General features: G+C 29.6%; 1 protein-coding gene across 1 annotated transcript; it reads right to left on the minus strand.

Annotated features, from left to right (window-relative positions):
* Positions 1 to 7,556: 7,556 nt before the first annotated feature.
* On the minus strand, positions 7,557 to 73,036 carry LOC147067846 (uncharacterized). Its single transcript, XM_085952206.1, has 5 exons — positions 72,868 to 73,036; positions 30,200 to 30,288; positions 12,663 to 12,859; positions 11,368 to 12,025; positions 7,557 to 8,460 (listed from the first exon to the last, which is right to left on the minus strand). Exons 2-5 carry the CDS (start codon positions 30,224 to 30,226, stop codon positions 8,386 to 8,388), a joined length of 957 nt encoding a protein of 318 aa, XP_085808332.1. The 5' UTR covers positions 30,227 to 30,288; positions 72,868 to 73,036; the 3' UTR covers positions 7,557 to 8,385.
* Positions 73,037 to 101,881: the final 28,845 nt, after the last annotated feature.

Below are 101,881 nucleotides of genomic sequence, written 5' to 3' on the forward strand. Positions count from 1 at the left end.
TTAATTACTTTTATTTTATCTTAGAGCTATGTTTAATTTCGTATTTCTTTAGAAGAGACCAAATATTTTATAATGATAATAATTACTGTTTCAGCCTCCACAAGACTTTTTCGGTGATTACCAGAATTTCAGTGGGTACTTACTAAGAGTAGTGAGTTTTAACGGCCCACATGGCCAACGTAGGTCAAAATGATTTTTTTAGGTATTTTCAAAGAATTCGCGTGAACATTTCTCAAACGTTGTAGATAATGTATTTATATAATTTTGAAGCCTTACTATCCTTTATATTTATTTTAAAGTATTTTTATTACCGTTTAAAAAAACGTTTTTTTCGGTTAGGTACATGTTCAAACACGCGCGTTAACATGATCTTACTCCCTATTTCATTTATCGTTTGTCAATTTATAGTTACGGTCGTATGTTGTAGCTTAACGACTGGGAAATGCCAATAGAAATGGCGCATTTCAAAAAAATACTACATTATTCTTTGGTCAATAATTATTATAAAACAATCGTTATTCATAGCATGTTTATCACATTTAAATGATCAAAGACATAATTTATAATCAGTATCTTCAGAATTATCTTTAAATGTGTTAATATTGCCCATTTTTTGAAGAATAAAATGCCTAATTCTTGTCAAATTCGGGATCACAGAGATTATAAAATATATTTTTTTACCGTTAATATTTCATTATATAATGTTAACATTAATTTTACTAATGGTTTTATAAATGCGTTTAAAAATTAATAAATCTAAAAAAATAACACCACTGCACATGGATATAATGAAATATGACTATATTCTAAAACATTAGATCGCGAGGTTTAAAAGAATACTATTTTATGTCATAAAAATACTTTATGCAGTCTATTAAATGTTTAAAATAAATATAAAGGATAATAAGACTTCAAAATTATATAAATATATTATCTACAACGTTTAAGTAATGTCCTCAGGGTTATGCTTTGAAAATATCATAAAATCTCCATTTTGACCTACGTTGGGCATGTGGGCCCTTAAGAATAGGTTTTTGCTCCTAAGTAGTGCAAAATTGGAGAAAAGTGGCTTTGAATAGATAAGGATAAACTTTAGCAACAGGAAGAAAAATAAGTAGTTGCTGGAATTTCCAGGTTAAAAACAAATTGGTAAACGCCAGTTGAATCATTATATTTTTTAAATCTATGAATTTACAATTAGATATTTTTTTAATAAAGGAAAACGTACATTATCTAAATCATTTATTGATATGCGTAGGTATATACTTAATACAAAAACTAGTCTGACGAATACAAACGGTAATGAATGATTATACATTGTTAATTACACTCTATTTCCGAACATATCCGATCCTAATAAGATTACATGGGCCTCCACAGAGTGATCCTATTACTGAAATATAATTTTTAATATTACTATTTTTTTTATTAGTATTATACTAAAAACTGCATAAGAAAATAACCTTAGTGCAAATTGCGATTTACACGCTTTTAATTGGACAATAATTACGCAGCAATTAATAATAACTCGACGTAAGTTATCTATAATATCACGTATGTATTCTTCCATATTAAATACTATATAAATTTAAATCCATACTTCGTGATTAAAACTTAAAGATATAAGTTGTAGGTGGTGGAATAGGATTTAATTTAACATTTTTTTTAATTAAAATAAAACACAGTAATATATTATTATAGTAGTAGCTTAAAATCATTTTAATAATGGTTCATCTGTATTGAAGAAAATTTCTAATAGTGCAGGATCCCATAGACTTTTCGTATACATAATATGCGGAACGCATTCTGACAATTGGAATAGGTTTTAGGGGTCACCAAGATATATATTGTCGATGTTGCCAGGCGATATTAGTGGTAAATTTTTTTTTATTGATGTTTTAATTTTTTTTCTTATAACTCACCAAAAATTGTTCTGAATTCTTCTTGAAAATGCAATAATTGTACCATGCCATCGGCATGATCGTAGAACAGTTCGTCCCATTTGAAAAATAAAAATAGCGGGTAGTGCAATGTGTTCAAAATTATCGATTCTTAGGATCCTCCTTGGCTTAAATTATTTTATTTAGTAGCATTTTTGTATATAATTACCCAGATTGGTTTCTTTACTATATCTATGCATATGACATTAGTTTTAGTATTATGGTTAATCCACAAACAGTGTAGATTGTATATATTGGTAGGTGAATAAATGAAATAACGATAACCACTAACCACACTAAGTACACATTTATTAAAAAAAAAGAAACAACAAGTCAAGTGTTCAAACTGCTTTAAGTAAAGTATCATGATCACAGTTTTTACAAACACTACTTACACATTTGCACAATGATATAAATGTCAAAGCCGATTTTTATAACTACATGATAATGTACGGCAGTTAGAATTACATTTGCATGGTTAAACTAAATAATTTGTTAGGTTCATTCGTGATTAATTGTCTTGGATACAAATTATTTTCTCGTAACTCATAGCCAAGTTGTAGAAAATCAATAGGCTCAAATAGTGGATCAGGTGAGCTTTTCCATAAATAAACTTGTAGTAAAGCCTTTAAGCATTGTAAATACAATGAATCATATGTGCATATCACTCTTGACAAATTTAAACTAAATCCAATATTTTGGGAAATAAATTTATATCGAATTTCATCTGCTGTTGTTTTTTGTTTATAAATAAGTAAGTGCAAACTTTTTCCAGGTCTTGAAACTGCTGTGGTCTCCAACAATCCATTTCATAAAACTGAAAGTGCACCTTGAACAAAACGCATTAACGAGATGGTTACAGCTTGTTTTTGTGTACCTATTCGACTAGTGGTGTCGCAGCCGGTTAAAGAATGTAATGTTGGCAAAATATTACAAATATTTTCGCCAAGAGATTCAGCTGCCAAATGGCATCCTAAAATACGGGATTTCTTCTGAGATCCCTAAAACCATAATCCACGGCAACCAATCGTTGCAAGTTTATTCCAGAAATAAATGCCTAAGATTAAAACATCTGTATCGGGACTGTAATAATCTCCAAATTTTGCATTCTTACAGCATGAAATATATGACAGAACATTCTAGAGTCTGCTTCTAAATGATTTTGATTTTTAATCAATGGCGTCAGTGAAAATTGATCCCTTCAATTTAAACCATAGTGTGTGATCGTCAAATCCATCATAAATGTACAGTTCATTTTCTTTGTTGATTTTTGCAAATGTGAGGCATTTTTGAAATTAATTTAAAAAGCTGTAATTTATTTTGAGGGCTCACAAAAAAATCTTTGCAATTAATCTACCACATCTAAGGGGTAATCTCCAAGGCTTACATATTATAAGTATTTACACTGTTTAATGCCTCGTCCGTGGTGGTTAGGCGGGCGCGGGGCGGCGGCGGGGCGGGCAACTCAAACGTATGAACACGTCTCGACGTGTCCGTAGACAATGCGCGAGGACGGGTGTTCGCGCGTGTTGTTTTGGCGCGTCTAGCTCAACGCAGGCAAGATCGTACATGCGGCAGGCTCTCCCCATACTGCGCGCATAGAGGTGTCCGCACTGAATGGTCGGGCACCGACGCGGGAAACGAGCGAGTTGCGGGTGTCTCAAACCATCATGAGCTTACCGCGTGCGTCTGGTGTATTTATGGTATTATTTTCACAAAGCATAGATAGTGCGAAGTGATGTAAAGTAGGTATACGTTTTATAACGTTGCACTTTTCACTACACTGATACGCCTCTTTGCCTTATTACGTCGCATAAAATTATATCAAATATATATAAAAAATATATATTCACTTGTATTAATATAATATGTAGTACTAAATAAATAAATATTATGTAAAAATAATATCTTTAAATTTCAATAATTCTTAACGCACATATAATATTGTATACTTATTTTACTTATAGTTATAAAGGTAGGTACATAAAAAAATGTTTTTTTTGTCTATAATTATTCAATATTCTTTCTCATTTATCTCTTTATCTAATTTCTCTGTATTTAAATTTTAATATGATTAACTATAATTATTATAATTTATATGGAAACTTTGCTTGTTGCAATATCTTTTTCTAGTCTATTTTATACATTTTTGTAGTCTATGTAACTGTTTGTTTTCCTTAATAAAAAATATAAACATAATAAAAATAAAATATATTAAGTAGGTACATCATTTCCATCCTAGAGCCGGGGTTCAAAGTTATGAAGCGTACATTCTACACCTACATTCACACCATATGAACCGAAAAGTCTTTTTTAAACTTTAACTTACATATTATCCAATATATAATCAAATTATAAAATCGACCAAGGGTACTTGATGGAATTTGAATTTAAATTCATAAATATAAATTTACCAAATAAACAGGAATTAACTGTATCAGATGACAGTGTATATTCACCATTGGTGGTGTTTGAAGATGCCAAAAGGCTATAGTCGGATCGGAAAAAATTACTCAAAAAGAATAGATAAAAACTTAGATCAATTAGAATATACCTAATCAAATATTTTCTCATGTTACTCTTTTTCGAAAAACTTGTCTGGTTGTTCCCGCAGTTTCTTGTATAAGTTATAAAATTCTTCTGCTAAATTAGTGATTTCCATATTGATTTCATTGGCCCCATATTTTGGTGCAAAGTTTTGCCATTTCAAATAGGAGTTTTCCAGTAAAAACTTTTCTGTGTTTATGGTTTCCTATCCCTGATTTGACGCTGAACACGACTGGACGCGCGCGGGCTACTACGGACACTCTACCCGTGCCCGTCCCCGCGCCAATTCCGCGTCGAAGACGCCCCATGACTACGGCCAAGCGCTAAGGGCTTTAGCACAAGTTTATTTAAGAAAAAGCTCATCTCATCCACTATTGAGCCTATTGATTTCCTACAACTTGGCTATGAGTTATGAGAAAATAATTTTTATCCAAGACAAATGACGAATGAACCTCTACCAAATTATTTAGTTAAACCATGCATATGTAATTCTAACTGCCGTACATTATTATGTAGTTATAAGAAATCGGCTTTGACATGTATATCATTGTGCAAATGTGTAAGTAGTGTTTGTAAAATCTGTGATCATGATACTTTACTTAAAGCAGTTTGAACACTTGACTTGTTGTTTCTTTTTTTTAATAAATGTGTACTTAGTGTGGTTAGTGGTTATCGTTATTTCATTTATTTACCTACCAATATATGCAATCTACACTGTTTCTGGATTAACCATAATACTAAAACTAATGTCATATGCATAGATATAGTAAAAAAACCAATCTGGGTGATTCTATACAAAAATGCTACTAAATAAAATAATTTAAGCCAAGGAGGATCCTAAGAATCGATAATTTTGAACACATTGCACTGCTTGCTATTTTTATTTTTTTCAAATGGGACGAACCGTTCTACGACCATGCCGAGCATGGTACAATTATTGAATTTTCAATCAATCCCCGATTCGGTGTTGGTTTTATTGAATAATTCAGAACAATTTTTGGTGGGTTATAAGAAAAAAAATTAAAACCTCAATAAAAAAAAATGGCCACTAATATCGCCTGGCAACATCGACATCATATATCTTGGTGACCCCTAAAACCTATTTCAATTGTCAGAATGCGTTCCGCATATTACGTATACGAGAAGTCTATGGGATCCTGCACTATAACAGCTATTTATAAAAACAGGTTTATCATTGAAACAATTTAAATAATAGTATTTTAAATATAATATTTTAATTATTATTTGTATGCTTAGTATGCTAGTTATTTTGTTCGGGTGATTACAAAACTTTAACGTCGCATACTGCTCTCCTTTTATTGAATATTTACATACGGCGTCGTAATTGGATATGACATTACTTTGTGAAGGTCTCTCGTCAGTAAAAGATGGATAATTTTTTGCTAAAATCTTGTTTTCATTTACCATTACTTACTTCTATTAAACTAGGTGTTTGATTGCAGCTGTAATAAAAACTAAACATAGAACAGGGAATGCTGTGAGATGTGTTTAATTTTATTCCGTAATTTGAGAAACTGTATGGTGAGTAACAGATATACCTATCCCATTATTAATAAACACCACACCAACACAATCACCAACTCTTGCCACCGACCTTATTTTATTCAAAAAATCTCAGTTCAATGCTTTAAGTATTTAGTAGTCAACGGTAGCTCCATCTAGGCAATAAATTTCGTCATTCCAATTATTGATATTTTTACGTCGAGAAAACTTTTATATAGGCGATATAAAAGTGAAAAGTTTGTAAACCACTGGATTATATGATTTAATCTTGACAATTAAAATATGTAAATCAGTATAATATTTTAATTGCGTTGTCTTACCGCTGACCTTTACAAACAATGTCAAACTGTCATGTGCAAATCGATTATGAATAAATTGCTTATTCCATGTTGACAATTCCAACACAAGATGGCCATAAATCCCTTTCTTTAGCCTCACGCATTTTCCTTGGTGAGTTGAGTCGATTGCATCGCACCTACCGACCCGCTGACACAGATTCTTAGCTTGTGTATTCTCCGTGAATACTTAAACACTATTAAACTGTGACGACATTTTGTCGTTATTATGTTTCGACCAATGTTGCATAATTTTCCGATAGCCGCCTGTGTGTCGGAAAACGCAACGGTTTGACAAATTATTGCAAATTAGACGTCAGGCTCAATTTTCAATTGACATTATTGATCTTAGGTTGCTTAGCACTAAAATAAAATGATAATTTAAACCTCTTCTCACGAATTCAAACAGGAATATTTTGTATTATAAAATAATATCTTTACATAAAATAATAAATCAATTCTATATTTATAGTCTTTGATCAATTTAAATTTAGACATAACAATAAGTTTATCGAATAAATCAATAAAATAAAGTAATATAGTAAATTAAGTACTACACAAGTTGTTTAAATTGACTTATTAAACAAAATCAAAAAAATAGTAAAGCTATTTATTAATTTATTTATATTCAACACTTAATATTTTATCGGTGGTATCAATTGGATGCTGATGTTGTCCTCTATGTTAATGTTATCTTATTTAGAGGGTTGCATTGGTGTGTAATGTGTGACATAGTATATTCGGGATACAGGGTGTTGGTATTTCTTGGTTTTGTATTGTAGATAATAAGTTAGGATACACACGGTAATATACAGGACTGTCACATTAGTTTTTACGTTGAGTATGAAGGTTTACATTATGATTTTAAGGTTGAACGTTATGCGGAGTTGCGCACATAATTTGATTATTCCGCTGAAGGGCCGGAATGCAACTGATTTATTGCGTATCATTTCCTGTTCGTATTATTGTCTATGCTATATAAATGAGCATAGACAGTAATGCGTCAGTTGTAGGGTTGAGTAAACCTCTACATTTTACTATATTAAAATGTAATATTTTTTATTTGAAAAACCTCACATAGAAAGAATCCTTGAAAAAACTTTAAATGACTGTGATTGAAACTTACTCGTAGGTATTTCTGATGAGTGTCTGGGAAACATAAAAATATATACTATAAAATAATAATATTATAAAAATGAAACACAATAACTAAATTAAAACCTATTTATTTTCCACCCTTCATCAACAAAATAATGTGTATTCAATATATATTTCAATAAATACTAACTTTATTCGGTACATAAATTAAAAATTGTATAGCACATTTAATATGACTTGCTGTAAGCGTTTTTGTGACCTTAATGAAAGCCACTTTCGATTTTCATATTTTCTGCAATTAATTAATTTATTATTTTTTTAATTGAAAAAGATAAACATTAAGTATGTACAAAAGATGTAAATTAAATTAAACACTCTGCTTTATTATAAAACAGCAAAAACACTATTATAAACAATCGATTACTAATTATTGAATAAATAACATTATCAAAATATAGTACAATAGTAGTACGTTTACCTCTTATTAAATTCGTTGAAATTACAAACATAATTTTTCTAAGGTAGTGTATTATTAAGTATTTATTAAAACATGTTTTTCTATTTCCACAAACCGCATAATAATAATAATATAAAAATTGTTTGCGTTCAGTATGTCATAATTTATTCTTCTTACTTTAAAGGTTATAAAATGTTAAAATATTTTCCTTTATTTTTTAAACGTGAGAAAATTGGTCAAGTGTATCATTTGACATGTATTGTTTGTACACAAAACTATGCCGGATATACGGTATGATAGTTTGATTTAATAAGGTTTTTTTAAATTATAATTATTCGCTTTGCGTTCCCATGTTTACTAGGTACTGTAATAATTTTAAAAATATTCGATTGTTTCACGTCCCCGTATTTGTTTTTACTAATAAGGCAAAGGTTTTTTTTTAAATATCTTAGATGGCAAGTGAGTACGTTAATAGTTTATAGCACTATTGCCTTAAGTACTGCGTCGGAAAGAAGAGTTGCTGCTGATGATAGGCGAACGGCTGCTGGGGAACATATACCTGGGAGGAAATAAAACGGAATATATTAGTAAATCATTCTCTAATATTATTATTATAATAAGAATCAGCTGCAATTTAATCAAATGCTGTGATATCACAAACAGCTGAATATAATAAACATTATTTAATTATTTAACAATAACATTAAAACAACTAAATCATGTGTAAAACCACTTTAGCTAAATCAATAAACTATATTCAATTTTCAACCAAATATTCAAAATTATTTTCTCATCCACTTAATCACTATTTACGCTTACATCTTTGCATATTGTGTTTTTCAAAGGAATTGATAACGTTTATCATAATTAATAACCTTTAATTAATGAAGCGAATATTTTTTGCCAAATATTAGGACACGTTTAATTAATTTTAAGCATAAATCATAAAGCATTTACATCGACTGTCTATAAATATATTATATAATATATTGTAAGTATATTAAAAATAGAAAGGTCTAAAAATTTGAATATATTAATCTGTTCATTCCTCGCGTAAAAATAATACCCATGTTAATAATCGTAAAAAATCATTTTTTTACGAAAATGAATACTTTCAAATTTCAAATTTATTTATTTTACATATAATGAACATAACAAATTATAAATTCAAAGCGTTCACGACATGACATAAAATAAGTGTTAATAATTAAAAAAAAATAAAAATACAGAGAAAAAGTAATAAAATAAGAAAATAAATTAAATAAGTAACAAAATAAAAGTAGATGGAAGCACACAGAGTGAACTTTGATAAACCCTATCTTAAAAACTTATAAAACAACGTCCACCTAAATTCACCCTCACGTAAGTGGAATATATCAATATCCGAAGCGATTTCATTAAGCATGGTTACTGCCCTCCCAATTGGCATTACTAATGGCAGGTTAGTTCTGCACCGTGGGAGAACAAACAACGCATGCCCTCGATTCCTAAGGTAATTATCAGAGACACACAAGCCAATACCACCAAGAATGGCAGAGTTCACATTTACGCCGCGTATAAGTCTGAAAAAATATGTAGCTAAATAAAGATCCCTTCTAAATTTTAAGCTACAGTATGTAAGCATCCCTAAGAGAAAATCAGTCGGATAGAGCCACGGATAATATCCATACAACCGAAAGTAAAGGAGTCGTAAAAATTTCTTTTGGACTCTCTCCACCATAAGGCCGTACTTCAACTGATGCGGGGCCCAAACGATAGACCCACTCTCAAGTCTGCTTCTAACTAAGGAGTTATAGAGAATTTTTAATACCGTAACATCCGAAAAGACCCGGGAAGTACGCAAGACAAAGCCCAACATCTTTAGCGCCTTTTTACAAATGGTATCTATATGACCACTAAACGTCAGTTTACCGTCAAATGTAATTCCAAGATCTCTTACAGATGCTATTCGCGAGAGAACTCTGCCATGCATCGAGCCATGCATTAAATTCTACATGTTGGCTCATTAGTCGATGGCTATCTTGGTATCAAACGTTTTTTAAGCCCCAATAATTATTTACCTATATATACTATTATCAATCACCATTTGCGGACAATTTATGCATTCCTTTATTTTCATTGACTACTTATCCTTTTCTTTATTTGCAACATGAAATTTTCTTCGTTTTCTTTTACAAATAAGTACATCGGCGTATTTCTCTAAAAACATGTTCATATGTGTATACCTGCATACATTATTTATTAGCTTGTGGATACTCAAGGTAAAATAACGAACGGATGGTTCGTAGAACCATAATAAGATCGAAGACGAATTAGCAAACTCGTTTTTCTCATGATATATTTTAATGGTAATTACACAATATATACGGATAACTCCTTAATCAAAAGCACGCGCTTTGATTGCACACTGAACTATTGATAAACTATTATTGCTTCATAATATCTTATACATAATATACCTTAATGTTATTTTAATGAAACTTTCACTTGCTCCTTTAATATTATATTCTTGGTTTATCATTTTACAACGTTTATTAAATATTAATAATGTAACTTATTTGTTCTGCAACTGCTCTAGTACTCATCTCTATTGCTCTAATCACGTATTTATATGACATACTTAAAGAGATTTATTTATTAATTCTATAAATTACCATAATGGTTTTTGTCAATTTTTGGATTCATTATACAATAATACAGATTTATTTCATACTAATATTTTTTACTTGAATATAGATATCTGATGTAGACGAAACTGATTCTGGCTAATATTAAAGAAGTGGTAATAAATATCATATCCTTAAATTTGTACGTATGCAGTTCGCCGTATAACACTTCACCGTGAAATATTGTATCGGAAATATATAGTTGTATATTAAAGACCGTCCAACCTCTTTGGGTCGTAAGATAAAATTCATGTCTAAATAAAACACTGTTCCTGTCGGTTTACAAGAAGCCATCGGTAAACAAATTTTGAAAATAGAACTGGATTATTTGTTAGGTTAGGTAAGGTTAAAGTAGGTTAGGTTAGGATTCCATTCTTGAAATTCATGAATTTTGCCAAAATCGGCTATGAAAATTGAATTAATGTTGTATACGGTCAACTTTCTCCAATAGAAAGCTCACGGCGAACTCTGTTATGGTGAAATGTTTATGTACAATTACACGTAACCAATAAATATTGGGTATTATTTTAATTATAATGTTATTTTACATTTAATAGATATTTTATTACTGACATTTTGATCTGTGTATAATGTAATTTTATCAAGAAAAAAATGGAGAAGAAAAAATAATCAGTACCTACTCATATAAATATTATATTTAGGTACTTGCATGTTTCATTTAAAGTTTAATAATGATTTTATAACTGTTACCGGACAAAATATATTATGAAATTATCGTCATATATTAATGGCATACCGAAAACAAGATAATACTCTCACGGGATAAACAATCAACTAACCTGTGTTGGTGACTTTTTGACTCTCTGAGACACATATTTATCGTAAGACAAATCAATATCATTCTGATTTTGATGGCTATCGAAGATATTATTACTCTCCAGTGCATTATATTTATCATGACTGTCGTATTTGGAAGACTTGTAGTATTTTCTTGGATCCTTATCCTGTTCAGGAGTGAAATATTTGTAGCCATATCCTGGAATATATCTGATGCCGAGCGATGGAACTTGGCTTACAAATCTGCTTTGACTTCTGCTATCGATGTTTTGGTAGTTGTTTTCTTGGTGATAGGCTCCATTGTTGTTATTATCGTTGTGATAAGCGCCATTGTTATCGTTGTTATGATTGTAAGCTCCGTTGTTATTGTTGTCTCGGCTCTGGACAGTTTGGGCGGTGGTTTCTTGTTTTGTTTGGCTATTCTGGGTTGGTGCTGGTTTAGTTGGCTGAGCATATGCGTTGACAAATGACTTGGCTGGCGATAATGTAGATGCTGGTGAAGGCTGAGCAGCTAGCTTCATCTGAGAATAATTTATGTTGGTGTATCGGGTTGGAGGAGCTGGTGGACGTACTGCAGGCTGAACTGATGGTTGAGGCGATGAGTAAGGGACTGGTGTTTTAGTTGGGAAGTAGTGTGCCAACTGCGGTGGGGTAGGTGCCCTGTTGAATAAAAGAAGTAAATAAATTGAAACATGGAATGGTAACTTAATATAATGTATAATATCAAAAATATAAAATATCAAAACCAATGAGTTAAAATATTTTATCTTATAACAAAACTGTGGTTAAATATAATATATTATGAAAACTGTAATTGCATGGTTTTTATTTAAATTCGGTTATAATTTTATTTAAATTCAATACTGCTCAGCTATTGTTACATGTCATTTATAATTATTGTAAACTAATATACGCATAAAATATTTAAGCTCGTTTAAATCAAATTTTGATATAGATAAAAATAATGTCATGTTTTTTACATTTATATTTAAAAAAAATCGTTTTTTATTAAGTATAAAAAAAAACAAAAAAACTTTGAATTATCCAAAATTATTTTTATTATATACCTACCTACATATGAAAAAAACTTAATAAACTAAATTATGACGATAAACATAACCATGAATAATAATAAAATTAACATTCCATGACATATTTTGAAATTATAACTAATCATTTTAATGTTTCTAGATACTTTCTATCAATTAATTAAAACACTGATGTAAATGTAAAATATCAAATAATTTCTCTAAAATTACAAGCGTCATTGAAGGAATCAAAATAACAATTATCTTACTTGTATGGGTTGGGGTTCGGGATGTCACCGGTCTGGTCTTCCCATACTGCAGCAGGAACTCTGTATGGCGGGCGTGGGGGCTGAGTGGGAGGAGCTGGTGTTGGAGGGATGATTGGACCTCCGCTTGTTCCGAAGGTCACCGAGATACCACCAGCGCCGCAGACGTACAGCGCCGATAGCAGTAAACTGATGCCATGCTGTAGGTGCAGAAAAATATAGATATTTTATTTTTTATTTAAAGACATTTCAAACGGCCAAAAAACTTTATTATTGTGAATAAAATATTACTAATGAAACTACAGTTATCATTAATAAATATGTGCTATTGAAAAGAAAAACCACATGAGTAACGTATCAGTTAAGAAAAATCAATGAAATTATAAGACAATCTGTCATCATAAAAAATCGCAAAAAATCACTATTTTATTGAAAATAATTCGACTACGGAATCAAATACCACTATCGATGATTTATCAATTTTAATCAAAAGTACATGTTTCATCGCACACCTATTTTTCACAATAAACTTTGAGACAATGGAAAATTATGAATAGTTAGGTACCTACATGATATATAAAAATTTTACTAACGAGTTATGCTTTCAATTAAACCTACTCATATCATTCAGATACATTACACAATATATGGTTGTATAGAACTGTATTGTTTTAATGCTTATCAATCAGTATATATATTTTTTTAATAATTTTCATTATGCTGGTACCTATATGATATTTCAAAATTATATACTGGTTTTAAAATTCTGTACGCAGATAACCAAGGATGCAATACGGGAAGCTGCTGTATGAAACGTCTTAACAATAAAAAATGTTGTAATTGATTTTTCAATTCGCTCCAGGCTAAAATTTTGCATGCACCATGGTTTTGAAATTTCAGACTGTAATATTTTTAAACAATAAAGACATATTATCCAATATAAACAAGAACAAAATTGTTAAGTTTATTCATAAAGAAATTAGCATTCGGCCCACATTTGATTGTTTGTTTCAATCCAGATAGCGATCAGGTTGTGTACAAACAGTTTAGTTAAAACAATGTTACTATAAAAACTTAACAGTAAATCTTATTTATCAAGACCTATTAGTATTGAGAAATGTTAGATATAATATAAATATAATAACTAAATTCCCCACCTCATCTTTATATTATCATAAAGAAAAATTATAAATTGTTTTTGGAACTGTTATATTTTCAATCGTCCATTTTGTTATCCAGAATTGTAAATCTCTCGTATCTATGAACACCACATTATATAATAGTATTTGAATTCAAACTTGAATCTCAATTTATGACTGAAATTTAATTAATTATTCCTCAATCTGGTATATAATTGGGGTAGTTAAAAAATTGAAGGGAAAATGATAAAATTATATCACCCGTGATTTTAGCTACAAATAATATGCCATCAATTATAATTTTCTATAATTGATTTGTATATGTAAAAATATTTAGATAGAGTCAACCTGAAATTCATGGCTGGTGAAATATCATATATTTGTTGCATATTATACCAATTCTTGATAAACACATTATACAGAGGATTCAATTAACCTTGGTTACAATATTTGGCACTGTTCTTAATACTTTGGACGCTGAAGACGCACATCGATGTAATTGACGTGCATTTTAAAGGTGCAAATTAAAAACTTATTATATAGTCAGCAGCGAATGAGTTAAAAAAACCAAAATACTTTCCCATTTTTACCTAAATGTTTAGTTAAATGTATATTATGGATATTTATTAAAATATTAAAACAGTTTGATAGTAGATCTAGGTAATTAATAAACACTACAACTATAAATCTACATTTGTGCATGGATTATCGACTTAAACTTATTGAGTACAGTGTAATAAATAAATTCTTTTCAGAACAGTAATTAACACATTTATTATGTGGATCTGTTTCAATAGTCCTATTATAAATTTATTTTTACACATAATAAACGTTGTAACTAAAATTAATGATAATAAAATAAATGAAACTATGCCACATTTGATTGAAAGAAAGCGGATGGATTACCCTCTTACCCACTCTTTTTCTCATAAGTTGGAGTTGCAAGCATTCAATTTGAGTTTTTTGAAAATTAAAAAAATGAATTTTTAGCCCAAACCAGATCAAAAAATAAAAACTCAAATATTATTGAGTAAACAAAGAACATTGTTTTTAATACCTTCTTATGTTAAAACTTTTTTTATTATTGTAATAATAGAATAGCATTTTTGAATATTCACGATTTTTTTGTAAAAAAAATAACGATAAAATTAACAAATTTGATTAAACAATACAACAATGAAAAATGCATCATGCAACAATGTAATAGAAATATGTCTTTAACGTATAATAAATAATTATTCTGCTATTATTTAGGTGTGTTAAAATAAATTAATTGTTAAAAAAATTCACTCTTTTACTATCATAGCATAATAAAGATATTCAGTGCAAGCGACAGTTCAATGTAACAGTTTAATAATTAATTCTTTCATACCGATGGCGTAATTCAATCAGGTCAGAATCGATGAATAATTTTAATTAACAACGCGTCAAAAACTATTATGAGAAATGAAACATTTAACCTTCGTATTTGTAATTGATAATGGTGAAATAATTAAAGATGGTTTCGATCTATCAATAAAATTAACATATTATAGTACCGTGATGTTAAAAGTATTTGCATTAAAAACACGCACGATACGATAAATTTAATCATAGTTTAAAACAAATTTCTTAAATGATTTATATTGAAGTAGTGGTATTTAAATGCAATTCCTAATATATCAGAAATCATTATGTAGTTAACACTTAACCAGCAGAAAAATAAAATCTGTTTCTATGACGATTGTATCGCATCATTGGAAATGGTCATTATCTTATTCTGAAATCATACTCACCGTATGAGATCAATTTTTCTACTAAGTGACACAAAAGATATGATGCTTCAGACACTTTACACCTATGTGGGTCTTTTCTATATACAAGGTAGCTATCGGCGGCTATCAACGATAGTTTTATCAGATGAATGTATTGAGGCGGTTAATTGTTACTATAAGTTTTTTACAGTTTTGTCAGCTTAGACGGCTAATGTATTATAACAATTATAATACTTCAATACATCTATATGATAAACTACCGTCAATAGCTGCCTAGTGTATGGAATATATGATCATGCTACTGATCCACGGATACATTCCACTGATCGGCGTGAACTCTCAGGTTGCCGCGTTAGTGTCAACTCTTGCTAGAAATGTTTTTACATCCCTCATTTTACTGACAAGTTATCTATACAATATGCTGACGTAGATTTTATACACTTAGAGTTTTACTTTATGCATAGATTATAATATGAAGTGAGCATAAATAATCACAAAGTGTTTTTATTAAAATTTTCTCAACATATTAGATTTTCTTTGTTATTATTTATTATATATTATTCGTATGACTATTCAGCGCCTATGTAGAATTTTCTTCGCCTCAGGAAACACTACACAGATATCTTTTTCATTGGTTTATATTATTATACCTATATTATATATATATATATATATATATGAGAAATATTTACTGATATTTACATGATGGAATTCCATTATAATAATCGAATCGTCTGGGTAGTTGGTCGATTCGTACCAGTTCGAATGACTCCAGAAGCGAATCAAAGAAAAAATGTCTACGTTTTTTGCGGCGAACTTCGTAGTAAGTATATTGTAAACATCACCGGCTTAACATATCTGAGATTTCTGGCGAGATTTAGGTAATTTTCTGTAGCATGTTTGTGTCTATGATATTACTCACAAAATATATTATTAATATAGAAATAGGAAAGTCAGTCGCCATAAATCAAGGCTTTGAACCCAGTTTTTGGTATATTATTTAATAACTCTCATGCCATAAAATACAAGAAATACAAGCCGACTGACTGTCTTCAAATAATACCAATATTGAATAAGCGTTTTGCTTGCGTGACAAACTTAAATCTATATTATGATAAAGACAATTGAAAATAATATATTCTTCCACACGTATTTGTCTATCCCTCAACATTTGATCTACCAATCTCACTCATAAAGTAATGTACCCCCTATTATTGTTGGATTTCTTAGTTGTACTCATATGATATTGAAATTGTACCCTGTGGACTATTGAAGTGTTATAAAAATTCTATAAATAATAATAATGATATTAGGGTTTATAGTACTTTACAGGTAATTGAAGAAAACTGGACAAAATCTCAAATCGAGGGATCGTCACTTTATTTTCAAACAAGCACATTTAGATATATCAGTAAGTACTAATTAACGTGGATATGGAATTGTTTTTTTTTTTTTAATAAATTATTGAAAGAGGTTCGAGATCATTACATTCTCTAGCCTCGAAAACAAAACAAGCATAGGAAAATTACATTTTATTGAATCTAACGCCTGTTCGTGTTTGCAAAAGTTATGTTCCCCTTTTTTATGTATCTTTAACAAGGAATGAAATCAGTTTTGTTTTAATTTGAAATCAGATACGATATTTATAAGAAATCAACCTAAAAACGCGTTAATTTCAAATAAAATCAAACCGGCTCTGCTTTGGTCAATCGATCACAATTACAATGATACATCGATCCATACGTACCTTTGTTCTATTTTTACATCTGTAACATTTGATACTATCCACATCAATATAGGTACGAGAGTAAAACATACTCTGTCGGTTTTGATTTTTGGTCCCCATATTATAAGACCAACGTATTTTTCTATAATTTTGTTTATGTGTAGCAATAAATTATAATATTGCGCATTGTTAATAACTTAACTGTGGTTTGCTTAACTATTATAGTGTCGTTTCGTTAGTACAATATTAAATTTTATAACTATTATTAGACGTGTATCCAACGGCGCGCAGTTCGTTACTTTTCTCACGGAAACTGGGTTTGTTGATCTGCGTCGAAAACGTAACACACTCTGAATAGGCAGACGTTTCGCTTTGTTCGGTGTCGCAATGGATAGACGATACAGCGATTGTGTTACCGTGAAGCAAATTTAGTTCGCTTACATGAGACTCGGTAAACCGGAATCAAGCATTAAAAAGATGTGCTTCAGTAACCCGAGACGATCGATTTATTTTAATGGCAATGTTTCATAAAAAAATATACTCCAATAAAACTAATTAAGCCCTATAGATTTTTATTAAATATTTGTTCAATTATTTGTAAATGGCGCATGCTTTTAAGCAGATACCTACACAAGTTTATAACAGCTTAAATAAAAACTTAATTAGTATAAATCCAATGATCCAAATCTCGACAATTCTCTTCTGTAAATGAATAATAATGAATTATTTTTTAAAGACGCTAAAACACGTTCTGTATGTCGACGGATCGTAAATATAATATGTTACTAGTGCTGTTTCACACGACATACTGGTGTCTGAACTCAGGTGTCTCTGGACACTACTTGTACGTCATATAAATAAATGAACGCGACACACGTGTGTCCTTATCTGAACGCGCCCATTTATTTGTATTGTGTAAATGCAGCGTCTAGAGACACTGACTCGCTTTATAGATTAATCTGTAATAACTTCACGCTATTATCAACCGTATCTGTCAAAAACATTAATTAGAATTGCAAGTTAATTATACAATCGCTTAATCAGTGAATTACAAAAATTATTAAATGTATAGTTATTGCCAAGATATACACTGAAACCTTTTTTTTTATGAATGGATGATATCGTGTTATTAATTTTTGAATTCATTGACCATTTCGAATAAGAAACAAATTGTTCGCTTCATACAGGAACTAAAATATCTACAGTATAAGACATAAGTGATGAATAGTGTCAGCAATTTTAATAAAAATTATGGTACTTTACCCAACATAAAATGGACAAAACTAGGTTTATATGACGCGTACAAACTTCAATTAGTGCATAATTTAATATTACTGATAAATTATGTATTTTTCATCAAGCGTTACTGGCTGGTTTATTTTTTATATATTTTCTTTTCAAAATAGAATACTATGCCGATTTCGATTAGCTGATATTCTGATCTCTCTTTTCCAATAACTATACTATATTATAAGAAAAATGAACATTATTTATTTCACTTTAAATTATCGGTTTCTGTGAATCGTTAGGTTTTTAACCATTTTTTTAATTACAATTATAGAGAGCTTTTGCAGATAGAATGTATACTTTTTCTGAGATTTTGACTATTTATTATGTGTGACTTATCGTTTTTTTGTATTTAAGTGACTCATATTTCATTTTATTACTAATAAACATCTCAAAATTAATTACTAAATAGTTCTTTATTTGCCAAATGTTTTCACTTAAATATGGTAAGGATGAAATTAGTTATACCTTGAAAACGATTTACATTGATCGATTTAATTATTTTCACCGTCAATTTTCTTTTATAAACGTGAATATAAAATTCATGAGCATTGTTTCAATATTAAACCGAATTAGAGCTTCTAAACCAAGTTAAACGGCAACCGACTAACTGTGCGTTTTGTAAATAACCGAAAACCGAGTAATAATTGCACTCGGTTCACTAGCCAAAATCTTAGTAGGTTTTTGTATGAAAGAGATAATTAAATAGGATAAAATATATTGGCAACGAAAAAAACCGAATTGTATTTTACCCCGGTTAATTTGATGCCCTAAACCTAATGAATAACAATCAATTTTTATTTATAAATTAATGTTTTCTAAGCGTTCTCATATCATGGAGATCGATTTCAGGTAATTTACTATTTTTACATAAACTGAGTTAAAAAAAAAATAAAGTGTAATTCTTCCGGATCGAATTTACAAGAAGGTTTATGTTAATTAAATCATTTGGAAAGTAACTTTAAAATCATTAAAAGTGAATCATTTTAATGCGTATCACCATCAATTATATTACCTTGGTGAGATTGAATCTCATACTAGACATGTTTAACTTCAGTTTGTGGTTAATTCTATGCGCTTTAAAAGTTGAGAAATATTATTTAGATCAAAACATTCTTGGTATAACAAATTGAAATGCGGCAACATTACTTCGAGATGAGTTCAACACACTTGTGGCGAGGTCAATAGCTGGCAGCTAGATGCAACAGCATTAACATATTATTTAAGCTATTACACTGCGAATCCATAACAATATGAACAATAGAATTGTACATATTAAAACATTAGTTTATTAAATAGATTAGTATATAGGCATTTACTAATATCAACTACTTGTTATATTGAGTAGATGGGCCTGATCTTGTTTCACTTTCGGCCATAACACTTAATGTAGTTAATTATTTCCTCCGATTTAAAACCGACCTCCCTGTCAAAGTACTAATAATATACGTTATTATACTTAATTGTCACTACTTCGCGTACACGCTATGTGTAAAACTAATTAACTTAACTAAGTGTTAACTTTGTACTTTTTAATGTATGTCACAATAGATCAATTTTGAACTATTAGTATTCATCCTAACAAAACTCATCTTATCCACAAAAACATTTCACTTTTAATCTACCGCGATTAGCGACCCCGTATTTGTTCGGATAAGAAAGCGATTTGTTACTATCTCGAGTAAAATATGAACGTTTTATGTAACAGTATTTAATAATGATTCCAATATATTTTTATTGTAGTTAAATATTAAACTATAGAATAAATAATATATTTTATGTTAACTGCATTGTTATACGGTTTCTTACTAACATATTGCTTATATATAATGTGAAAGTGAAGCTGAAAATATATATTAAGGCCGTGACTAATACTTAGTTGCAAGTAATTTCGTATTGCAGGTATATTTGTGTTAAAATTGTCACTAATTCTTTGAAATTTATTTTTCAGGGTCTCAGTAAGAATAAACATCTTAAAATAATGTTATCTACAAGCATGAATAAAATTAGTTGTTATCGAAATAGTATTTACATTAAAAATCACGAAAAATTTCTAACAAATGTACTTTATTAATTAATAAGCAGCTGAAGATAATTAAATAAGATAATAGCAGACCAGATTTTGTTTGTCTTTTTTTTAAAACAACTTGTGCAATGTCAACAGAGAGAATATTATTTTTTATATAGTTATTACTTATCAACTATTAAATCTAACTAACAACGTTAAGTTAATGCTTTTAAGTCTTGTAATAATATATATATAAGTCATACACGCACATTTAAAAACGTTCAGTTAATGCTATTAAGTCTTGTAATAATGCCTTAATAAGTCATACATGCACATTTAAAAAACGTTCCCAAGGTAATAAATTCTTTATTATAATTATCATAAATAATTTTACTTATTGTTTTAATGGATTATTGCGCTAACCAGACGTTTATTTGTATTGCTTTATTCCGAGATGTGATAGGAGATTTTAGACTTTTAAGTCGTTACCAACTCCAGTGGGTACCAGCATTATCATCTTAGTATTATTCTTGCCAGATCTAGAATTTTTTTTAATAAGCATCTAGCTTGAAAAAATTTCATCTTGTATATCGCGTTAAATCTAGCGTTTTTTGACACCGCAAAAAGCTTAGAACATTTACAATAAAACTAGCATATTATACCTGATTTGTTTAAAAATTGACATGCTGGTCTTTTTCAGGTTTATTTTATAAGTAAACTAAATGTTATATTAAGAAAATTAACGCTTATTTCTTACCTGTATTAATTTTTATATAATATAATTATTTTATTAGTTATAAATTCGTTCGATCTATGTGTAAATACAATGTTCTAACATATTTTTTTAAATCCTAGTTTCCAGACTATTTTTTTCATTTTCACCTGTACACGTGAATGAATTTACTTGCATCGTATAATAACTGTTTATACGTAAAAATGTTGATTTTCACTCCAATCTCATTCGTCAAGCGTAAGCGAGACGCTATGTTGTCATTTTATGGTGCTATTTGATAGATTCAAACAGGTTCGTAGATAATCGATAAATGTCAAAATATTTTGTGCAGTGTAGTTCGTATTTCTTCCGGCATGTTCGCCACTATCGTTCTACTGCGCATGCGCACCCACCATGCAAGTACTAATTATTGCGTGAAAATTCATAAGCGACTGGACTTTTTGATGCATGAAACCTTGCAACTTGCGCTATAATACGTACTGTCAGCAGTAAATCTATATATCTATCTACGAGTATCATATTTTTGTGAATCATAGTAAAGGATATGGCTGCAGTCTTTAAAGTTGTTTTTTATTGGTGCTTATCGTGAAATATAATTATAATCTACAAAAATTGTAATGAGTACTAAAAAATAATATTAATAATAAACGTATTATTACTCCAACGCATCGACCGAAAATGCATTACGCATTAGGTAAGCAATCATTTAATTCAGAAAAATTCGTTACTTCACTAACGAGACGTGCATTGGAGTACAATTAGATTCGGTACAACATACATACAATAACATAATAATATGTTACAAAATACTGACGACTACAATCACACAATACCAAACCAATTTCAGCAAAATCGACCTGATAATAAAAGAACAAGATTGTTCAGTATAAATTTTTACGACGAGTATTCTGCACATAATAAAAATTGAACGTAGTTTGTTCGTTTTTTTTATTGCAGTGCATTTTCCCAGAAGTAACTTTTTTACATAATAGTTTTACCACATCGTTTCGTTGATTAATCATATTATCATAATTATTTTATTTCTGTAACATTGCACTATAATTTTAATTTAAATATTCAAAAAGTAATCTACAAAATGTAATAGTAGGAGTTAGTAGTTTAATAAATGCACAATGCATATTACAAATATTTCATCACCCCATTTCCATCTTATTAAAATATAAGAAAATTGTTGTTTTGAATTGTTATCATGACGTATGAATTATAATAAGTATTAGCCGATCAGGTACATGAACGATGGATAATACTGAGTATGACTTCAAGACAGTGGTCCTAGAAGAGACCGTGATCCACACTGGATTGAAGTGAAAGGCGAGGGTAAAAAGTAAAGCCTTATAATTCCGATTACGAAAAAACAAAAGCTTCTCTATAATATATATTTTTTAATAAACTAACATCTGTTAAGTGTTGATCAGCAATTTTATGAACAAAACGAGAAATTTGGTACACATGTTTTAATTACGGTGATAATTATATTCTATTAACATTTGTATATATTCTAGTAGGTACTCCAAACATTAGGTCTAGATACAATGCTATTATATAACTATTTGTTTTTGTTAATGACAATCTACTACAAATAGATACCTCATGGTTTTCAGATTAAATGTAAAAAAAAATGGTTGCCATCAATCTACTTTTCGAGATATCGGAACTTAAACATTGCATGAGTGGGAGGTCTATATCTGAGTCGAAAAAACTTGACTAGTATAATATATTATAAAGATGATGTAAATTTGATTAAAATACTTTTAATATTCACATGCCAATCAATAATACAGATTTCTGATCCCTTAAAATTATAAAAGACAGGTAAAATATTTTAAAGCTATTATATAATTAAGAAAATAATTCACTCGTGATTGATTTATCTACAAGCCAAGCATTATTTTTACTAATGTTTTTGGCATTTAATAAATTTAAAATGTCAAGTATTTTTCCACGAAGGTTCAAATACTAAGTTGTACAGTGTACCCAATAATACATTGTAAATATTTTTTTTATCATTTATATTTTTTTAATAATGCTATTTTGTATATTGAACAACATCCCTGAGATATGTTATTTGTTATTGATTCATTGCTTCAATGAGAAATAAACGGATTATCTTTTGTTCCGGGAGATTTATCAATGTGAATCATTGAAGATGTATTAGTCATGAAAATAATAAAAAAAATCAATCAACAGATTATAGTAATTATATTCATCCTTGAAATCGTACCTAAAAATAGACAAGGAAAAAATTCAGGCCGTGTTCTCATATACTTCGAGCAATAAATATGTAATTTATCATGATAAGTTTACGGATCTGATTAAAAGTAAGTTAACGTACTTACCAGGACTAGGTAAAAAATTCATACAAACAACACAATATTCAATGTTTTGAATGTAGGAATTATTTTTTGTGTTCAAAATACTTATATGTATTAATATTTAAAATAAATTTAGCAAATAATTTCATAAAAAATATCTATCTACAGTACGACACAAAGCCTGTCGTTTCTAAAAGTTACTTTTATATTCTAAAACCTCGTAACTCCGTTTACTGCTAATCACTAAAAATATGTAAACTATGGATATCAGTGCGAGTATACTTATTTATTGCATTTTGTAGAAATGAGAAGCGTTCTAAAATGCGCAATATGGCAGCATTTTCGGCGTGAAAATTAATTTTATGAAAAACATGAATAAAAATATGTTTGTTAACTGAAATCGATGGTCGATGACATTATATTGGTTTAAAACTCAGAGCATATTTGAGGTAACTACCTACTAATACTATTTAAAATTAAACTTCTATGCGAAAACTCTTTCTTCTATTTCTTTATGGTCCACTTGGATCCGCTTATGATGTAGTAGTAGGTAGATCGAGCGGTTTATAAGGTGGTGGGTCACGGTTTCAACCCGGAAACAAACACGGAAATCAAACCTGGAGCCCCCGGATAAGAGCTCAGTGCCTTACGAATGCTTGTTGGTACATGTGCATTATTATAATAATCCATAGGTACCAAAAAATATTAAAATCACGTGTTGGGTAAATATTTAGCAGTATATGTATTGTATAATTTTAGAACACGCCAGAGAAATATATAACCACTAGAAAAATCTTTTTTGAAAAATACGACACTCCTTTAGACAACCACTTATATGTACTCTCAACGATCATGCTATATGTGCCCTATCTAATTACGACAAAGTTGACTAGTGGTTTTTTAACATTATCTGAAGCTCACGAAGATTTTTTCTAGGGGTTAAATATTTCTCTTAAGTGTTTTCAAATTATGTATGTTCAATACAGAATATTACATACTTAAATCTTGTGAATTATTCGATGAATAAATATTTTATTATTATGTTTTTTATTTATGATTTAAATATACATTAAAATATGGCAAAATCTAGCTAATATAGGTACTAGGAATAGGTATATAGAATATAAGTAAAGTCAATTTCAATATTAATAACAAAGTTGTACTAATTCTTGCAATACGATAATATATTATAATCTATTTAAAATTAACAAGTATAATTCATCAAAAGGCAGACTAACTACCCTTGGCATAATTTAAACATAAGTAATTTAAAATGCTATCACTGGCAATATCTAATTTCGATCTGTATCTATATAATTTATCTGCATCTTTTAACTGTTAAAAAAAACAGAAAACTTTAATTTCCTAATTTTATTAATGATCGTATTAGACACACGTTTATTTCACAAGCTTATTCCGGTAGAATACTAAGATTAATTCTGTTTTAGAATCATCGGATTGACCAGCATAAATACATTAATTTACACTTTAAACTGATATCGGGAAACCGTATTTTTTTCAAATATTATAGAAATAAAACAAAGTTAATAAAATACAACAACCTCGGTTTCTATACACCAATAGCCAGAGGGCAGAAGACCGTGACATATGCCATCAATATTGTATCTGTCCAACAATCTTAATGCTATTTTAATGAAGATAATAATAATGTTAGTAATGTAAAGAAGTCAATAAGAGGAAGGTTAAAACATACAACGTTTTTTTAAAGAAAAAACTACATTTGGATCAAGTTCATTTAACTTTCAACGCTATTATGCGATCATTATGATTGACTGAAGTTTTTTTTTAATTTCTTATTCAATTACATTTAAATTTAAAACACACGAAAAAAATTTACCTTTAGATTTTTGTTCGTTCAGTATTTTTTGAGAAAATAACATTATTATCGCTTTATTACATGGTATTTTAAACACTGATAAACTAACATATTTAAGGTAGATAAATATTGTAGTTACACTTATTATATCCTGAATAAAAAATAATATTTACAATTACATTAAATCTATACATATTAATTTCCTTCTGAAAAAATATAGTTTACATTTCGAAACCCTCTAAAACTGCTTTTCATAACTTTATTATTTTTTACATTCATAAAATTCAAATAAACTTATCATACCAAGTTTTTTGTTTAAATTAACACTTGGTTTTAGTCAATACAATAATAAATAATTATGTAGGTTCCTGTGGCGTGCGGTCTATAGATGCTGTAAATGCGGAGCATGTCCCGAAGTATTAGATAAATTATTTATTTAAATGGTAAAAATTACACAGCAATGTTTATTTTTAAAGTTCTATATTATGATATAGTGCAACCCCGATCTACCGTTCTCGCATAAATCGTTTTCCCGCATAATAGTCCAGTCAATTTGTACTTTTTGGTTGCAAAAGGTGGGGTAGAAGATTTTTTTTTCCTACTTGTATAATATATGATAATGAGTAAGAAAAAAACGAGTTTGCCCATTTGGATGACTACGGCACAACTTTTGGTTGGAAAAAAACCGCAAAATTTTGGGATTTTTTTTGGTTTTTTGCTTATATCTCAAAAACGGTCGGTCGTAGCAAAAATATTGTTATATACAATTTAATTTTTTTCTATCTCTGACCGTTTATGAGATATTTGCTGTTAAAAATAGTATATATGTATTCAAAAACACGCGTTTTAATAAAAATCAAACTTTGATGAGAAGAAATACCATTTTAAACTTAAGATCTTACAAATAAACAGTTTGGGGTTACAAACTAGACTTTATGGTCAGTGGGCCCAATGCTCCAGATGGTGCGTGGTGGTGAAGGGAGGGGTAGTGGTAGTGGTAGAAAGGGCCACATTCCAATACTCCCCACCAGTACCGCTGGTGCCACGATACGAATCAGTACCACTTTTGCTTTAGTTTAGTCTCCATCGCGCGCGCAGTTATGTTATGCGTATAGTGTTGGGATACAATAATTAAACTTACCGAAGAAGAATTAGGTGCACTCCATCACCTTACTAGTAGTATTGATCGAACGGAGTTATCAAACGCTCATTCCAATGATACTGTCCTCAAAATGGTCATAAATAAATTTGAAAAAGCCATGTGTTTGCTAGAAAATAATGGTCACACTGCAAAGCTATGGTTACAGTATTTTTGAATGACAACGCTCATCAAACACTTTCTTCAGGCCAAACGAACTGGTGACCGGAACCTTCATTTGAAAAGTATTGAAAAAATAATTCCATTCTTTCATGTAGCAGGTAATTTTCTTTACGCTAAAAGTGCCCATTTGTATCTTCAGGATATGCAACAACTGAAAAAGAAATGGACGCTGCTGAATTTGAGGAGTTCACTAGCAGAGGATATTTTACGATACGTCGCTCTGACAAACACTGGAGTGGAATTTGGTCGGATATGATCATCCAACAAACATTAATGAAAACAATGAAGATTTATGGAGGTCTAACACAGGGCAGAGGCATAACTGAGAGTGTTTTAAGCAAATTGACTTTGGAAATGGTCAGTATGCAGAACATATGCAATGAAATTAAGTCATTCTGTAATATTCAGTCCAAATCATCGGAACAGCATGTTGACATGAGAAGTTCCCGAATCGACCGAGACAATGCTGACTCAAGTAAGCTTCTTGAATGGCTATCATTACACTACCCATTTCCCAAAACCGACGAGATAATGTCGTTGAGTAGTGGGATTGTTGGAGGAACAGCAGTAAACGGAAGAAGATTTGCAACATTTCTTTACATATGAATTAGCACCCTACCCTATGTTATGGTTTTCAGAACAGGGTATGAGAAAAGAGACAAAATCGTTATTCCACAAGGCTTTCACCAGCATTGAGACTCACGGCACCAACATTAACAATCAGTTTATTGTGGTTGATGGAGGACATCTTTTACATGAAGTAGTTTGGTCCCGAAATTCATCCTTTGGTGACATTGCGAAGATGTTTTCGGATTATTTGACAAAACACTATAAGTCACAAATTGGACGTTGTATTTGACAGATATCCATCCAATGCTGCATCCAGTGGGACAAAATTTGTAGAAAGATTACGCCGTATAAATTTAAAATCACACCCTGAAATTATGTTTCAAGGAAACACTTGTCAATCAGGTGGACCGAAAACTTTTTTTGAGCAACAAAAATAATAAAAACTCGCTTTTCTTACAGGTTGGCAGAAAAGTGAACCAGGAAGAAGAGGATGCCAATGTTTTAATTGTAACTACTGACATTTTAAAAGCAAATGAATTCAAAAGCGTAGTAATAATAGGTGATGATATTGCCCTTCTTGTACTGATGTCGGCAAGAGGACAATTCTTGGACAACTTATTCTTTCGAAAACCTGGAAAAGGAAGTAAACCAGATGTGTGTTTTTCGACAAAATCATTTAAATATGACGCACGTATCATTCTTTTCACACACGCGTTCAGTGGGTGTAATACAACATCCTCTCTATTTCGCCATATAAAGATTAAATTGTGTGGTATTTTGGAGAAGAATATTCAGTTGAAGGAAGTGGTCTCAGTATTCAAAAATCCAGACGCCAGCCCTAATGAAATACATACTTGGGAGCTGCATTGCAATACTTTGAAGACGTATAATCTTTTCCTACTCCACCTCCACCAAAGCGGCAAATTAATATGTTTGGTGAATATTATTATTCTCTAGGTATTAACATTTGTTTTGCTATCATTACTAAAATTATATTGTTATACTCTTACTCTCACAAGACCCGAAAGACCTCCAAGGTAGAATGCAAGAACTCGCGGATGTCAGTCAAACGGTCGGTCTAAAGATAAATGTCTCAAAGACAAAAGTGATGAGGAACTGTTTTTCGGACCCTGCGATTATCTGTATTTCTGGCACCCAACTCTAGCAAGTCAGCAGCTACATCTATCTCGGACAGCAGGTGTCCATAGACGGAAGCATGCACGATGAAATTGCTCGAAGAACAAAGCTGGGATGGAGTGCTTTCGGACGTCTGAATAGTATCTTCAAGAGTGACCTACCATTATGTCTTAAGCGTAGGGTATTCAACCAATGTGTGCTACCCGTGCTCACGTATGGCTGCAAGACGTGGACCCTCAACACGAGAGATGTCCAAAAGCTAAGAGTCACACAGCGAGGCATGGAGAGGTGCATGTTGGGCATCACGCGAAAGGACCGTAAGAGAAACGAATGGGTTAGGAAGCAGACAAGAGTACGCGATGTAATAGACGTTGCCAAACAGCTGAAATGGAGATGGACGGGGCACATTGCTCGCCGAAAGGACGGCCGCTGGACAAATGCCGTCATCCAATCGTACCCAAGGGGTACGAAACGGCCACAGGGTCGCCCTAAAAGCCGCTGGATTGACGAACTGGTAAAGTTCGGCGGAAATACGTGGCAGCGAACGACACAGGACCGAAAGAGTTGGAGAAAGCTTGGGGAGGCCTTCATCCAGCAGTGGATTGACCCCGGCTGATGATGATGATGACTAAAATTATCAACATACTTTATTTGTAAGATCTTAAATTTAGATTAATATTTATTTTCATTAGGGGGGAGACGCATAGAAATTCTGTATACTTCATTATCAAATTAAAGCTTTAAACATATTTTAATCGATCAATACATATCTAAATACAATGGAAATAATATATATTTTTTTATTTCAAAGACAAGGCGATGGAGACTAAAATAAAACAAAAGTGGTACTGATTCGTATCGTGGCACCAGCGGTACTGGTGGGGGTAATGTGGCCCTTTCTACCACTCCCACTACCCCTCCTCCCACCACCACGCACCATCTGGAACATTGGGCCCATTGACCATAAAGTCTAGTTTGTAACCCCAAACTGTTTATTTGTAAGATATTAAGTTTAATATGGTATTTCTTCTCATTAAAGTTTGATTTTTATTAAAATGCGTGTTTTCGAATACATATATACTGTTTTTAACAGTAAATATCTCATAAACGGTCAGAGATAGAAAAAAAATATTACCAAAAATTTTATAAAATTTAATACGCTTTAAAATTGCATATAACAATATTTTTGCTACGATCGACCGTTTTTTAGATATAAGCGAAAAACCAAAAAAAACCCCAAAATTTTTCGGTTTTTTGCCCGCCAAAAGTTGTGCCGAAGTTATCCGAATTGGCAAACTCGGTTTTTTCTTACTCATTATCATATATACAAGTAGGAAAAAAATCTTCTACCCCACTTTTTGCAACCATAACGTATTTTTCGGTCTAATTTGACTGGGCTATAAGAACAATGTTAAATAATCCCGCATTAACAGTTCCTCAATTTATCGTTTCCCGCGTTTATCGTTTTTTAGGGTCCCTTGAAAACCATAGAATCGGGGTCTCACTGTATCCCAGAGTTACTACTCTTCAATACCGTTAATCAATCGGCCCGATGGCATAGATGAAGTTAGTTGTAAAATCCCAAGTAGACAATAATATACCAAATAGTATGTAGATATGTATTATTTCAACAGCATACCTATAAGTAAGAGTCACCGCAAGCTAATGGTAGGTACACAAATAGATAAATCTTACCATTTTGTTAAAGTTCTTAACACCCATCGTAATCCAAGGGATTTTTCACTCACTCACTTATTACACAACACTTTCTTGGTGTAGTTTATCTGTAAATAAAAAAAAAAAAGATTTATTAGTATTTATTATTTGTAGATACTATTCTAATTAAGTATTTTTTCTTTTCGGAATCTACAGGCAATATACACACTCACCAAAACTAAATATCACAGAACATATTAATAAATAGAATTCCGATAGACTATATTCCAATACAATACATTTTGACGCAGGTTTTTGAATGTAAATGTCCTACGAAAATAAACCACGCATTATAAACGTGCAATAAAGTGTGTTGCAACCTTCAATACACCAATATTAAATGATCGTCAATGTATAAACGGAAAACAGTTGTCAGTATTAGACGTATGACGTATTCTTGACACGTGTTTAAGTTTACCCTCGAGACCGGTTACCTGCTTCTCCATGCCCGTTAGGTATTTCAGTTCTCATTCTTTCTGAGTTCCTTGGTAAATATACACTGATAATCAATACAGTAAATTCTTAATTAACTATTTTTTTTATTCAACGAATAATTCACAAGATTTGAAAATGTACCATTCTAATTATTGAACATACATAATTTTGAAAAACACTTATGAGAAAATATATTATAACCAACAGAAAAAATATTTTCGAAAAAAGTAAGACACCCGGCAGGAATCGAACCTGCATCTCTTGGATTTACGCCCCGTCCGCGCATTGTCCACTATGCTATCTGTTCAATACATAAGATATTATTAATATATTGATATAATAAATTAACAAATAACTGAAATTCGTTCTTACCATTGAATAATTTAAAAAAGTACCTACTTATATAAATCATCTTGCAAGAAATCAACCTACTACTCAATAAGTTCCCATAAAATTATGGAATATTTTCTTTAAATATGATGGCTATTTAGTAATCAGACGATATGGAAAAAATATTGACGTGTGATTGTCGGTTCTAGCGATACATTACCACTAAGATAAAATTTATTGCCACCTCGACATATAAAATCAAAACAACACGATTCTTGAAAAAAAAGTATGAAATTATGATCTTGTTATCGTTAGACATAATAATGTATGTAGGTATGTACTAGAATAAAGTGATCTTGAAAACCAGGGTTCGATAATCGTAGTCGAGGTGAAGATTGGATCACTGATCGCAATATTCTGATACAGTTGCCTAGTAGAGGTCAACTGGTTTAATCTTCCCATACGAGCCTAGTATTATAACATGTTATAGGTATATAGTATATATGAAGATGCTATATACGTATAAGTACTTGTATTACTTGAACACGTTACATTGAAGATGTTTTTGCGTGATTTCATTGTTGTTATAAGCTCGTTAGTATTATATTATTAATAGTTTAAAAATATAATTATATTTTCTGTATTAATATCTTTGGTATTTTTTCAATAAATGGGATAATTTAATTTAATAGAATGTTCTGATAATGATATATTCAAAACTATCTAAAGTGTTTAATCTTACATAATAAACGTTGTGTATCACAAACTTGATTTTGCCTTTTAGCATCTTTATAATTGTTCTGAATATCAAGCGCAGGATGTAAAAATTATCAATATGGAAGTTGAAATATATAAAAAGGAAGGTAAAATCGGATATACCCAGTAACTCTCTCATTAAATCTGTTGTAAGTTCATTGACACAGTTTTATTGATAAAATAATTTTTTTATGTCAAATACGCAAATCGCGTGATTGCAATTATAATTTTCATAGAACAATATTTCCGATCTATTAAAAACATATGTAAGTACATACTTCTAATATATTGTAGACATTTTTCAAATACATAATATACTTATGACAGTATGCAAGTCTTACTTACAAGAGAAAGCTACGTATCTTTTGATATATTTTCTTATGTAATAATTGTTTAATAATAAACTTACGATCATATTACACTACTTAATCCATTTTTTGTTTTAAAAAATATTTTTTTATTCTTAATTTTACTGTTTTGTTTCAAGCTATAATCTTAGAATTTAAAATAATACAGGGAAAATGTGCGTTGTGTAAAAGTTATAATATTATTTTACTTTGAAAATCTATCTAAGAATTATTTTTTTCAACAGATAGATTGCTTATAATTACAATTTAATTTTTTATCACTTTGCAATATAATATATTATAAAAAATATTATTATGACACATAATTTTCCATTCATATAGTAAAAACCTGAATAAGAATAATAATAACCACAATATCCGACTAATGTAGGCTAAGTAAATTATACTTAAAAATTACTAGAAATTTATGAAAATATTAACATTAATACCGCTTTATTAACAAATTTTTAAATCCTAACTGCCGTCTTCCCCAATTAATAAGATTTGTCCTTTAAAATATCAGTTTCTCTATTTAATTGTTTATTTACAAATGGACCAGCTGTTCATTATTAAGATTATGTAGCTATTTTTACTCCAGTCCCTCATAAATACATAAATATAATAAAAAGACTGGAACACTTCGAATATTTCGATGTGATTTTGTCCGTATTTACAAAACACAATATAATATAATGTAACTCCGTACACACTCAAAAAATGCAAGCAACACATTTCACTCAACATGTAGTGCAGGTATAATACCGAAATGTTGCACTCCATCATTCATTTTGGCTAGGCGCGTGAGGTTATTTTTCCGGCATGACATCGCCTATGCTCATGAAAGAAAGATGCAACATTGTGCCCAGTTTTTATTTATTCTATTTTCAATATGCGACGGGGTTTACGCAAACGGAAAATTCTGATAATTATGTCTTACTAAATAATTGTGTGAACGAAACATATATTGTTTAAAATATTGTAGTGAATAGAATAACCAGTGGTTACTGCTCAAATAACCGCTGAATCTTTTGTAAATCGTAATTACCAATAGAAAATAGTCTATATTATTACAGTGTTACATAAAATTACAAGACATATAATATATTTACAAGACGCATTGGTTATTGAGCATGATACATGTCCAGTGAAACTGCCACTTTATTTCGAGATAGCAAATGAGAAAAAACATTTCTTTCGAGCAGTATTTTGATCAATCAATTTCACGAACCTCCTTACTTTCAACTATCGCAATGATCTGAGGGGCCATAATAAATAATAATATTAATTTAGTTTGACCTATGGTGTATTTGGTAACATTCTTGGCTATACTCAACTTTGACACAGCTTTCATTAATTTGAACACATAAAAAATGACTGTGGCATCTATCAAATAACAGATTTAAGTAGTGTGATTGCTCGTTATTTTTTTCCTACAGCTAAATTATAAAATTTATAACATACGTATTTAAATCTGTGATGTTACGTTTGACGAAACTAATTTGTAAGCAAAGACTATGACCTATTACTACAGGGAATATTAAGAAAGTGTTTGCGACGTTTTAATGTCATTAAATTGGTAGCTATTTCCATTAATATTTTATACGTTGGCACATTGAAAAAGGGCGGCTATAGAATCTTGTGAATATTAATTGTCATTTTAGCGGCCTTTTGGATGTTGTTATTATGAACGTGTAACATAAGTAATTACTTAAATAAAATAAACCAATTTAGATTTATTTTCCTACATATCTATGTTTAGCTTCAATTGATACGGTATTTCCATTCAACGGCAAATATAATCCCTCAACATTTATATAATCGGAATAAAAAATTAAATTCTAGTTTTATTTCATGGCACGAGTAAGTACCTACTTCATATTATTAATTTAGATACTTACAATAAATATTTTACAAAAGTTCTCACGACTTTTCACCAGCAAATTTATTATTTTTTTCGAATAATCAGAATATTTCGCAAATCTAATCAGTCGCTTCTGACTCATTGTTGATTCAATAAAGTTTTCAATCATTTTCAGTAAGTACAATGGCCTCACATAAATTGGTTAAAATCTAATTGCAACACTATTCACCAGAACACTAGAGACCGACAACTATAACTTTAGGTGCGGCGATTTACCGAACTAGTAATTCTGCAATACACACACTGCAACACTAGTGTCAAGTATATAGTTTGTTTATAAGTTATCAATTATGCGTTAATCGATGTTGTAAAATAATAAGATAATTTTACAACGTTTTTCTTAGCTCGTATTCTTATTTGTCCGGTACAAATCTTGCAATCGATTTTTAACTAACTTCCCGACTAGCTAGACATTTGAAACCTTTAGAATATATCGGAACACGATGCCAATGCATTTTTTAAATACTTTTAGCCATCTTTTAGTAGAATTGAATTCATTTTCAGTTAATTCTGTATTGTATGAAAAGTTATTTCGACACCATTATTGGTTGCTAGGGGTCTGGGGTCCTAGCAACTAAATTATTAATATATACGTGCGTTACTATGGAAATCAATATGACATGTCAAGTACATTTTTTTTAATCGTTTAAGCTAGTCAAGTTTATATGGTTCAACAGAAAATTTAAAAACGTTGTATATAAAAAGTTCTTTTTATCTTGTAATTATTTACAATAAGTTAGTAGTCTTAACTCTCGAAACTGTCTATCTCGCTCTAAAAGTTACACAGCTAAGAGAGGGGCTATTAAAACATAGCACTTTAGACGTTAACTTGAGCAGTTTAGACGGTTACCTTATTGTAACAATTAACTGCCTCAATACATAAATATGATAAACTACCATCGATAGCCGCCGATAGCCGCCTTGTGTATAGAATAGACCCACTGGAATATGTGTGCGTAGTTATATAATACAATAACATTAGTCATATATTTTTAATTCAAGTTTAAAGGGTTATCTTTTCCAAAGCTGCATATTAGTAATTAATAATAGTGTAGAAATACAAGACTATTAGTAACTTCTTTTCAACTTCATTTTCATATCTTGAGACTTTATCTATAAAGAGATGGTTTTCTTCAAAGTCTTTGAAAGTGTGTCTATAAATCTGAGATGTTAAGCTTGACGAAACAATAATATAATATTTCACAAGATTATTCATCTGCTTGTCCGACTCACACTCGATATTACGTTAGTCAATTTTATTTTAAAATAATTTATGTTCTCACTGACATTATACCTTATACCTACAGTGGACATTATGCAATACAATTATTACTATTACTTAAGACTTTACGATAATAATGAGGTGAATAATATACATTTTATATTGTAAGGCAGTTGAATTGATTGCATTGATGTAAACTGTTAAGCGTACATTTGAGTAATATAAGAAATAACAACTTAGGAATCATAAATATATTCATAATGGAAAGGTTATGGACATTTTTGATTTACTTGTCTATAAACTGACTCTCAGCTTAAGAAACCAATCTTAATATTGTTTATACTTATAAAATACACATTTGGAATACATTTATCATGAAATTGATCAATATATCATATTTTTTTAAATACTTAACTGTTTTTCTAACGTATTTTTATAAATTTGTATACTTATATTATTTTTTAATTGTATTAACTATCATTGTATTAATAATTTTACTAAAACGCAATTTTTTGAACTGAATTCACTTTTTATATTAAATAATTGTTCCGGTTTCGTCCGCCTCAGAGGGACATTATCAAATGAATTATTTCGTTCTTTAATAGCGCCTGTACACGTGCATGGAATTACTGTAACCAATGGTATGTCAATTAAACTATCGAGATAATAACTCGACGCGTTGTTGTCATTGTATGGTGCTATTTGACAGATTCTGAAAATTGGTAAACTTACAAATGCGCGGTGTAGTTCATATTTTATCCACCATACCATTATCTTTTTACTGCGCATGCGCACACGTCATGAAAGTTGCCACTATCGCATAACAATTTAGAAACTTTAACAATTCACATTAATAAAGGCTTAAATTTGCATTTTATCGCCATTGTCGCGACAATATGTACTGCCGCCAGTAAATCCATGCACATGTAAACGGGCTATTATGTTGTTTTCAAAATAGCAAAATAAGATAATGCGCACAAATTGTTTATCATTTTTTTTATTTCTATGTTCCTATATTTAGTAAACTGAGACATGCCCATTACGATTTCAGTTGTTGAGGTTTTAAATTTATATTTCTTAAAAAAAAACAATATTTAGTTTGATATATAAACTAAAGGTTAAAATCAATGTCGGATCAAATCCAAATAATAATCAAGTCTAAATAACTAAACCTTTATTAATTTAATATAGACTTCAATATAAAATCATCGGTATTATTTAAATTAAAATTGTTAAAATGTTTTATGAAAATACTAAATATATGATTCGCTGTAAAGAGATTTCATTTCACTCTAAAGACATTTAGCAATCAATAATTATAACCATACAGATACCTATATCGAATTAATACGTGTATTTACTTCATCAAAAGTTAGCCAAGTCAAACATAAGATAATATTATATCAGACAAAATGTAGTGAAATTGTTGGAACGATTTAATGAAAACAAATTAAAGATAATTACTTTTTAAATATCGCAAAGCCTCGCTATTGCTCTAAGCTCTAGCACTTACAAATCAAAATGATTGTCATTGATAGGTTTTCCAAGAATAAGAAGACGTGATCCAGAGGAATTATGCTATCTAGGCCACCAAGCATCACGATTTGTTTCTACGGATTTAATACGAATTTGTGTAATAAACGCCATCTTTTAATGAATGGTCTTTTTTAGGTCTTCATTATTGATAATGGCTTTAAAATAAATTAACTTCTTTAGCGATATACGTCAAATGTACGTGTATTAATAATAAAACATATTTGTACAGTCATGTACACACAACTTTTTATGCTGGTAGAGTTTAATCAAACAGCTCTCAATTCTAGATCAAATTGTAATACAATTATCGATGAGAAAAAAAAATTAATTAATAAATTGTAAATAATTGTAATCAACGTTATGTCAAATAACATTATAATCAGTTACATAATGTTCTACTTTACATCATAATTATTGTTCTGCCAAAAATAATAATACTGAAAACTGATATGTAGTTTAAATAGAAATTCAAGACATATTATACAATATAATATATGTGTTAATAAATTAAAATATAATGGTTGATGTAACTTCAAAACAAATAATTAATAAGTACCCCATTTTGAGAAAAACAAAAACCGATATTAACTCATTCGCTGTTGAATAGATAATGATTTTTTAATTACCGCCTTTAAAATGCACGTTAATTACATCGATCGGCCGCCTGGTCATTACGCGCCAGGTGCGTCTTTAGCGTCCAAAGTATTAAGCCATGCATATAGTAATATTTCTTATTTACCTAGAAATAAATAATCGAAAGATAAAGCGAATAAACTAAGCATATTTTACTGAAGGGTATAGTTTCTTTCCATTTAAATGCATCTAATAATTATTGGGATAGTAATATAATAATTCTTACCCATTACTAATAAATTGAAAACTATAGACCTCAGAATAATGACATACAGAGAACGCCTTCTTTTGGCAAAATGAAGCCGGGTTTCTTGCGTATTTATAACAAACAGTAGAACCTCGATTTTATTAGTATCGACTTAAATATGAAACGTTATACTATCATATTAATTTTCAGTACGGCTAGCATAGTTAAACATAGTTAACAATATGTTCTACTAAAATAACTAAAAATAATTACCACTAACTTTATATTTAACACAAAAACAATAAATTTCAGCAACACTTGCTCGTAGTTTTTAAATTAATGTTATCAGTCTTATCTATTTATACTGGCGACGTTTTGAAGAAATATCTAATTCAGCCGTAGAAATTATATCTTACTCTAACGCTAACGTATAGTGCGGAGATTATAAGCGTGCCGAATGCTTACTTACTCGAACTTATGATTCATTTTCGTTCATTTGATGTAGACCAATCTTATAGTATCTACTGTTTATTGATATAACAGCATTTTCCACAACATTATAACTGAATTAATATGCTTACCAATTATTATATACAATAATATATGATTTTAATCTATGGTAGGCCAATACTATCATAATTGACAATATTGGAAATTAAATATAAATCATAGTTTATTATACATACGTCATAATTACATTTTTTCTTTGTCTTTTGTAAAACGTAATATAAAATATAGCTGGTGAATTATGATCGACCCCGGGGTCCAACAAAATAAAAGAGGGAGTAGCTTGTAATCTAGTGTATGTATATTTTTCACTTCAATTGAAAGTATATCACATTTCAAAAGTAGTATAAAAAAACGATCTATTGTTCATAATAGTATATTATATAGTATTATAATAGCTGTCTGGATATTATCGAAAAGCATCCATCAAGCAGGATGACTGGCATAATACGTTTAAAATATTATTTAAAGATAAAATGTTACAAAACAGTCAATGTAAAAATGATAATGCCGTGAAGATGGTCCATGTCGTGAGACTAGGTCGCACGACACACCTTCACCGACTCGCATCATGTCCATAAATTACCGTGAGGTATCCAAGATTCATGATGCTTCAGGATATGATATAACAGTTCGTGTTTATTGTCAGGGCTAGTAGATTTAAATAAAATAATAATGTTATTTATTTAAATATCCTTACAATCTTATATCTAAATACAAAGCTCTTGATCTGATTACCTACTATTAGAACCGATAGGAAGGGCGAATGATTTAATATTACCTAAGTGTATTTTTCTGCATGAGTAACTATTGAATCAATACTAAATTTATGTACATATACTTAATTTTATTGTACATGCAGAAGGCACTACCGACATGAAAGAATCTCAGTATTTTAGAATTTTTTTAAACTTTCGTAATTTGTAACTTTTATAATATAATATTTATCTTACATATCAGTATCATTTTGATAGATATAATATTTTGTAATACATTTTATAATTAAACCTTTAAAAAATACGTTAATAAAATGGTATTTTAATGATATTAAAAGAATAGTATCTACTGAGTTTTGCTTGTATATGGTATATACTCAGTTATATTAAGATAGTAACATGTTATAATAATGATCAACTCCCATTTTTTGATAGTATATGATGAATAAATATGAATCCGTGTTTAAATTTGAGTGTATGTCTGTTTGTTCAGTAAACTAAACTTCAACTAAAAAAAATCTTATAAATCTTGTAGACCACGTTGTTTATAGGAGATGTTTATTTTGATTTTAGATATTTCAAAAATAACGCACTTGCGACAATGTGCTTTTCATAAAATCGGTATGTCTCCATTATATATATTATAATACTTTTTGAAGCATTTCATATTATTCATTTTAACATTAGTAAAAAGACACGCCTGCCTCTAGAAAACCCAATTAAATTTCTTTAGAAAAATGGTATAGGCAGAATGATCAAAGACAATAGCATAATTTACTTAATTTTTAATTTACGATGTATAGACATCGTGATATTACATTATGTACAATATTCCTATTAAACGCCAAATTAAATTAAGAAGATAATATCAATATATTTTTATAATTTAAAAATATTCGATAAGATAAAATTATTTTTGCATTAGTTATATTGATATTAAATTTCATTACGAAACTATTTGATATTAAATTTATTGAAGAAAATTGATAACTATATAACTAAAAAATAGGTACATAATAATTATATTTGACACATTATTTGACCTGTTATACACGGGAAGTTTGGTAATACTATAAAAATACTGTAGTAATATTTTTCCCTCAAAAGTTTTCGTAAAATGGTTTTAGATTTATTGCATTGATGCATTTAAATTGAGACGTTACTTTATACTAGCGGTGTCTATTATGAAAGTTATAAATATTTATATTACATGATACGACACGATTTTCGAATCAAATTAAGATACGTTTTGAAGTATTAAAAATGATAGTGTTGAGACTAAATGTTTACTAATTTTTCTATTAGATAAGTAGTTACTAGCTATATAATTATTATTTCACATGCAATTTCACGATAATATTCATAATATGTATTACTATCTCTTTAAGTCAGGCTTAATGATAAAAGGTTCACATTGAGTTAAATATTATTAAAATATAATACGTACTTGCACAATTCGAAATAAGCATCGGTAAACACATATTATGTTGATCTGATGACCAAATTTAAATATTCAGGTAGGTATTACGGTTGCTATCAACAGTTTTTTTCAGTGAACTTAGAATCCACATGGGTACGGTAGAGTCTGCATTTGGCCAACTTAGAATTACATGGATGTCTTTTTTGAACACTAAATGCCGTTGGTTCAACGTGTGCATTTTAAATGTGCTCCTATATTTTTTTGAGACATAACATCTTAGCAGATTCTAAAAGCTCTCAACTTTTGAGCTTTGAGAATCGACGTCTCTACCGAATCTTAGGAATACATTGGTACAGCCCATTTGAATTTATAAGCGGACATATTATAAGCCTTATGTGTTTGACGTATCGACTATTGACATCGACTCAAGGATTACCTCACCATAGCCGACCCTTCCTCACCTTGCAGCGGTTCAACAAAAACAATCTAGGTGCTACAGGTCACACATGGGAGGATGCTTGAGACGTGTCGATGGATTGCGTGTAATGCTTTGATGCTGACGCGTAATGGGTGAAGTACCTAAGTACTAAGCACCTAAGTACTAAGCTACTAAATAGACTTTTCTAATAGATATATTTCTAAACCTCTCCTCTTTTGGGTTTTCTATTCACTGTGAGATTAGCCTAGAAATTGAAATTAAAAGATGAATTATGCGAGGTAACAAAATATGTCGCTTCAATCTAACGATGGTGCTACATTCCAAGCCATTGAAATGCATCTTGTACAAAAAACTTATACGACCAGTATGCTTCGGAAACCTTACGTATGACAAAAATCATGGAATGAGTATTGGGCTCATTTGAGCGGAGCGTGCTGTGTGGTATATTTGGACCTATCAATACACAGTTGGGGTGGATATGAAAATATAACAACAATCTGTCTGCTTTGTACTGACACCCAGGTCATACAATTTATAAAATTAGGCCGCTTGAGATGGATGGGTTTTGTACACAGAGTAGACAAGTCATGCGTGACAAACTAACAGACATTCTGAAATCTTCAAAGCTAGCGAAGACCTGCTTGACCTCGTATAATATGCAAGGATAGTGTCTAGTTGTATTTAAGAAAGTGGCTTTAGACAGAGTTGGATGGAGCCAGATACTAGAGGAGACTATGGCCCATATAAGGTTGTAGTGCCAGGGAGATGAAGATTTTCTTCACCTACTTCAATAATAGTATACATAATAAGTGGGTAGATAGATTTTATTGATAAAACTGAAACAGTTGAAAAGCTTTTAATCAAAATCACCATGACCTCAAAGTGCACTACAATATTATTTGTATACAAAAAATAAATACAACCAATATTTTTTTATTTTAATTATTAAAATCATCGTAAAATAAAAATAATTTTGGAAGGTAATTTTGTAATGAATTTGTTATATTTTTTGTTTTGAAATAATCAATTATAATAGCTGAAGGTCACGTTTAATAGCAATATACCTACCCATAAATGGTAATACAATTTATGTGTACAGCACAATTATTTTGTATAACAGATAAAATGTAAATGAACGTTAAGGTGAACGCATAATAATTGAGCGAATTAAAATTATAGCATAATGCGAAAAAAGTGCTATTATGCAGGAAAACATTACGGAAGAAATGAAAGTTGTTACAGCCAAACATGTTGCAGTGAAAAATGATCGCCTATACCGGGATTAGAAACTGGATTCTCTGGCATATGAGACTATCGTTGTAACTCTCGGCTATATGTTTAAACGAGAAATAATACATCGGGCGTGTTTCTGTTACGCAACCTTCTCGGGTTCTTGATATCTGTAATCTTATTCTTTTTTTGTAAAATAGAAGCAGTTCCCGCTTTGCACTGTGCTTATTATTAATATGATAAATCCACGTCTCATAAATAGACATGTTTTTTATTCATAAAATATCTGTCCGACTGTTACTTATATTATTTACTTTATATAACTATATCTTTATTAAAATTTGCATATACTTCTAGCCGGAATAAAAAAAATAAAGTTTAAGTTAATTTTTATTTTGGGGAAAACAAACACTTCCATACATATCTCTTATAACCGATGACGTTTCCATGTAGTGGATAATACAATATAGCCTGACATGTCAGTAAAATTATATGATAGAATAAGAAAAAGATAAATTTGAAGAAAAAAAATACTAATATATGAGTTTACATTTTTATAGTACTTGTTAGAGATATATCAATGAAATTAAAACGCGAAGAAAGATAATAAACAAAGATAGAAGAAAATACTTATTATTTTTGATCAGGATCAATTATTTATTGGAAATTGCAGGTATAAAAAGCATAACCATGCCTACTAGCCATTAGCAAGAACTTTTTATTGATATGCCAAATGATGCAAAATAATATAATCATTATTTATTTAAAATTTACTTGTAATAATATGATACATATTTGAAGATCTTATAAATTTTAAATATTATATTTAACACTCATCTACCTATTGAAAAAAAATGTCATGGGGAAATTAAGGTGCAACCCATGGTTCTCCAAATCGTGTAAACTTTTTTGAGGTTTATTTCAAATAATATTTATGTCCTTTGTAAACTCAAATCTTAAATATATAATGGTACAAATAATTATAGTTATCTCACTTGAAGTATCAATATTTTGCTTTATAATAATTAACCATAGTAAATTATAATCAATCAGTCCAGAAGTATACTTATCCGGTAGGTGGGTACTCACTCTACTTGTGAAAATGATTGATTATTTGTAAACTTCAAAGCTAACGTGATCGTATGTGAATATGGAGTGAACGACTTTTCGTTACACACTTAGCGTCTTTTCAAACATTTATCGTAATCAATATTACGTGAACTAATGAGGTATTATGTTGCTGTTTGCATATTATGGACGGCAAAAAAATTACAGTGATCATTTCGGGCGTTAAATCAAACATTACATGCCATAATTGTTTGCGAACGCAAACAAGCGCTAACTAGATTTCAAACAGCTGACTTACAAATCACGATTAATTAATTTATTGGCAAATAAACAAGAACAAAAAATGAAGACTATGTAGTAGGTAATAAAATTTCACTACAAAACAAACTCTCAAAATTCATCGGTTTTTTATATTATAACTTTGGAGAATTTGAGTTATTGTAAAATTGGATTTTAAAAATATATGCAGATATTTTTATATTGTTGAAATGATTTTTTACTGCTGAACCGTATTCAAATTAAATAATTATATTTATTTTAATTTAATCTGATTTACATAAACGATAATTTATATGATATCCTAACCTAAAATTTCTTTTTGCGTTTATCATGAAATTCAGTTGTTTTTCTATTTGAAAATGCGTACACATTACCTAAATATACGTGTATTTTAAAGCTATTTTATAGCTATGAAGCATTACAATTTAAACTATTTTATTTTACTATTTTTACATAATTTGACCTCCCATTTACACATTTTTTCCCTCTATAATTTTGTATATTTGTTGGCATGGGGAGCGCGTTACCGACTTCTGCTCTTAGGTATTATCATAAAAACAACAGAGAAAACTATTGTACACATTATTTTTCATAATATATACACAATTTAAATTTTATGATTGTTCTGTGTAAATTTAAAAAAAATACTATAGTTTACTCTCAATAATCAATATGTTATTTTATTGAAACCAAAGTGTATCGTTTGTTCAAATTACCAACATCTTTATACTTTCTAACATAATTATAATAAAAAAGTCTTTATATTAAATAGTTTGCTATGTTTTCTACGTTTACGAATAATACCGTGGAATATTTTTAGAATAAGTTAATAATATGAAATAAAGTGAATGTGGGCGCATATATTGATTAATGCTTCTATATGGATATCCACGCAGAAAGACCAGTTCATTGTACGTTGTGTTTAATTAAACATATGGCAAACTATGAAAAATGAATTAAGATCCTTGCAATCACTATTTGAACTAGATTAAATTTATTCAAAAATTAATGAAGTAATAAATAAACACAAAAAATCAGTCTATAATAATGAGCATGCTTTTTCATTGAAATAATATGTCTTATACAAAATCAATAATACGAATTATATTTATTTTAATATATTATGACATATATTTGATATTTTTTCCAGTTTAATAATTCAGAGGAAAGAAAACTCTAATATAATTCCAACACTATTTTCAAAACTATTGCATATTGTGATCTTGAATCTTGAATACTTCTGACTGTTATTATTACAATAGAATTTTTAAATTAAAAGTCTAAAATATAATTGTAATAAACAGAAATAGATATCCGCAAAAAAAAGAAATAAATTTATAGAAATTATTATTTTCCATACGCCTGTCGTGTGAATTTTATTTCTTGTGACCTTTCTTGTCTAATACTGAAAATAAGATATGCAAAACCATCACCCTGCCTAAGACCATAGTATGCTCGTAGCACATCAGGGAATTCTGGCTGAATCTCCAACTTCTATCGTAAATATCTGAATGAGGATTGTTTTTATAATCGTGCTGAGATTGGTTGTACTGAAGCTTTGTATTCCTAATTTAAAAACTGTTTTTCTAAAACCACAATATTATGTCATGGCGCTCTAAAACATTAATACAGTAGTTGTAGTGAATCCAAGGATTTCATAAATTTACATAAATGTATTGAGATCTCACCAGGTATTGAATCCGCAGCCCCTGGCATACCTTACGCAATTAACAGTCAACGAATTAGCGATAGATATATATCTAATTTATATACATCGCACAATTCATGTTATACTGTTACATAATGTAATTCTACAAAATAAATGGTTGGCACATATCTCAATTAAAACTAATCTATTGATTCACAAAAATCTCAAAGAATATCTTAACTAAAGCAACACGCGTGATACCTATTTTTAGTGCACAGATACCGTACATACATGGAAAAGAAGATGGTCATGATAATTAATATTATAGCTTAATTTGATCATTTTATTTGACTTTTAAAATTACATCCCACGGATTGATTGGTTTTGTTATGAATATTGATGAAGTATTGCAAAAGAAATTTTAAAGTTCAGATCTTTTAATTTACAATAATGATCTTTAGGCTTTTTTATTCTAATGACTAGACAGTTTTTATTTAGTATATTGATATTGTATTTAGTATTATAGTTGACCTTATTATCTACGTAAAATTTTCAAAGAATTTACTTGTTGTCCATCTAAAATTAGTGAGAACCTGTCAAAAAGAACACAACTTTCATTATTTGTAACGATCACTTAAAACTAACGCTCACTACAACAGATTAAAGGTTAATGAGAGATGATTAAGTAAGCCAATTTGAGATGATAGCATTGCTAAGGCCTGAATATAATATAAGCTCTGTGGGAACAGAACTCAGTATGGAGCTGACGACACTGAATACTTTGAGGCTTAGATACTTTTACTCTCTTGTCGTACGGCGTGCGAATGGAATCATTACAAACTTGTTCAGTCTCATTAGAGTAAGATTATATCACTAATGAAGCGGTTACATTTAACTGAAATGGTAATCATTTAAAGCTATAAAGTAACTCGAATGTATTAAAAGAATCACTAATTGTTTTCGCCTTTCTTTTGTGAAATAATACAGCCGTGTAATAAATTATAGAGTGATATTATATCATAATATAAAATATACAAATTTTAATAATATTCAACATGGATAAGATAAGAATATTATTGAATACTAATTATTTAACTAATAACTTTTAAAAACTGATATCATAGATAAGGCATATCTCATTAGTTAACTCAATTAATTTCAATTGTTCCCAGAATGGACGATTTTACACCTCTCGAGTGTAGTATTTTTATTGTTTATAATTACTAATATTATAATATATTATTAGGCTTTGACGATTTATTATACGCTTATCGAGTATATTATTATTGATAAGGTATGGGGTTTTTTACAAATACAAACGAAACTATTCACAATTTATTTTTTATTGGAACCTTGACTTAATATTATGTAGGTGATAAGTTTTTACCTACTTTATTGTATTGTATTGTTATATAGGCTAGAGTTAATAGTGTTCGTTGCCAGTGTGTGTTTGACTTTTGATGAGTGTACAGTGCCTGGCCTGAAAATACCAAAACACAAAACCCGGGTCCCAAAAACGACTCAAATGGAATAGTACAGAACTTAAATTCATTAGAATTTAAATTCAAATTCCATTAAGTACCTTCGGTCGATAGTATTAATGTTATTATTTATGTTTGACGTGAACTGATTGTTAGCAATTAATGAAAACTACTGTGAAAAAACATATTGTCAATTTGACTCCATTATGCAGAATTTAAATCAGCAATCCACTCATTCAGATAGTTACATGTTAGAATTGGCATTGGTTGAAATCAAACGTACAACATTTTATTCCGTTGTTAAAACACTTATAACATATTCAGATCTCTCGATTTATTTAAACCTAATTTAATTCCAATCATTGGTAGTTATTTAGTGTCTATCTTCTTTTTTTTTGGACAAGACGTATTTAAATATTATTCTGTAGACTTATTCTTGCAAGGATACAAAAAAATAACCTTTTGAAGTAGACCAATATTAATTCACATATTTGTATTGTTTACAAGACCGATTATCCTAATTACAGCTTGTAACATGAGTAAAATGAAGCAATTTAAAAGATATCTTAAATGGTTTCAATTATGTATGCATTCACAATTTGATACGACAAAAAATAGACATCCGCAATGTGCAAGTCTTCAAGGTAAACAAACTAAAATAATCACTGAAGGATAGATAATAATTGATTTTTCTAAATTGAAATGTTCGTTATAAATGAATAGAAAATGTTAATTTTTCATAAACAAACAAACACACCTTACCTCGATGACTGATGATATGTAATGTTAAATTTAGCAACTGAGAATACAGAGCGTACAAGTGACATCATTATTATTATCAGCATGAGCGAGACAATCGGGTATGTGTTGTGGGTTCCTTCAACAACTTTTCTATCTGGTCGTATCCAAAGTAGCCGATTTCCAATTCAGTACGCCAACTATACAGCAGTTATTGGTAGCTATCTACCCAGAAAATTTGCCTAGTTTTCTATGTCTTATTACGTTAAATAATATTACTCTGTATTAGGTATATCGGTTGATTGTTTTGCTGTATATATGACTTAGTCAGCGCAATCTTTCAATCTTAATTGATTGAACATAGCTACATTATTTATACAGACTATATTATAGTTCAAACACTGTATCTTCTCCTGATATCGCATGTATACGATAGCCACAAATGGCACAAATGTAGTTTTAATTATGTGTAGCTTTCACATCATCTTATATATAAAAATACACATATAACTTTATCGTGTAAAAAGTTATTGGTATAAGTTATAATTGTTCATAAAAATTATCATTTTAATTATAACATATTATTATAAATAAAAAAATATTGCTATATTGATGCAGAAGGTCTGCTGCAGCAGAAATTTAAATTTATTTATTTATTATTTATTTATTGTACCTACCAGTCGTATTTCTCGCTGGAATGACCTTTTTCCAGTATTTTTTCATAAAAAAATGTTGCACGTAATGCCGAAGTGGCTAAATGAGTTCCTCAAACTGTGTATATATGGACATATTTATATATTTTCACAAGAATAGCTTCAATTTCGATTGGCAGACCATCCACAGCAACTGCATTGTGCAGAATATGCGCGCCACATCCAATGCCGAAGATATTAACACCAAGTTCTCATTTGAGTCGGCTGTAAACGTTATGTTGCTCTCTTCTACGTACTACTCCAAAGTTCATGTTACAATTTATTGTCACCACTAAATGCAACTATCTTTTTATCAATCTCATGACGACGCAATGTTCAAATTACTAGAACAGACTCAAAATCCAGCGTTCACGTGCACATCTTCCAATGGTAAAAAGTATATAACAAGAACAGGCGTTAGTTTTACTTCTTTTCTATTTAAATTGTCGTAAGTAATACTTATAAAATACGTCTTCTGTCTACTGTCAATCATGACAACTTATTATTGACAATCATTTAAACGCGGAATATTAGCCGGGATTAAATACCAAACCGGCCGGGATCCCGGGACTAATGTGTGAAACCGGGACAGATGGTAAGATTATCTATATCTGCCAGTGTATGTTGTCATTTTTATACAAATGTATCTTATTTAAAATTTTATTTGATGATTTGTGATTCTTGTCTTAAAAAAGAAATCTTATCACAAGAAAGAAAAGTATTTTAGGTACAATTATGTATAAGAAAACATCAAAATTTTCTTTTGGTATCGCACTATGTATTTTAAAAATAATAGCTTATTCACAGAGTTTTGATAATATTAAAATCATCAGCCCGGTTGATTCCCTACTGGATGAAGGCCTCCCCTATCTCCCTCTAATGTTTTCGATCTCTAGTTCTTTGCTGTCACGTACATCTACAGAACTTAATACGTTTGAAAATTAATGTAGTCGATTATATACACTATTAATGTATATATATTATATATGTCTTTCAAATCCATTAACTTGCGTACTCGCGTACCCGTGCACTAAGATCTCTTCACCTCTAATATTGTTTGTATTTCTCAAAACTAAAATTTTGTAAATAATGCAATAGGTACTCATGTAATTAAAAATGTTTATTTAAAAATACTCGTAGATAGAAACAAGTTTTGCAGTTAATTATTATTTATAAAATTACTTCGTTTAAACATACTAAATATGACGGAATAGAAATGAAAATAATTAAATGTATACTTCTAAACTATTTTACGATAGAAAGAAGTTCTTCAAGTAGTGCATACGAAAATATTGTTTTTTACGATAAACACATTCTAAGTACATCATTAGCGATCGTGTGGTGTATTTCCTTATTCAACATTACGTAACAATGCTCAGTTTAAATCAGAGTGAAGTGGAAAATCAAGCTTTTTGTTTGATAACAAACACTTCAGACAACCAACTATTATTCACGTTGCAGTATGGGACAGATTACATCAACCATATAAATTTGAATTGCTTATAATGAGATTTATGTACACACATAAATTTAATAACAACGTATTAACAACAAAGTATTTTTTTTTATTCAATAAATAATTCACAAGATTTAAGAATGTAACATTCTTTTATTGAACATACAAAAATTCAAAGCACTATTGGGAAATATAATGTAACCACTAGAAAAAATCGTTTCGAAAAAAATACGATTCAAACCGGCGCCACCCGGGATTCGTGCCCATGTAATCTGACCGCTAAGCTATACGTGTCCTATCTAATTGCGACGAAGTTAACAAATGGTTTTACAATATTCTCTGAAGCGCTTTCGAAATAACCTTACTAATTAATTGACAATCGGTTTTTGTATTTTAAATCAAAATATTGAATTACGTTAATTACTAACCAGTATCAGGATCACTCCATTTTTTTTTATTTTAACGCACTTGCACTTGCTAATAATTTAATAAACTATTTACTATACTTATATATATATATATATATATATATATATATATATATATATTGTATTTGATTGCTGCTACCAAATTCATTATCTAGAAAACTAAAAATCAATGTCGCTAAATAGCATTAATAGCATTATTACATATTAGCATTAAGCAGGATACCAGTGGCAAAGGGTGGAGATAGGCTGTTAAAATCCAATATAAATAGTGCATACTAAACTTTTTCAGTCATACATATTTGTCTTCATCGAACTAAGACTACAATTTACAGATGGTGTTAGTTAGTTTTTAAAATTCAATTAAACCCTGCGAAAATCAAGCCGTAATAGATAATAGTCAAAAAATACTCGTCTATATATATATATATATATATATATATATATATATATATATATAATATTTGGTTCTCTGTTATGGTTTGGTTTAGACGGGGCTTAATGATTTAATTGAATTTGAACCAACATGTGTAATATGTAACTATTCTAATTTCGAAGAAAACAAATAACTATGACTGACCAAGTTTAGTGTGCACTATTTATATTGGATTTTATCAGCATACCTCCTCCACCCTTCGCTAATGTAGGATACAGTGTAGAAAGTAAAAAATGATAATAAGTAGAAAAGACAGTCATATCAAGCTTCACTGCTGTGATTTTGTGTTTTGTTGTATGGTATTTGTACGACATTGTTTCTATTTTTGTCAATGACAAACTGCTGTCATATGAATAAATAAACAATAATTATGTTTTGTTGCTCGTATAAATTATATTAAAATTTAAATATCTGAAAATAATACATTTCAATATTGATTTCCTGGTTTGAATTATTTCGAAATATTTTTAAAAAAGTAAATCAATTTTTCGGAAGGTTTAATACTATTTATCTTCGAAACGTTATTGTAATGGTTCAACTTTTCTTTTCGTTTTGCAACGTTTTATGCAAAACGAAGCAAGAAGATTACTAGCGAGGCTACAAACGAATGTAAAATTTAATAATATGCCGCTTCATTTCGTTTGTGAATTATTTTACATAAATTTTAATCATTTCATATATAAAACAACAATAAATACAGGAAATCGATCATAATTTCGAATATTTTGACAAAAATTGTCAGAGTTTATCAATTTGTATTAAAATTCTAATTGATTTGAGTGGCGTTTACGTGATTGAACTTTATTACAATCTATCTTTCAAACCCATTACGATTCAAACCTAAATAATATAACAATAATACTATCAATATTCAAAACTAATCTTTCACCTGTCCGTAATAAAATTTTAAGTTGTAGAGAAGACAGCTGTTTTCTCCTAACCATCATAATATTATGAACAATAGTTGAAACGAATAACTAAATCTCCGTCAACATTAATTTCTCACAATCATTTCATTAAGGGGGGACATGCTCAGCGTAGGTCAAAATGGAGCTTTTATTGCATTTTCAATGCATGATCCTGGACATTCCTTAAACGTTGTAGATAATCTATTTATATAATTTTAAAGCCTTATTATCGTTTATATTTATTTTAAACATTTGATGACTGCATAAATTATTTTTATTACATAAAATAGTATTCTTTCAAACCTCTCGCTCTAATGTTTTAGAATATAGTCATATTTCAGTACATGCATGTGCAGTGGTGTTAAGATTTTTTACATTTATTAATTTTTAAACGCATTTACAAACCATTAGTATAATTTATGTCGACATTATTATGGTAAAATATTTACGATAAAAAATTATATTGATAATCTCTGTGATCCCAAATTTGACAAGAATTAGGCATTTATTATTCAAAAAATGGGCAAGATTAACACATTTGAAGATAATTTTAAAGATGTTAATTATAAGCTTTCTCTTTGACCATTCAAGTGTGATAAACATCTTATGAATAATGATTGCTTTATAATAATTATTGACCTAAGAGTAAGGTAGTGTTTTTTTGAAATAAGCTATTTCTTTTGGCATTCCCCAGTGGTTAAGCTACAACACACGGCCGTAGCCATAAATTGACAAACTAAAACTGAAGTAGGGCCACCACTGCACATGTATGTACTGAAATATAACTATATTCTAAAACATTAGAGCGAGAGGTTTAAAAAAATACTATTTTATGTAATAAAAATACTTTATGCAGTCATCAAATGTTTAAAATAAATATAAAAGATAATAAGGCTTCAAAATTATATAAATAGATTATCTACAACGTTTAAAGAATGTCCATGATCATGCTTTTAAAATACAATAAAAGCTCCATTTTGACCTACGCTGAGCATGTCCGCCCTTAAGCAATATTATTTTTTGTTTAAATTTATTGAACTTCTAAATTAACATTATAAATATCTAAGTATTGTTTAATTAAGTTAAAAACATTGTAGGAAATCACATGTCCAGTAGCTACAAATTTTATAGTGCAGTTTTTGGAGATTTTATTTAAATTAAATATTGAATTTGGCAACAAAATGACTTTTTATACATTATATTATAAAATGCAGTAAGTTCTACTCGTACTAAGTACGTTAATAATTTATTAAAGTTAGAGAATCGTGTTTACTTTTAAATATTTATATAATTTTGCAGCCATACATTATTAAAAATACTTTATTAAATCAACGTGTACTTGATTAAAAATATTGTGAAAAAATACTATTTTAACATAATATGAATCATACTATCTATTATCAGATGTTTGTATAAAAAATTCGAGTGTGTGAACTAGTTTTAATAAGACATCTTTAAAATATGTATGTCTGTGGAATACGTAATATGTAAAAAAAGGTAAATGAATGTATATAAGTAGGTACTGTCATCGAAATTAATCTAAAGTAGATGTAAGAATAATTTTAAATTATGTAATAATTTTTCAGCCAATCTATACTTTCAGTCAAAATATATCATAATAATATAATATGAATACGTATACTGGGTTTAAGTTATATAATATATGTATGGCTCTATTTTTGTGATATAATCACGGATCTCATATAACATAACGGCGATGTGTGGATAAACTAACAATTGAAATCAATCACAAAATCGATTACGGAGAGCAAGTCACAATAGTTTGTCATTAGTATTATACTCTAAAAACCAATCAAATGACAGAAAGTTGCGTTTAACAATTGAAACACACGGCTTAAAGATTGAATTAGTTACATTACTTTATTGAACGCGAATGAAGTATTTCCTTTTTGAGTTTTGTCAGCAACGCAATCAACCTACGCTTGCATCAGGAATGAACATTTGAACTCCATTGTATGGATATCAATCAAATTAATTTAATTTATATCACTACAGTATTTCATTACGTGTCCAAAATACGAGAGGTAATCTAATGAAGTGATCATAATATAGTCAAATAAAGTATAGTCTATTAAAGGTGAACAGTATTTTATGTACATAAAATAGGCAGCGTATATTTCGACTGTGATAATGTCATTTAAGTATAGTGTATTATTTTACTCTGACATATATACTACAACTTCATCATGTTCGATCCTTAGAGGATCATAATATAGGCCTCCACAGAGTTGAGGTTGTATTAACAGATTTTGTTTTTACGAAAAATGGATGTTTGTCACTTGTTCAACCTATTAGGTCCAAACACTAATTGAAAAACAATATGTGTATTATTTACTAGAACCAGGATTATAGCACCTTAACCTTGGGTCCACGTTATTATAGACCAGGGGTCGGCAAACTCTTGGACCAAAAGAGCCAAATATGAGTATCACAATGGTTAAAAAAAATTTCGAGAGCCATACATGTATTTTTATAAATATGATTTATTTAAGTGAATTTTATTGTTTATTTATTAAGCGAAGACGATTTTGCGAATAAAACTAGAGCAAATATAAGCTTTTTATTGTTGAAATTATAAATATAATTTTTACAGAAAATGAGTTAAGTACTTACATATAATTTTCACGCAGTCCTTGAAACCAATGTGAACAATGACCTTCCTTGCATTTCTTTGGGAAGATTTCTTTGGGGGAGTATGAGTTTTGGAAAGCTATACCTATTATAGCTATTAGATAGATAGATTAGCTATAGCTATTAAAAATCGTAGTATCTACCTTATTATGTAGATCTTTTAGAGCGCTCCGCTGTGTTGTGAAATTAAATTGCATTTTTTTCTTTCAAAATCTTCAATTTTGATGGCAAGCTCTATAACTCTTTTCTTGTTAAATCCAAAAAAAAATGTATTTCAAAAGTGCTTGTGTCAATATGAAATGGAGCAAAATTAAATTTGTCGACTTTTGCAATGGGCGGATTTAAAAAAAAACAATCATACTTTTTTTGTAAAAATTGTGAATTGGGAATTTGGCAAAGAGCCGCACGCCAACACCCAAAGAGCCGCATGCGGCTCGCGAGCCGTGATTTGCCGACCCCTGTTATAGACGAACGCTTAAGCTGCTCAACCATCGTGTGCCATAATATATACAGATATACAAAAAAGATTCACTCAAAACATGTAAATTGCAATCACAGCAAGTTAAACGGGAGCTAACGATACATATATTATTATGTTTTACTGTTTAACTGCTGTATCTAGTTTATGACTGCATTGTACGGTCTAAGTAGGAAATAAACTTTTACAGACTTTTAAATCAATCTAATAACATAGCTCTCACTTAGCTCTGCTTCTGACTTCTTAAAATAGCTCAAAAATATATGTATCTCTAAATTTAATCATCTAACATATATTACAACATATATTTAAGTATTGTTTTTAAGTAGATCAGTATTTTTTTCGAATTAAATATCAGGGTTAACTCCAAACATATTGGTCGTTAATTATATTATAATATTACGATACAAATCAGTATATATACGTCTCAAGGAAAAATAGCATCACAGACTTGAAAATAACAAAATTTTATACCTGAATACGTATATGAAACTTATACTCAGTTTGCGGTCTGAAGCAGAGATTGTAAATACAGAGCAGTCCATAAATCGTGCTCCATTTTGTTTATTTTATTAATTATTAAATGAATAATGAATTATTTTAAACAGTATAATTACAGTTCGATTTTCAAAAAAAAATATATTTGCTTATATAACACTGCACAAAACTGTATATTGAAATGAAAACAATTTTCGCTGCTCGGGGTCAAAATAACTCAACTGCTAATCTCTGTTATCGAAAATGTTTAATTATTCTTCAAATTTTACATCTTGATGAACTATTTACGCCATAAAAGTGACTTAAGTGTGTATTAATCATCAATTATATTAAGGACAACCAACAGAATCAATCATATAAATATAATACAATATTGACGAATTTAAGATAAAAAATAGTTGAATATGTGACAATCCCAATATAAATCGGGCAAAGAAAACATTAATACACAGAATAAATAATACATATAGTTATTAAGTGACGTTCATATTAAAGGAATTAATATGGCTACAAAAAATAGTTGATATAAGTAAACAGGCCACCAGAGAAATACAAAAATATACCTAAGTATCATGTTGAGTTGGGAAATAATGTTTCACTACTTTCATTAATGTTTTTACTGTTAAATTTTGCGTAATAAATATTAAAGGTGTTTTTTTTTTTAATTTTTTACAAAAAATATGTAAGGTGACTTATGGCCCAACCTGTATAAGAGATTGCGAGGCAGATGAGCCAACTCGGTCACGATTTTCACTATCGCTGTGTAAGTAACTATTTTGCTTTTATGCTTTTTGTATTACAAATCTTCACATCGATGCGGTTGAAGGCTGCGACGGATTTGTTTTATTTTTACCCTCCGAGGTTTATAAAATTCAAGGTGATTTGTAACTACGTTGGTTTTATAAAGTAATGAACGAAAGATGCAACTGCAGTCATATTTAAGGAAAAACAACAGTCATAAAACGATTTTCAAAGAGTAAATCATAATAATTATATAAAATTTAAAATATATACATATATATTGACGGATAATCATTAGTATCAAGCGTTAAAGGTCGCATCTTCTGAGATTAAAGAAAAAATATATAAATATTATGTCATGACGTATTATCACAGATATGTCTGACTTGTTATGGAAATAAAAGAATTAAAGCCTTTTTTTATCTATTAAAATTTATTTTTAAAATGAATACTGTCAATTATAGAGGATGCTGAAAGTACATAATATGTAAATCAAGGTTAATTGAGTCTTCGAGTGGCAAAACTCGCTCTAAAAATTTTGCTAAACCCAATCTAGACATTTTTAAAACACACCGTCATTGTATATTCTTGGGTTTTCACCGTGTCTCCTTCTTCCTTCTTTACTCAACGTTTCGGGCTCGTTGCAGAGGCCATTATCCACAGATATGTTTTATGATGAAATGTAGTGTAAGTATGTGAATGTAAACTTTGCTCTAAGAATGTCAAAATGAATCCGATTATCTAAGAGCAAACGTTGCTCAGAGTAATCTGTGAATCATTACGACCGGGGATACTGGCTCGAATATTAGATTTTGCTGATAGTGCCGAAAGCCATGACGTTTTTAACCGTAATCCATCATCCCTATTGATATTTTCAGGGTTTCTGTGGATTTCAATGGCCTCCTTTACCAATCGTGCGAAATATCCTTTATTCCGGCCCAATATCTTGGTCTCATCTATCTTGGTGTAATTTTGACATTCTTAGAGCAACGTTTACATTCACATACCTACACTACATTTCATCATAAAACATATCTCTTGATAATGGCCTCTGCAACGAGCCCGAAACGTCGAGTAAAGAAGGAAGAAGGAGACACGGTGAAAACCCAAGAATATACTACGATAAAAAACAGGGGAAAGCCTCAAACATTATACACCGTCATTGTTTTACGTTGGTAAATATGAGGCGAAAATAAAATTATATAAATTTCTTCTTGCGACTCTACAACTCAATTTTGATATACACCAATATATTACAACCTTTCAAACAGATTTACTTTTTTATGACAATACACATATTTTAATAGTTTCGATAAAAATAGTTTAAACAACCCTTTTTCTACGTTTTCACGGGCATATACCGTGGAGTAACGAACAAAATTCTATATATATATACTCCTGAAAATATGTGGAGACGTGGAATAAAAGCATTTCAAACTCTTTGCTTTAAACCTGTGAGTAACCCGACAAAAAATATTTGATACCACGATTATGATTTGTATGCACTTGAGTAGGTATATAAGTGTTCTTACTTTTGATTTGGTAGCCAAAGAAAAAACCATAACCTAACATAGTAACCTAACCTAACGTTTTTGGCTAACATAAACATATCCACGTATTTCTTCACGTAGGTGTTTAATATTTATTGTATTTAGGTCGTTTTTTCACACTTTCATTAGTATAAAATACCAGGTAATTTAGACATATAAATTTTATTATTTTATACAAACGTTATATTATTTTTATGATTGTATTTTGGTATCCTGTTTGTATAAGATTTGTTTTTCTTTTTAATACTAGACAGGCCATGCCGCACAATTACAGTTATGTATTGGTAGTTAAACAATAGTATAGAATTAGTGAAAAATCACAGAACTACCCAGGATTTATTTTAAAAACATACCTAGATGTATTATGACCACATCGCAAATCGAACTGGAAGCCAGTGGATGGATTATGAGAACCACTAACATGGCTTGCAAATGACTCAATTATTAGGAGTATTTAATAATTGGTAATATGTATATTTTACGGCGATTATTAAAGCAAAATTTAATCATAATACTTATTGCCACTTAACTAAGCCTTTGTGTAATGCTTAAGCCTAATTCAGATACTCAAAGACTTATAGTAAGTATTGTAAATTATGCTATTAACATGCATATCACATAGTTGAAATGACACGCCCTGGTTTTTTGACAAGAATAATGTGTCGCATTTATTACTCGTGTAATAAAATGACATTGCGTTAATCAATCATTATGCTGTGGACACGTTATTGCAACTGTTATTAGAGTGATGATTGCTGAAACGGACACATCGTTGATGTTATTGTGATATGTTTTTAACTCAAAAGATATAATAAACTATTTGTTTTATTCAACGAATAAGACATAAGATTTTAGAATGTAATATTCTATATATTATATTAAACACAAATAATTTGAAAACATCTCATGCATATACACATTGGTAAAAATCTTTCCCGCCGGGTGTCGTATTTTTTTTTACAAAAAGATTCTTTCTAGTGTTTATATGCATGAGATATTTTCAAATTATGCATGTTCAATATATATATTATAGAATGTTATATTCTCAAACCTTGTCAAACGTTTTAATTACGTGTAGCTTTCACACCATCTTATACATAAAAAATACACGTGTAACTTCGTCATGTAAAAAGTTATTGGCATATGTTAAAATTATTCATAATAATATCATTTTTATTATAGAATAATAATTTAAAAACATCTCAGGCATATAAATATACACTTGAAGAAATAGTACGATACCCGACGGGACTTGCATATATACTGGTTTCGCGCTAGTGTGATTTTCGTTACATGAAATGCTTATCGAATTGCGTTATAATGTTGACATTCGGTTTTAGTATATTAAATTTAAGGTAGGTATAAATTAATCGCTAATTACTAACCGACGTCACGGATGACTCCATTATTTAGTTTTTATAACGTACTTAGACTTGCTAATAATTTAATAAACTATTTATTTTATCCAACATTATAACGCGATTCGATAAATATTTCATGTAATAACTACTAGTTAAATCGTCGTAATTAAGTAGGATGCCCGTAGCTTACTTAATTGGAAAACTACACTAGCGCAAATCCAGCGGATACAGGTTCAAGTGCCGTCGGATGTCGTATTTTTTCTATAAAATGATTTTTTCTAGTGAGTATATTATGCATGAGATGATTTCAAATTATATATGTTCAGAAGATGTAATTTATGTTACCGATAGTAATCTATAAGTCATTGGATAATAGACATATTAATATTCTTACTTATCTTTCAGAAACTTTTTCATTGGTAAATTTAATTCCCAATGTAGAAAATTCATATGATATATTAATTTCAGTGTCATAATTAATATGGTCATCGTAGGGATACCGATAATTGCGATTGCGAGATATTTTGGTATCAATACTTTCTATCGATGTGAGTATGACGGCCCTAATTATAAATGACTTCTTATACTAAGTATTTTATTTATTTGTCACAAAACGTATACCTACATAATAATTATGTATAACGTTTATTTTTGCGGAAAATTGACAACTTTTTCTAAAACATTAATATAATCGATAATAATCTAGCAACATAATGTATGTTTATTATCTCTTTTACTACTTAAACTTTCAATAGTAATTTTTAACGTGGTATATTAAATTTAAAGTAAGAATATCCATCTTATATAAGCTAGTATGTCAGTAAAACCACGAATCGGTTTCTTTATATTCTTCAATTTAAATCAATTCTTCGTGTGAATGAGAATATTTACTATCAGAAGATAAATTAAAATTTAATATTATGTGCCGAGTTGCTTTATTAAACTTTGGCACAAAAAGAGTTATGTGTGTGTATTAAATCATATAAATTACAAAACTTAACTGTTATACCATTTCTCTTTCATGACTCGAGGCTTAGAAATATTTTACCTATCAATCGTGATTTGCAAAACTCTGATATAAAGAAAACAAATGTTCGGGATGAATCGAACCGACAATAATTAGGTTCTAATATTTTTCTCACCGTCATCGTTTAATATTTTCGAACAATAAAGAATTGTTATAAAAAAATGTACAGTTTAATAATAGGCTAACCAATTTGCTCTTATCACAAACTATCAAAGAATTAATATCTAGTAGCATTAAATGTATGATACATACCAAGGTAAGTATTATTTGATATCTGTTATCAGTAGTTATTAAAAATAAGAGTGAAAGTAATTTATTGCCCTTTCTTTTAATAATACTTTTCATTTTAAATTATTTAATTAATATTTTCTTTGTATCGATAATGATAAATTGATTTTTTTTTTAATATTATTAGTTTATCAGATTAAATTAATTTGTTCACAGTAAATAAATACAAAGAATATCTATGTAAACTGGTGGATGGCTATCAGAATGGTTCAAATTGATTCTAAAATATAACTCAATAGACAACAACTACGTTAGTTAAAAATAAAATACCTACGTTAAATTAATAAAATAATAGTAAACAAAATGTATAGTTTGTAAATGAATTTATTACTTTGTATTTACCACATAATATACCAATAGCTTTTTGAAATGTGTTGAAAGTTTGTAATATGTGATGAATAAGTGATAATTTCATTTAATTATAAATTATCTTAAATAATACTGAATCTTTTTTAAAAACTAAGTAAAAAAGCTGAAGAAGCGGTTATAAGCTGAAAAACGAAAAGTAACTATCATATACGTATACTATATATACGATATATATAGTACGATATACTAACAAACAAAATAAAAAATTGTATAATTCAATATCTTTACCATTATTTTTGTAATACGTACTAGTATTAAAATTACTAAAATACCAGATGGCTCGTTGACATGTCAACATTCTTATCGATGCGCTATTATATGAAATATAAAAATATTATTTAATGAAAATACTATCTTTAAGTATATCATAAGCAAAGCAATAGAGGGTAAAGAATGTGTCGATTTGATTACTACGATATTATATTGGTAGTTATCTATTTCGATAAATTCGATGTATTTTATGCGAGTAAGCTTGTATGTATATACGTAACTAAACGATTTAGTACAGTCCGTATGAAAGAGATGCAACGTGAGTGCTCTATTTATGTGATCGCTCAGCAAAGACGCAAACTGTATCGCATGCAAATGTACGTGCGTCAAATAGAGAAAGCCTACTTTTCGTAGACAGAAATTGGCTGTGGCTGTGTGTATGATGTACTGTGTTTTGCTACATTAAAGATAGATAAATGACAAACATGTAATGTAATTATATAAAAGACTTAAAATCTCACTTTCTATGATCGATAAAATAAGTATTGTACACCAAAAAGGATAGCAAACAAATAGAATAACAATGTTGAGTGTTGTTAATCTGACACTGCTAGGCTCGTTTTTTATGTTTCTACGTACCCTTATTTAAAGATCTTAAATGTGTTCGATATATCAAACATCGTAAAAAAATGTGCCTAGCATAAAATATACAAAGTCATATATATATATATATACATCAATACAAATATAATGTAAATCATTAAATATGAAAACAGGGTTAAAATAATCTAACATATTGCTATAAAATATTTAAACTTCTAAAAACAAATGATAACCTTCCATAGTTTCGGAAATAATTATTTATTCTTTTAGGGAATTCATGTTCTTATAATAGTAAATACCTAAAAATACAATTATTATGAACTTTTCCATCTCTTGACCACAAACCCGACAAGAGTTTCTTTCAAACCACTAAATAATAATGTTAACTTGAAAATAACCACACTTTTGAATTGAGTAACATTATCTATTTTGCATTCAGTAACAAAGTAGTATTATGAGATTAGCGGTTTGGAAGATAATGGATTATTTCACGCACGATCTTCTTGTATTCACGTTCTAGCCGTCGGGTGACTTATGCTGAAATGCTATTAAAGAAGATAAATTACGCACATATTATCTATTACGTGTTGTATTTTTATATTATCTAATACTAAAGAAATTAACACATTTGTTATGCTTTTGAAAGGGGTACCTAATTTCTTATTTAAAAAAATATTCTTTCTAGGTTATGTAAACATAGACTATATTCGTATTTATTTTTAGATAATATAATATATTGTACATTATTCAAATCCAAAATAAGACATATTATGGAAAAGAAAGAAAAAAAATTAAATACTGAGTAGGAGAAACGTGATATATATACCTAATATATTATATATTACATTTTTAACACTACAGCAGGCCCCGAGGTCCAATGACTGCGGTGTAGTGAAACAGTAGTGTAATCAGTAATATAAGTAAAACTATCACAAACACAAAGGCTTTGAAAAAAATCACATAAATATATTGTGACCTTACGGGGATCAAACCCGGAGCCCCCAGATGAAAGGCCAGTGCCTTACGCACTAGACCACGAAGGTCGTGATGACACTAATGAGTTAAATACTTTATTTTAATGAATAACTCTGAAAATTACATCTATCTAAATTCACCTCTACATCATAAGTAGAATATATAGGTAGATAGATATTAGAAACAATTTGGTTCTGCATAGATATTGCGCATACAGAACATACTATTACGATTCTACACAAAACCGCAAGACTTTAATATGAATGTCAATTATTGTTGGTGGATACTATTGAATATAAAAACGACTTTTCATAACTAATTCACATTATGTACGAAGTTCCGGATACCCACTAAGAATGTCAAAATTATTGGACGAAACGAATTCTGTTCGATAGTTAATTGTATGAGCTTAGTAGATTAATACCATATAATATAATAATAGACAGTTAATAGACCTAAAATTTTATAATAAAAGTGTATACCTAAGTAATCCCTCTGATCATACAAAATAAATGACCAAATGTTAGTTTATTAGGACATACTATACTAGGTACTCTATTTTGTGTCCACTATGTAAGACAGTCGTTATAATATAAATAAAGTTCCAAACTTCCATAAGTCGACCATGTTCCATCTAATAAGATCATATGGGCTTCCTCAGAGTGGAGGTTGTATTAACAGATTTTATTTTTACGAGAAATGGATGTCAGCCACTTGCTCAACCTACGAGTATTAGGTCCATACTCTGACTCATACACAAATTGAAAAACAATATGTATACTTGCCAGACCCAGGATTCGAACCTGTGACCCACGACGCTTAAGTCCGACGCTTAAGCCACCCGTCAAGCAAACATAAGTTATAAAATGTTTTCAATTCATATTTTTATTTTAAACTGACGTTAAACATTTGCTCTATTTATATGATCAATAAAGTAGTAATTTTTAGCATTTTCTTATTCATATATTAGATTCGTAAAGAGGCTTTAGCATAAACGTCACATAATTCAATGCATATTAACTCATAACTGTCAACTTTAAATATATTTACAACGTGAAGAAATATATGCAAAACATAAATTTAATATGCTAGTATAAGTTAATACTATGCTGTTTTACATCAGCGTACTATTTATTATAAGTAAAAGGGCGTAGGTACATTGGTGAAGAGATAAAATGAATTTATTTCAACCTTAAAACTTGTATAAATTCAAATGTTCCTACGAGATGGTCAGTCAAGTTGTGAAACCATAATTAAATAATATATTTAATATAAAATAAGTAAGTCCTATACACAAGATCTAATAACTTTCGAAATTCATCGTAGATTAAGTCAATATCGATTTTGTTTAAAGCGTTTGATTAGACGTAGATATGTACTATTTATTTAAAATGAAAAATGATGTATGGCCGTTTAGAAACAAAGTTTTGGTTAATTTTACAATAATATCATCTACATGTTGTTAAAACTCTTTATACGTATATCATAAAATTTCACTGTAGATATGATATTTTATAAACGTAACCAATTAATTGTAATGTATAAATTATTGACAACTACGATATTTTTATTTCTTAATAAAATAATCAAATACAGACCGATAATTATTATAGCTATTGATTTTAAAGTCAGTTACCTTATTTTTATATTTTTCTTGATTACGGTTCTCAGTGTACTCTTACCAAAATATTATGTGCATTCATAAACTAGGAAATTAAACATCATTTTTGTTAGTAAAATAGAATTAAGCTAGGGGTTGATTGTAATGTTAGTCATATTGATCATCATGCCACCATTTTTTATATATAACTTTAAACATATTTGTTTACTACTTTGAATGATCTTTGTGTCATTTTATTTAGCAATTCGCTTTTTTTAATTATTTTTTAATGTTTGTATTTTTATATTAGTAGTCATCAATGTGTTTTTTTTTTTTGGTTTTATGGAAAATTGGTAAAATATGGAGGTAATTGACTTTGAAATTATTCTGTATGGAATTAATAACACTAGTCTATGGTTTTAAGTTTTGTATTATTCTATTTGATTTGTATTTTTGTGACCCGGGTTTCGTCTTTCGGCATCTTCATGCACTATGTGCACTCACCAAAAGGTAAATACACAATGACAACGAATACGAATACAAAAAAAATGACTCAAATGGAATTGTACTAAACTTAAATCCATAAGAATTTAAATTCAAATTCCATCAAGTACTCTCGGCCGATAGTATTAATAATAAAATAACATTATTATTTCAATGTACTTCGCTACCAACTACAATTTATAATAAGAATATCTAAATATACTACAATCTATGCAGGTGCATAGTATATGGCTGTATGTTTTTTAGTGTAAGATAAACACACATTATAGAACAGACATAATATTACAAATATCTATGTAAATAATTTGCAGAGTTGTCAACATATTATTATGCATGAAAAGTACGCATCGGTGCAATGTTTGTACTTCTATGGAAAATCCAATGTTGAAAACAATAAAACTATTTGCACAGGGTTTATAGAATTAGGTCAGTTAACTAAAAGATAATATTCAGCTACGAGTATCATACTAGTTTTGATTTAAACATATTTTGAAACTGTCGTTTAGTTATTAGTAGTAGCGAAATTTTAATCTCAGGTATTTCAGGATTAGTGGGTCAAATTTCCCAAAAAAATCTGATATTTGTAAGATATACGAAAACTGTCTGAAGTATTTCTATCGTGTACATCGCATCCATATCCATAACATTACATAAGTATTTCACGTTTAGTGGTATATTTTTATTTTGCAGAAAATGGTGTTTTACATTTTCTGCCTATTCCCAAAAAAGAGTATATAGGTAGGTAGTTAAAACATCAAAATTTAATATGAAGAAACATATTTAAGATAATTTATTTATAGGTTGTCCATCATAGGGGATAATATCAACGATATTTTAAATATATAATATTACTAACAATATTGAAATATCAACTTATATACTAATAATAATTGTACTGAAACGTACCCAAACGTTAGAAGTAAAATATAATTTTTGTATATCTTCATTATACATACTTTTATTGTAAATTTCTATTATTTTTGTCAGAAAAATCAATATCATAATATTTTAAATACTGGATGAAATGTTTTGGGTTCAGTTACCAGCAATATATTTTTTTACTAAAACGTGTAGGTGGAAAATATTTTAAATTTAAAACCACTTAATTAAAATACATTATGTATATTATACGGATCACAATTAAATATTATATACGAGGGTGGGTCAATAATTCCTTAGAAAAAAGCATTGAAACAGTTTTTATTTTTGTATTTTTTTTTTATTTCTCAACATAATCTCCTTGGAGCTCAATACACTTGGTTAGACGTTTCTCAATTTTTTTTAAACCGTCAGAAAAATAAGTTTTCGGAAGGTCCTCAAAATAAGCATTTGTCCGATCGATGACTTCTTCATTTGAAAAAAAACGTTGTCCACTTAGCCATTTTTTTAAGTTTGGGAAAAGGAAAAAGTCACTGGGGGCTAAATCTGGCGAATACGGTGGGTGGTCGACCAATTCGAACTTCAATTCTTCAATTTCAGCCATTGATCGTAAACATGTGTGAACACGGGCATTTTCCTGATGAAAGAGGATTTTTTTCCTGTTTAAATGAGGCCGTTTTTCTTCAATTTTGTTTTTTAGCTGGTCCAATAAAGATGCATAATAATCCCCTGTTATTGTTTTTCCTTTTTCCAAATAGTCAACGAAAATAATTCCACGTGCATCCCAAAATACAGTAGCCATAACCTTACCAGCTGATTTTACGGTTTTCGCCTTCTTTGGACATGGTTCGCCTTTTGCAATCCACTGCTTTGACTGTTCTTTCGTCTCGGGAGTATAGTGGTGTATCCATGTTTCATTTACAGTCACAAAGCGACGAAAAAAATCATCCGGATTGCGTTGCATGAGCGACAACAGGGCTTTAGAGGCCACCACCTTATTGCGTTTATTGTCGAATGTGAGCAAACGCGGCACCCATCTTGCAGAAATATTTTTCATGCCCAATTTGTCATGTAAAATAGAAATGACGCTACCTTTTGAGATCCCTGTAACCTCAATTATCTCACTTAACTTTAATCTTCGGTCACTTAACACCATATCGTGGATTTTATTGATCATTTCTGGTGTAGTCACCTCTACAGGACGTCCTGAGCGTGGTTCATCCTTTGTTGATGTACGACCACGTTTAAATTCATTTAACCAGTTATAAATAGTTGCAAGTGAAGGAGCAGATATGCCGTGAACTAAATCCAACTTATTTTTTATTTCCTTTGCTGTTAACCCTTTTATATTAAAATGTTTAATAACAGCTCTAAACTCAATTTTCTCCATTTTCCATTTTTCCATTTTCCACAAGCAATTTTTTTTTAAATGTACGAGAAACACACAACAACCCGACCAATCTGATTGAAACTTCGCAGCATACTGAATCGGTAGTGCCGCTGCATGAAAACAAACCGCTTACAGTACTAGTCGCGCCACCTGTCGGCTTTTCTAAGGACTTATTGACCCACCCTCGTATCTAATAGTGTTGGAAGTATTATAATATTATGTACTAGTTGCTTCATACAAGTTTAAAATGTTATGCGTGAAGTTTTCAGTTTCCCATTTTCCCATTTTCATCATTTTACGTCAATAAAGAGACAAATTATGACTTACCTGCGATTCTCTAAAGATACATTTTTAATATTATATATTCTATCAGACACTCTTAATAGCAAATCCGCGACCGCAGCAAAATTTTGATAACGTAAATAAATACTTTTAAAAATACAAAACCCTAATTTCACTGGAAATATTTAAATCTATTTCATCTAATCCTTCGTCTTAGGATACAAAAAGTGTCTGAGTTAGCGGGGAAGTCAATGTAAACGTGCTATAAAGAAAATTTTATTTTCAAATTGTCAAGTTATGAAAAAATAAATCTTTCTAGACTCTCATTCATTTTCTATACTAAATCATATAAATTCTGATAATATATATATGTTTATATATATATATATATATATTAATACATAATTCTGTGTCATGCAATCAAAAAAGTAGTCTGTGGCATAATTTTTCTTGCTGCTAATTAACTTTAATAAGTGGCTATAAATAGAACATATTATGTAAGTACACTGTTTCCACTCTCTAAAATTACTAATGTGTCATTGTGAAAAATGGTCCAGTATAATTGACCACCCATATGCTCTTGATCAACAATTATTTGAAAACCTCTGATATATTCTACATATGACAGCGGAAATAATAAATCAAGAGTATTGTATTCTCAACGTCATTGACTATAATATATCACGTTGTATTTATGAAAAGTAGTAGGTTGCAATTATTTTTGAAGGTTCCAATTAATAACGGTCCGTATACTAGAACAATAGCAAATTACTAAAGCTTTTGCATCTACATAGATACTTAATGAAAAAAAAATATCTGTTACAATATAACAATAAAAAATATTCAAAAACGTTATGCATCTTTGATTATATTATATTATAAAAGAAAATACCGTAGTGACAGGTTTTTTTTATATGAGAACATTATAATATAAAAATAAAAAAAATCAAGATCACGGTTTTTATATGCATAATATTTCAGTGTGTGTTTTAATGAGTATGCATGACTAATTATTATAATTGTACCTTTGAAATTTTTATTTCATTGAGTTTCAAAATCAATTTAAATAAAAATTGGTGAAAACGTCAAAACCGTAAAATTAAATACGTAATTACTATGATTAGCTAAATCATGCATTTAGTCACGAATCATGCATTAAAAACGTTATTGTTTTCCTTAGCTTTAATTATACATTATGCAAAACCCACGAATTTTATAATTATACTCGTACAAAAAAAAATCAACAGGTCAATAGTGTACGTATTATTTACATATGCACATGCAAGATTTATCGCACACATTTTATGTAGGTAGTTAGTTACATATTTGGTAATCAGAAAAAAACAAATTGTAATTTGCAGTATACTAATATTATTTATGTTATTGTATTCCTTTTGTCCAGTTTATGTTAATTAATTATTATGTAAGAAGGTCTTTTAGAAAGAAAAACAAAAAATGACTACTGGTGTTTTAAACAAAAAATATGAGATAGAATGGTGTCAGATTCTTTTGACAGTGCAGGCGACTCATTAAATTTAGGTGATGAAATTTTTTTTAACAAGTCAGGATTCGGGTATATAACTATCGTTTATCGGGTTAGTGCTTTTTCAATTAAGTTATTTTATAGATCATTTTTAATACATATAATTAATATGGTTTGAAATGCCATTAAATTAAATCTATGTATATATCCTCTTATTTTTTTAATTGGTCCGTAGTTTAGTTAAATTAGTGATGGTAGGTAATGAATTCACGTAATGGATGAGAAGAAAAGTTATGGAATTTTTAGTCTGGTAAATAATATTTTGTTTATTTCTATCTGTGTTTGGATCAAAAATTATTTCTCATATAGAAAATCTATTTTGAAAATTCTTTAGAAGATGACACTAGATTTTATGTTCGATGTTGATTCTAATGATGAGATACATAATTATAATAATTACAATTATTTTAATTGTTTCAACATCGTCCATTTTATACTTTGATATTTATATACGTTTGCAGCTGCTTCGAGCGTGTTGTGAACATGTTTAATAGTTCTCTTTTAAAACTATTTCAATAGATACCGACCCAAATATACTTTATCCGCGTAAGTAAATCCTTAAAATTAAATAAATAATAACATTAATAAATCAAACATACTAACTACGCCACTGGTGTGTGCAATAAAGCAGATATAACAAGCCCTCTCTTTCTCGCATGATTAAGCGTTTAGTTAAGTATACTAGTTCCATTCCAAAGATGGGTTTATAGCCCGAAACAGATTTCAATATAAATATCTAATATAACATTGAGATAACAAGAGTTAATTTTTAAAACAATTATAATGGAGTTCTACTACGTTAATGTTAGTTTAATAAATAATATTATTATGACCAGAATAAACATACTTTTTAAGTTTTTTTTTTGTAATATAATAATTGCAATTAACGTGATTTTTGATAGAAGTAATAAGAGGTTTTAAATATTTAAAAAATAATGGATAAAAATTATTGGCAAATAAAAAAACTGACATCAAAATGAAAGTAAGTTTGGCATTTTTAGCTCTCGGGGTCAATGTCACAATGGCAAGTTGTAAACGATCATTTGAATATGTTAGATAAAATGTAATTAATAATACATCTTAATGCCCCCGACGTGTGATTCATTATGATAATTACATACTGGGTACTCAGCGCGAAAATAAAACATCGATCAATGACTTCAAGTATATTTACAGTCTTATACAACCAACCAGTTCAGTGTGTATTTTTCATAATACAGTAGATTAGATCTGTCGGGAAATGTATCTAAAAGGCGCCGGAAAATAACTGGAATTATCTATGTAAAACGATTATTAAATGTTTAATCAAATTCAGTAGGTACTGGAATTTAAGACTAAATCTGGTACCAAACAAATGTGGTACCTATGAAATAATGAAAGACGTATTTAAGATTAAGATAGTAAAGATATTATTAGAAATATAAATACTACAGGTTTTTTTAAAAACGTTTTGTCGATAGCTATTTTGGTTGTAACACCATTATCAAGACTAAAAAACCTGTAGAATTTATTATTTTTTATATTTTCATTTCTTGTAAAATGTAACCAAGTAAATGCTAACTCAATTAATAAAGATACATTTAAAATAACATTCAAATTGAGTAGTGATAAAAGTATATCATCATGTAACTTTTATGGTTTAGTGCGAAATATAAAAGGGGGGATACGCCTAAAATCACAACATTTCAGGAAAGAAAATGAAGATTGAGTTTTGTACAAATATGTGGATTTTTATAATTTTCGAATTCACCGGAATAAATTTTAGAATGATTTTATTTGCGTTATAATGCATTTAAAGGTTGAAAGAAACAGAGGCGTAGACGAAAAGGATTTTTTTGATTACTCAATAATATTGAAAATCGGACCCACGATAGTAAGATGTACCACAGTTTTGTCGCCAACCTGTGCAATAGAAGATGGCACCAAAAGAAGAAGATGGTTCTACTCGTCTTTTTTCTTCTTTGCTATATACTTTATAGTTAACTTCAATATATTATTTAATATGATTTATCATTTGCATAAAGTGTTGCACATTTTAATTTATATATAACGTAATCTATATTATTCGATAAATACGCTTTTATTTACATATCGTATATAACCTTTATTAGTATTTTCATCAGTGGGTCTATTCCATACACATGGCAGCTATCGGCGGTTATCGGCGGTATGTATTGAGACGGTTGATTGTTACAATAAAACCGTCTAAACTGTTAAAAAGTGCTATGTCTTAACAGACCCTCTCTTGGCTGTGTTAATACGAGGGTGGGTCAATAATTCCTTAGAAAAAAGCATTAAAACAGTTTTTATTTTTGTATTTTTTTTTTATTTCTCAACATAATCTCCTTGGAGCTCAATACACTTGGTTAGACGTTTCTCAATTTTTTTTAAACCGTCAGAAAAATAAGTTTTCGGAAGGTCCTCAAAATAAGCATTTGTCTGATCGATGACTTCTTCATTTGAAAAAAAACTTTGTCCACTTAGCCATTTTTTTAAGTTTGGGAAAAGGAAAAAGTCACTGGGGGCTAAATCTGGCGAATACGGTGGGTGGTCGACCAATTCGAACTTCAATTCTTCAATTTTAGCCATTGATCGTAAACATGCTTGAACACGGGCATTGTCCTGATGAAAGAGGATTTTTTTCCTGTTTAAATGAGGCCGTTTTTCTTCAATTTTGTTTTTTAGCTGGTCCAATAAAGATGCATAATAATCCCTTGTTATTGTTTTTCCTTTTTCCAAATAGTCAACGAAAATAATTCCACGTGCATCCCAAAATACAGTAGCCATAACCTTACCAGCTGATTTTACGGTTTTCGCCTTCTTTGGACATGGTTCGCCTTTCGCAATCCACTGCTTTGACTGTTCTTTCGTCTCGGGAGTATAGTGGTGTATCCATGTTTCATCTACAGTCACAAAGCGACGAAAAAATTCATCCGGATTGCGTTGCATGAGCGACAACAGGGCTTTAGAGGCCACCACCTTATTGCGTTTATTGTTGACTGTGAGCAAACGCGGCACCCATCTTGCAGAAATTTTTTTCATGCCCAATTTGTCATGTAAAATAGAAATGACGCTACCTTTTGAGATCCCTGTAACCTCAATTATCTCACTCAACTTTAATCTTCGGTCACTTAACACCATATCGTGGATTTTATTGATCATTTCTGGTGTAGTCACCTCTACAGGACGTCCTGAGCGTGGTTCATCCTTTGTTGATGTACGACCACGTTTAAATTCATTTAACCAGTTATAAATAGTTGCAAGTGAAGGAGCAGATATGCCGTGAACTAAATCCAACTCATTTTTTATTTCCTTTGCTGTTAACCCTTTTATATTAAAATGTTTAATAACAGCTCTAAACTCAATTTTCTCCATTTTTGTAAACAAGCAAATTTTTTTTTTTAAATGTACGAGAAACACACAACAACCCGACCAATCTGATTGAAACTTCGCAGCATACTGAATCGGTAGTGCCGCTGCATGAAAACAAACCGCTTACAGTACTAGTCGCGCCACCTGTCGGCTTTTCTAAGGACTTATTGACCCACCCTCGTAATTAGAGCAAGATAGACAGTTTTGACAGTACAAACGGCTAACTTATTGTAACAATTATAATATCTCAATACTTAAATATGATAAACTACCTTCGATAGCCACCAGAATAGACCCACAGGTATCAAAATAAAAACATTGTTTTTTTTGTGGGTATATTTTTAAATTATATTATATCTGGCATACCTTAGTAAAATATATTTTTTTTAATTTAAAGATGTCACTTTTTTTCGATAAAAATGAAGATAAAATGAGCTGTGTAAAATATTAATAATAACTGAGTAGATTCGTAATGCTGTTAAAGCTTGATTTTTTTTCACTGTCAGATATATTTTTTTGATTGTCAGTCAAGCTTAAAAATAATACGACGTATTATGAAAAGAAGATTACATTATTATCTTTTGAACTGTTTTGGACACGCCAAAACGAGGCAAGAAGTTTTTTTATCAAGTGTCTCCAATATCAAAAGAATAAATTATTTTCTTTTTGGAATGTATATTATAATAATTAATTGATGAAGTAGATATCAAGAGAAAGAAAAAGTAGATACTAAGTATTCAAAAATAATAGAACATAATCAATACTTACGTAATATATCTATCATATGTGCGATGACCATAATTTTAAATTGTAAAAATTATTATAAATATTAATTTTAAATTAATCTATCTTCTATGATTTTTTAGAAATTGTTTAAAAGGTTTTAAGTATCAATTTGGTAAAACAACATTGAATTACTTACAATAAAAAACAATATGTGATACTTATTGCACGCATTTTATTGAGTATCAGGGCCAATTTTGTCCGCTTCAATGTAACATTATCAACAGATACAAAATGTATAATCTTACACCCATTTTAAAAAGTTATCTATTGAAAATATGGATAATCTGTTTCTTAATTCTTTGACCTTTAATTGAATCAGATGTAGGATTTTTTCTAGTTTGTTCAATCATTAGTTAAGTACATATTATTCTACGAGACATTAATCAATTTTCTAATTTATAATATTTATAAGAAAAATATATTGTATGTAGGTAAATGGAAATAATAAATAAAATTTGAACAATTCTTTTTTTTATAATAAAATACGTATGGTCACCCTAAGTGGACATAGGGCTTGTTTTATTTACATCATCTGTAGGTAATTTAATTGAAATATCTTTTTCAAATATGTGTTTTTGGTGGGAATAGATTAGGTGTAATATATTTCATCAAATGGTAAATGTGTGAAGAGGGTTATCCAATAAATTCACTGGAACAAAACACTTAATGAGCACACATAAAAAAAATAACAAAAACCATGTATGTCAGTGTAATCCGAACGATTCTCACCTTGGACAGCCTAAAAACCGTTAGAAGCGAACAGAGTCGCTTATCGCTAGTTGCACAAGTACACGAACCACCTTGCACTTAGCTATTATAGTACCTTGCACTTATCGCGGAGTGAGCTATTATCTAACCGTTGCACGCGAGCGGAGGATCGGGAGGTTTGGCACAGACTGGTGATGAGCCGGCGGAGGATCTGCTGAGAAGCCTCACATCACCACATCTCACGACACGCGACGACGCCCGGAGTGGGGGATGGTCGCGTTTCCCGCGCAAAATACTCGAGACCTTGGAGACTGTGATTAGCGGATTTAAATATCGAACACTTTTCAGGTAATCTGATGCCATGCATGGCTAATTAAACATTACACCGGCGGAGGTAAAATATTTGTTTATCTTTTTTTTATATAAATAACCTAAATGAATATTTATATATCATTTGTTATATCATCACACGATAATACAATTGCCACAGAATAAAACTCTATAATATTATGCATAATTTATGTTATAGATACATTTTTCAATTGTTTGGTTAAATTTATTCATAGATTGTATTTATTGTCTATAATAAAAACCATTTAATTGTATAAAAATATTCAAATTTTGAAAAACGAATAACAATACTATTTTTATTACATCTATAAAAATTTAGTTTAAGAAACTATTACTACAAGATATATTATATAATCACAAGATTTGAAAATATAATATTCTTTATATTGAACATACATAATTTGAGAATACCTCAAATATATATTATATAGGTACTAGACAAAATACGACGCCCGACGAGAATGATTGAATTTGCGCAAATTTGCTTTAACAATCAAGCCACGGGCACCCTATCTAATTACGACGAAATTAACTAGGAGTTTTTTACGCGATAAAACTTTCATCCAGCAAGTCCCGTCGGGCGTCTCGTCTTTTCGAAAAAGATTTTTTTGGTAAGTATATAATTATAATTATTATATCTGAGGTGTTTTCAAATTTTTATCTTCAAAATCTTCAAAACGTTTCTGATCACATGCAGATCATCATATTCATATTATCATATTATGATATATTGTTATGTATATGATGCATGGTCTTCAGTATATACCTAATAATATAATTATCGTACTACATATTAATATTTATTTTAGAGATAATGATAATTTTAATAATTTTATTAATATTAGTAATGTCAGTAGTGTAGTAATATCATGTAGGTTCGATAGTTTTATAATAGTTCTTTGATATCAAAATGTGCAGAAAAGTGGTTTTTTTTTATGTTTTCAATCCAATTTGTATCTATCCGATTAAATATCGACTCGTTAGATTTATGTGTACGTTTAAGCTACACATAATTCAAAGACTATACATTATTAAAGGAAACAACTAAAGAACGTGTTTAATATATGTGAAGAGTATATGAAAATTCTAATGCATATTGCACCAACTAATTGATGCAAGCTTTTCCAAATTGATTCTATTATAAATGGCCTTGTGTATTGCATTGGAACGTTCATTTGTAGAAATTAACTATGTTGTCAATCCAGCGGCCACTTGTCCGACCTTTTTAGACGTTTTATGGGTACCACTGAATGCGCAGATTTTTTCAGCAGCTATATCTTTTTTCTTTGAACTATTTCGACCCTTGTTTGTATGCTTAACAAATAAGCGTTATATCCAGCATACACTTTTCATCACAATACTACTAAGAGTCTAAAATTTTCTTTTTTGCTTTTCTTATTTTGCATGCATAATATTATAATATTGTGATTAAAAGGAGTACACACTGTTTTTTATACACAATGAGAGAGTATTTTGCAGAGTACGATCCAACGGGTTTTAGTGAATGTGTATGGTCGTGTAGTATTCCTTGACGGTATTCGTCCAGCGATTGTCCAATCGCGACATTTCCTCCACATTACCATTTCATCTACCTAACAATCTCTATCACAACGGGAACTCTTGTCTACCTCTTTATCCATTGGTTTCTGTCGTGGTATCTCCGTGTTATATATAGAGAAAAGATTTATGATATTATTCTTTTTTCAAGCAGTACAACACATCATGCGTCCCAGTGATTCTACATGATAGTGTAGTAAAATAAATTTGCTATTGTGGTAGTAGAAAAAAAACAGTCACATAAACACCCAGGTTTTGATAAAATCATATAATTATACTAAACCAGTACCTTATGTACTGAACTACGAGGGCCGCCATAAAAACCCTTCTATTACACGTTGCGTTACTCGTATTTAGCACTGGTAACAAACAATATTTAAATAATGTACTCCAAGATCTCTTAAGATCCACTATATTGATCCTTCTTCTTCTTCTTTTGCCATATCCGCCCCTTAACTGGAGCATATAGACACCACGCGGCGCTTCCAAGAATCCCTGTCGCTCGCCAATCTTCTTGCTTCGTTCCATGTCAAACTAGCATCCCGTAGCTCCGCCGTATAGACTCTGTAGATTGTATTTAGCGGCTTTCCAGGACGCCGAAATCCGGTCGGCTTGAATAACAGGCAAGTCAGGTTGAAGTTGTCTTCTGGCATCCGCAGCAAGTGGCCGAGCCAGGTCCAACGTCGCCTCTTCACTTTTAGCGTGATGAGAGGCTGCTTGGTGCGTTCTCTTATCTCCTCGTTGCTTCTAAAGTCATACCACCGCGAGTCCCAGATATTCCGCATCGAGTTGAATGTTGCTCCAGCCATTCCTATTTGGATAGCGAGCTCTTTCTGCAAAATGCCATCTCCCGTGATGTGTACCCCCAGGTACTTGCTGTACTTGAGTAGCTGTCAACGCTCTCGATGTTTGTCCGTCGCTAATCAGAGAGAAATCTGGATCAGGACAGGTGCTATTACACAAGACGTTGGAATACTAATTCACTATACTTGTAACTCTTAAGATCCACTATAAATAATAGTGGGAGGTTATTTTTGAAAATACTATTTAGGGGTGCCTTTGGATACATTTTATTCTGCGAGTGATCTCGTCATAAATAATATTTATTAATATATTATAAGATGTTTATTAAAAAAATTTTAATATAATGCTTTTCTCTTGAAACTAAAATACTTATCTACGAATAGCATTTTTGAATTTAAAAAAAAATATGGTATGGAGCTTTTACATATTATATGTGTTATCGCAATGATGAATCGCAGATATATTTTTATATAAAAAACTAAAGTAGAAAACTTTTAATGTGCATACAGTATTTTATTATAAGCAATAGCCAAAATATATTTGAAAAAAAAAATGTTGTATACATTGTTTTCTACTGCATATAAAAAAATCTTCTTTTCTACTCGCGCAATCATCTCTATAATTAATTATAAGATAAAAATAATATAGCCCTGACGATCTTAGTATGGCGTTGAAATCAATAGCAGCTTTTTTTCGGTTGCCTAAAAACTATACTTAGATCAGCATTCGGGTCATACAAAAATAATCACGTAGTATTGATGATCGAATAGTTAGTGCCTACAAGTAAAAGTGTTGTTGTTGGTCAATGAAATTATTTTGAATGATACGTGATTACCATCGGCATTGTGGCGAACCGGTAAATAACCAGACGGTCGGAATATTTTTTAACCCAGCGCTTTATTGACGGTTATTTACATTCAATTAATTTAAATAATTATTGTTAAGTATATAATTCTGAAAAGCTTTTAAATAATCTGTTTATTACCATATCCTCTCTAATAAGGAGAGATAATTATCTTAAAATCTACCCTCATAGTTCATAGTGTGGATAGGAAGGGCTTTTTGACAGAATCTCATTTGTCAAATTTATCGAATTTTCAGGAGAAAAAACTTTCTCACGGGCATATTGTTTCATCCAGTTTGATTGTCGTTTTAGTATTAATATTATTATCGTTTAGAACTATTATTTTTAGTTTTTCGATACAATCACAAAATTCATTGATTAATGGGATTTTATCAGCAAACTGTTGTTGACAATTGGTGTTTTGTCATAAACAATGTTTTTTCAAAGGCCTTATATTCCGGACATGTGATATTTTATCAAAAAAATGTGAAAATAGCAAAATATGCTCCCTAACGCCATCTACAAATCTGCATTATTAGTTAGTTGGACTCAATGTTTGACAAATCGTCGCTATAGGATTTGTTTCCCAAATATCCATTTTTGTCGAAATCGACATTTTAATGCAGTTCAATTTCTTTTATAGAACTCTACCGAAATCATTTATAAAAATAATATATTTTTATCTAGGAACAGAGATATTTTTTGAAAAAACCCGAATACGCCATGTTAAGTTACAATTACTCCGTGGTGTTCTCCCGAATGTCCAACTATTCGTACCTGAATATCCAAGTTAATTTCGGTCAAAATATATCTCTGGCTGAGTGTTTATTTCCCGAATATGACTTTAGCCAATCAAACCGCGCTCACGCCGTGCATCTCGCTGCTACATTCACGCTGTCTAGCTCTAAAACAATCACGCCCACTTTCATATTTTTCGGCCGTCCGTAGACTTCTTTCAAATTTCGTCTTATTGATATTGTTTTTAACGTTACTGTTGTTTTAATAATGAATTCATCAAATTTGAAGAGATCATTCATAGCTGATACATCACCAGTTTGCCCTGAACTTACAGTAGAGTTGTGGAAGTGAGTATTTTAACCTAAATAACTGCATTTTGTTTTGATAAATGACACAAAATCCCAACGGTTATATGAATTCTACAGTATGATCCGGCAACTACTATGACGTAAAAAATAATTATTATTTCAAATTATTATTAATCAAACATTGTTTGTCTTTATTTTACTTTTAATCTAGGTATTTCTATGAAAATAAAGGCGATGCTATTATCTATTTTTGAATGCGCTGATAGTTAATTTAATTTAATACGTATGATAGCAACTATTTATTTGGTGGACATTATATACTTAGGATATTGGTACCTACCTAATATTAGCAGCCAATGGTAATTAATTTATACATGCTATTATTTTGTGTTGTTATTCCTTACAATAGTAAATATATAATATTTATTTGGTGGTTTGTAATAAGTTTAATTTTCAATTATAGAAATATATAGATATAATAATATACAGATATATATAAATAGATTTTTTTTTGGAAAAAGTATTAATATAAAATTGTTAGCAAGTACGAGTAAGTACCATCATAAAATATTGAAGAAATGACCGTGACGTCGGTTAGTAATTGAAGTAGTAGATACCTTATAATATATTTTCTCAGAAGTGATTTAAAAAAATTATGTAAGTATGTTCAATTATTAGAATGGTACATTCTTAAATCTTGTGAATTATTCGTTCAATAAAAAAATAGTTAATTACTTAAAAACTATTTTATTACTTAATCCGAAAAAAACCGAAAAAGCGATTGCCGCATGTTATTATTACATACGAACATGGGTAATTACGATCATTAAGTATTTAAATAGTAGAGGTAATTATTAACAATTACCGTGTAAATAAATATAACATTTGAGGCGCGTACTTTTTGACCACTCAGTAATCCGTGGGCCGTGCAGCAATACGCTATGGTCTTAAATCCCGAACTTCCATGTTTTGTCCCGAATATCCATTATTCTGAGAGAGCGCTAAAAATTTCCCGAATATCCACAGTGAGTACTTGTAAATAAAACGCATTTTCTGTGCATTTAATGATTTATACCAGTATATTATTCTTGGAATCTATTCTTAGATAATGTTGCAATCATACAGTATAGATAGAATGATTGATACATCTACTGATATTAAAATATACGACAATGAAAATTGTTTTTCGTCTCCTGTAAAATTGACATTTGGTCTATTCGGGAACCAAATCCTATAGCAACGAAATGGGATTCTGTCAAAAAACCCTTCACTGTTGTAACTAGAGAATAATAATTAGTATATATTCTTACTTAAGCTTTTTCTACAGACAATTTAGATTCTTTGTCAACTGCATAACCGTATTACAATAATTTCAGCCTATCTGCGTCTTTTTTGACGTTATTAATTCATCTCTTCCAAGGGCGTCACATGTCCCGAGTGCCTACTGAGGTTCTTTCATAAACTTTATGGAGAGGTTTAGATCCAACGCATCTAACAACGTGACCGACCCATCTCAGTCTTTGCGCCCTCAAGACACTTACTATTTTCGAGCAACTGAGCTCAGCATTCTTAAGGATGCACCATCTCTGATTTTCTTTAACCAGTAGAAGTATTATTCCAAGATTTTTTTTTCGAATGAATGCCTTCTTTTATTAGGCTCCCGGTTTCAGATCCATACAAAGCGATTGGTTTCACAGTCATGTTTTCACGTTCACAGTCAAGTTGTAATGAGTATGACCATGACTCCCACATCCTAAAGCGGGCCCCCATGCTAGGATCTTTGGCGCCCCCCCCTACCTATCGCTAAGAATAAAGGCAGCGTGACGCCCTACAGTAGCATTTTTCAAATGGTGTAGGTACGCGATAAAATTAATTTGTAGTTATATTTAGTGTTTTTTTTGTATATTTTAATACATATTTTCAAATTATGGGATTGTTTGAGTATTGATACACAATTTAAAATTACCACACAATTAAAAAAAAAATATTAGTGAAGGAATACAACGCCGCAGGTGACTTTTTTTTTAAATATAGCAAATTTGTAATGTATGTTTATCTCACTAATCTCTCGCCTCGCCGGTCTCCTCATGAGCACAGGCCCGCAGGCTAGGGCCCTGTCAGCCCCCCCTTGTGGGGGCCACGAGCATGACACTACAAGACAATATTTGATAATTGATCAGTTTGTTTGTCCACAAAAGATGTTTAATATTCCGGATATGAGTGTTTTCTGTTCATTTGTTTAATATTTCGTGAATTGAATGAGTCCTACATATTATTATGTATGGTTCATTATACATTCCTGGATGATACAGTGAATATAGGGTACACAAATAAAATAGTCAGAAATTAAAATCTCGTTTTTTTTTTGTATGAGCTCAGTGGACTAAGAAATACTTTGTACACATTATTTGCACCCAATAAGCGAACATTGTAAATTCTAATGTACTGTGGGTTATAATATAGGAATATATTTATGTACCCAATCATTGAATTTTTGAATGATTATTTGACATTCATATTCAAATAATAAATATTGTCTTCACGACATGCTTTAATTCGATTTATCAGTTTTAAACAGGATAATAATATACACAATTTAGGATAAGGTAAAAAGTAAAAAAAAAACCAAACAGTGATGTCGAAATATTATTTTTTTATTCGATTTTGTTTTTTTATAATCATGATTATTTTATATCTTATACTTTAAATATTTAATATAAGATTGGAATAATAATGAATGGTTAATATTTTTTACAGTTCATATTTTTCTTTGTAACACTCACGTCTCTAGTACTAAAATTAAAAGTTAAATGCGGCCCATTTGAAACGGGTATCGTGCCTCCGCACTATTGAATGAAGATATTTTATGTTTATTTCTAATCTATCTACCCACGAAATAAGCTAAAAACATTGCTGTGTCCAGCCCAAGAAACATTTTCGCATAATATATAAATAGATTATTTATAACGTAAACATTGCAATAACGTCGATCAATTTTGCGCTTGTTGCGAAGGGAGGGTAAAGTCTTTGGCAGATACCGAAGCCCCCCGATGAGTGGTTGGTTTCCTGAAAGCGCCCAAGAGGTGGAGTCTCAACAGTAAACAAGAAGAATTAACCTACTATATTACTATGCAGTATGCATTATATAAAAAAATATATAATAAAAAAATACTATAGGTTGTGCATTAAATGTTACAGTCACATAATCATACAATTTATAGTAAATAACGTGAGATATATCAGTGCTAGAAAAAAAAAATTCACACTGATTCCTATGGTTAGTCTCCATTAGCAGCCAATAAAAAATTAATTTCTCGAGCACGTTTTTGTTTGTCGCTCATAGCCAAATGGAACGGAAATAGACATTGAAAGTCAATGAAGATCTTTATTTTCAATAAGAACATATCATGTAATATAAATGAAGTATCCCAAAATAACAGGTATTTTTAACAACAGTTGAATATGTCTACATGACCCAAGGACGCTATTTATAAAATAACGAAAACAAATATTTCAGATATAATTGAAAATTATAAAATAAGAAATCAAAAGAATATTATTAAACCAGAAAAATATTTATTATTATTGTGACGTAACTATATTTATTTTGTTTTTATTAATGAAATCCTCAGATTATGTGAATTCAAAATGCTTTTAAATATATTGATTACCTAATGTGGTCCTAGTGTTAAAATGTTTAGTTGTTATTGACTATCACGTACATAATATATTTTGAAAGTGTCAACTTGAAAATAAAAAATCCATGAAATCATAAAAAAACAACATAAAATTATATTTTTTTATTAGTTTCTATCGACTAAGTTCAATACCATTTTACTATTTTCAAAATGGCTAATATAAACTGCATATTAATTTTTTTTAATTTAGACCTTGTTTTAGGATCTGCTTCAAGGTGTTAAGTTTAACCAATTAGCTACCTCAATATATTTGTATTTTAAGTTCAACGGAAATATCAGACAGTGAAAAGCGGAAGACTGACGGTGCTTACTTGCACAGTTCAGATTTACCTATGTAACTGTTAATATTATAACTTTGCCATTGATAAGTTCACACTATATTGAATGACGCTCTGAACATATAAAATTGTAAAAGCTCATAGAAAATTAATAGAAAGTTGTGTATTTTTGCGTAGATAAAAATGCGTGACATAAACCCGAAATCAGGCATCCAAAAAAGCGAATAAGACCACGTCATATTGTATGATTAGTCAAAGCTCTCTTTATCTCTCTCTTGCGATGCTCTGTTGTATTATAAACCAATTGTGTATTATTACCAATATACTAAGAAATTGTTTATATTTTTATTATTTTATGGTATGTTGTAGGTACATGCTAGGTGCGTTGATTACAGCCAAAACAATAATTGCAAATATGGCAGTTAATCAAAGTTTGTCATCACTGCTTAATGTAAAGTTTAATAATCGTGCAGTATCGAGTCTTATTTATATATAATATATATTGTATTTTTCTTAATGGTTAATCTAAATAAATGAATAGGTTACAAAACCCAATTATAGTAGTGTAGTAGCAGCAGTGATCCAATAACAAAAATAACCAAGCTTGAGAAAATCACAGGTATTGTGTCGTAAACAGGAATTGAATCCGAAATCCTCGATTGAGAATACAGTGGCTTGATTGGACTACGTAGGTCGCTATAAAGGTTTTATGAAGATTAGTAAATATTACGTGTTATTTTTGCAATAGCTTTGAAGTCGGTGATGGAATAAAATAATATAATTTAATTATTATTTAAAAATATTCAATTAATATTGTCTTTTCTTAATACCTTTCGCAAGGATTTGTATGTATTACATTCAAAAAGTATATATATCAGACACATTAAAAATTGAACAAATGTTTACATGAATATGGTTAGGTACTGGTAATAGTCTTTACTACCACCTCATAAATTATTTACAATTCCAATACCCAGTAAAGTGATGATAATAATATCGTAATAGATGATAATAATCATTTCAAATGTAAGTAATTATATTGATTCCACATATTAAAAAATTATTATGTTATACAATGTAATGTATGTAATCTCATGTTTTAAATATTATTATTTATGTAAACTATATGCAGTTTATATCAAGTATATCAAATGAATACAAATAATTGAATCAAATTAGTTCAATGTTATGAGGGCTGGTTATGGTTACACAAATAGTTGAACAATAATTAATCATTCTATACCCATGTATATAAAGAAGTTTGCATACCACCTATGAATAATAAACAAGTATTTAATTTGCTGGCATTGTTTGATATGATTCAAAATATAATATGACAAATATGGAGTCACCGAAACATGTATTTAAGTGACTTTAAAAGCTTAAAAGAACTAAGAAGCTAGTTAACCTTGCACAATATGACAATATGAATTTCTCGGGATAACAAAGACTCAAATAAATGTCAAATGTTTTATTTCGAGATAGCGATCTTGAGTGATTCGTTTTTATTCAACTTTATAATTATTATGCCAATAGTTGTTTTCATTATTAATCAACATGTTATTTGATTTACCACTCGAAGCCTCTACTTCTATGAGTTATGATAATGGCCACGTAATACCTAGAGCTTACAGGTAAAGTGAGTTAATTAAAAAGTATTTTTGTTATTAAAACGGTTTTTAGGCAATCTCACTCAAAATCGTTCATATAAACAATGTCACACATGGGTTCTGTTGTTATTTTAGTGTTTTATTTCATTATGAATAATTATTATATAATTTTCTTTAATTGTGTACTATTCGATTAAATTGATCCTCGCCTAATCTTTTTCAACCAAAAACCATACGAATGTAAATAAAGTATAAATTGAATTTAAAAAATAGTTTAATTTAATGGACCACCTATTTTAATCCTAGATATGACAGATATACACGTTGTTTTAAACTGTAATTTTGGACCCAAATCATGGACTTTATAAGGTAGATGAAGTGCGTAACATCAATTACAGGTAAATATATAATATGTTTAGCAACTTTGTTATGAGGCAGCCACGATTCACATCAGACTGTAGAACCATTAAAAATATATTGACCACTTATTATTATTTGCCTATATTTGTAGAAGGAATTATAGAGACAATAAAAATAAAAAATACTATAGTAAAATGGAATCCTACTGAGTATATAAAAATTACATTTTATCTACTTTATAAAATTTGGTATTATATTAACAAAATCTAGCAATATTCTCCTTATTAAATAAGTAGATGGTAACAAAAAACAATTATGATAAAAATGTATATTTTCAATAATAAGTTTTACATATTACTCACCTTTCCGATCAAGTCCAGAATCATTATTTATATTGTAATAAAATTTTGTTTGAAAAGAGCATCGTTTTTTTTATTAGAATAATAAATTTTCATGTGAATACAACATACTTTACTTTAGTCACACCTTCAAATTGCTTTAAGCAAATTGTAAAAACTAAACTTATTACATAATAAGAAAAAAATATTGTAATATTCAAGGTGTTCTATGATGTTTATTTAATAGGTAGCTACTTTAAAATTTTCTGTGTTTTTGTAATACTTACATATTTGTTTGCGAGTCAAGTAAAGTAAATCATAATTTCCGCTACATGACCAAACATTAACATACAGTAGTACTTTTTATCATACTGGATTTTTTAAGAGAATTAGTTATCAGGCATTTACCCAACTGAACTTTGGTCATGTGAAAATGCATATAGGCTGACGAAATAACGACATAATATCAACTTTGTAAATAGTCATTTATTATGTCTCGTTTCGTTAGTAGAAACTGGAGTCTTGTATATAAGTTTGTTAGAACAGCTTTTGACACCATCTTGAAAAACATCGCTGAATATGCTGCAGTTCAAAGCACAATATATTATACAAACTACCTATTATTCAACCGGAAAATGTTTTTCAACGAAGACCATCACCAAGTCAAATATAATAAGCCTTAAAGAGCTACTTGCCATAAATGTGTTTCCGTTTTTTATGAGATACTCTCGCTAACTTTATTAGTTTAGACAATCTTTTTTAAAGTTTGTAGAGTCCTATGGTGAGTGAGACTTTTTTCTTCGAGATTTGACCTTATATTTTAAGTAGAATAGGAATCATGTATTAGTAAATGCCAAAAAAGGTCATGGAAAGTCACTCCTGAGATATTCTTTGTTTAAGAGGTCCCAACTTGTATCGTCCGCATTGTATTGTCCGCGATAGATATGCGAAACTAGAATATTAAAGTAAACATTAGATGTCCCAGATAATTGCACCAGTTTATGAGTGCCGTGGGTTTTGTATGTCGTAGAACGCTGAAAGGAGTGGGGCTGATGCGTTCATATGCTGTTCAACAGCCAAATCACCTGGATCGCAATCGGAGAATAAGAAGAAGTAATATTTCCTTTATACCCTCCTCCCTCCTTTGATATATGCTCGCGTAATGAGTGTAGCGGGGAGTCGAAGATAAAACAAAATCCTATCGGTGGACTTTCATATGGAATAAAAATTATTTGAGTGCATTAATACGGAGCCAGCTCCAGCGCGCCAGCCATCTCAACATCAAAGGTTAGTGCCTGGATTGAATCTCTGTGTAACCGCCCTCCTCCAGTATTCAGAATGCGCCCCAATTAAAGTCCACTGAAAAGCGCTGCTAAGTGTATATGCTGGCAGTAATAACTTTAGATCTTTCAGCGGGAATCAATCCCATGAATATTTAAACAGAAAATGAAAGCCACAACTACGGCTTTATGCTACGTAGCGACTTATTTATTAAATAAAAGTGTATGTTGATAAATTTTGATTTATTTCTTTTACAATTTGGTAAGAACTATTATTTCTCTTATCAATTGTATCAATAGTAATTAAAATCGGATGTCCGGTCCAATGAGTGTAGTTAGCGTCTCGTGTTTTAGTTAATTTTAAATGATGTTAATCGGATATCTTATAATAATAGCCTTATTTATAGCACCGTTTAAATTAGGCAGTTATTATTTATATGACAAATCTAGATTTTGAGAACATTTTTTTGGCAAGGTTAGTGATTTTGACTACTTTAATAAATAATGCATTTTATTGATTTTTCATTTCCGTTAATTAAGTTTATACGAATCTACGTACATTTGACATAACAGAATATAATAATTATTTATTTTATAAAATGGCCTAGAAATCTGATTAATCGCACTATTTCTTTTTTATTAATGTTAACATTGATAATAAAGAAAATTTAAATAATATCATGAATGTATTATTAATAATTTTGAAGTGTGTTGAGTTATTCAATTCGTGGAACACTCTGACATGTCGCTTTTTATATTTTCCCGCTAACAAGTTTTAAAATCCTACATAATCCACTTTGACTGAATTGTAACGTTTTACTTAATGAACTCGTTATAATATTGCATTATAAAGTAGCATGTATTTTGTGAAATGAAAAACGCGTGATTTCGGCAATATAAAATAGGATTTTTCAATTAACCAAGGATCGAAATTTAGAAACAAAATTTAATATATATCCCACTCAATACGAAACATATGGGTAGGGTTTTCAGAATCTCACCTAATTTAACTTGATGTTGTCCAGCCAATAATTATAATTTAAAGAAAGCTGTAAGTTGAATTTAAAAAAATATATTAAATTCGCAGAAACGTATAAATACTTATAACTTTGGCAGTATTGCGGGATTAGAAATCATAAACATTATTATATAACTTTTAATGAACTAAGTCATTAATCAAAAGAGTACTAGTATAATAGTATTTTTTTACATAAGAATGCTTACAGATAGGAAAGAGTATAGGTATTAACATTTCCCAGATGTATCGACCATTGTTGTCTTGGTACTAGAATGTACCAACGTTAAGTGACAAATAAAATAATCTTACAGAAATAACTCAGAATTTGAAAGAATCTTGATAAAAATAGTGTCGAGGGATTTTTTCTAATATATTATATCGTCACCTCAATACTACAACTAGATAATTCTGATTTGGTCATTGTTGGGAAAATGAAATTGAAACTCTAATTGATTAATATAAATCTAGGTTACAATTATTATTTAAAATAAAAATAGATAAAAAATATTCTTGTCTAATTTGGAACAATTAAATAATGTTCAATTGTATAAAAAAATATTGTAGATATATTGTTTTATTTATTTAATGCATTTATGGTTTCAAAGTTATCTTATATTTTAAAACACACAATTAAGACAGTTCCTATTAACTTCTGACTTAACTAGCGTTATCATTTTGTAGAGAAGGAAATATAGAATCATATTCAATAGATATCTGAAGAAACAGTGAAAATCAAGTTATTTCGTTGTAGTATTGAGGTGACGATATATTTTTGAGGTGCTATATACATATTTGAAATTAAAAAACTATTGCATTCTTAAATTTTGTCTTAAATAAAAAAAATAGTCGGTTACCTACTTCTTTATATTAAAATTACACTACTTCGCTTTCTTCTATAAGAGTTCTCACGTCGGTGGCGCTATAACTATCAATTAAATGTGAGGTTTCTTGTATGTTTTTTGTTGTTATTACTTCATATTACTCAATTGAAATAAGAATTCTTGTTCACTTTTTTTTAAATATAGTGAATGATACAGTTGGTACTAGTATTATAGTATTTTTTTTATTGTCGAATATTTTTACGACAAATTTGTCGTAAGCCATTCTTTCATCTTCTTATTTAGAGGATAAAACTAAGGTAGGACAAATAAATATTGGCTTAATTTTATTTTTATAAAATATTTAAACTTTAATTATTATTTATTAGTAATGATCCCGGATCCATGTATTGCAAATGCAATACATTAAGTATATTATGGTGTAATAATATATAAGTATTGGAATAGGTATGCTGTGAACTTTATTATAGATAATGGATTATATAGTCTGGAAAACATCATTACATCAAACTTGGGTAGCAATCAATCAAAATATCTGAATAAGATTTATTCGTTCATATTGAGAGATCGCTGCTTGTTTAACTAATTAATTTGCCGTCTCACGATTAGATAATTGGGTAACAGACCTAATTAATTCGGTTGAAACACATTTTTTAACACAACAAAGTAAATAATACATTTCGAATGAGAAATGCAAAAAATACAGCCGTGAGAATTAGGCGGGATGTGGAAAGGTCTGTTTTAGGGTTTTGCAACAGAAACAGGATCTGAGTGCGATTAAAGACTTTGAACTCACTATATTCTGAATGGTTGCACGTGTACCTCTATTATATTAATTATAATTTATATTACGCCGCTCTCGTCAATAATTGCGCTGCTTGCAACAATGAAATTTTATTTAATGGAACCAGTACAATAGTATTCTATTTTTTGTTTTGTTAGAAAAATCTTATCGTATCTTACGTACTTTTACGATACGTTTCTTAATGCTTTAAAAAACAAACTAATGGTTTGCTGTCTGCTTTAGCGTAATTGGTATTAATTAATACTGCATTTCGAAAGATTTATTTCCCAATACGTTTCATATATTATAATTTTAAAAAAATATGTGGCCGATTAATCATTCTAAATCCTTTATTTATTTTTTTGACCGTGCATCCTTAGATAATTTGTGATTATTATCAATATAATATTAGTTTGATGTTAATTGCTGATATCATTTGGAATTCTAATCGAGTTATCTTCTCTCATTTTTAGTTGATATAAATGACGTCTACTTTTCAGTGTCCTGAAGGTGATTCCAAATTGTATTAAAAGTGCGCGAAATTTCATTCACTATTCATAGCTATGGATTGCAATACCGGTATTTCAAACCCGGTATTTAATTATTTATCGATATCCAAATACCGGTATTTTCGGTATTAAAAAGCATACACGTTTATTTTTTTCGAAAATGAATTTAGCATTATGTTGTATTACTTATTACCATATTGAACAAAATTTTAATAACAATAAAACAAAATTCCTCAAATACACAGAATTGTCGCGATGAAATAAAACCATTTCGAAAAAGAAAAGATTCATGGCAAATGTTTCAAATTATTATTCTATAACTATTGATCCAATATTGATAGTACCTACATCCAACAAACGTTGAATTTGAGAGAGATTTATCTGTATCCGGACTTATATTATTTGTAAAAATTAGCACTTTTAAAATATTTTGATCTATACATATTATTATAAAGATCAACATAATAAATGCAGGTAGGTACTTAAGGTTGCTATAAAATAGATTTTCAAATAGATTTTAATATTTATATTTATTGATAGGTACTTCTTTTTTCTACAATATGTGTTGACGAATACCGGTATTTAATAAAAAAAAATCGGTATTGATATATTCATTCGGTATTGCAATCCCTATTCATAGCCACACGCTACGGATTGATTTTTCTATATAGTCTGTATAAGACGTTCGCACATACTGCGTAACCAATATCACGTTGTGATAACGAATGGTGCCGCAGTTGTCTGATGCGTCTATAGGATAGAAATGTAAAATCTAGTCACCATGGACCAAGGACTCGGTTTATTACTTTATGGCGGTTAGACAAGAAACACAAAATTCACTCGGTGTTCTCAACATAATCAACATCGAATGCGCGTTTCATTTCAACATGTCAAACTTTAATGCATATTATGATACAGTATTTATTAAAGTAACACATTCTTAACCTTAAATTGAATAATACTTATTCTTTTTTGGCCAGGTTATTTGGCTAATCCGCTAAGAAGACTGTTATATATTATATATGGCTATAATAGCCAAACCATACAGTTCACGATTACAGAACAGATTAATAAATAGAATTCCGATAGGCTATATTCAATACGCCACATTTTGACGCAGGGCTTTGAATGTGTGAGTGTCATAAACTGAGGGCAGTTATCAGTATTCGATGTGTGACATATTCTTGACACGTGTTTAAATTTATTCCGTATTCTTCCTTACTCGAGACTGGTTGGCTGCTTCTTTTTACCCGTTAGGTATTTTAGTTCCCATCATTTTTGAGTTCCCTGACTTTCATCCAACATATTTCCCTAACATGTTGCGATATTTTTTACAATAATAAATTATTAAAATACTACTTTTTTCTACAGATTCACATGTACGTAAAAATAACTGTTAAACAATAATAATGCATGTCTTATTATTAGTTATTGTTTTAAGTAGACGTTGAAGTATCTTTCATTATAAATCATTAGGAACTAACTAGACAATGTCGAATTATTATTAACTAGCTAAACAGTTTTCTTTGTTTAAGCAAAATGCTTCATGACAATGAACTAAATTATTGCTAATTTTGCAATCCCAACAAAGCTAATCTTACATCCGCTAAATATACTACACTGCACTTTTTCATCAAATTAAAGCAAATTACCGTACGGCTGGTTGCAAAATTCATCAATTTAATTTATTTCCATTTTATAGGACATACTACAAGACTGAATAATAGACGATACTATACATTGGCATATAAATAACGTTGAATAAAATGTTTTTAATTACACGAAAAAATAAAATTCACCACTCCGACTCCTATTCTCTCTTCACAAGACGCGAAAAATGTATGCTCCTAAGTTCCATTATCTTGAAAAGTAGATCAATGCTAACTATGTGGTTCTAAATATTTTATTTCTGGAAACCGTTCATAAAAAATCTATTAGTAAAAGTTTGTGTATCACAATCACTGCTGACCTTTAATTACTTTTTAATTACCACATTTAAATAACACGTTAATGATATCGAATGGCCAACTGCTCCAAACGCGCCAGTCGCGGATTATAGAAGTAGATCAGAGTATATAATATCGTGGGTTGCTGCCAAAAGTTGGTAAATCTCGAAATCATATTAAGGAGTCGGCAATTTGAAGTTTGATAGGTCCTCTGAAATCAGGTATAATGCTAATTTCTTTGTGCTTTATGTGCATGTTCAGTATATCGGCTCGCCTTAAATGGTTTTTGTAGCATGTATATTTATATATAGACACATAATCAATCAACTCATTCCACCTAAATTATTGACTTACCAACTTTTGGCAGTAGCTTTTAGTAAGTTTCATTATATTATAATACTATAATTTTGAATACTAGTTCTTTGTCGTGTATTAATGATAATTGAACGGGTTGCACACATTTGATATACCTATTTATTTTATATAAATATGTAAATAATGCTTTTTTTATGTACGAGTGTAGGGTATGCAGTATAATGTCATTTAATTACATTCAATTTGTAACGTACTAGTTTTAGTGCACTATAAAGTTTTAATGAAAACCATGATTTATGAAAACATTTTCATGCAATATTTATTGCACTAGCTAAAATGTCAGGACCAACATAATAATACTATAATATAATGTATTGGTACATATGTATGTACCTACCTACAATTAGTTCAAAATAATTTAATACCTGAAGTAGCTGTAAGTGACATTATGAATTGATTGAAATGCCATAAAAGTTGTTTGCTTATAAAATCTATAAACTTATTTATGATGTTTGTAATTTCTTGGCATTTATCTTGCAAGATTTTATTAATTATCTATTGAATCATTTCAAATTCACATTAATATTTATTGCTATTTTACCAATAGTGGTAATATTATGATTCACCAACAGATATGTGTTTGATCCATTTGGAGACGTTATACGTTATGCATTATTTAGACCAGTGTACATGTAAATGCATAATATGCCAATAATTCCAAGAAAATCGTCATTCCGAAAATTAAATAAATAAATATCATTATTCTTATAATGCCATATGGTTTTCAGACATAAAATACAAAAATTTACACAGTTTTGGGTGTCGTTAAAATTACTTAAATTATTCTCCGGATTTTCGACTACAGAGAAGACTTTTTCGGCCATTTCAGTAGATAATAAAAACTAAATAGAAAAATCGAATGGTCGAATCATTATGAATTATTGTAGCAGCAAATGCAAAATATTAGTATTAACAATTCGGTTATAGATTGGTTTCTGATTATTTCTGTTAACGTTAGAATTTTCATGGTATATACGTCTTTATGTTCACAATTATAATACTGTTACAGAATGTGTTTGTTATCATCATCAATTATACAAGATTTAAAACTAATAATCAAAAAACTATATAAATAATAGTTTTTGTTTAACGTTAGTGGTTCGCGCAATATTTCTCCAATTTTCACTGGTCCGCAGGTGTAAAACGCTTTTTAAACACTGAAACTATCGGTCATTATTTATTTTTTCACATCTTATTAAATTCTCAAACTATTGGCTCAGGACATTCATGAGATGATAATCGATTTAAAAAAAAAATATATATATAACTAAATAGTAATTATATAATATAAACACAATATAAAATTCAGTGAGCAGTTAGAATATTTTTTAATTTTGTGAGTTAAAGAAACCCTATTTAAAATATGTATTTTTATCTAAAACAACGTCTATCTTAACCTTAAAGATAAGAAACAGTACGACATTTATTATACAGAATAATGAAGCAATGTTGGAAAGTTGTGAAGTCTAGCCAATACCACGATACATCAAATTTGTGTGTGAACATATAAACATTATACAACAATTTATTGTAATAACCATTTAATATGTTTTGATATAAATGTACATTTTTTTGTATTCCGCCGTGGATGAGAAACGTGTGAAAATGTACTGAGAGTAAATTTACTGCAACCATTTTCGGGAGGAAATTTTAAATATTTCATTGGAAGTAGCAACGTATGGTCATGTAGAATGTTATTTTGATTAAAGCGCGCAAATTATATGACGTGAACTATTCAAAATCAATTATAAACTTACAGGTGTCTTAACAATAATACGTTAGTTCTTAGTGTCATAAGTAAACAAATAGTGATTATAAATACTTTGAAGAAAACCTCCTTTATAAGACGGAGCATAAATATATAAAAATTATGTTAAACTACAAATACAAAGGTTAACGTTTAAATAAGCCGTATAACAATTTGCATTTTACACTATTTTTGCTGGCATATTTTAAAACCCGCAAGCCGTTTCAACTACAATTTAGTTTGATTTAAACAGACTTTTCCATGATTTTAACCATAAAAATATTTAAAAGAGAAGCCCCCTAACCTACATTTATCATTTAGAATTAGTATGATAATGATATTAATTTATAAATGGTATATAATATATGAACATTTCGAATAGATACCTTCACCCATATTATAAAATACAAATATAGCGTAAACCATATACTTACTATAATACTATAATATACTGGTAAACTTCTGTGCAAGAATAAGCTGCGTCAATAAAATTATTATATAGGTAGTTTAATACAGGTATTATAAATATACGTCAAAGTAAGCTCTAATGATAACGAAATATTTCAATGCACCAATACAAACATATTTTTTTTTGTAACTACTGATTCAACCATGGAGAAAACGTTCCTGAATTACTAACAAGTTAATCCTTTTTCATTGAATAAGTTGTGTTCTCTGGGCCAAATGCATAGTCAAACTGAGGTAGGTACCTAAGTAGCCTTACCGATATCGGCCAATTAGTACAGTGAGATAAACGATCGGCGTACTTAAAACAATAACGTGCTAACTTAACGGTGACATCTCTGCATTTGGCCACTAGACAGTAAGTTATCAAGGACTCGTAGATGAATATTATGAGGAATGGTGGAATTTTATTGTAGGTAGGTACACCACGCATAAGTCAGATAACATTACACCCATCATATAAATTGTTTTATAATAAAGATACCTTTTCCTTATAGAAGAGGAGAATATACATAATGTAAGATGTCTTGTACCGGCAGTTAGTAAACGACGTCTGACAGGTAAAATAGGTTATTAATTTTCGTTTATTATATCATTAACACGCCTTCATAGTCGATTCAGTAATTCATGTTGAACTATAGTTCAAAATTATACAGGAAGTGAAAAAAACCATGTAATAAAATGATACATGATAGGTGGGTACCTTCTTCTGTAATAAATCAGTGGCCTGTAACAGCCAGCTCGCGAGCCAAATACTGCCCAATATGAATGTTTGCGTGCCATAAATTGAAGAAGATCTGCATAATTGTTGAACATCTATAGTAGTTCAATAATAAACACAAAAAGAAACTTTATTGATATTATTAAAGATTTCCAAAAAGAATTTTTAATAATATGTATGGGTTTTCAAACAAAATATGCTTTTAAGCCGTTTATAAAAAAATACACTCTCTATCATCACTTAGGACAACATTTTTAGCACTAAACGTTATAAATCACCCATAATAAATCTGAAAATATTGCTAACCTCTGTTATACTAAATGATATACGTATTATATATTCTTGAATAATTAATCCGCATGATAAACGTTTTGTTAACAAATTTTGACTATCCAAATTGGAATCGTTATTAATTTTCAACAACTGATACCCTGAAAAGTGACTCTATGCTTTGCTTGAACCACATTCGCAATTTTTTAGTTAAGAAGTACATGTTTCTTGCGTTTATTGTTAAAAGGCATGAAAGTAATGTAATGTAATATTTAAAAAAATCGGTGTATGTACTTATGTACGCGCGTTAGAAGTTATACTTCTTGGCGTAACAAAATAAAGTAATCGCACACCGCGTTAGTCAAAATTCACATCAACCAAAAATATTCAAAGAGTTAGAAAATAGTTTTCACATAAACTAAATATGTAATACCAAACAAAAGTGACGTACCTATCACACTTTAAAATATTAAGCTTAGTTTTGACAGCTAATCACATATAAAAAGGAGTAGATACAATTCACAACGTGAAAGAATATTTTTCACCAAGCAAAATAATCTATATTATTATACTCCTTATGGTCGGCTATGATCACATCATTGCGCGAGACGTCATGTTTCAGATATGTCAAATAATAAAGTATTATATAAGAATTGACGTTTTGATAGCCCCATATCAATAAAAACTAGAATAAAGAAGGGCCGCTTATTGGAGTGCCGCTGGTTTATTTCTAGACACTTTAACTTATATCACTAAATAAATTATTTAATTATTTCTCGTTGTTTTTATTTTATTTTGGCCAACAATAATAAATTCGTTTCCTAGGCAACGGAACAATTCTTTGTACATATAATAATAAATTCGCTGCCTAGGTAACGGAACAATTCAAAAGTATAATATTATACTGTATAATCGTCACGATTGCGTTATCATAATGTGGCATAAAGGCAGTGCGTTCGGCTGATAACCAAACAATCGTGGTTCGAATCCAATCGAGTAAGATTTTTTTCGCGTGAAAAAATAAATTATGTGTTACATGTTACACGCCAAAAATACATCTAATTTTCCACATCTAATTTTCCAAATGCGCCTAAAGAAGTATAACTTCAAAAAATAAACAGCAAATAAATCCTTTGAAATCCAATAAAATCCATGAAGGTGGCGGCTAAATATATGAATTTAAGCATTTTTAGCATAATTATTTTAGATCACTCAGTCAATCAATTGCATAGCTAATAAAATTCTGATGGGTTACCAAGATAAACATTGACAATTCAATTCGTTGTGAATGTGTAATACACCATTATTATTTACATTAACAATCACGTAAAATCAATAAACCATTACACAACTAATGAAAAATCGTAGATACTCGATTTATTTACTATTGTCCGGCAACTTCATCTTGGCTACGTGGCAAATCTGTGAACTACGTACAGCTAATCGAACTTCCGGTTTCAAATTAAGAACGCCCCCAAATTTTTCATTACATTTTTGACACTTCGTATTGGACGCATCTATCAATTTACGTAATTTGAAGCTTTTTATATTCAAAAGATGTCTAAAACAATACGAAATGATGTTCGAATTATTATCAGTAAACTTTTGATTTATTGCGAAGAAGAAACAGAGTCGTATTTAAAAGGCAACAGGCATACAATACTTTCAACAAGCCCATTTGACGGGTTCCTGTCATGTCAGGTATGTCAAAATTCAGTGTTGTAATACTAGAAATATTTCCCCAAATACTGGAAATTATGTTTGTATATTATAAAGTTATGTGTATCGTAATCTATTTTATTAATATTTTTAGACGTATAATAATTAAGTATAAATGATCATTAGTTAGATAATGAATTGTCCTATTTTTTCCTAATTATTTTCCTAATTTTTAAACCGATAAGTAGGTAGGGGAACCTGTTGTACCTCGGACCTATTTTCTGTTTTTGATTTTTCATAAATTACTGGTTATAGGTAAAATTGCCAACTTTAGTTGGTTTGATTTTAGCATCTGTTGCGCATGCTTTGATACATGTATCAAATTAAATATCTTGATATTTATGGTGATTTTAGGCCATATAAAAAAATGTGGATTTAGGTCCAAGGTACAACAGGGGTGCTGTACCTCGAACATATGAAGGTTGTACCTTGGACATACATTTAAAAATCTTAATAAGGGGACATTTAGGTACCTATGCTAAATAAAAACACAGATTTATTAAATTCGTATTCGCTTGTTTATTACGACAAAAGAAAATAAGCTTTTTACAAATATATTTTATGGAACAGAAGAACATTTTTTCATAACAGTTATACTTAATTATAAACCATAATTATCTTAATTAGAATTAGGTAGATATTATAACACATAAAATGAATCGTATTTAATAATAAAACCTCAATTATCTCTTCCTTATCACCCTAATACTTGACCATTTCCTTAACTTGATAAATGTAGATTTAAAATTTAGTAAATTAAGTAAATTTAGATTGGCATTTTTCAGGTAGTAGAATTTCAAGGATAATTCTTCGAGTCGATGTTCTCCGACCATTTTCAACCCTTTAGCGATTTTTGCATTGAGCTAATCTTGGCTCCATCCTTGCATATTTCTAGGATCTTTCCTAGAAAATAATTATTCTCTTTCATAAAGAAAAATTACAAAATCCCCCACTTGATATTCTAAATTCAGTGTAGATTAAAATTCATCTGGAAATTCTTGAGGTCCTTCTGAATCGCTGGAGTCTTGAAGTGCAAAATTATCAGCCGATGACTCTGCTGATGAAGATTCAAAACTAACTAATAGCTTTTTCTTAACAGCAGAAACTTTTTTAAGAACATAATTAATTTTTTTTTTTCGATGGAATAATATTTTAAGTCTTCGCCAGTTTGGTTTTCTTCTTATCCTCGATTCTTAATTTCTCCGGTGTATCAGTCAGACTACGAGATCGACCCTTTTCTTGCCCCTGGCGATTATTTTTCCGCGGGGCAGCTTTGGGGTGAGGTCTTATCATAGAAGGCATACTGCAAAGATGCAGCTTCTGTAATGTATTGCAGCAACATATTATGTTCTTCTTCTTCACTGAAAATTTTCTTTAAAGCAAGATTTTCATAAAGGGTGCAGGCTTTTCAGTATTTTTAAAATGATGAATATACTTTCTTATTGTGCTTCTGAGTAACCCGTTTAGTTTCGGAGCTCTGTTCAGCGTATATTTATGTTATTTTATTAAACGGATCGCACTGTGTATTTTTTCGTTATCCGGGCGAACCCTCTTGATTCCTGTCTTACGTACGAGGCATATTAAGTAAACACCTGGAACAAGTTTAAACAATAGTTTGAATTAAATTGAATGTTTAAATGAATGAACAATACTAATCATAGTCATACACAATATGGGTGGCAAACGCGTTGTACCTTGGACATGTTCGAGGTACAACGCATTTTTTATATCCAAGGTACAACACCACGCCAAAATGACAAAAACAATTAATAGTTTTTTTTAGGTAAGGAATACAAAATCTATAATAACCCAATGTTATGGACATATGAAATTTAATTCAATTACACTATTACTTATTCACACAAGAAACATAGTATGGCATATATTTACAAAAAAAAAAAATGAAAAAAACTTACTTTTACGAACGAAAATTTTCAAACTCACTTCACATAAACACGCGTGCCGCTTACCATCTGAAACTAGCGTTAATTATCCACTAAGATGAAGGTGTTCAAACTACTATTGTAAATTTTAAGATAGAATGGCGCCAACATACAAAAACATGCATGTGTTCGAGGTACAACCCTGTCCAAGGTACAACAGCTTCCCCTACATATTGTTTTAAAATTTATGTAAGGTGGATATAATTTAATTTATAGAAAATTATTTTCACAGTATGTGTTTCTACAACAATTTTACTAAAAATACGATATAAAGACATTTGTAAATTATAAAACATGTGATTGGGTCATCAATATAATATTGAATATGTTATATCTTTCTACTTCTTGTTTTTTAGTCATAATTTGTGTTCTAGTTATTTAATTAATAAATACCTGCAGCAATATTATCAGTTAATGTGGGTTCAATGATACACTTCCTTCCAAATTCAATAATTACGCTGTATTAATTAACCTAATATAATAGTAATAATTAAGAGGTGAAATTATTTGAAAAAAAAATTCTATTGATATTTATTGAACAATAATTAGACTTATAAATTAATGTACTTATAAACTTACTGAGAATAGAATTGATATAAACTAAAAACCTAATTTCGCGGGATATGTTTTCTCAAAAAATGACAACACTGTGAAATATTCTATACGCGATAAGAGCGACTTCCTGTTGTTGCCTAAATAATGTTGTCGTACAGTAGGGCTGCACAGAGATAATAACGTTTTTCATTAAAAACGTAGAGCATTTACAGTACAATAATTCATGATCGAAAAAATCCAAAACAACAGTTTATCATAGGTACGAGTACGTAAATCAAAACGGGCCGCCATCATAAAATGCGCTGACCTACAAAATATTTTTAGGACTTGCAATTCAACTATACTAATAATGTCCTGGAATCACCGAACTGTAATCAAAGGTTGCCTCCTTCTACGACAACAACAACTCCGGTACTGTGCCATTAGGAAATAGATCCAATTCGATTTCATCAATCACATATCATTATTCTATTAGTCTCCGCAAATGAAAGCACATTGTTACTTTAGCGCATTGGTATTGTGTAACAGCTCACGTCAATATTATTCGTGAAAACTAATTGAATGAGCACGTCACGCCTAATGCTGATAGTAGTAATAATAATTATTTTGATTGTTGTGACAGATGTCTAAAACCATCCATGGGAAGGAATCTATCTGTAATGATATTTCTCAGACCTTCGCATTCTATTTGCGTTATTAATATTTGATGTCATTGTATAGTACAGATAAATTTATTTATGCATAGTAATCAGATGGTAATATTATAATAATTGATAATTATAAATTATAATGAATGATCGTTAGCCTAATTAATAAATTATATTTTAAAGATAACAAGATTTCTTTGCGAAACACAATATTATGTTGTCTCAGATTCGGTACAAATAATTCGCATACTTTATAATAAAAGTATTCTTTCAGAAATAAGAAGATAATAATCAAACATATTAAAAAGACATTATTTGGTAAATAAACATCTAAAACTTAACCATAGAAAAAGACCTCTGGTTCACTAATATTCATACAAACTGCAATTCAGAATAGAAGTAGGGTTTTTTCAACATATTTTGTGATTATAATAAACATTCTACGTTATTTTTATTTCCTATATCTTTAAAATAATTATAATAATAATTACACCTTATAAGCGTATGATTTTTACATATAGTGGGCAAAGCCAGACTACGGAAATAAATGTAGTTGAATAATCCGTAAAATAAAGGAAAGCTTGTTTATTTGTCCATGTTTTGTATTGTCAATATTACTTTAGTAATTCATCAGTGCTAAATTTTACTTGTACTCATAACATACCAAATAATTCGAAATTATGTACATAAAACGGTATATTTTTTTTTCTAGCAAGTTCATTCTAAAACTATGTTATTTTTTGTGTTTATAATATTTAATTCATACTAAGTGACTATTAGATAAGTGTTTATTTATTGAAAATGTACATTTAGCAATACGTACATAGAAAATGTTTAAATACTATTAGGTATCATCATCATCAGGCGGGGTCGATCAACTGCTGGGTGAAGGCCTAACCTAGCTTTATCCACTCATCTTGGTCCCTAGTTCTTTACTCCCACGTACATTCACTTCAACTTTATCAGCTCGTCTATCCAGCGGGTTTTAGGTTTTAGGGTGTCCCTGCGGGCTTTTAGTCTCCCTTAAGTGGTACAGTGGTATGACGATCCTTGCCCAGTGGTTGTTCACTCGACGAGCGACATGTCCAGCACATAATGAATTGAAATGGAAATATTAGGTATATTATATTTGTTGAAGTCTTATGCAATTGTTTGATTAATTATAAGGTATAAGATTACATGATATCTAAAATATAGTCTCAAATTAACGTCCCTACGCAAACTGAACCCCATGGAGACTCAAATTTCCACCTACTACCATTTTAGTGTCAAATTTTATTTAAATGTATCAACAACGACATTGGATTATTTTTTCTCTTCTATTTAAACAAACAAAATATGCAAAATTTATTATAAGTAGCAAAATATGACTTTTACAATCATAGTGACGTTAACAATGATATCCTTTTGTGGTGTTAATCAAATATATTGATTGTAAACGTATGAAAGTGAAGCAACCTTTGTGATCTGATGATGGTATTTTAGTGTATAAATAATGTATTGATAGAAATAATTTTGAAATATCATATTGATTTTCATAGTAACGCACGTATATATTAATATTAATAATTAAGTTGCTAGGATCCACTTAGCAACCAATAATAGTTTTATTTTTTACGGATGTCTTCCGAAATAACTTTTCATACAAAACAGAATTAACTGAAAATGAAATCTTCTACTTAAAGATGGCTAAAATTATTAAAAAATGCATTGGCATTGTGTTCTGATAATATATTCTGAAAGTTTCAAATGTCTAGCTAGTCGGGAAGTTAGTTAAAAATCGATTGCAAGATTTGTACCGGACAAACAACCACCTGACAAACAAGAATACGAGCTAAGAAAAACGTTGTAATAAAATGGTACTTCTGTTAAACTGGAGCTTCTATCAGTGATTTTAAGGAAATCACAAAAGATTTAACATATTTAGTATTACAATATACTGTGATCATGCAATGTTAATGTCTAGCATGAGAAACGATGTGAGATAATCATCATTTATAGTACTACAACCCTTGGCGGGTTCTTGACCTCCTTTAAAAACTTCCTCCATCCTGTTGCTTCGACCAAACATTTTTAAATATTCTATGGCGTAGTCTAACCATCTCAATTTTGGCCGTTCAGGTCTTTTCTTGCCCTTGAGGATTGCGTACATACCCTGCTTTTCTGGTATATTCTCCAGTATTCTAGGCACGTGTCTGCATTTTTATATGCCAAGTAATCTTTTCGCCCCTATTAAGTATGTACAGCTCTGAGCTCCTATAGAGCACAATAATAACAAATAACGTAGCTCTTAAAAATACCACAAATTCTCAATTCCCGACTTTTTAACGTCTCCTGGACCTTTAAAATTCTCACTTTTTTTGGTGCGCGAACATAGTTTTTATCGCTACATCTCTATGTAACCTACTAAAATTTGTAATACCTATTTACAAATTAATTAGTTTGCTCCCCTAAGTATCACACGGTCTGTCTACTTTCACGAGACAATAATGAAATCACATAACATGACATTATTATAAAAATAATATACCACAAAAAGCTTAAGGCCAAATATTTTTAAACAATGCGGTACCTATTAATTCTAAAAGCAAAATTTTGTAATCTGTAATAATTATTATGATTATCTATGTGTAACAAGAAAAAATATCATTTTTATATGTAATTTAAAAATCTATGCATATATAAAATACTAATTATGGCGTATAAAAGAATTCATAATTAAAAATTATGACAAAATTTTGAGGCTATTAGACACAAAATTAAGTTAATATATTTTGTAATAATTATGAAACTTAGCCAAAACAATGTGACATTGAAGTAAATTATTAATTTAAATATTTATTTTATTACGCACAAAAATATATTAAAGTAATAATAATTCTTTTATTGTGATTACAATTTTAATAAAAATACTTTGACTTAAAAAATAATTGGTTAACAAAGACATATTCGATGTGTTTCAAAACTCTGCCATAGAAATAACTACTAAACATTTTACGCATGCAGATTGGACTCGAGTAGAATGACATACGCATGAATGTGTTGGCATATAAGCAAATAAGCATACAATGTTATCTTAGAATAGGTTTATTATGTAAATTCCAAATAATACAATGGATTATGAAAAAAGAGTACTTACAAAACATAATAGCCTAGAAAAACTGTTTAGTTGTGCCAAAATGACTAAGTGTTATCTTCTACCCACGGAACGGAATAACGAATTGATATTATACGGAATTATGAGTTATAATTAAATTATTATTATGTTGAAATTTAATTATGACAATAATAATACGCCATATAAGTATTGCATGTTAAAAACTGAATTTGC

This window comes from Rhyacophila brunnea, unplaced genomic scaffold, assembly GCF_057557595.1.
Source record: "Rhyacophila brunnea isolate RB1 unplaced genomic scaffold, BYU_Rbru_1.0 scaffold_3, whole genome shotgun sequence".
In the NCBI taxonomy this organism is placed as follows: Eukaryota; Metazoa; Arthropoda; class Insecta; order Trichoptera; family Rhyacophilidae; genus Rhyacophila; species Rhyacophila brunnea.

What these genes read in the sequence shown, in the direction of transcription:
- LOC147067846 (XM_085952206.1), bottom strand. Translation starts at nt 30,226, where the DNA reads ATGGGTGTTAAGAACTTTAACAAAATG. An exon ending in TTAAGAACTTTAACAAAATG is followed by an intron (nt 12,860 to 30,199) that starts GTAAGATTTATC and finishes CTGCACCTACAG; the next exon opens with CATGGCATCAGTTTACTGCT. An exon ending in CCGAACCCCAACCCATACAA is followed by an intron (nt 12,026 to 12,662) that starts GTAAGATAATTG and finishes TTTATTCAACAG; the next exon opens with GGCACCTACCCCACCGCAGT.